The 144179-nt window shown below is 39.8% G+C and overlaps 4 protein-coding genes and 1 long non-coding RNA gene across 6 annotated transcripts; 4 read left to right on the top strand and 1 right to left on the bottom strand.

The window, feature by feature from the left end:
• Positions 1 to 23246: 23246 nt before the first annotated feature.
• Positions 23247 to 24930, top strand: LOC124286330. The gene is made up of 2 exons (XM_046722695.1): positions 23247 to 23986; positions 24707 to 24930. Exons 1-2 carry the CDS (start codon positions 23632 to 23634, stop codon positions 24784 to 24786), a joined length of 435 nt encoding a protein of 144 aa, XP_046578651.1. The 5' UTR covers positions 23247 to 23631; the 3' UTR covers positions 24787 to 24930.
• Positions 24931 to 25338: 408 nt separating this feature from the next.
• On the top strand, positions 25339 to 27742 carry LOC124286328. 2 transcript variants are annotated; one of them, XM_046722693.1, is made up of 5 exons: positions 25339 to 26094; positions 26276 to 26448; positions 26537 to 26785; positions 26956 to 27041; positions 27189 to 27742. In XM_046722693.1, the coding sequence occupies exons 2-5, from the start codon at positions 26293 to 26295 to the stop codon at positions 27244 to 27246; spliced, it is 549 nt and encodes a 182-aa protein (XP_046578649.1). In that variant the 5' UTR covers positions 25339 to 26094; positions 26276 to 26292; the 3' UTR covers positions 27247 to 27742. The 2 variants fall into 2 exon arrangements, with proteins under 2 accessions (XP_046578649.1, XP_046578650.1); XM_046722694.1 differs by having other exon boundaries at positions 25339 to 26448.
• A 32500-nt stretch (positions 27743 to 60242) lies between these two features.
• LOC124286284 lies at positions 60243 to 60838 on the top strand. The gene is made up of 2 exons (XR_006900999.1): positions 60243 to 60300; positions 60792 to 60838. It is a non-coding gene; the product is annotated as an uncharacterized LOC124286284 (long non-coding RNA).
• A 2033-nt stretch (positions 60839 to 62871) lies between these two features.
• LOC124286283 (solute carrier organic anion transporter family member 5A1-like) lies at positions 62872 to 108504 on the top strand. Its single transcript, XM_046722637.1, has 12 exons — positions 62872 to 63669; positions 74342 to 74650; positions 87570 to 87734; positions 88203 to 88283; positions 96642 to 96759; positions 98424 to 98607; positions 98860 to 99053; positions 99587 to 99651; positions 101119 to 101247; positions 101392 to 101492; positions 102818 to 103865; positions 104859 to 108504. Exons 1-11 carry the CDS (start codon positions 63435 to 63437, stop codon positions 103007 to 103009), a joined length of 1773 nt encoding a protein of 590 aa, XP_046578593.1. The 5' UTR covers positions 62872 to 63434; the 3' UTR covers positions 103010 to 103865; positions 104859 to 108504.
• Positions 108505 to 120777: 12273 nt separating this feature from the next.
• On the bottom strand, positions 120778 to 140922 carry LOC124286254 (F-box only protein 9-like). The gene is made up of 15 exons (XM_046722599.1): positions 140807 to 140922; positions 138868 to 139056; positions 136992 to 137049; positions 134515 to 134598; positions 132469 to 132502; positions 129861 to 129957; positions 128428 to 128529; positions 127432 to 127493; positions 127220 to 127308; positions 126326 to 126469; positions 125518 to 125552; positions 124376 to 124468; positions 123353 to 123463; positions 122431 to 122510; positions 120778 to 121980 (listed from the first exon to the last, which is right to left on the bottom strand). Exons 1-15 carry the CDS (start codon positions 140807 to 140809, stop codon positions 121863 to 121865), a joined length of 1299 nt encoding a protein of 432 aa, XP_046578555.1. The 5' UTR covers positions 140810 to 140922; the 3' UTR covers positions 120778 to 121862.
• Between the last annotated feature and the right edge of the window lie 3257 nt (positions 140923 to 144179).

Below are 144179 nucleotides of genomic sequence, written 5' to 3'. Positions count from 1 at the left end.
TGAACATGGAGACCGTAAACACGACTTCCAGTAATGTCCCTAAGCATGTTCAATGGGATTAAGATCAAGTGACCTTGCAGGCCAGTCCATATGTGTGATGTTGTTGATCTAAACAACATCGTTAACAACTCTTTTTCGGGCATTATCATCCATAAAAATGAAGTTAGGACCCGCTTGTTGTGCCAATGATTACCGGTAGGTTTACACCGATCAGTGTGCATGTGTGAAGAGTGGAGCACATTCATGCCACACATTTTACATGTTGTTTCTGAGTGTGGTTGTGTTCGGTTATGTTGTCAATGTTATCAGATAAATCAATTTGACAGTCACTAAAGGTTATGTATTCCTTGAATATATACCTTTCAGTAACATGTCGGCAAAAATCGCTATCGAGATAGATAAAGATATTACACTGAAAATACTTGTTGCTTATATTTTTTGTGAGGAGTATAGCTGTAATATGGCTGAGTTCAGCCATGCGGCATAAAAGTAAACTAACTCACTCACTCACCACTTATTGACAGAGTTAACAAACTACGATATGGTTACTTATATTTTTACTATCAAAGAATCATTTATCAAATATATTGTAATTTTCAATGAAAAATGTACATCTCTTAACATGGTACTGCCATTACAGTAGTAATCTGATGAAGATAACAAAGTCTGCTCCCGTAGAACTGAGTGGGTGAGCTGCCTTTAACCTCACTTAGTTTACCACTCTGGTGAAACCCACAAGGAGATCAACCCCAGAACAGGATCAGGTGAACCAGGATTTGAACCCAAGATCAAGGGATCACCCATGTCGAAAGCATGCAACCCTGACTAACAAAATGCAGCACCTTAAAATGGGCCACCCATTCCCCTCTGACAGAAGCCAACATACAGGCATCTTATGGTCAAATCTTCCACTAAGAATTTGCATTCAATGTTTTTCCACAAATCCAAATGACAAAGCAACACATACATTATGATTTTAGCTGAATTTTTCTCTTGACTTTCACAAGCTTGTGTTTCAAAAAGAACATTATAAAACCATAACACATTTATAAAGATTCCACATTTTCTTATCAACAATGAGGAACTGGTGAATCTACAAGTGGAATGTATTTTTTATTCCAGATGAATGTAATATAGCATGGACACTATATCAAAAGGTGGCAAGATAAAAAAAATGAATATTCATGACAATTGCATCATTTGACTGGAGTAAGGAAAAGATTTTTTGTCATAGTCATTTATCAACTCAGACTATATATCGATTTTAGCCGAGTCTCTCATCATTCTTTTTAATGAATGCTTACTACGCCATACACGCAAAGTGTAAGGCTGCATATCAAATTTAAATGTTACTTTGGCATATTTTCCCAAAGTGGGAAGAAAGGTGAAAACAAAGATATAAGGCCAGATCAATTTTATTTCTTGTTTTACGGATCCGCCGGTCGTATTTTTTCAAGAATAATAAAAAAAATATTTTTTAAATTTTCCATGCTCATAAAATAAAATCCTAATGTTTTTATTGGCCAAATATGTTAACTTACAAGAAAAATTTTTTTATTGTTTTTGCCCCATATACACCCATATTTCCAAAAGTAAAATACTTTTAATATTTAGATGGAATATTACTTTGACTGCTGATTTTTTTTTTTTCCCTCCTGCCTTTAGGTTTTCTCAGGACAAAAATCTGTAAAACAAGAAATAAAATTGGTCTGGCCTAAAGAAAACAACACTTAATATTTGGTACATACAAGAAGATTGCTGAGAGTGGGGTGTAACACTAAACTCACTCACTCACATATATAAGAAATAAAAAAAACACCACTGGACAAAAAGACAACTTAGCCCTTCAATTGGATGTCAATCAAGGATGATATTGTTTGCTTCAAAAGACAATCTTTTTTAACTGGCATAAAAAATGACTACACATGGCTTAAAATGTCAATGTGAAACATTCTGCCTTTTTCAACCTTAAATGTCAATGCACCATAACCTGTACTGAAGTGCACATTGCACTCCCTGTGGATACGGCGCCAGAGTACAGACTACGCACCTCAATCTTGTCGTAACACCTGACCAATGAGGATTGAGTGGCCACAATGCTTGACCTTGATGTGTGTCATCACATTCTGTTAAGGGGAGATCACTGCTGATGCTGTCAACTAAGTCTCATTCTTTACTGACACAATGTGAGTGAGTTCAGTTTTACGCTGCACTCAGCAACATTACAGCTATATGGCAGCGATCTGTAAATAGGCCAGTCTGGACCAGACAATCCAGTGATCAACAGCATGAACATCGATCTGCGCCATTGGGAACCGATGATATGTGTCAACCAAGCCAGTGAGTCTGACCACCTGATCCCGTTAGTCGCCTCTTACGACAAGCATGGGTTACTGAAGGTTCATTCTAACTTGGACCTTCATGGGTCACCGACACAATGTAGGTTGAACATTGCACAGTGTGCATGGTACATTCACTCACTAACTCAAGTCTATTCACTCGTGTCTCCCAGACATGAAGGCAGTGCCAGAAAGTACGTGGTATTCTGGTTGACAGATTGTCTGCTACTTGCTGCCACACTCAGCAATATTCCAGAAGTAAATATTCAAACCCAACCAGTGAACAGCGGTCAAGAGGCATCAAATCACAGCCACATTATTTGATAGAATACATTGAAGACAGTGTAACACATATCCCAAATTTAGGCCACAAAAAATTATTTATAAATTTTCATTAACAATTTTCAAAGATGTTTTACTTGTTTGTGTTCATATTTGTCTTCATACCAGTCTACATTTACAGATGTTTTACACAGTAATGTTAGGTAGGACATGGGCATATAGTTGGCACATGAATATATATGTGGCATATTTCATCAAGTAAAAGAAGGTGAGGTGAAGTTAGGTTTAACGTTGTGCTTGAGAATATTTCGCTCATATGACGATGTGCATGCAGGTGTATGTGCGGCTGCTTGTACTAGCCCAGACTGAAGCTGGTTTTATAGTGCTAGCCCACTGAGATACCATGCCGCAGTGAAGCATGAATACCCCACTCAGACACATTATACTGACTCCGGGCCGACCAGTCCTTGTTGTACCCATTAATGCCAAGCGCCAGGCAGGGAACAACAAGTACCATATTTTAACGTCTTTTGGTATGACGCGGTCGGGGATCGAACCCGCAACCTTCCTCTCTTTGGACGGATGCTCTAACCACTACACCACGGAGGTGGTTCAGTAAAAGAAGAAAGAAACAAATCTAGTGATATTTATTCATTTGTAAGTTCTTGGGGATGATAAAATAATGTGAGCCAGGGTGTTTGGTTACTGAGAAGAACATAAACGTAACAACTGATTTATTATAGCCACATTTGGGATTTTGTTTCAAGTGGTTTGGACAATTTCATTCTCACATTTAAACCATTTCACAAACTTATTTCAACAGGTAATAACTGTGTACTTCAACACTTGAGAGACACTCAACCACAATCAAAGAACTGAAGACAGACAACCTTTCCTTCTTGTTATCCAACAGCGAAGCATTTACATTTTTTCACAAAATTGTTTTTTCTGTGAAACCCTACTCAGCCCACCTGTGTGTAAGGCTGTCCTCGAAGGCGAGTTTTGTGCAAGCATGGTGGGCACTAGACTTGCTGCCAGGCTCTACTGAAGCAAAAACCTCTGTCATTCCAGCTAGAATATCTTGACAATTAGCCTTGCTCCAAGGCTGTACTGAATGCTGAGCCAATGGATGTATAGTAACTCTATCCCTCAAAGGCAAGTCTAGATAAGCAGACAGTAAAGGACCCCAGACTGTTATTTATTATTTTTTAGAAACAATCATTTTAATTATCATTTAAATTTTTCCCTTAGAGACTAGTGCAAGTCTACTTGACAATTAGCATGTCTAGATATACCAGCTTAGTGATGTCAGTTTTTCACAGGAACAAACATCGTGTAACTGTTTATTCCTTATTAAATAGGGGCGGTGGGGTAGCCTAGAGGTTAAAGCGTTCGCTCGTCACGCCGAAGGCCCGGGTTCGATTCCCCACATGGGTACAACTTGTGAAGCCCATTTCTGGTGTCCCCCGCTGTGATATTGCTGGAATATTGCTAAAAACGGCGTAAAACCATACTCAGCCAGCCAGCCTTATTAAATAATGGTTCCTGATATTCGTGCAAGTCTAGACTGATACCTGAACCAACATCTCCCATCCTTCATTCATGGAATGCAAGATTCATTTTCCTCCCCACTGCTATGGTCTCCACTGAAACTGAGGATCACCAACTACAAACAGTTCATCAGTCTTATGGTAATCAGCCATCTGGATGCGTCAGACACCATTAGCAAAACACCCTTCGCCATTGTTTTTTCAAAAACATGAGATTTACAGTCTGATAGTCAGTAAGAAAGCAGATCTTGTAGTTTCTGTGTTAGTTCTACTGGGAACGTAGTCCTAGAGAGTGACCTTCCTTCTTCAGATAATGTTGATTTAACACACATTTCAAAATTTGCTAGAGAACTTCCAACCATATAACATAATGAGACTATCATACATTTCTTGATGGTGCTTCTTTACAATAATATGCAGTGTTCAAAGGAACATGAAAAAGTACAAGTAAATATATCTGACACCAAAAAGAGTTTGTATTTGTCAATATTACCAGTCAAGTTAGCCACCGACTGTGTAACAGGTGTCAGCAGGCCATATCATTTGTTATTTCTTGTTCCAGTCTGTGCAAAAACATAGTCTGTGGTGAAAAAAGATGACATTCTACGATATTGTAGACTTACATCGAGTCCCACAAATATAGTTATTTTAAATACTATTATCATCTGAACATTATATACCTTAAATACATTCATCCTAAGGAGCCCAGAACAATTCTTAATTTCAGACCTGAGATAATGTAGATTTGCCAAGTAATTGGAGTGAGTGAGTGAGTGAGTGAGTATGGTTTTACACCGCTTTTAGCAATATTCCAGCAATATCATGATGGGGGATACCTTTGCTTCATATATTGTACCCATGTGGGAAATCGAACCTGGGTCTTCGGTGTGACAAGCCAACATTTTAACCACTAGGCCAACCCCCACCCCCACCCCCACCCCCAAGTAATTGTTGTAAACTTTAGTAGGACTTATTTTTAAATTCATTCTCTAGTTTCTGATAGTTTAAGAATAGATGAATAGATTCAGATTTTTTTCTTATAAAGTCATAAAAGCATTCAAGTCTGAAATGAGTCAATTTGCAAAATAAACTCAACAACATAAATATTTCATTGACATAAGAATAGAGGAGAAAATTCAAGAAGAGTTGACAGGTCACCATGAAGTTGCCTTCCTTGGCAATACCAGGATCTTATGTGTTACAATGCCAGATTCAGCCTGCTTATGATCCTACAGCTGTGAGCACCATGCATACATGTACTTTGTATTTCACAATCAAGCCAACATTTATACTTTCACTGGGATGCTGAGGTGCCCCACTCCCCCCCCCGATGTCAAAGCAATGAAAAAAATCACCACACTTCAATAAACAGCACTTTGGGGGGAACTACTTGTCGACAACTTACTGGCATACCCTGACAGAGAAATTGAGGAAAAGAATAACAACTAAAAAATGTACCAGATCTCCTAAATCATCTCTCGTTACTAACAAGCATTGCTAATGAACACATGATTCATCACATCTTGCTGACAAATGACATAGACATTATGTTGTCCGTCAATGTAAAAACTATGCAGTAATTGGGGAACCCTGTGGGGATGCGATGTTTGTATTGACTGAGGGACACGCCCACATATAAATACTTAATATGTCTTTACAGATACAGCTGGGAAGGAAATTAGGATGTGTTTCTTCGTTATTTTTATACTTGCAGGCGAAAAAGTTGATTATTTTTTATGACTCTTTACAGGTGTGAAGAAAAATATTTTGGTTACAAATTGACTGACAAATGTCTACTCGAAAACATGGACATGGCAATTAATTCCCTGACCAAATTGATTGGTTTACCAAAAAACAAATTAGGATGTTTCCATAAAACAAAGCAACATTAGGACGTATCCACTGGGAAACTGGTTTCCTGTCTATAGAACTGCGTGAACTCACCGATTCTTACTGTTCCTACAGTTTCTATTATAATAGACTGTCTGTGAAGTTACTATTGTTGAAGTCTGATTTATAACCAACATATTCTTACCCATATCCTTTATGATAGAATGCACCTGTATCCGCATTTTGTATTAAACTTTGTACTAAAATCAGTTCAAGAGAAAAAGTGTCCAAAGATTGTAACCATGCTATTTGGGAATACATCATAGTGTCATGTTATTACCTCACATGGAACTTACAGAAATATCTCACATACAGATATACACCCTAGTCTGTCATACAGGTCCTGAAACAAATATATGCTTATGTCATGGAAGTTCGATCACTTAAGAACTCTCGCTGAATTTTCAAAGTAATATTCATATCATCTAATTTTCAAATCTCTTTCCTCTAAACTTGTTTATTTATGTCAAACATTTCCGAAATCCAAGTATTTTTACTGCTTTTCACAATCGCTATGTCAGACAAGTTCGATCATGATTGGGTGGCTTGTCACGTAAACAGGATGACTTGTATGGACAATCTCTGGTGTCAAATTCCGAGTTAGAGTAGTGCCAAATAATTTATATGGTATTTATGTCCATGAAACATTCATTTTATGTTTTAATACTTAAAAAAACCCCATGAAAAGTCACAGTTTACAAGTATTATTCTTCAGGCTCATCATGAATGGGGCACAAAGACTCAGAATGTCGACGGCATGTCTACTGCCATGCAGAAACGTAAATGTGTCCAGTGCTGACATGTAGGCTGGGTACATTGTGCCCAGGTTGTAATTATCAATGAGGCACTAGCTTGAACCTCATCAGGTACAAACTGTTTACATTTGCAGCAGAGTTCGTCATTACTTGTCCCATCTCTATTGTACGAATCAAAACGATCGTCCTGATGCACGTTGGTCCGTGAAGTTCCAGAAGTACTTGCATATGTCACAATGGCAGTAGTTTTTTTTCGAAGATTTACACGGTAAAGGTGTTTGCTTTGTGTTTTGGGGTGCCGATTTCACAGTCTGGTGGGAAATAATTTTGTTCATAATGACGTCTTCGGTGGTAGCCTTGCCCCCAACATCAGTGCTCAGAACATTTCTCTTTTTAGTCGGCAGAGTTTTCTTGAATGGTACAGTCACCTTGTCTTTAAAGAATCCTGCTACATCATTGGCCTCAGTACGTGAAGTGACATCCATGTCTACAACTGGAACACTTGAATCAATAACACCAGTATCAGGAAGCAGCGAACGTTCAGCTGACTTAAAAACTGTTGATGGCAAAAAATTGATATTGTTCTTCCATAACATGGACGATCGATTCCTCAATGACATGAGCATTTCTATGAAAGCTACTGCAGTATCCTACACCATTGATAACTTGTAGATTCATCAAATCTTTAAAAGTATCAGCAGGGATATTTTTTTAGCCCTGACATAAACAGTAAGCATTTGTTTAATATGACCAACAGTCTGGTCACTACGGTGAATTTCATCTGCCTTTTCTGCATTATGACAGATGTGCTGAAATGCTGTTGCATTTCGTGAATTTTAACTGCATCAATGTGACCTTTACAAGCTTGATGTCTCATTTATGTCGACTTCTGAAAATTTTGACAACCAAATGTAAAGGGGTTAGATTTATTTTTTGCCAGAATGCACATATCACAGGTCATGATTTTGCAGCAGGTTTTAGTGCTCATCGTTAGAAACGTCAGGAGATTTGTTTTTCTCGATTTCATTACCGAGTCACGCGACCACTGTTTCTTAGCAGGACAGACAATGCTTAAATGACCAAAACATAGTCTAAACATAGCGAATGACATATTCAACTGCTATTGGCTGTCTAAATATAGTGAATGACATACTTGTACTCTAAGTACATTTTTAAATAAACCCCTATACAATGATGTCACATGATGTCACATGATGTCACATGGCGCAGTTTTGTTTTTGTATCAGCCATGCTTTCTATTGAGAAGTAAAACTGACTTGATGTTCCTGAGCCTTGCTTGTGTAAAATCAGTTACGACAACAACAAAACATAATAATACTCAAATGATATTGGCTGGTATCTTTGTCGCATTCGAACATGGCTTCATTTTTAGCCACTCGGTGTTCCAATACTTTCTGTTAATATCACAAGCATTTTCAACACAGTTTGCAATAAAACGAAAGCTATCGTTGTTTGCTTATCAAATCGATTTTATTGAACTGAATTTTGAGGGTCACTCATAAAACTTGCGTCAAGCTTGACTCGTATGATCATATTTTGAGAGTCTTTTAGAAAATTGTTGTGTCAAATACGCAGGAATCACGCATCATGTAAAACCCTGATGCTTCAGGAAATTCTCTCTCAGATAGTGTTGAAATATCTCGTGTTTGCTGCTCCAGGTGTACTTCCAGAAAGGAGTTCTTCCCGCATCCTCTTGCCCTTGAATACTCAAATACGGTGGTATAAAAGCACCAGACGCATTGCCGCAACCTACAACAGTTGTAGACTTGATCTTGATGTTGTGACTGCAGCTAGAGTCCTCTGACCTAATGTAACTACTGAAGGGTGTGATTCTCCATAAATTCATTGAGGGCATGTCTTCAGGTTGTACTTCTCCATGTTGTGTCCAAGCTGTGAGGTAGCTTTCACTCTCTGTGTCTCAAGGGATCGTGCCTTCTTCACTGATAGATCAGGCCATCTTTTTATGGATCCACTGAAGTGACAGAGAGTTTTCATCCTTTGACCTTTTTCCAAGATGAATTGCTAGGTCTTTTGGCAAGAATGGTAACCTCAGCCCTAGTATAGCCGTACCCAAAATTTGCCATGGCGTCAATATGTGAAACAAGTCCCTGCTCTTCTTCTATGGACAATAGGGGTTCTCTACCAGTAGTCGTGCATTCAATAGAAATTTTCCCACTAATCCAGTCATGAAGTGTAGCAAATGGAACAGCAAAGGTAGAGGCAGCTTTCCTAAATGTCTGTTTTCAGTCATATAGCAGGGTTTTTTCAACACATATACACTGTTATTGAAACAGACAGCTTCCCTTTAAGATTATATGTTTAAAAGCTGTTACAGGTAACTTCCTTTAGTTCAATGTCTTCTTGTTCTAGGTAACTGGCAGGGAATCCCTGTCAACTGATAACTATGGAAGCTGTTACAGGTAACTTCTTGTTCTAGTCTTTCCCTACGCGTAACTTCCTTTAGTTCAATGTCTTCTTGTTCTAGGTAACTGGCAGGGAATCCCTGTCAACTGATAACTATGGAAGCTGTTACAGGTAACTTCCTTTAGTTCAATGTCTTCTTGTTCTAGGTAACTGGCAGGAATCCCTGTCAACTGATAACTATGGAAGCTGTTACAGGTAACTTCCTTTAGTTCAATGTCTTCTTGTTCTAGGTAACTGGCAAGGAATCCCTGTCAACTGATAACTATGGAATCTTGTGATCACCTTAGTAACCCTGCTTACCAGAATCTAGGAAAATAGAACAAAAACATGCAACTTAAAGCACTTTGTTTATCATTCCCAACAGAAATGTTCAATACAATTCATTTAAATGTCCCCTCAGGTAGGCCTTTACACATATAAAGTTTGCTGTTATTAATTTTCATGCAGTTCAATTTAATTATTTTAATTCATGTCAGAAAATTCATACAAATTCTAAATTTGTCAGAATTAACCTAAAAAGCATGTGGGTCGTTCTGGAGGATTTCTTAATCATCTGCTATACTTCAACACAGTGACTAAATAACAGCTGAACATCTGCTACACTAAACATTGTCAGTTCAGGCACAGTTTCACACTGAAGAGAGCACTCATTTCTCCCTCTATATGTATGTCAGTTTAGCTCTTAATGTTCACATCAGTTAATTCCTTGAGCTCAAACGCTTTTACTGATTGCCAGGAACCAGTTTTCCACTTCCACAGGTGGTGGTTTAGTTTCCTGCAGTAAATGGTCACTGACACTGGAAATCAACTGTTCAGCATCTAAACAGTGTTTATCTGTGAATCCTGGTGATACCACCTCAACATAAAACCCAGTTGTCACATAAATTGTTTCTCACATACAAGTGTACATTTGCTTGTGTACATGTTATGAACATGGTATGTTATGATGTCATATCATTATGATGTAATAAAGACAATAGATACCATTGTTACATTCTTCATCAGGAGTGAAGCTATCCAGCTGGAGTTAGGCAGATTACCTATGTCAAAATTCCTGGTGCACTAAATACAGTCCTTCATACATTTTCTCGAGCGGTGGGGTAGCCCAGTTTACTTGTCACGCTGAAGACCGGGTTCGATTCCCAACATGGGTACAATGTGTGAAACCCATTTCTGGTGATCCCCGCCATGATGTTGCTGGAATACTGCTAAAAGCGGCGTAAAACCATACTCACTCACACATTTTCTCAATTAAATTGTTGAGGTCAAAGAAAGTGTGACAAGCCTATATTTCTTAAAAAGATGGTATATTCCTTGTGTTTGTTAAAGACATTCATGGGACATTCCCCTGGTAATGTAGTTGCTAAGTGCCATCTACAAATAATCCTACAGACCACATTAAGGAAATACCAATGTGGTGGTGTATTTTGGGAGACATTTTACTGTTTGTTGGCAGTGTGGGTGATTTATCTGGTCATCAGGATCTGGAAGGAGACTTGGTGAGTGACTGAATGAATGAGTGAGATTGGTATAACACCATTTTACGCATATATTTGAGTATCACATAACCACACCTGAGCTTCATGTGGTTGTAGAGAGTTTGACCACTCTGGGGCAACCCAACAAATGAAACCCATAAGGTGTATGACCAAACGCCATTATCAGTGTAATCTAGGATTCAAACACTTCATCAGCAAGTCCTGGTTCAACTAAGGGACATAATTCTGTAGGGCTAAGTTGTCGACTTTATTCAAGAGGGTAGAAATCGCTTGTTTTTAAACAGAAAGCATTGATTGACTGGAACGGAGTAAACTATGACCAACAAAAGATGACTATATACCAGATTATTCCACCAGTTGTTTTGTTGGTTCAAATCCCAGTTTCTAGTCACGTGAACACCATACATGTGTTCCTGTTTTCGCCAGAGTTTCGCCATGTGTGAGGCCTTCACCAGTTTCGCCATGTGTGAGACCTTCACCAGAGTTTTGCCATGTGTGAGACCTTCACCAGTTTCGCCATGTGTGAGACCTTCACCAGAGTTTCGCCATGTGTGAGACCTTCACCAGAGTTTCGCCATGTGTGAGACCTTCACCAGTTTCACCATGTGTGAGACCTTCACCAGTTTCAGCCATGTGTGAGACCTTCACCAGAGTTTTGCCATGTGTGAGACCTTCACCAGAGTTTCCATGCCATGTGTGAGACCTTCACCAGAGTTTCAGCCATGTGTGAGACCTTCACCAGAGTTTCGCCATGTGTGAGACCTTCACCAGAGTTTCGCCATGTGTGAGACCTTCACCAGAGTTTCACCATGTGTGAGACCTTCACCAGTTTCGCCATGTGTGAGACCTTCACCATGTGTGAGACCTTCACCAGAGTTTCGCCATGTGTGAGACCTTCACCATTTTCACCATGTGTGAGACCTTCACCAGAGTTTTGCCATGTGTGAGACCTTCACCAGAGTTTCGCCATGTGTGAGACCTTCACCAGAGTTTCGCCATGTGTGAGACCTTCACCAGAGTTTCGCCATGTGTGAGACCTTCACCAGAGTTTCACCATGTGTGAGACCTTCACCAGCGTTTCGCCATGTGTGAGACCTTCACCAGAGTTTCGCCATGTGTGAGACCTTCACCAGAGTTTCGCCATGTGTGAGACCTTCACCAGAGTTTCGCCATGTGTGAGACCTTCACCAGAGTTTCGCCATGTGTGAGACCTTCACCAGAGTTTCTGCCATGTGTGAGACCTTCACCAGAGTTTTTCGCCATGTGTGAGACCTTCACCAGAGTTTCGCCATGTGTGAGACCTTCACCAGAGTTTCGCCATGTGTGAGACCTTCACCAGAGTTTCTCGCTATGTGTGAGACCTTCACCAGAGTTTCGCCATGTGTGAGACCTTCACCAGAGTTTCACCATGTGTGAGACCTTCACCAGAGTTTCGCCATGTGTGAGACCTTCACCAGAGTTTCGCCATGTGTGAGACCTTCACCAGAGTTTCGCCATGTGTGAGACCTTCACCAGAGTTTCGCTATGTGTGAGAGACCTTCACCAGAGTTTCTGCCATGTGTGAGACCTTCACCAGAGTTTCGCCATGTGTGAGACCTTCACCAGAGTTTCGCCATGTGTGAGACCTTCACCAGAGTTTCGCCATGTGTGAGACCTTCACCAGAGTTTCGCTATGTGTGAGACCTTCACCAGAGTTTCGCCATGTGTGAGACCTTCACCAGAGTTTCGCTATGTGTGAGACCTTCACCAGAGTTTCGCTATGTGTGAGACCTTCACCAGTTTCTCGCCATGTGTGAGACCTTCACCAGAGTTTAAGCCATGTGTGAGACCTTCACCAGAGTTTCGCCATGTGTGAGACCTTCACCAGAGTTTCGCCATGTGTGAGACCTTCACCAGAGTTTCGCATGTGTGAGACCTTCACCAGAGTTTCGCAATGTGTGAGACCTTCACCAGAGTTTCGTATATGTGAGACCTTCACCAGAGTTTCGCCATGTGTGAGACCTTCACCAGTTTCACCATGTGTGAGACCTTCACCAGTTTCGCCATGTGTGAGACCTTCACCATGTGTGAGACCTTCACCAGAGTTTCGCCATGTGTGAGACCTTCCCCAGAGTTTCGCCATGTGTGAGACCTTCCCCAGAGTTTCGTCATGTGTTGAGACCTTCACCAGAGTTTCGCCATGTGTGAGACCTTCACCAGAGTTTCGCCATGTGTGAGACCTTCACCAGAGTTTCGCCATCTGTGAGACCTTCACCAGAGTTTCGCCATGTGTGAGACCTTCACCAGAGTTTCGCCATGTGTGAGACCTTCACCAGAGTTTCGCTATGTGTGAGACCTTCACCAGAGTTTCGCTATATGTGAGACCTTCACCAGAGTTTCGCTATATGTGAGACCTTCACCAGAGTTTCGCTATATGTGAGACCTGCATCACTTCTTGTCTTCCTCCAACATCAAGCTGAAATTGGGTGATGAAACTGGAACACTGTTGTAAGTGGTGTTAAACCCAACACACTCACTCACAAGTACCGGAATTTAAAACTGTCACCTACTGTATATTACCGTCTATAAGCCGAATTTTGAGGACCAGAAAAAGCAGTCTGTAGAAGGGGGTCGTCTTATCCATGGGTTACGCTTTGTAAAACTTTTTTCCAGGGGTAAGAAAACAACATCGTATCACTTCGCGTGAACAAACAACACAAGATGACTTTGTCAGTAGAGACGTCAAATTTGCAATTAAACATCACTAGAAAAGATTAATTACCATTTTTTAAGTTATAAGTTGTTTTTGCTGGGCATTGTATTATTTGCAGGGATTAAGATTACCGTGTGTATCTGAGCCGGAAATAGCAATCTGCTGTGCACGTTTCCCGGCGATCAAGTTCAAACATGCACAATAATATAACGGGACGAATTCTGACGCAGTCATCAGTAAACTATAATACAGAATACTATTATTTAACCCAAAGAAATATATCCTAGCATTGTGTAAGTTTAATTACAGTTTTTGCTCTATAAATTAATTAAGATTAAGCTTACCGTGTGTATTTGAGCCGGAAATAGCAATCAGCAGCGAACAAGTTCAAACATGCACAATAATATAACGGGACGAATTCTGACGCAGTTGTCAGTAAAATATAATACAGAGTACTATTATTTAACCCAAAGAAATATCACCTAGCATTGTGTAATTTTAATTACAGTTTTTATGTAAAATATATATAATCAACACTAAGGTTATACGGACCCTCATGAACGTGGTAAGCACAAGTTGTACGCACATGGAATGGGGTAAAATACAGAAGCCACGTGGACCAAAGTTATAATTATTGGTAACTGCCAGTTGTCTGTGGTCTGTGTTTGCCGCAATTAGGACCCCATCACGGGGGATCGACTTATGCACGAAACATACCATTTTGACACTGATTTTAAGGGTCAAGTTTGGGGGTCGTCTTATCCATGGGGTCGTCTTATAGACGGTTATATCTGAAACGGTAACAATTATTTCTATCTCGTTTAGGTCTACCGAAGACCTTATTTACACCAATACCATGTCCCATAGGAGAAATTAATCCTGCATTGTTGTGTCTAATTACAATCAGCTCTAAACAGCTAAATATGGTTTAACTGACATGCCAACACCATTTCTTCTGACATATGTTACACCATTTCTTCTGATAATATTCTGAAACATGTGAATGGTTTTATTCTAACTCTGACAATCACCATGACATCACAATCCTCACCATGACATCACAATCCTCACCATGATATCACAATCCTCACTATGACATCACAATCCTCACTATGACAAATCTCTTCACTTCTGACTCCATGACAGGTCTTCTACAGCCATGTTAGCTGCATACTGTTTTAAATACAGTTTTCAAATCTCAGTCTTCATCATTCTACATTCTTTGTTGGACCATTACTCCTAGCATTCCTCCCAAAATGTAAAAATAACAGCTTGAGAAGAACTCAGACTCAGTTTAATCACTTAACAACAAAAGAACACTTTTCAAAAACCTGCCTACCAGACTGCCAAGTCATGCACTACTGAGGTACTTGGCTATGCTTTATGTGCAATGGCATGTTTGTGAACATTTATCAGAACATTGTATCTTTTAGAGAGTGTTGCTTTAAACAGAATTTAGCATTCTTGCAAAATCACCCAGGAACATTACAGATGTGCTAAAAAATTGTACCAGTGTGAAGAATCAAACCTGGGCCTTCAGCATGATAAGCAATTACCTTATCAAACCACAAAACATATACATGTAGCATCATATACCTATATACCAGCAAGAAAGGTAAGTTACACAAAGGTAAGTGTAGGTAATGGAGTTATTTATTACTTGCTCTAGATTGTAGATTTATCAAACACCTACAACACCTATAAACACACTTCATTGAAATAAACTTCAATTAGGTTTTCATAAAACTAGAAAATAACAGTTGTGATGGAGAAAATGTGAGGAAAACCAGTGCTAACACAAATTTGAAACAGGTAAATCTCAGCGCATACCCCACCTCTGTAGCGCATACCCCACCTCTGAAGCGCATACCCCAGGCAGCGCATACCCCACCTCTGCAGTGCATACCCCACCTCTCCAGCGCATACCCCACCTCTGTAGCACATACCCCACCTCTGCAGTGCTTATCCCACCTCTGCAGCGCATATCCCACCTCTGTAGCACATAACCCACCTCTGTAGCGCATACCCCACCTCTGCAGTGCATACCCCACCTCTGTAGCGCATACCCCACCTCTGTAGCGCATACCCCACCTCTGTAGCCCATACTCCACCTCTGTAGTGCATACCCCACCTCTGTAGCGCATAACCCACCTCTGTAGCGCATACCCCACCACTGCAGCGCATACCCCACCTCTGCAGCGCATACCCCACCTCTGCAGCGCATATCCCACCTCTGTAGCGCATATCCCACCTCTGCAGCGCATATCCCACCTCTGCAGCGCATATCCCACCTCTCCAGCGCATACCCCACCTCTGCAGCGCATACCCCACCTCTGCAGCGCATATCCCACCTCTGCAGCGCATACCCCACCTCTGTACATACCCCACCTCTGTACCGCATCCCCCACCTGACTTACATTGACAGCTGTTGGAGCACAATTATCAAACACTGGCATCAAATGACACTCCTTCAAGTAATATGGACTTGACTGCGTGATAAATCAAATCCTGTTCTGGTCAAAACACTCCTTAAAGTTTGTTTATTTCCTGTCAGTTCAGATTGTTCTGATTACAGTGCTTGTAAAAAGATGCTGTAACACTCCCAGATTCAGCTACAGTGAGAGTTGTCTGCCACGGCTGTGACTGTCAGCTATGAGCCAGTATCCTCACATGGTCGACCGAGAAACATCAGTCATTCTGCCCTGGCTCCGACTACACCTTACAGTACTCTTACTAGAGATGCATGTATACTACTCAAACAAGTGAAGGACCTCCACGATTCTTTCTCATTACTACAGTTAATCTGTCATGGCAGGACATAAACTATACATGCAGTAATATCAAAGAATCCTTAACATATTTTGACTAGTATACTGAAAGACAAAAGAAATGTTGTGATATTGGAAATTACATTTAAGTATCAATGGAGTATTTGAACCTATTATTTTTAAATATACACTGGAAGTCAAGTATGAGGCAAACATTAATCATGGTCATATAGCCTGTATTGCCCAAAACAGTATTGATTGAGATTGAGGTTTGAAATGTTTTGGTTGTGGAAAGGGAAGAGTTCGCACAAACACATCATTGAAATCAAGATGCACGTGCATCATGCATGCATTCAGGCATAAATTGCTGGCTTGAATCAATGAATGGCAATCATTCACTTGTTTTCTAAACAAAAAAGTTCAAATACTCCATTGATACTTAAATGTCCTTTCCAATGTTAAGGAGTAAGGTGAGGTGGGGTGATGTGAGGTGAAACTTTCGAATATTTCGCTCATATGACGATGTGCATGCATGTGTATGTGTGGCTGCTTGTACTAGCCCAAACTAAAGCTGGTTTTATAGTGATGCCATGCTCAACTCTTATACCATGCTGTATGAACACCCCATGCAGACACAGTATACTCAGACTTTGAGATGACCATTCCTTGCGAGAGTGAGAGAGTGAAAGTGAGAGAGAGAGACTTTCGTTCGAGAGAGAGAGAGAGAGTGATCACTCTCCAGCAACCCATGCTTGTTATAAGAGGGAACTAACGGGATTGGGTAGTCAGGCTCACAGACTTGGTTGACACATGTCATCGTATCCCAAATGTGTAGGTCGATGCTCATGGTGTTCATCACTGGATTGTCTGGTTCTGACTCGATTATTTACTGCCTTCGAGCTGGAATATTGCTGTGTGTGTAGTTAAACATCAAACAAACAAACACAAAACAATAAAGGAAATATGTTAATTACATATTTTTATTTCTTGTAAAGAATATGGTAACCAGTGAATATTATTGTGTATCCCTTGTATTGTTGGGAATTGGTTGAAATCTCACAATTGATGATTGGTTCAATACCAACGACCAATCATTGAAAAAAATTGGTTTGCGTCATTTTTTAGATTGTCCTATTCAGGTTGTAGTTGCAGATAAGTATAAAGAAAAAACATTTGGTTCTCTGTTGTTGTTTTTTGAAACTCACAAATTACATTTGCAAATTTCACATCCAGTGTAAAATGATTCAGTTCCAGTGTAACATAAACTTCCCAGATTCTTCAAGAAATATTCAGTCATGACTTTTCAGAAAGTGAAGTGAATTTTCTTAGAAATAAACACGTTTTCAGGCTGTGACAACGTCCTAAATATGTTCTATCATCAAGTATTTCAAACTCTATTACAGCGGTTCCAAAATCGTTTGTGTTCGATTATGAGAAAATGTGATCGATTGCTTGGTCGTTTGGCCACTGCGACCAATCTTCGATTATTTCAATTAATCGGAACACCACTGATCCCTTGTTGGTACTTTACATTTTGGGCATACTGGACATACACTTCAGCATCACCTAAAACCCTGAATGGTCTTTGTCTACCTTATAATACATACAATGAGGTGTCATAGATAATCCCATTTAGAAAGTGGTCAAAGGTAATATACATTTCATTTGGAACTACATTTTCTCTATAAAGTGCAGATACTATACGTTTGAGGGTTAAGTCCCATCCAGGAATCGAACTCACACTCTCAAAGTGACACCTTATTCCCAACATACAAAGTCAACCATCTAACCCAATCTGCCAACATGGTTTCTACCAGATTTCACTCAACACAAAAAAGGACACCAGAAATGGGCTTCACATATTGTACCCATGTGGGGAATCGAACCCTGGGCTTCAGCATGACGAGCCAATGCTTTAACCACTAGGCTACCCCACCGCCCCCACACCAACATGATACAAAATCACCAGAAAGACACAACTAAGCATCAAGTGCATCTGGTGGACGATTCAAGGCCAAACTATTTTTGCTATGTATCATACATATCTGACACATTATCTATCAGCCTTGGCATAAACATATAATCATCAGTCAAAAACATTCTTAATTTCATCTTTGGCCTAAGAAAATATAGGATTCCTTCAGTAAAATGCTGTGTTACACCAATGATAATCTAAGATACAGATGTTGTAAACATTTCTGTACATTCTTGCTTCAAAATACATATTTTGAATACAACAAAACGCTAGGCACAGATCTTCATTCTCACAAATATTCAAACCATCAAATCTGAAGGACCACCATCCATATTGTATAATAGGACCTCACCTTAAATAACCACGCTATCTTTTAAAGAACCACCACAAGCAAATGTTTTTAAAGATAGACAATTGGAAAAATAAATTTCGTCACCGAGGAAACTTAAACATACAAGCCTGAATTTTCTGTAACAAGCAGATAGTAGTTTTTTTGTGCTATGTTTTCCATAAGGAAAGAATTTGGAGCTGATTTTAGAGATAGTGTGTGTTGTTGTAGGGAAATAGTCTCAGTTTGGGATTCTATCTGCATGAAGGCTTCCATCGTCCTTATCAGAATGTAGGTCACAAAGATGTCTCACCTGAATTGGTTTATTATATAAATAACCTGAGATACTGTTTTTATCAAACATTTTCTTAACAGATCGTCTGGTTTATTTTCAGGATCTAATTTGAGATTAAGAGATACAGTGAAGTGCTTTTGTGGTTTTGCTGATAACATTTTTTCTCTCTCTAGTTTTAAACAGATATATCTGAAAACGAAGTTGTGTGAACACAGGCAAGATAAGCTCTGTACATTCATTGCAGGGATTTGTAGCTTTGATGTTGCACAAAATAACAAGAAATATGTTTTCAGTTTGTCTTCCCTGAGGATGATCAAAGTGATCCACCTCACAGTAGACAGAGGGCGCTTCCAGCCTGCCATTTTAGAACCAGTGGTCCCAGCATCTGTGTCTAGGCAGGAACACCATTAATTGGCACTTCCACTTATATGTACAAGATACATTTGTGGTGGATACTGAACAATTTTTGCGGGGAGAGGTACTGAAAATCTGAAATAAGTTATATAATAATGTATATGAGATAAACAGAACCCGAGTCAATTCTATAAAGGCAGTATTACATGGCTGATGCTATAATATTTCACTCAACACACTATCAAATGAGTTGATTTATCATGATTGTAAGTCAGTGATATGTACAAGACTTGTTTTAGCCAGAACAAGTTAATAGTTAATTTTAAAAACTATTTTGTGGTTGAAATCAAACAATATCAAATATGTTGTTATCTTAACTATTTTAATCCCAATGCCCGTCTCCAAAATATTACAACAGGTTTTGTCTCCCATTTACACATAATTCACACTACAATCCACATGTACATTTGCAACCTCTTGTCCGCCACCATTCACGACTTCATCCCTTCCTTCACTCGCACCCCCACACCCCCACACCCATCCCATCCTGATGACACCACCTTCCACTGTCTCCCAAGGCATCTATATGCACGCCTCACCATAGCAGTGACAGGTCTCTAGAATTGAATTTCAGGCCTGCAAATTTCATTTAAAAATGTAAAAATGTATGTCACTTTTCCCCTCTAAAATAGTTTGTATGTAAAATCGTTAACCTACCTGTCTTACACGGAATATCAGTTCAGTCGTCTGGTCAAGCGCGTGCTGGACTGTGATGGAAGGGAGGTAACTCGTGAAATTCGTTGTTCAATGGGAATAAGAAAATATGACAACTGACAAGTGTAAAAAAACATCTTGATTAATAAATTCACAGATACTGCAGGAATGAAAACATGACGACAGTAAAATTGCTTGCTAATGCAAAAGAATACATTTGGTAAAGCTTCATAAAATCAATCGAACTGATTATACTATTTCTATACGTGAATAAGCTACATCATCAAAAACGAATAAATAGTCGTAATAATTGCAAAATCTACTTCCTCCTATTCGATGTTTGAAGGTATAACATGTCTACATCATAAATAAAGCTAAAGTCATTGATAGAGAGAGAGGGGATGGGTGTACACCCATGTGTAAGGCGATTAAATGAAACAATTTCGAAATAGGTATTCGACGGTAGTGTATTTGATACGGGCATCACATAGGATATATACGGACCTTCCTATAAATGCTCCTGAAGCGAAAGCTGTTTTTCATTTACTTATCGTAAATATGAGAATAAACGCTGGTGATTCAACCGAGGCGATGAGACATATCGAGTAGAGACTTTTAACCCGACATTGAAAATGGAATTCATTTAAAAAAGGCCTGCCCCTGAAAAACGCCTTGCCGAAAAGGATCTTCATTAGACCAGAAATTAGTGAGTGAGTGAGTTTAGTTTTACGCCGCACTCAGCAATATTACAGCTATATGGTGGCGGTCTGTAAATAATCGAGTCTGGACCAGACAATCCAGTGATCAACAGCATGAGCATCGATCTGCGCAATTGGGAACCGATGACATGTGTCAACCAAGTCAGCGAGCCTGACCACCCGATCCCGTTAGTCGCCTCTTACGACAAGCAAAGTCGCCTTTTATGGCAAGCATGGGTTGCTGAAGACCTATTCTACCCCGGATCTTCACAGGTCACACCAGAAATTATGGCAAATCTCGTACGTTGCTTCGAAAAGGCAAACATATAATGACAGTGTCGCACGTCTATTCATTTACAAGAGAACTTTTTCACTGACAGTGCCTCACATCAAGGTTTTATGTTATATTTTGTTTGTATTTTAAGTCAGCGAACGAAATGCGCATAAAATAAAAAAAGATCCCAATATCGCTTCAGTGTTCAACGAAGCGGACGTATATGTACTTGCAAGACGCGACTGAAAAGAAAGCATTTCATGCTCTTAGGACTGCATTTGTCATATTTTTTTTCACGCGCCACCGTGACCTTGGTTGGTTGTTTAACGCCACACCCTGCAATATTCCAGCTATATGGCAGCAGACTGGAAATAAATCGAGTCTGGACCAGACAATCCAATGATCAGCATCATGAGCATCGGATCTATACAATTGAGGATACTATGACACGTGGCAGTTAAGTCAGCGAGCCTCTTACGACAAGCCTCCATTGGTTACTGAAGATCAAGTCTAACCCAGACCTTCACAGGTGTACAATAAAAAGAATCTATCTTGATATGCATGTTCATATCTAGATCAGAAAAGGAGACAAAAACATGGGTAAATTTAATTCTGTTTTATTTTGTCAGTTTTGGAATGGCAGTGGGAACTCTGTGTATGGAAAAGAACAAAAGACCTGTCGTAGAAACTAATTTATTCTGTTTTCTTCGGTATTCAAGAAATAATAAATGTATACAACAAGATCATTTGTTGTCAAATTGGTAGATTTTGAATTCATAACACAAATTGCACTGCAAGCAATAGCAGCAGAGAAACAAAAAGAAAAGTAGCAGAGAAAATCAAAATAGATTGAATCAGATGTTACGGTCACAAAGTTAGCAACCTCGGCTATTGAACAGTTTTATACCCTTTAATGCATTATAGTGTGGGCTAGTTACTTTCAGGCATAGCGAGCCCGACTGTCTAGCAAAATGTGGAAACTATTTCGCACACTGATGGTAGGTCCTGAGTTCGATGTCGGCGGAAATATAAAAAGGTATTGGTGAAAAGTATCTATTTTATTTTCGTGTTGGCGGCCAATGTACAGTCAGTCTGGGGTTGAAAAACACAGAAACAAATGTTGCCCTTATCATTGTGGTGAAATCCCACATCTGGTACTCAATGGATCTTTGAATTTTCTTGCTGATTGGTATAAATTACCTTTCCTTCTACTACCCAAAGATGGGCTCCTGGAAGTAGACTAACAACTAGTCTCTGAAATGAACATATTTTACTGAAAAATGCTCATAGTAAAGAAAAATATAATATAATGAAAAGGAGCCCTGAGACTTTGCCACATTTTCTAGACTTGCGTGGGCTTTCTTGGATATATTTGCTTCAGGGTCTGTACGACAGGCTAACATGGAAACATCTCTGCATGAATAACTCTCCACAAATCCACACCAGATCCTCAACCTAATGATGAAACATTTAATTTGCACTTGTCTTGAAGAATTCGCATGCTATAAGATATTATAGAGTTGACAAAGGCACACACACACGAGAGCACACACACACTCACTCGAACCGTTGAAATAGCAAAGCGCATCTATTTAGTTTCCGAGTCTGTTCAACTTCATTCGAGCATGGCTGCTGGTAAGACAATAGAGGAATAAGATTGGCAGCTCACATATGACATAACGAATTGGTGGGGTATCGGCATACACTGCATGGGGGAAGATGTATGTCAGCAATATACATGTCAGCAATATACATGTATATATACGTGAATGAGTAGTAACCAGTTAGCAGGGTGTGGCCTCTATAGGGCATTGCGGACAAGACACTGTATTCCATTGTGACAAATCGACTAACGTTTACTCCCAATACTAAGAGAGGTCGCAATCGGATACAAGTTAATACCACACATCAAAGTTACCACCATTGACACCAGAGATGACAGAGCTGTTGGTCGATGGGTGACATCGACATCTTTACAAATTCGTTGAGATACAGCAGGTGGTTTGATATGAGAAGTATTCGTACACCGTTATATTATCTTCAATGTACCAACATAATGGACTACCATATAATTACCTTTCATATTTATCAAATCGTTAATGCCGTGTGCACGCAAAACCCCGTGTTTAAGTTTATTTTTTGTGACGTGAAATACCCAAGGGGCATAATTAATAGATTAAATAAATGCTGATCAATGTTTTACTCAACGACTTTGTAACTAATTTCTTAACGTTACACAATTTTAAAAAAACATCCACAGCTTCCACTGTCATTCTACGACTACACTTGTGACAGCAGAACTGCTACAAGTCTATCTCAAGGACGATGCAATTTAACGACCTTTTAGTGAACCTTTTCCACCCAGCTTGCACAAAAGCCACGTGTATAGGTGTCTAGCAATGACAATAACGTGTTTTGAGTACACTTGAACTAAACTTCCGGAGGCCACAGGTGTATTCCCTTGGTGGTTCTAGATGCCACAAAGGAAACCTTGGTGATTGGAACTGTCAGGAAGGAAACCAATAGCACCACAGTAAAGTGGCATTATCCAAACGGTTCGATTTCTAACACCAGTTATAATTTCAAACGGTGGCAGTAACCACTGTGCAACGTATGGTTCTGACTCCCCTTAGGAGGTTCTGGTTCCCCCAGGAGGATCTGATTCCCCCAGGACGTTCTGATTCCCCCAGGACGTTCTGATTCCCCCAGGAGGCTCTGGTTCCCCCAGGAGGTTCTGATTCCCCCAAGAAGCTCTGGTTCGACAATCACCATCATGATTAAGATTGCACTGTGTATGCTGATGACCTTGTCCCAGACAACAGATGGGGGGTATCTGCTGCCTGCCGCCAAGGACGCCGACGTTCCCGTGGGCCCAGTACAGTTCATGATGGCCCAGGACACACGTTACAGTAGTCTGGCGATGTCGTCCGCTGGCGCCATGCTGTGGACGTCGTCCACAGACTCCCTGACAGACTGCGCTCGACTGTGTGTTCGGGAGGTAACCTGTGTGGCGTTGTTCTACAATACGCTCACCGGCGTGTGTGTGGCTCTCAACGTTGAGTACGGAAAAACAAAGTCGAAAACCGTGAAAGAGGCAGACAATGTGTACTACACGAAAATCACTAAAAGTAAGTTGTGTTAGTTCATATCGCATTGACGAGTTGTTGACTGCTGACTTTACTGTGGCCTAGCTTCACCACTGTACTGACTGACTGAGTTTGGTTTTACGCCGCTTTTAGCAATTTTTCAGCAATATCACGGCGGGGGACACCAGAAATGGGCTTCACACAATGTACCCACGTGGGGATTCGAACCCGGGTCTTCGGCGTGACGAGCCAACGCTTTAACCAATAGGCTACCCCACCGCCTCTCATCACTGTAACTAAACTAGGAAACTAGACAGACATGGTCACCTGACCTCACCAGCGTCGTTAAACCCAATTCACTCACGAACACGTGACACGTTTCCATGTATAACTTCTATGTTTCTTGCCTCCTCAACACAAGAATATAAGTGAAGAGGTTAATGTCGAATAGCTGTAGCCATTCGGAATCTCTCAGCACATAAGGGGCGGCTGGGTAGCCTACTGGTCAAAGCATTCGCTCCCCGGCCGTGATATTGCTGGAATATTGCTAAAGGTGGTTTAAAACCATACTCACTCACTCACTCTTATCTCTATACATAAGCTGTTTCTGATTAATATTTTTGTTCCCGGCGCCAGTAGATTAAAGTTATGCAGTAGAGAACAGACACATTTTTAGCCTTAATGGAGGGCAGCGTATTACCTCTTCCATTTTCAAAGTCATTTAACTGGTCTGGTTCGTAACATAATGTCCTGTTGTTTCAGCTCCCTTTACAACAGCTTCTGTGGCATCATCTCTTCCGACTATAGCTGCACCTAGCGTCGCGAAGAAAGCTAAAGGTTGACTGTAGGGCCAATAAGAATTTACCTTGTAGTTGTTTGATATTAAAAGTAACATCCCAGATTTCCAGATTTCAGAAAACTTCTAACTAACCCCGAGGCCCTTGTGAATATTTGGCGAGTATTAAATGAAATACAAACCCTCAAAATGTTTTTATTTTTGTTGAAGAATATATTGTGTTATTTTATTCGGAAAGGAACATAGAAATATTAGATGTTTCTCCATAAAATTGTTTAACTAAATCATATTCCGCTGAATGATTGGCATAGCTTTTAGAGATAACCAGAAACGTATCGTAGTGAATTGAGTTTCAGGTGTTTTACAATGATGGCAAGACAGTTTGAGACAGACATATTTATTGCAGGAAACATTCCATTGCGGAACAGATGCAATATTTAGATGATAAAACATTAATACATACATTTATGAAACTAATGTAAAGATCCAGGCATTATCCCCGCTTTGGAAACATCTGACGCTCGTAAAATCAGTAGAACACTGACACTCGTGCGTACATGCGTATATGTGTTTCAGACATTTTAGGTCCCTGCTTCTCTGTAAGTAGGAGGACAAATCTTTTGCTAAAACATCGGGAAAATAATTTCTGCCTCATTGTTTTCCAAAACTATTCCACCCCTCCAAAGTCTATCAAGTAAACTCACCCACAAGTAAATTGGCGTCGAGCCATGGTAAAAGTTAAGATCTGGAAAAAAAAGAAAAAAGATCTGGATTATATTTGCCACGGGCGGCGTACGATAAAGACTTAGTAGTCTACGACTTTCCGTACGATTTTAACCATCGTGGATGACGGCAGGCTACGGCGTTAAGTTGGCTACGGGCATCGTGCGATTACCTTGGGGACAGGTCAAGGCAAATCTGCATGGAGGCTGCACAGAAATCGCACGGAGATGGTGCGCTTCCGTGAGGCCACCGCAGCTACTGCACTGATCTCGTACGGAGCACGGGCAGAGGCTGAGCGGTGATCGTGCATTTGCCGTGCGGTTTTTAGGCCTAGAGTCCCCAGTATATGGAAGAGCACTCACATGTTTGTAATGCTCAATGTGGGACCTAAAGGTAAAGGTAAGAAATCTAAAAAGGCCCAACAACCTGCAGAAATAGAACCACCCGTTGAAACTGAATTCGAGAGGCCGACGACGATGATGAGCCAGACGATGAAGATGCTGCCCGTCAACGACAGATTGGTGCAGCTTTTATTAAGATCATTTTTATGACATTAGACATGGGAACTGGACAAATAAGAAATTAAAAGATGCAGAACTCAAGGCGTTTTCTGAGACTAAAGGCTGGGCCCGTAAGTATTTTTGTACAAATTCGTCTTTTTAGATTGCATTCCATTAATTATCCTATGCCATGAAGAAATGAATAGTTTTACATTAACGAAGTGGGTTTCTTCAGCATGTATATTATGTTTTCTTATGTCCATTTCTGCCACGGATATCTATGAGCTTTTTTGTCTCTGTTGTTGTTTGCAGCTGCCAAAATTCTACGCATGTGGAAAAACTGGCGACCTGACTACAGCCGCAAATCCAACCAAGGGGCGTCAAAGAGGACCCGGCTGCAGAAATGTTTATGGAAGCAGGAGCGTTTGGCCTTTCTAGCACCGATTATAGTCCACAAGTCGGGCAAAGGCATCGAGATTGGAGGGGTAAGCATCGTCTCCGATAATGTTGATTGTGTGTAATTTCTCACGAGTTATATTTTTCTCACGTCTAAACGTCCATCCGTTGTTCCAGGGTGCAAAGGACGAGGTAACACAAGAGGGGTCGGGGACGAAGAGTCAGCTCCCAGTCCCCACATCCTCCACAGTCCCCGCGGTTACCACATGCCAAGAAGAGAGCAGCCCGCGTCCAGGCCGCAGTACGTCTGCGTCTTTGAAGAGAGAAAGTGCAGACGACACAAAGAAGTCCGGAAGGGAAGTCAGCACCAACCTGTCACAGCTGCTGGAGGAGAATCGTAAGAAGGACACCGAGCTTTCACTGAAGGTAAAACAGATACCAGTCCCCGTACTAAGCCTTTTTCCCACCCATGAGCCCATCTATCTCTATAAAGGTGGAATTAAAACAAAAAACAAATGGTGTTAAATTTCTTTTTCGTCACAATCATACTTATTGCATTTGTAAATGTGTGAAACATCTAATGCTTACTTCCCCAGACTGATCAGTCCACGGAGCAGGCGTCGGAGAGGGACGCTGCGTGTCTGGGGTCCGTCGTCCTCCAGGTCCCTAGTATCAGAACGTCATCCCCCTGCAGCAACCCTTTCAGCAACCCCTCCAGCCCATGTCTCCGTCGTGTGCCGTGCACCTGACCTGTTGCAGCAACCAGCATAATATCGCAGGCATATTCTGCTGTTAACAAAGAGGACACCCCGCTCAACCTCAGCGATCTAAAACACAGCAATACTCTCACGAGAGACATTCACAATTCAACCAATGCCAGTGGCTAAGATGCTGATGACCATTTACCACTGGACCGCTCCTGTTATCACCTATCCGTGAAGACCCGGGTGTGAATTGGTCTTCAGTAATTCATGATGTTCGTAAGAGGCGACTAACGGGGTCGGGTGGACTGGCTCACTGACCTGTTTGACGCATGTCACCGTATCCCAGTTGTGTAGGTTGATGCTCATGCTGTTGATCACTGGATTGTGTGGTTCAGATCTGATTATTTACAGACCGCCGCTATACATCTGGAATATTGCTGTGTGCGGCGTTAAACAACCGACCAACCAACCAACCAACCAACCAAACAGTCATTACCTAGAACATTGATAGTATCGCCACAAGAAATGACAATGGCTCTCATTGGACATTATTTGCTAACTATTTTTTACGCATGTTTCATGATACTGAAAGCAGTGACGTCTTGTGCGGTGAAACTTTAGTTACAAAAGTTACTTTGTGAAAAGATGAATACAGACAATAAAGATTTTAAAACTTGAATTGTTTTCTTTTTTTACATCATAACCAATCCCAATCCAATGTAAAACCTTTATAGAATTGAAAAGGCTTATGATATGCACACAAAGATATCAAACAGCATATCGGTATGTGGTCTCTGATTGTATACACAAAGAGGTTATATGCATATGAGCACTAGATGGAACACAACCCAATAGCTGTTAAGTGCTGACTCTTGCCATCGATCAGGTAGTACTACTTGAGTTGAGTCTTCAGCACCTTTCCATCACGGGTCTCTCTGGGTCCTAGCAAGACCATCATGGTGCCATCCCTCAATACACCTGTCACTATGCCGCCATCTGCATCCTCCTGGTAGTCTGTCATACAGGCCTTGAAACAAAATATCCAAGAAAACAGATGCAAGTCTAGATTATGTCGCAAGTCTAGATTTCCACGGTTTCTGAAAATGAAAGTCTCAGGGGATCTTTTCCTGTAAAATATGTTCATTTCAGAGTCTAGTTGTTAGTCTATCCTCCTAGTAGGGATAAGTCTGTTTCACAGTCACTGAACCATATTATTTTCCCTACAGCTTAGCCCTCCTTGAAAAATTATAAGCTCTAAATGAAGCAAGTCTAGAATTCCTCAATGTCTAGTCTCCCTGGGGATTCTTTTCAATTTAAATGGGTTTGTTTGTTGCTATCAAAATTACATATATTCAGAGACTAAGCGTTAGTCTAATACCTCATCTACAGTTGTCCATTTTAGGAATGGACGACACGGGGTGAAAAGTAAAGATTTTTGCTGACATTTAAAACACTACATTATGTACTGCCTTAGTGTGTTTTTTTGTAGGTAAAAGATCGTTTGTCAGTTCGATAAAAAAAAATTGAAAAATGTGTCTCTTTCCGGACTTATTCATTTGATATACACTCTTTAAAAAAACAATATAACGCACAGGCGTTTTCAGCAGTTCATTTCGATATATTTTGACATCAATCGCCATTGACACAATTTCTATGTTTGAATCCCATTAATGATGTCGTGGTTTAATGTGTTTGTAAACGTTTTTCATACAACGTGTCAGAAACATGAATTGAGACATCCACTATAAAAAGGCCAAACCAAATTCATCATTTCATTACGAATTTACGATGTAGACGAAGATATAAAATCCCAAGATTGAATGCTACTGACCGAAATATCGCCATTGGAAGCAGGAGAGTCCCGGTCTGCCGTTGCAAGACACTTCAACGTCCACCACAGCACCATATTTCGATTATGGCATCGATATACCCGCTTCAGTTCGACCCAATATCGTCCCAGAACTGGAGGTCCATGAGTGACCACTCATGCTCATTACCGATTCATCCGGGTGTTTCACCTACGTCACCAATTTGCTACAGCAACGGACACTGCAGGACAGGTACCTGGTCTTCGAAGAATTTCCGACGAAACCATCAGAAATAGTCTGAGAGAAGTGGGAATTCGAGCATATCGACCAAAAGTTGGACCTGTCCTGACACGACTACACCGACAGCGACGTGTCCAATGGTGCAACAGGGTACAGGCATGGAACCTGGGGAACTGACGACGCGTTTGGTTCAGCGATGAATCACGTTTCCTGCTGCAACGACGTGATGTGAAACAACGTGTCTATCGACGTCGACAGGAACGTTTTGGCGCCGGACTGCGTTCGACAGGTGGACAGATTTGGTGGAGAAAACGTGCCCTACACGGGTACATCAGAGCTAGTGGTGGTTCAAGGCAATCTTACAGCAAATCGCTATATCGACTAAATCCTGCGACCTCACATCCTCCCACAGGGAGCTGTTTCAACACGACAACGCTCGACCCCGCACATCTCGTGTGACTGGTGCCTATCTCGCCAGTGCAATGTCCTTCCCTGGCCTTCCAAATCGCCTGGTCTAAACCAAATCGAGCAACTTTGGGACGAACTTGATCGACGCGTACGTAAACTCTTGTAGAACTTGCCAACGCGTTGCAGGAGGAATGGTAGTCTGTCTCACAGTCCCTGAACCACATTAATTTCCCTGCTGCCAAGCCCTCTCTGCAGTGCTAAAGCCCTAAATAAAGCAAGTCTAGATTTCCTCAGGTACTTGAATCTCCCAACTCGCTGGGTCTCAGAGGATTCTGAATCTCTGGTCTACCTAGGGCTCCTTTTCAATATATATGGGCTTGTTTGTTGCTATCAAAATTATATATATTCAGAGGCTAAGCCTTAGTCTAGAGGAATGGCGAAGAATTCCCCAAGTAAAAAACATTGCAATCCTTCCAAGATGGTGTCGAGCAGTGACAACTGCAAGGACTGGTGTCACCAGGTACTGATGTGAACGCCCCCTTTGTGTCCACACATGTGCAGTGAGTGAACTGAATTAATGCTGACAATGACAATACATATGTTCACCCGTGTGTCGAATTTCCTTTATCTATGTTCAAGCTTAATCGACTTATGTACACTTAAATACGATTAACATGTCCTTATTTGTGGCATGTGCGTTTCTTTTTTGAAGAATTTATTTACCAGTCTAGCAGTTTTACATTACCTTAATTACAAATGGGCATTCAGTTAGCAATTTGTGACGTCAAAATCTGGAATGGAAATGATCACTTGTCAAGGCTGACAAGGACACGAAGCATGGTTATGAAAACATACCACTCAACCATGCGCTATGCTGTCAGTATACTTGAACGTGACATGAGCAGAGTTGATTGTGATCAGTGTTGGTATAAACCAATGGGCTGTAACCAACTTGGTCATGTGATGATATTCGATTGTGTACAGTGTGAGATATACGTCTGACAAACACACACATGAGTTAACACACAAAGTTCATTGAGGCACCTACTACTTTCGTCTCTGGCCCAAGAGCTCGAGGAACATGTACGTTCGAGCAATATAATATGTAAATAAATAAGAATACTTATAAAATAAGAAAACCAATATGGCTCTTTGTGTCTGTACTATTTACCTTACATCCTCTAATAAAACCAGGGGCGGTGGGGTAGCCTAGTGGTGAAAGCGTTCGCTCGTCACGCCGAAGACCCGGGTTCGATTCCCTACATGAGTACAATGTGTGAAGCCCATTTCTGGTGTCGCCTGTCGTGATGTTGCTGGAATATTGCTAAAAAGTATCCTCATCCATTAATAAAACCAGCTCGAATGAAAAATTATGCCCCACTATCAAACATTGTCCAAATGAGTGTGAGTGAATGAGTGAGTTTAGCTTTACAATATTCCAGCAATATCACGGCGGGGGACACCAGAAATGGTTGGACTGTAACGATGCATCGAACTATCGATAGACTGCAATTGTTGAGTCTCAGATAGCAATTAATCGATGGTAGAAACAAAAAAAAACTATCGATGCATCGATAGTATGTGTGACTATCGATAGTTTAGTAAACTGATAAATACAGGAAGTACCAAGATTTGTTCGCTTTGATTTTTTATATGTGCAGACTTGCAGCATCATCGAGTTCATGTTATAACTGTTTACTTGATCTGGGTTTCAAGTTTCTTGTCAGTTATTAAAAGAGACTGAAACTACTTCGACTTGTTTTTATTTCTTATAAACTATACATTCATTTGGGAAATGACTTCAAATGGGACATTTCAAAGAGAAAAAACTATTGCAATGGTTTGTCGCAATAGACGATCGCTATCGCAATAGTATGTTGCAATAGACTGTCGCTATATCGCAATAGTTGTTTCCACCTCAGTAGCCCTGAGAAATGGGCTTCACACATTGCGCCCATGTGGGCGTGACGAGCGAACGCCTTAACCACTTGGCTACCCCACCGCCCTTTTGTCCAATTTATGATTTTATACTGAGGCCAGTTTTTACTTTTTATTTTCATAGACACTTTTGAAATCATACTATTGTCGTCTACATCTTAGCTTTGGACAAAGAAAACAAAATGAAAGGTGGGGAAACGTCAGAGGTTAACGAAGGAGCAAGCAACATAACTTTCGTTTGACACATTTCTGTGATTGATTAATGAATCATGATACATGGTAGCCTGGTAAAGCATGAGTCGTTGGTATTGAAAGGAAATGTTACTCCTTTTTTCGTTTTATAATGGTTTTTTGTGGGACATTTAATACCGCGTGAGCACTTTAGATGACATGATTATCAATTGCTCATGCGGAAGTACTTGAGCACTCGGAAACGAAGCGGACGTAAAATATCCCACTGGCCGTATTAATCATGATTGGGTTTTACGTCGTGCTTGAGAATTGGGTGCGGTGAGAGAGATAGGACTGAATCCACTTGAGATCAGTGCCAGTTATACCGATTGTATAGATGGGACATAATGCCGCAGACGATCTGAGAGGTAGACTGGAGCTGTGTTTGCCATGCACTGGTATGCGAGATAGAGGAGTTTGAAGGAGATTCTGTATTTCACGGGCAGCCAATGGAGGTCCTTTAGAGTTGGTGTGATGTGCTGTTTTCTGGGGTTCTGGGAGGTATTGCGGGCAGCTACGTTCTGTATGCGTTGGAGGTGAACAGTGATGCAGGATGGAGATCCGGCCAAAAGGTTGTTACAATAGTCCATACGAGATTGTGGTCTTCTGCAACAGAGCCAAGTGATACAGTGTAAAGGGTGAAGAGAATCGGACCAAGCACGGATCCTTGTGGAACTCCTTACTCAAGCTGAGATTGACATAGACTCATCAACAACAACGACGTGAGTCCTGTCCTGTAGATAAGATGCCAGTCAGGTTAAAGCTGAATCTTTGATTCCATGTTCTGTATCAAGTCTTTTGAGGAGCCTCTGGTGATCGATCGTGTCGAAAGCACTGCTTAGGCCAAGTAATGTGAGCATGGCCACTTGTCCTGTGTCAATACCACAGCGTAGGTCATTCAGGATCTTCAGCAGAGCCGCCTCTGTGATGTGGTGTGCTCTGTAGGCTGGTTGAAACACCTCAATGCCGGGAAAGCTGGCCCATGAGACGACTGGAGACTGCGCGTTCACTGAGCTTGGATATAAACGATAAGTTTGAAACAGGTCTGTAGTTTTTTGGATCCTCACAATCATGACTTGGTTTCTTCAGAGCTGACTTGAGTATGCTTGAAACAGAAGAGTTAATCAGTACTATTGTTGGTAAGAGTACGTCGAGACAGTCTAATCATTACCGTACTTCTCCTTTTCCCGAGGAAATGGAGTTAATCAGCCACGAAAGTCCAGTTTCGTCTTTTTAAAAACAAGGGCTGGAATTTCGGAGTTTTGGCCAGACCATTATAAACGAGTGTGTTTTAAGATCGTAGAGTAATCAGTGCAGGATTTGCAAAACGTGCACCGTCAGCTGGACGTCGGCGCATTGTTTTCCAATTCAGCTGATGTTTTTAGTCAAAGTGCTTAAAGTGATTTGGGGTACTTTCCGGTGGCGATTTATTACAATATAGATCTTGATTATCGATCGGATGGTCTTGACCGGGTGACCTCACGTTGTTTGAAACAAATGAATGTCATATGAAAGGTGGAAACTGACTGATGAGGAAACAGGGACCCAGCATAGACATAACTCGTACCCTGCGGGTGGCGCTGCGATCGATCAACGAAATCCCATTCTAGTAAGGCCAGGATTACAACTGGGCCTTGAAGGTCAGTTAACTCTCTTGGGAAGATGCCTAAGCGATCGCCTGAGAACCCGATTCATTATTAAGTTCGTCCTTGCTACCAACAAAGGTAGCTTGTGACTCGATTTATACCCTGAAATCCCACCGAGAAAAGGTCTGTAAATAATCCAGTTCTAGGCAGGCAAACCATTGGCATAATTCCGTGAGCAACGACCCAAGACGATAGGGTACCTCAAAGCCTTATCATTAAACTGTCTATTAAACATTAGACTGTTTTCACAATTGTCTCATGGGTGAAGGTCTATGAAACTACCCAGGTTATTGGAAAGTACTCAGTTCTAACTGGATCAAATCACAATAAACACCTCTGGTTTTAACAGACAGCTGCATCATCCCGGAATCTATCCATGTACTGTGCTTTAAAAGACAGAGACAGACCAGTGTGCAGCATCGATTTCCATGGTGACCTGTTTGTCAAAGCAGTTCGAAGATCATGCTGTGTTCTCCCTAAAACAATACATTCAACATATATTTTGAGTTCAATCAAATGCTAGACAAAAACAAACAGCATTAAGAACCCTCTCATAAATCCTCCATGAATGTATTAACTGTGTTTCATCAAGACGACATCCACCGATCTGCCTTTCCCCTTGTAACAGTTGACCAAACTCCCGTGAATGAAAAAGCGAAAGCGAAATAAATCTCCGAACATGTACATGTTGCCAGTAGAAACTGTAATACAAAACGGAAAGATAAATATTCGGACGCTTAAATACCTAGTTATTTATTTTTATTAAAAATTCATGACAAAATCAATAAATGAAACTAATCAACTTTAACGATGACATCACTGGGAGACTGTTGAACAGAGAACCGCGCGATGGGATTCGGTAGGTATGGGTCTCTTTGGTCGACCTGACTGTGAACTAAAAAAAATTAGTTTTTATGCCACATTGGTGTACCAAAGTCAACTTGAGCCGTGCCTGCATGATCAACAGGGGTTAAGCAGGATCGTGCAGGGTGTTGACATCGATCACGATCACTGTTAATGTGGCGACCAATATCACTGCTACTCTGTCAACCTGCCACTGCCGCAGCATTAATGGCGACACCAGGACTGCTCAGAACCATGCTAGGAGATACAGGATCGAGCGCCGTGTGTGTCGACACGTTTCCATATATAATAACAGGTTGCTGATATTGGATTCGAATAATTTATTGGCTAGAGTGTCAAGTAACAACATTACTTACGGCAGTTCATCACGTTTCTTACAGGAAGTTCATCTAAACCGAGAATAGTTGATGCTGGTACTATTTATGGTTTAACTTTCTCGGAAGCTATTTTCTACAGGTGTAATGTTCACTTTGCACATTCCGAATGCTGGACGATATCACTCACATACAAGTGTAATGTACGATATATACTACATACGTGCCTCATGCCCAGGTATGCCTTCCATGGTGTTTTTATTATGTAAATAGAGCGTTTTTCCAGTGAGCTCTGTTGTGTTACGGACTGTGGCCGTACCAGGATCCGCTGGTCGTTGTTCGCATCCCATATACTCATATTATTAACAGTGTTGGTGTGCGAACATCGTACCGGATGGTTCCATATGGCAAACGAGGGTGGGGTAGCCTAGTGGTTAAAGTGGTCGATCGTCACACTGAAGATAGGGTTTGATTCCCCACATGGGCACAATATGTGAAGCCCATTTCTGGTGCCCCCCGCCTTCATATTGCTGGAATATTGTTGAAAGCGGAGTAAAACTATACTCACTCCGAATGTAAACGTTTACAGGCATGTTTGGCTGGGATAACCGAAATCAGGCCAAACTACCGGTAGATCCAATCCCTCTGTTGCCCGTGGTGACGATATCAACCTACATAGGTTTGATTTATAAGTTAACTACCCGTTTGTTCTAGCAAATCATTGATTGCCACAACGTGAATTAAGATTCTGTGATACGGTATAATGAGGCTTCATTGTTTTACTAGTAATCCTTTGAAACCCCTCAAGATCCGGGTTAAATTGGTCTCCAGCAACCCATGTTTGTCGTAAGAGGCGACTAACTGGATCGGGTGGTCCGACACATGTCATCACATCCCAAGTGCGTAGATCGATGCTCATGATATTTATAACTGGATTGTCTGGTCCAGACTCGATTACTTACAGCTGGAATATTGCTGAGTACGGCGTTAAACAACTAACAAATAGTAACTCTTTAGTCGAGTAATGGTCATTTGATTATGTATATGATCAACAACAAAGTAGTGGATATTCCATTTTGGGGGGTTATTTTGGGGGAACCAGGTTATAGTGAGTGAGTGAGTATGGTTTTACGACGCTTTTAGCAATATTCCAGCAATATCACGGCGGGGGGACACCAGAAATGGGCTTCACACATTGTGCCCATGTGGGGATTCGAACCCGGGTGTTCGGCGTGACGAGCGAACGCTTTAACCACTAGGCTACCCCACCGCCCGGGAACCAGGTTATATGTTATATGGATTTAGAAAATGAATATTCCACTCACAACGTGTTATGAATTCCATGCAGACACGCCTATTTCGTGCAAGCGTTTGTCATGATGTGCACGTGAACATAGTCGGGATAATGTTTTAAACTTCCATTCAGCGTGTTGCTGTACATTTCAGTGATAAAAACCAGACTGAAATTCTGTCTGATATTGTTTTCAATTCAAACGTTTTCTAACATGCCGCGTCTGTCCCACCAGGAACGGCTACCCTGCGGAAACCCTTAGAAAGTGGGTAATTGTAAGTTTCCGTTACTGCGGAAACCCTAAGAAAGTTGGTAATTGTAAGTTTCCGTTACTGCGGAAACCCTTAGAAAGTGGGTAATTGTAAGTTTCCGTTACTTTCAGCAATATTCCATATATGGCATGTTGGAAGTTGCAACAAGACAGAGCACTATGATACGAGCCCTTAACGTTTGACAGTCAGTAATTAGCACATTACAATCACAATATCAACAGACAAATAACGTGAGTGACAGACGCCGATCTGGTCGACTAAGGGCGACAACTACCTCTCAAGACCATCTCATTAGAACGACTGTGTTTCGTCGCCGTGGTCAAACTGTCTGTCTAATCAGAGATGAGCTTCACAGAGTTCACAAGCCTATAAGTCCAAATATGTATAATCATGTTTCTTAAAGCAGCCTTATAGTTATATGTCTAGAAATGTTCCTTGAATTATTTGTTTGTTATGGAAACCATGTGTACTGACATCTTTTAAAGCAATCAGTGAACAGAGTGATAGTTTCATTTAGTGCCACTGCATGGCCTGTCACTCATATGCAGCCACTCTGCTTTAGTTTAACTTACTTCTGCAGCAAAGTAGAATTAAATTGAAAAAATACAAAACATAAATTATTCGATAAGCTGTAAATATTACTATTGGACAACTTGGTTAGACTTGAACAGAATTCAATATTCCATCAATAGTACAATAGTCAATCTGGGATCAAGACGATGATGTTATTATTGCGTTTTTACTTGGTGGATGTCCATGCAGTAGAATGTATCATGGAACTAGACACAGGGAAAATAACTTGGTTTCCGCAATGCGGAAACCTGATGGAAAGTGGACTGAAACTTAACTTTCCACCTAGAATCCAGTAAGTTTCCGTTCTTTTACATTGAGTTTCCGCAGTAACGGAAACTTACCATTACCCACTTTCTACGGGTTTCCACAGGGTATCCGTTACCCAAACTCCTAGGAAGAGATGTGTGGGCAAATGTAATAAATAAAGTAAGCCATTTTATAAGGAAATGGCGATACCTGCTAAAAAACTTGTATGTATATGAACATTATTGTCTATATCACTAATCCATCTTAATCATTTGACGTAAAATATATGATCACTGCATAGTATTTGAAGAGTATTTGAACAAAGTATTTGAACAAAGCAACTTAGGTTCTGTTTGATATATCTACCATGTTTTGTTGAAAGATATTGAACGGTTTTCAAATTGTGATCCAGAAACGAAGCCAACCCCTCCCTTTTGAGATTAAGTCCAAACCGTTTCCATGGAAACCGAGAAAAATAAAAATGACAAAAACCTGTAGATAGCAAAAGGCACCAGTTTAAGTTCTGTTTGATATATCTACCAATTATTGTTGAAAAATATTGAACGTTTTTTTAGTTATCCTCCGGAAATGATTACAGACGGACGAGGCGTTCTCACACACACACACACGCGCACGCACGCACGCACGCATTACATGCCGGGGGATAATAATTTACTGGAGCGGCGTTCATATCATATATAAGCCGCATATCCAGGTTTCGGTTTTCTTAAATGCAAATATGTTTAAACGAAAAGGTCTAAATGTTCAGATGAACTTTAAGAAATGTCTTATCTGTACCTGAAAAACGTAATTGGGTATTTATTTGCTCGTGTTAAATGTAAGAGTGCTATGAAAATAATTGTACATGCATCTTATGCAACTCTATCTAATACAATGCTATTTTAGTAGTCCTGAAAGTTAAATGACAATAGAAACTCTCGTGAAAATGAAATGTGCGCCCCCTTTCTTAGTCTGTCATACAGACCCTGAAGCAAATATATCCAAGAAAGCCCACGCAAGTCTAGAAAATGTGGCAAGTCTAGATTCCCACAGCTTCTGAAAATGAAGAAAGTCTCTGGGCTCCTTTTCATTATATTTTATTTTTTTAATATGAGCTTTTCTTTCTGTAAAATATGTTCATTTAGTTCTTAGTCTACCCCTTTCTCAAAAAGCTGTACATATCCGCCCCTGATGCTGTATATTGTTTCATTCTAAGCCATAACACAAGTATGGAGAGGGACAACATTAAATCCTGAAGGTTACACCTAACATGTGGCTTCCAAAATATATGGAAAGGGATTAACGCTAAAGGGGAGTAAAACCAATAATTGTGTGCAGAATCTCCATATCTCAATCCTTTTCTTTTCCCGCCATTAATTTACTGTGAGCTGTAATAGAGCCAACCAATCGGGTTCGTGTATTCCATTCTGCCCGAAGGAAATAACAAATACGGCATGGCTGCCGTGTACAGAATGACAGCTTTAACTCAGCTCGGGTTTTGGTAGGGAAGCTTGATGTGAAGGACAAGACTGCCTATGTAAGTATTCAACTGTTCCTATAAACAACAGGAAGTGAAAGGCATATGCCGTACAATTTTCTGGACGCTCTGTTTCCGCGGGAGGTGGAAATATTGATGGTCACTGGAGATGACGTCGACTGCGTGAGCAACTCGCTGGAGGAAGTGTTTTGTTTACTATCTGAGACCACCTGTGAACTCGGGAAGTGCGATTTCTCTGTTGGCTCTTTGTTCCCAAGGCAAGATTAAGAAGGATTACGACTATTTTTAAGTTAAGGATAGTTATTTCATACACTACTGAAGACTGACTGAGACAACATATCCAAAAAATTCTATTCAGCTGTCAATCGAATGTAAAGATCAGGTAGGTTTGTTTAGTATGAAGCTTCAGTGTCTGTACCGACCGTGAAGGTATGCATGAAACATCTATAAACTCGAATAGGGGCTGTTGATATTTATTACGTGATGTATCTTAATTTGCATGTCGATGAGCTCTTCTGACAGCTACCATCCTATAAACAGTCTGATCATTTGATGAATCATCGTCCTCATATAAGATGACATCTTTATTGATTAGTCTCTTCAAACCTTGCACCGTAGTGGTTTTACAACACATTACATTTATCATTTTAGGATAATATCATAGTGGCATCATGCTGGTCATTGACAATGAGATCATATGAATCCTGTTGCTAATAGAAAAGTTCCATGAAATTGTCAATCAACTGAATGTAGACTGTTTTGCAATATTAAGTATATCATTACCTATTTCATAAAACTGTGTGCATGGTGAGGATATTCTTGATGGCCTATCATTGTACTCCAAGGTTTTATTAAAGCAGCTGCTCGTAAAACATTTTACAGTGCATGTTGGCTAAACTTCTATTTCTCTTCATGTTGATACCAGATTTCATTTTGGTCTAGACATTTTAATTAGGTGTGGTTCAATGCTTTCAATCAAGAGATTGATTCTATATATTTTGGGTAGTAATGTTTTTCTTGTGATTGATTGAGAGCAGCTCAGTAAAATATTTGAGTAACCCGATTCCAACATGATAAGAAGTTGTCCCCCACCTTCTTCCTCCTCCCTCCCACCTCTCCTTCCTCTCCCGCTTCATCCCCTCCTCAGTGTATGCATAAGTCTTTGTATGTGTATCTACAGTAGAGGACGTAACGTGTACGTGATCTAAGTTCAGACATGCATTTCGAGCACCTGACCTCTGATCCCTTTCCCTATCAACATGATGCAGCCAGTTATCACATGACAGCTGACTGCATGGTCAACAGTGATCGTTGATTTAGGTTAACAAGTTTATCATGTTTATTCTTAAGTTATTCCGATATCTCATTCAACTTTACTCTGATCGTGACTTGAGCAAAGGCCAGTTTTGTTCTGTCAGCAGTTTACTCTGAGAAGATAATAGATGACAGAGTGGGTGTATATCATATAGCTTGATCTAATGTATCCAAGACTGAGGTTATCAGGTATCAGGTCATTACTAGTGTTAACGAAGTATAGTCACTTGCCACGTGCCCATGTAACTGTTGTGGTGGGTTGTACATTGTTCTTTGTGTTGAATTTATAACATGCAGCAGTGTAAGAATGCCTGCATATGTTTTCAGATGGGTTATTGATGATGGATCATGGGTTGGTGGGATAACCAAGTGGTTAAAGCGTCACATACTATGCCGAAGGTGTGGGTTCAGTTCCCTACATGGGTACAGTGTGTAGAGCCCATTTCTTGTGTTCCCTGCCTTGATATTGTTCATATATTGCCAAAAGCTCCTCACTTACTCACTCTATCATTCTTGTTTCTCAAATCATTATCTATCACCACCAAGATCAACATACGCATGTTCTCAGAGGCACTTGTCATGTATCCCATTATTCCTGTGTTAATATGAATGTTTTTGATGAAACAGCTGAGCTCAGCATAAAACCTGACAACCTGGTGGAAAAATAATTTTTTCCAAAGAGCAAAAGACAATATTTCATATTTCTTTCAACGGTATTCAAATGTCAGTTTCAGATGTGAAGTATTTTAGCCTACTAAAGACATAAAGGAACCTACAATATAGCTCAGATTTAATCTCCGTGAAATGTCAAGTGTATCTAGTTCTGTGTGGGATGGCTGGAGAATGATACGATGTGAAGGAGTCACATACAGCCTACTCAACTTGTTTCTGACAATCGGCTAGAGAGGTAGATGAATCGCTGCATTGCTCAGTCCATGCAGTGGTGTGGGCCAAGTGGTTGAAGTGTTTGCTTGTCCCACCTGGGTTCGATTCCCCACATGGGGAAAATGTTTAATGCCCATTTCTTGTTTTTATCTAATTTTGAGAACCAAGCAAGATAAGAAGTACCATTTTTCAACATGCCTGTTTGCCCTGATTGACTAGCATACACATTCTCATGGATTTCACCAAAGTGGCATTACTCCAGGCTTCCCTCCCACATTAAGCTGACATGCCACGGTGTACCTGAAAACACTGATCTACAGTGGTAGAATCATAATATCACACACTGAAGGTATATATGTATTCTGTGGTGTGAAGAATCCAGCTGTCCTGCTGTCATGGTAATGATGGGAGCAGTATTTAATCACTTAAAAATAGTTGGATATGAAACACAACTATGTTTCAGTTCTATCATTATGGTCAACAGATGGTTAAAAAAAATAAAAAAACAAGTGCTGTTGAATAATGGCAATATGTAATCATGGTAATTGAAGTGGTGTCAGGTTTCTACAATATCCAGCGAATGCATGTCTGAAAAAACATGTACATTTATGATCTGGTTGTTTTCAGATAATGTTGGGCATGTTCTGGCTAAAGTGGGTCAGGTTGGCCCTGAGCTTGGTAATAAAACTGTTGTTATTTCCAAATAAATGGTCCGTGAAGATCCGGGGTAGAATAGGTCTTCAGCAACCCATGTGCTTGCCATAAAAGGCGACTATGCTTGTCGTAAAAGGCGACTAACAGGATCGGGTGGTCAGTTTCGCTGACTTGGTTGACACATGTCATCGGTTCCCAATTGCGCAGATCGATGCTCATGCTGTTGATCACTGGATTGTCTGGTCCAGACTCGATTATTTACAGACCGCCACCATATAGCTTGAATATGGCTGAGTGCGGCGTAAAACTAAACTCACTCACTCACTCCAAATAAATGGTAATGGAATTTAATGCAGTTAATGCGATGTATCAAAGTGATAGTCCAGGAAACCTGTTGTTACTGCTCTACGGTGCCATGTTTGTATTGTGTGACATTGTCTGGGTCTTGTCCATACCCTTCCATCACCAAGTTTACACCTGATCAGAGTACAGCAGATATTAAACAAATGCCAGTGTAAAATTACTCAGGACAAGTAATTTCCAAACTGACTTGGTCAAAGGGAAAATGGACAATGTTTCATGTTTGGCTTTTTTCAGCACCAGAATAGGAGTGAAAGTTGTGATGTAAATTAAGGAAACAGTAAAATCGGTGGCATTTGATTGCTTTTTAATTTCCCGCTCAACTGGTTTGGTAAAGTAACTGACAATACACAGCATCGGATGCAGATAGCTATACAATCAAACATGGGTGTAAACAAGCAGGAAACTTCATCAGGGAGGCAGATACTTGGAGAATGAAGTCTTGTATGAGGCAACCTGATGGAATTTGGTGGATCTATTTACCTGGAATGAGGATCATGTCAGTCAATGGATTGTCAGGTCCAGATTTGATAATTTACAGACTGCCACCATAAAACTGGAATATTGTTGAGTCTGTCACTAAACACCCGACAAAGGAATGAATACTACTATTTAGGGTTGTTACGATTCACTTACGTATTTGGTGAATTGAACTAAGTCCATGCATGAATTCAATTCAGTCATCATGATCACTAGAATTTAATATATCTGAATTTTTAAAAAAGGAATGTTTTAGTTTCAATTTGTTACAAACTGAGGTATGGTAAATGGAATATATCCACTCCGGTCAGCATAGTAGTCAACACTCTAATAGATTTCATTGGACAGTACGGTGGTCATTGTCGTGATAAATTAATGTTCTCAACATGGTATGAACTAGTGCTGTAATGATGCATCGAACTATCGATGGATGGCAATTGTTGAGTCTCCGATAGCAATTAATCAATGGTAGAAACGAAAAACTATCGATGCATCGATAGTATGTGTGACTATTGATAGTTTAATATTTCACTTCTGTTGGTAAATGCGCAACGCAAAATACAGGAAGTACCAGATTCATTCACTTTGATTTTCCGTCCCTGTTACCTCTTAAACAAACTTGGCGACATGCGGCTCATGTTTGAATTTGTGAATAACAAGAAGTTGTTTTAATATCATATAAACTATACATTCATTTGGGAAATGACTTCAAATGAGCCAATTCAAGGAGCAAATAATAGTTGGTCGCAATAGACTATCGCTATCGCAATGGAATGTCGCAATAGACTATCGCTATTGCAATAGCATGTCGCAATAGACTATCGCTATCGCAATAGTTGTTTCCGTCTCAATAGTCGCCCCTAGTAGGAACGTACCAAATGATGTATTTTGTTATCGTTTCACTGAATACTTAGAATCATTCATCAGCTGATGACTTGTTATTCTATTCATTAAACAATATTTGCGCCCGTCACCCTGTATCCATATTCACTTCATCATGGATCTGTTGCAGCCCTACTACTATTTCATAATTTTGAACTTACATAATATTTAAACAGTATCATACACAGTTTCATTTTGTGGACCTGTTATTCATTTTTAACTAATGTCTTCAGAATGTGCTCAATCTTATGTAACGTGGAAATACTGTTCCTGGACCTTCATCACTGTTCATGTTTCTCTTTGGGATACGTGGCTGGTTGGTTGTCTAGTGGTTAAAGCATTCGCTGGTCATGCTGAAGACCCGGGTTCGATTCCCCACATGGATACAATGTGTGAAGCCCATTTCTGGTATTCCCTGTCGTGATGTTGCTGGAATATTGCTAAAAGCGGCGTGAAACAGTACTCACTCACTCTATGGGATACCCACAGTAAGAAACCTTGTGCCCCCTACAACTCAAGTATCTGGTGTCTCAGGACACAACAGTCAATTGCAGGTTTATGTCCAATAGGTGTGCAAGAAATCTGTGATGAGTGAGCGAGTTTGGTTTTACGCCTCTTTTAGCAATATTCCAGCAATATCATGGTGTGAGACACCAGAAATGGTTTTCACACATTGTACACATGTTGCAGATAGAATGCAGGTCCTCAGCGTTGACAAGTGATTGCTTTAACTACTAGGCTACCCTGCCGTCCCCAATGATGAGGGTTCAAAACCCAGGTTGGCTCTGGTTCTGGGTTTCTCCCCGTGCTGGCAGGTTTCATCAAGCTTGTAAATGTCTTGCTTCACTGTGGTCTGTGCTTCCGCAGCAAGCTGATACACTGTGCTGTTGCAGGAATAGTGTTCCAGGAGGTCGTTTATGATATACAGACCATGTTATCCAGTAGACTTCTGTAGGAACAAAACCTTTCTTCATATTCGGTGATACATGGTGTGAATTGAGATCATGTTGACCACTGTGGTGAAGAACAACAGGTTTCGCATTCTGGTTAGTTGCCACTTTCGTGAACAAGAATTTTTTTCGAGAAATTAGCAATTTGATGGCATGCAACAGGCTCATCTTCAAGTTCCAGCTAGTTCTATTATCTCTCTGTCCATGTTGGCAAGAGTTACCATGGTTACAGCACTAATTGCCAGCCAAACAACAATGTCAATGAAATACAGGTTAGTGGTATTCCTGGAGTTTGACTGTCCTTATGTACTGAGAAGTGGTAACTCCACCTCCATACTGATGTGGTAGCCCAGTAAATGGTATGTTTAATTAATAATGAAGTGGTGACTGATCCTCTCACTGACTGCCCAATCACATATGTTAATCTTCATTATATATCATGAAGGTGGAATTACTGGGAAGAGGATAGGAACTGCTGCCAGCCTACCATGGGAAAATGTCATGCTTTTTGTAGAGTGCCTCTTAGTCCCTGAACAATATAATTGTCTCTTCCACTGAAACCTAACTGAAAAAGTCTAGGTTTTGGACAGGTTCAGTTCTGAATCTCTGATCTCCTTTCAGCTTAAATGGACTTAGTTGATTCCTTAAAACTTATATATTTTCAGAGATAAAACATTTGTTGAGGCATTATGGTGTGTGTCCTTAGGATTAGTGCTTGTAAATGTTTTTGTTCTGTGTAATGGGATTTGTTCAACATTTTGTTTTACTTCTTGGGAGAGAAAAATGGAAAAGACATAATATTCTTTGTAAAGCATTATGGAGATTTATATCATGTATATGTTGTAGTTTGGTTTCAACCAGTTTCAGCTAGTTGACCTGAGCATGTTGAGGCAATTATACCGGTACTCCCCTGTAATATACTGTTTATATTAATGGTTCATTAGTCAATTAGAATGTGCTGTCTCAGTTATCACCACATTTCTGTTATGTTGGAGCAAATTAGATCTTTCATAACACCTGTTAGATTCAGGTTCCTGAATAAATGAAGTTTGGATGGGAGAGTTTTAAGAAAAGTATTTTGTGTGTAGATTTTTATTGCAGTATTAGCAGTGCTGGATAAGGGATGCCAAGGTAGTTTGATCTCAGAATGTGGTTCTTATTGTCATATGTTACCAGGTGAATAGCACCTGGGTGGAAAGCAAGGGAGGTAACTAAGAACAACACTTGCCATGTGGATGCAATGTGTTGTTTGTTTAGATTTGTTTGGAGTGGAGTTTACATTATAGTTTGACTGGTTGCTGTTTGACTTAATGAAAACCGCCTGTGGTCAATTTGACTAAACTTTGTTGAATAGTCACATACACAGACGATACTAATCAATTTCAAATATATACATAATAAATGTAGAGTTTTCAGGGAATTTCGTTTGATCCAGCCATGCCAACATTTTTCTGCGACTGGTGAACCCCAGCATTTGTCTGGTCAGCATGTATTACTTAGAAACCCTCTTTAAAGAAAGAATCTTGAATTTCCGAGTGTCGGTTACCTTCTGTACTGACTTGGTTAAACCATGTCAACTCAATCTGAAGGGAGGTGTGGAAATAGCTGGTGAAAGTATTCACTTGTTGGTTTATATCCCTAATGAACGCGGAGAACAACTCAATGCAACTTACAGTAGCTCAGTAAACATTGAAACACAAGTCATAAAGAAGATTATGATGAAAATCCCAAAGTCGAAGTTGTTTGTTTTGTCGTTTGTGTTGGTGGCTCCAAGTGCTTTAGATTAGCAGCATACAGACAGGTCATGGCCGTGGCAGAGTTGGGGCCAGTAGCCATTGAGGCAGGGATTTGTATTCTCTGTGTGGACAAGACTTTCTTCTGTTCATGTTGCAATATTCTCGGGCCTCGATGCATGGCTTGAATGTGTTTGATCAAATTTTAGTCTCAAGATAAGTAAACATTCATCAACAGAATTTCATCCTTTCTTTAAACACATGGACCCATCTGTGGAGATTTTGTTGTCTGTGGATGAGAGCAGCCTTGTACTTGTTGTTTGAGAATGAGATAACATTCATGTCCACAGTTACCTAACATAAAACATGATATTTGTAAAAGAATTGGGAGCATTTTTATGTGTTACGATCTTCCAAAAGCCAGTTTTGTCAGTGTGTTATAAAGTTTCAGTAAATGTTTGTAATTAGATATCTGGTTGTTCCTCAACTCTCACAAAAACATAAAAATGGCTAATAGAAGTCGTACAATGGACCAGTTGCAAAGACATTTTACTAGACTAACATATTGTCTCTGAAATAAACATATTTTACATAAAAAATAGTTCTTATATTATTTCGCTATATAGTATAGACTTTCATGTGTTGTACTGGATATATGAGTTTCAGGGTTTCTTTGACAGACTAATCATTTGCATACTTATTGAATAGTTTTATACATATATGATGTTAAGTAATTCCAAACATGTACATGATACATGTACATTTTTCAGTTGATTTAATTTGGTTCAGCCAGGCCAACACTTTTCTTCCACCAGTTGAACCCGATGATCTGTCTGGTCAGCTTGAAATACTCAGGAACTACTTGTTTAGAAAAAGGATGTTCAAATTATGGTGATACCGGTGTGAATATGTGTGCGTCAGCAGCCATATTGGAATCCCATTTGAAGCCATTACTTAACTGCTTTGCAAATATTGTACTGAGTATTGTGCATTGTTGTACTGTATGTACATAATATCCATACATAGGAATTAATACTTGGTATTCAAAGGGTCCCCCGCCGTGTTATTGCTGGAAATTTGCTAAAAGCGGCGTAAAACTAAACTCAGTCAGTCAGTGGTATTCTAAGGCCAAACAATTCCCTTACTTTTAAGAACTGAAAATAGAGAAGCCAGTGGCAGCAATGATAGGTGCATATGCTGTCAACAACTACTTTGCCTGGTTATTACCAGTGTTACATAATGAGGCTTATATTACCTGGTTATTTATCTTACTCGCTCGCTCACTCACTCACTCACTCACTTCACTCACTTCCTCACTCACTCCAGGTGGTACATATTTTCCAGCCTTGTGAGGTTGGTCCTACTTTCAGCAAGCCTAGTTAATTATGGTGACCATCTTATCTGATATATGGGTTGTGCTCCAGTATCTTCCTGTGTAAGCCTGGTGTATATCACACTGTATCCCCAGACCAAGGTAGTGTTTATAACCACCACAGCGGGTCCCTTCTGAACCCAACTATTGTTCTGCTTTATGGCCATAAGTAGTCACACACATTTCCTAGCCCTGATAAACATAATGAAGGAAGTTATTATTTCATGAAAACAAAATGATCAGATGCATAAAAATATCCAGTAAACAGAAACATGTGAGCTTATTATTTTCCTATAATAACATAATGGAAGGCTTGTATCATTTTGGTCTATCTATACATTTTCATTTGTGGTACAATAGCTGGAATAACATGTTTCCTTCAGTACTGCCATTTTGTCACAGATATATTTAGTTTCAAGGACACAGACCCATAATATGACTAGGAACAATACTGAAGATGATGAAACTTGACACAGTGGAAGAAACTTATCTACCACTGCTTGTTTAGTGGGATCATGCTGGCCCAGTCTTCAAAATCCTTCAATTTGTCGTGTCTGTTGGGCATGTGTCTATGATCATTAAAATCCTGATCACTACCAAACACCTGATTATGAGGTTTTTGAGAGGATTATACAGGTTGGTATTCCAGTATAAGGCAAAATGCTATGGATGTCAACTTCATCTTATACACAACATTTCTGGGCTCTTCCTTGCCCCTTCGCCATTCACCTGACATCCAGTTGACATCCATAATATTTTGTCTTATACCTGATTGTTGGTTTAACACTAAGTGGTGACCATCATAGACCTGCTTCACTTCAGGCTTCCCGGTGACGTAACTTGTGATATAACTTGTTCAAAGATGATTCCAGCCCGACTCATTCACTCACTCCTATAGTAAAATGGAAGTGAAGGTTCATGTTAGAATATTGATCTTCAGTATCCCATGCTTGTCGTAAGAGGCAACAAACGGGATCAGGTGGTCAGGCACGTTGACTTGGTTGACACATGTCATCAGTTCCCAATTACGCAGATCGATGCTCATGCTGTTGATCACTGGATTGTCTGGTCCTGACTCGATTATTTACAGAGTGCCGCCATATATATAGCAGGAATATTGCTGAGTGCGGCATAAAACTAAACTCACTAACTCACACAGTTATAGTAAGATCTTCTAATCCAATTGTTATCCGAAGTAAAATGAACTGGGGACATTTACTGCCCTAATTATATTTTTGTTGTTGTGAGGAAAGTGGTAAGGTGGGTTTTGAGTTTTCTAATCATTACACCTCTTCCCAAATTATATTGTATGAACAGGTGGAATCATGAACACTTGTAGCATGCATACTACAATATATATCTGGGAAAGGTATACTAGAACCGTTATCTTACATATCAAACATGTCCTTATACATTTCAAGTTAGTGGTGGATTAGGGGCGGTGGTTTAGCCTAATGGTTAATGTGTTCGCTCGTCATGCTGAAGACCCAGGTTCAATTCCCTACGGGGGTATAATGTGTGAAGTCAATTTCTGGTGGCCACCTGCTGTGATATTGCTGGAATGTTGCTAAAAGTGGCGTAAAACTAAACTCACTCACTCAATTGTGTTGGACCATGTTTTTGGACGTCATACGTTTTTGGACTGCAGTATTTACTGTAACAAAGCAGATTGGATCACACGATGGTTTGTGTTTGGGATAAAGGTGTCTTTCATAAGTTAGTGTCATGTATTACAGATGTTCTTGCGATAATCAAGAACACTACAGTTGGATACACAAGGATATTATTTTGTTGAGTTTTCTGGTTGATGGATTGGCTGTCGTTGGCTGTATTTTCTTGGTCAGGTCTGTCACATCTGTTTGAGCCTGCTGCTGTTGGCATTGAAAAGATCCATAAGTCGTATATGATATTTGAGACTTTAATAGACATGATCAGTGAGATTTCTTTTCATTGCCTTTTAATACTGGACAGAGACTGTATGAAGAGTGAGTGAGTGAGTTGAGTTTTACGCCGCACTCAGCAATATTCCAGCTAAATGGCGGCAGTCTGTAAATAATCAAATCTGGACCAGACAATCCAGGGATCAACAGCATGAACATTGATCTATGCAATTGGGATATGATGACCTATCAACCCAGTCACCAAGCCTGACCACCCGATCTCGTATGTCGCCTCTTACGACAAGCATTGGTTACTGAAGATCAATTCTAACCTGACCTTCATGGCTCACTGTATGAAGATACTGTTAGAAATGATGAATATATTTGTAAGGAAAGGTATGGGTGTTTCGGTGCCTGATGATATTTGTAATGTTTGGGGATGTATTGAATCCACTGTGAGATGAATATGATATAACACGACTATTGGGTATTAAATACAACAACTAGGCATCAGCTGAAGTATGATTCTTTATATTCAGTGAATCAATAACAAAATATATCCATTGACATGTTTTGACCATGGTGACAGTTATATTTATCATCACAACAACTGGTGACCATATTACTGTCAAAATAAATATACATGAGTGTGAAGAATTATCCTGATGGCTTAGATGTATTCTAATCTTGCATATCTCACTTTAAATTTAAATTTAAATTAAATTACACCCAAATTCAAGTAATAACCAAGATAACACTCCTTTGTCCAGTATTCATGAATATTCAATTCTGTGGATCATGAATATCGTATTGAGTTCATGAAAGTTTAGGGTTCGATTCACTTGATACGCGAACGGATCGTTACAAGTAATGACTAAGTTTTATTACATTTGTCTGTATGCTATGAATTTGAAATTAATCTGGAAAGAATTTTATTTTGTGAATTTGAGCCTGTTGAGGTGCCTGTCATGACTGGCCTAATTTACTCATTTCCCCAGGTATTAGAGAATGTGTTTACTTTTTCTCTACCTCAGTGACTTATATCCATGTATTCAGAGTTTTCAGTTTTGCATGAGTTGGTGAGGTGTATTAAGTCCACTGATTACATCCTCAACATGTTCAGCACATTTACACCTGTCTAATCATTCTAAACAACTCCTCATGGTGACATAATTTGTTCAGCAGCCTAGTTTAAAGCGTTGGCTGTCAAATCAAATCCCCACATCATAAAGCCATTTCTGGTGTGCCCCACTCTTGCTGGAATATTGCTTAAAGCGGTAAAACCAAACTCAGTCAGTGACATAATTTGCTGTCCAGAGCTGCATGCCTTTGGCACACATGGGTTCAAATTCAAATTCAACCTGATTGTAGTTCTTGTTTGTCAACAATATACCTACGCTTGTGGTTAAAACAACATATAGTTCTGAATAAAATGTGATTGATTGACAGGCATAGAAAAACCTATATAGGGACCTCACCCTTACAAATAACAATGAATAAGTGCCTATTGCACCCTTTGCTGCTGAATGTTAAAATGTTGTAAGGCCTTGGGCCTTTTCAGTACTGTAAATAATTGAAATAACCATGATACAGTAGACAGTACGAGCTACTACAACTATCCTAAAGATAAGGGAAATGTAAATTTTATAATGGAATACATTATGATAATTGATATATATTAAATCAGCCTAGCAAAATCTTTTCATGAGGGTAATATAATTACATACTTAATCAATAATTTTAGTTTGATCATGTACATATGATTATATTGGTTATCATCACTAAACAACACAGTGTTGCTATCAAGAAGCTTGATGTAAACATAACATGTCGGTCTAATGTTGCAATAATTCGAACATAGGAATAAATAATGTAGACTCAATGTCATATCCACTACTACAAGAAGGATCATCTTGGATAAATCTGAAATTTAAATCGCTACAGCCTAGTAGAGTGATACCAATACTAGTGGGTATTCCTCCCGTATCAGCCTGGCGTGCTGTGATATAACAGCTGTATTGTTCATTCTCTCTACCACGTCAGCTGATGTATAAACAATACACTGAGTTGTTTGTTATTTCATCGAATGTTTAGATTAGCGCTTATTTTCACCTAGAATAATTTCACATCTTTTATAAAGAACAGTGAACCTTTGTGATATATGTAGACCTAAATATAGTCCCCAGTAGTGGAACAGTTAGTGTGTATTGGTCACTGAGCACATGACAGCACATGGACAGCCTGTGTTGGAATTAGATGTTCAAAATGGTGGCAAAATAATATTTTTGTGCTTAACTGATCAGTTGTGTGCAGAAAAGTAAACTGTCAAAATGTACTTGTCCAAAGTATCCCAATTGCGTAGATCGATGCTCATGCTGTTGATCACTGGATTGTCTGGTTCAGACTGAGTGCGGCTCAAAACTTAACTCCCTCACTCACTCAATTGTCCAATGTTGAAGCAGGTTCTTTGATTAAAGGGTTATTCAACATATTTTCTGTGAACAATCAGTGTGACAATGATATTGAACATTGCCCTCACTTAATGATGTAGTAATGCTTTAACAGTTTATCACTGGGAGGATTCTCATATTCTAGTGAATTAAGAAATGTGACTTCTGACACTAAGCATGATTTTATCTGTGAAGATATGAAAACAGGACATTTTAAAAGCATTTACACATAACATGTTTTGATTTTGGATTACACATTCTCAGTAAAGTACAAATTTTGGAACATTTTAGGGTTGAGTCACATTCAGGATTCAAACCCACTTGAATGGCATTTTAATGCCACAAAGTCAACCGTCTGACCGACTCAGCCACCGAAATTGCTACTACAAATAGTGTTACACAAAGTATGTCATTTAGACAGCGAAAGTGCCAAGTTTTGTCCAGCAGTCTTACATACTCTTATCATGTTTATGAGCATCTGAGCTGATAGAGCCATTGTAACCCTCACCCCCTGATACTTGGTGGTATCATGGCACCTGTGACGATTGGTCAGATTATTACCAACACAGCCAATGAGCTATTGCTTGTCCAGTCAGAGCCTACTGAACAGTTGAATAAAGTTGTAGCTTTCTTCCCAAAGATACTCTATAATCAATATAAAATAAGTATTGTTTACTGTTCAGATAAGTTCATCTCAAATCCTAATTACAGCATTTATCAGCGTTATTTTTGGCCTGGATTCTACTTTCAAGGTTACCGTTATCTATGTGTTCTATATCTGAGTTTGTGACAGTGTTTGATGGTGTTGTTTTTCATTTTAGTGGTCATGATGGGATGTAGCTACAATTTGTGAAACCTAATTCTTTGGTTTCCCTGTTTTCATTTGGTCAGCAGTCCTGATGAGAGCCATGTCTGGTACAGCGCATATATGATCAGTTCGGTGAAGCTATGAACAAGTTAAAAACTTCTGGAAATATTTCTTGTTAATGCAATATTATGCAATACCATGAAATTGTTTCACTATAGCCTTAGTGTGCTTGAGCAATAGGACAAATGTTGCCACTAGCCATGGTTACATCAGTTCTTTTGTATAAAAACATTATCAACTAGAAAATTAAGATTGAAAAAACAAACACCAAATATACAAACAAAATTTTAAATGAACTACCTTCTGATCGATGTCTGTTGCGTCCAGGTGTTAGGGGTTTTGCTGTATTTGATATGGACTTACTTTAGCTAGGGTTGGTTGGGGCCAAATGTAAGCAATCAAAATGTGTTACTTAATATGGCCTTCTTTCTCTTTCATCTCCAACCCAATCAATAATATTCCCATTTTCCACCACATCTCCCAAAGCCCTGTCCATCATCTCACCCTCCCCCACCCCCAAAACCTCACCCCCAGTATCTGGAGTCTGAGCTCCCTTCTTCCACCCTCCAGCCTCTGCCCACATCCCTGACACACTTACTCATGATAAACGGTGGAGATACCATGCTACCATGGAGATACCATGCTGATGCTGCTGCCAGCATGTTTCCAGGTCACCATAGTCTGTCTCACAGTCCCTCAACCACATTATTTTCCCATGTGCCTAGCACTTCCTGCAATGATGAAACCCTAAATGAAGCAAGTCTAGATTTCCCCAGGTGAATCTCCCAACTCACTGGGACTTTTAAATTTAAATGGGTTTTTTGTTACAATCAAAATTACATGTTTTCAGAGACTAAGCGTTAGTCTAAGGGCAACATTACAGTGCTGGTCTGTGCTGCAGGCTTGTTTTCATGCCATCTTTACAGTGCTGGTCTGTGCTGCAGGCTTGTTTTCATGCCATCTTTACAGTGCTGGTCTGTGCTGCAGGCATGTTTCCATGCCATCTTTACAGTGCTGGTCTGTGCTGCAGGCATGTTTTCATGCCATCTTTACAGTACTGATCTGTACTGCAGGCATGTTTCCATGCCAACTTTGCAGTGGGGAGCTGTGTTAATAGTAAGTTTCAAAGCCTCTGTACAGTTTTGATCTGTACCGATGGCATGTTACTAAGTCAACTGTACCATCTGCGCAGTGCTTATTGAAATTCTTTTCACCAACGGTCATTGAGGAGTTGTGTTGATGGTATGTTTCCAGTCATTGCCTACGGTCGTGATTGGTACTGATGGCATGTCAGTCATGCACTCTGTAACCATTGAGACACCAAGCTGATCATTGCTGCAAACATGTTCCCAGGTCAACTCTACAGTGATCTATGCTTCAGGCATGTTTTCAACACAGAATGGTATACTACAACACTGGGGGCTTTCTCCCACTGTACAGGACGCTAACATATATTCTCTAAAAGGAACATATTTTACAGAAAAAACAGTTCCTCAATTATGTTCATAATATATAATAAATAAGATCCCAGAGACTTTCGTTCTGAAACTGTGGTAATTGAGACTTGCCATATATTCAAGATGTACATAGGCTGCATTAGGTATATTTGTTTCAGGGCCTGTATGACAGACTACTAAGAGCAGCATTGTAAGCTGACACATTGTGATATTGTACTGATAGAGTAGAGCTAAAACAGTCCATTCACTCATTAATTTGTCCAACTGATGTAGACTTTAAAACTGTAATTGACAGAATTGTTTACACCATGCTGTCATGGCAAAATCAACATGACAGACGTACAATCATCATGGATGTGTTGCTGTTGTTTTCCTTTTGGGGAATTGATCATTCATAACACAACACAATAACATGTGAAAACAGGCCTGAAATTATCTAATTGAATTCCATCACCATTTGATCACTGAGACTGAAACTAACCTTGAAATGCCAGATAAGCATGAGTCACAGTTACTGACGAAGGAAAACAAACACACAAGCAGATACACACGAGGAGGCACACAATAATCATCATCATCGTCATCATCTAAGCATAATGGAGAGTAGTGTATGTGGAAAAGGACATGAATATGCCACTCAGTACAACATGTATGGCGTCCCCATTGAATGAAAGCAGTCAGCAGTTTTGTAGCGTACATATGTGCTGCTCAGTGTTCATCTTTATTCTGTCAGAAGTCAGCATGTGGAATCACATCGCAGTGTGAGTCTGACATGTGATTGGAAGCAGTACTTTTTTGAGGTTGTTTTGATCACCCTGAAGATTCCCGCTGGGGCCTTGGGCATCCATAGGAGACAACTGTCGCGGGGCCTCCAGTGGGAACATGTCCTGTAAGGCCATCATTACACGTCTGCTCCCTCAGGCAGCCGGCGGCCATTGTGATCTAGTCATCTGACCACCCGGAAGACAGATCTCTGCTCATTAATTGATGTAGTTGTGTTGTATTTCAATGTTTGAGAAAGGCAAACCATAGCTGGACAGTTGAGCATTGATTATTGTTGATATTTTGATCGATGTTGTTGAGGTACATTCCGCTGGAATTAATCATTGTACATGATATTGAATAATACTGATTAAACACATGAGCAAGATATAACACTATGTATAACCAGGTGTTGATATAACAGGACCATCCTTCTGTAAACCAGTTTGGATTGGTTGGTATGCTCTTTTCATCATTGACTGCTTTGCTTTTGAACGGAATCAAAACTTATTGTCTGTACAAAGCTCACCCCTTCTACATAGTCGTATTGTTGGGGGAAAGCATTTTGCATTTTCAGTGGATATTTCACCAACCATTTTCCCTATTTACCTGTTGCGTTAGCATGCAAATCCCACTTAAAAAGGCCTTAAGTTAACACTGATAGATATATTTATTGCTGTTTTGATTTGAATAGTTTACCTGTTTATCTGTTTACCTTATACAGGTGAACACTGAATGTGACCGAAGTGGCTTCAGTAACGGAAACAATGGGGGTTAGATAAAACATTGAAAGCTGTTGTTTCTTATTCTCCAGCATTTCACAGTGACCCATCAAGCCATGAAGATGACCTATAAGTTGAAGAATTATCAGACCAATGTCCGAAATTCCCTCCAGCACCAACACATGATTACCTTTCAAAATTAGAAGCTCACAGCTTCACAGGCAATGACGTATATGCAGCTAAGCATATTGTTTAAATTGGCGATCTAATTTCAGACATTTCTTTCTATATATAGAATGTAACTTGATTATCTTACCAGAATCGTATTGTATTAAGATTGTTACAGAAATTACTAGCTAGGGTTCTTCTTGTGGGGTATCTCTGGAGGATGTGATACGTAATGTGTAGATGGCGTTGTGTGGGTCCCAGCCCTCTTCAGTGGAGGGTATTACGCTGGTGTTTCTTCACTACATTGTGTATGGCAGACATTGTTCATTTGGAGGTAATCTAATAATTTCTACCAGCAATTTACGTAGGTAAGTTGTCTGAGTTTGGTCATGGCTTTCTACTTGTATGGTTCCTCATGGCTGATCAATATCAAGTGAATTAAGACAGGGTGGGCTCACTGCGGACGTGTCGATTATGGCGTTGATGTTCCAGTTAATCATTCTCTACTCCTTAATGAGGTACCCTGGTGACTAGGATGATGTATACTGGTGGACTTAGAGGGACATTATCGCTTTTGACGTTTTTTTTAGTCACTGTTTCATTGACTGATTGATTTTCAGGATCATAAGCTGTCTGTTATCTGGCAACAGTTCCATCCAAGGGTGTACAAGTGTTGTGAGGTAGCACGTCACTGCTACAGATCAGAACAACTTAGTTGGTCTCTTTCATCAACCAATTAAGAATTTATTGGTCTCATCACATTTTTCATTCTTTCAGGCAATGATTCTAATTTAGGTTCAATCATTCAATTAATCTCAATTTTTGTGTAAAGCCGAAAGAAGCTGATTACTTGATCACTGGCCTAGTGTGATTTTATTGTCAGGAACAGCGTACCATTTTTGCCACAGTACTGTTCTGCAGGCTGCCATATCTTGGCACCAGACTGAGGAGGATGCTTGGTCTGCACAGCCATTATTCTGTCATAGCCGTCACAGACAAATGGAGAGGGAAATGTGATTACAAAAACTATTATTGGATTGCAATGATAACTTGATGCTAATTATATTAACACCTTTCCCTTGAGGATTCCAGGGCTGAGTTGCCCCAATGGGGATTCTGGGGTTGAATGGTAGGATCCACTGCTTGGCTCACTAATGGGGATTCTGGGGTTGAATGGTAGGACCCACTGCTTGTCTCACATGGGGATTCTGGGGTTGAATGGTAGGACCCACTGCTTGTCTCACATGGGGATTCTGGGGTTGAATGGTAGGACCCACTGCTTGTCTCACATGGGGATTCTGAATGGATCTTCTCACATGGGGATTCTAGGGCTGAATGGTAGGACCCACTGCTTGTCTCACATGGGGATTCTGGGGTTGAATGGTAGGACCCACTGCTATTTTCACATGGGGATTCTGGGGTTGGATGGTAGGACCCACTGCTTGTCTCACATGGGGATTCTAGGGCTGAATGGATCTTTTACCCACTGCTTGTTTCACTGCTTGTTTCTCACATGGGGATTCTGGGGTTGAATGGTATGACCCACTGCTTGTCTCACATGGGGATTTCTGGGGTTGAATGGTAGGACCCACTGCTTGTTTCACATGGGGATTCTGGGGTTGGGGCTGAATGGTAGGACCCACTTGCTTGGGGATTCTACAATGGGGATTCTGACATGGGTTCTCGGTAGGATCCACCCACTGCTTGTCTCACATGGGGATTCTGGGGTTGAATGGTAGGTTTAGTTTCCCACTGCTTGTTTCTCTGTAAATAATCATGGGGATTCTGGGGTTGAATGGACATGTGTCAACCCAGATCCCTGACTGCTTGTCTCACATGGGGATTCTAAACCCGACCTCATGGGTTGGGGCTGAATGGAGCCAGAGGACCCACTGCTTGTTTCACATGGGGATTCTGGATGAATGGATCTTTAGGACATGCTTGTCTGGGGTTCTGGGGCTGAATGGTAGGACCCACTGCTTGTTTCTACATGGGGATTCATGGGTTGAATGGATCTTTAGGACCACACTGCTTGTCTCACATGGGGGGATTCTGGGGCTGAATGGATCTTTAGGACCCACTGCTTGTTTCAGGACACACTGCTTAATCCTATGGGGATTCTGGGGCTGAATGGATAGGATCCACACTGCTTGTCTCTGACATGGGGATTCTGGGGCTGAATGGATCTTTAGGACACACTGCTTGTCTCACATGGGGATTCTGGAGCTGAATGGATCTTTAGGACTGTTTGTCTCACATGGGGATTCTGGAGCTGAATGGATCTTTAGGACACACTGCTTGTCTCACATGGGGATTCTGGAGCTGAATGGATCTTTAGGACCCACTGTTTGTCTCACATGGGGATTCCTTTGGCCGAATGGATCTTTAGGACCCACTGCTTGTCTCACATGGAGATTCTGGGGCTGAATGGATCTTTAGGACCCACTGCTTGTCTCACATGGAGATTCTGGGGCTGAATGGATCTTTAGGACCGACTGTTTGTCTCACATGGGGATTCTGGGGCTGAATGGATCCACAGTTTCATTGTGTTATTGTTGTCAACGCATCTAACATGGCAGAACACTGTAAAAGTTAAATTTGTATGTTAAAAAGACCATGTGCCTGTGTTTAGCAAGGCTCTAAGCTGTTATACATTTCATCAAAAGTAATAATTTTTCTAATGACATATGGCACAAGCTGACTCAGACACTCTTGTCTCATATGTATCAAAGTTCTCACTTGGATTGGAGAGATTATGAAAAATAATCAGATATATAACTGCAAAATGTCAAGGCAACATATATTTGAAATTCATGAAATTTGACATGTCATGATGTGTAAGTGTCTATGAGGAGAAGGGAAAGGAAGGATGTGTGTGTGACAGGCACCTCGGGAAGTACTGGAATAGTGTCTCAAGTGGGTGATAACTGCCGTACCACGCCGTGTATCACTACTCTGGGATAATCTCACAGTGACCATTGTTTCACTATGGTAAGAAAGAATTTTTACAATGATTATAATGAGCTGTAAAGCTGGACTTCTCTGAAGCGTATTTAGTTATTTGTCTGTGGTTGATGTGAGAGAATTAATCATTTGAAGACAAATTGACAAGCCATCAGTGTGGTTTCAAGGTTTATTGGTCACAGTGAACAGTGTCCTGTAAATATGTATTATTGTCCCTGATTGTCCCTGTAGAAGTAACTGTTTGTTAAATGATTTTGGCCGTACTTTCTGGACTATCATGCACCCACGAACATTATGTGCACTCCAACCTTAAACTTGTTTCTTTCCAAGTATTATGCACTGTAAAGAAACTACATTGTATCACTTCAGGTGAACAGACACATGTAGTAAACTTAACCAATGAAAAGGTGAAATTATGTGATAAAACATCACAAAGCCGAATGATGTATACTTAACTGTAAAAAGAAATTCAAGTCAAGTTTTTTCTTTGTGAAATACCTACAAGAATAATTTCTGAAAACAAATGTAAACGGACAAAAAGAAATTTCAAGAAAAAATACCGTTCATTGTTTGCGTCATTCAATTTGGGAATACCCTCGTTCCATCATGTTTTTTACTTGCAGTGCAAATGACATGAAAAAATGTGTGTTTTCCCTTTTGTAAAACCTTCATGGTTACAATGACAAAAAACACCCCAAAAATCACATTCAACTGTGAAAAAGGAAAAGAAATTTGGTTTGATTAACTGAACCTCTGAGAGAGGCATTACTGTTAGGAAGACATAAGCAATCTCAACCTCAACTGCAGTGGCAAGACTCTTTATGTGTCTACCATCACTAGAATCCTCGCTAGGCATCAACAGGCAGGTAGTGTACAGTGTCGAAGTTATGTTATCTTTCAACTCATGATGCTAGAATTGCAGCTGATACATCTCTCCCTGTGTCGTGACTCTGTCATGTAAGGTCATACATTTCGTTAGTACTATCTTCATGTTGGTGGACCTTGCAGTGTGCTTGTGTACTCTGCTCACCGATGGTATTGTTGAAGGACCAGATTAGAAAATATCTCCCATGTGTCTTTTTAGATCAAATATATGCCTGCATGTCGACACAAGTAAACTCTGCGGCTTGTTGACCAGTATGAATATGTATTGACGTGTGTTGATGTTAATATGTCATACATCAATATCACAGGGCTCCAGATAAGGGCCGTATCAAATAAAAAATCGGATAAAAATATGCACGATACGGTGGGAAATAATTTAAAAAACGTAGCAGATACGCACCACAGCAATGGTGTACGGTCTTAGAATCACTTACAGACGTATTTATCTGAAACAAAGTATTGTTTTATTATTTATTGACCTGTTAACACAAGAGTAGCAATATTGTGGTGCATATATGAAACGAAACACAAGATTACTGATATTCCATTAATTTCCATTCAGTACTCTAAATATACACATAAGGTTTTCCAGTACTCCTATATTGAACAAATAAGGAGTACGTACTCCTGATGTTGAAACATTATCTGGAGCCCTGATATCATATATCAAGCCTCAGGGTTTTTAACATTTGTCATGGAGTAGAGATATATTTTATGGCGAATGACATATGGGTGAGATTCTTTTTGGATACTTTGGATGACAAAGTCAATGTGTTACCGTTTGTAACAGTCTTAAATGGAAAAAGTATTGGTAACCAACAGAATGATCATTGATGTCATTTGATTGTGATGTCACTGTAACCAATGTGGTCATAATGGTCTGCCAAGGTTTGTTAAACAGCAATATCTCCTGGGATAGCTATGATGGTGGGTTTGTTACCTGATTGACCCTGATTGTGTTTGTGGTGTTTCCAGCTTGAGGGTTTTAGCAAAATGGTGAGTGAGTGAGTGAGTGAGTGAGGTTAGTTTTACACCGGTTTTAGCAATATTCCAGCAATATCACGGCGGGGCACACCAGAAATGGGTTTCACACATTGTACCCATGTGGGGAATCGAACCTGGGTCTTCGGCGTGACGAGCGAATGCTTTAACCACTAGGCTTCCCCACTGCCCCTCAGCAAAGTAGTAAACATCTGCAACATACAGATGACATAAAGATGGCATGCCGTGATATAACTGCCGTACTGTTCAAAGTAATGTTACGCTGACTTACCTCCTCACCTTCCCTTGATGCTGTTAGCCGTTACAGAGACTCTGAACATGCTTCATCTCTGGTGTGCTAATCTCAAACCAAGGGTTGTAATAAAATGGACAAAAACTTAACAACCATATTCCCTCTTTATGTCAAATATTTGTCATTATACGAAAATCAAGCCAACCTGAACATAGCTGAGCCGCATGTGCATTCTCTGTAGTAGAAACTGCGTTACCTAGGGACAGTTTTAGAGTGAGTGAGTGAGTTGGGTTTTATGCTACTTTTAGCCATATTCCAGCAATACCACGGCGAGGGACACCAGAAATGGGCTTGTGCCCATGTAGGGAATCGAACCCAGGTCTTCAGCATGATGAGCTAACACCCTAACCCCTAGGCTACCGCCCCCACAAGTTTGGAAGTAAACCTTTTCCCAGTGGAACCAGTCTGTTGGCGTGGTACAATTGACTGATGACAATAACTCATTATACCCTCATATACTTTAGTTATAACCATGGAGTGAATCCTTACATTCTATTGCTGAATAACATACTATCGCATTTCCAACCGATATTTGATGTGCTTTGTTTAGTTTCATCAATATTATATTTCTAGCACCGTATAAACTGTATGTGTGGGCATGTAAACAATCTGTGCTCAGTGATGCTCACAGACAAATGGCGGATTTATAACACTGTTTTGGAAATGAACAGAGCATTGACTGTTTGACAACCTAATGATTGGAGATTGGATTGGCATCGTTTCCCAGATGGCAGAGTGCCACGCCCATCCAAATGGTATCCGCCCTGAAATCAATAATCCCCTTTGTGTGATGCATATATAAGCATGCTTATCATGAATGTTTTAAATTTGGTAAATATGAGTGACTATACAACATGGCATACCTATTGTTTTGTGGAGTTTGCATATGGAGCTCTCCTCGCGGACTGATGAATTCCAGATTGTCTCTGAAATCGCATGACGTAATTGAATGAGCAAAAAGAGGATTAAAAGCTGTTCAAATTATATACTTCTGAATCCATGGCACTGTGACCCTGAGGAGGGCGGCTGCTGCTTTGTTGCAGAAATATCATCACGCTGATTATTTCCTATTTGTGTTCATTGATGGTTGGTGGGATTGTTGCATAGAACATTTGTGAACTTGGGCACAAAGGCATTAATCTATACTTTGATGTGCTGATTGGGTTTCATTCTGGTCGTCACTATACAGTCGATATTATCACTTGATTGGGTCCTGTTGTGGAGAGCAGTAGCCAGGAACTCGGAGCTTCTGTTTTGGAAATTGTTATCTGGGAATCAGTTGTTATTGTTGTACCTCAGCGGCCTGATCAACCACCACAGGTAAGTACATGTAAGTACAGGTAGGATGTTGAAATATTATCAACGCCTGTCAACCATTGAATCGGTTTTCCTTGGTCATAATCGCTCATTAGCAATGTCTCATGTTTGGTATCAGCTGTATGCCTACATCATGGACATCAGTTTAAAAATTAAGTGATTAATATTCATGAATATGACACAAACGCTTGCTGTATGCTTAATATCTAATTTATATGTACAATGTATATTGTTTTACTTTTAATATATACTGTACTTGCTGTATCTATCATCTCACATGAACCTGTGTAGTCTGATGCAGAAATTGCTTGATTAATGGGTGCTAAGTGACCATGCAGTCTCAGGCACTGCTATTTGGGGTGCAGAGTTATGCCCCTTTACACACCAGGAACCTGTGATTGTGGGTTCAAGTCCTGGTCTCCCAGATTGTGTTTCTAGGTTTGTCAGCTGCATAATTGTGCCCATGGGTTTCACAATGAGTGTAAAGTTGTAAGGCCTGGGGCAAGCACTTTTGTGGAAGTATTACAGAAGTTGTAGCACTTCGTGATACTGTGTGAAACGAGACACTACATTATATTTATGTGAGAGTAGACTGTGTGGTGATGTGTGAGGGAGATAATCCAAACCTGCTCATTATATCGCGATGCCAACTGTGCTTAACTCTTCAAGATGAACATTATGAATGCTTTATTCATGGCTGTTTCTTCTGTTTCAGAAATGGCAATCTTGCAGGACAGATAATACAAAGATGGGGCAGAGGTGAAAGCAACACCCTCCTCTCCCCATGACCACGTATCTGCACAGCCACACCAATCCCGCTGACTAACAATATCCACAGCCAAACCTGTCTATCTGACCAAAACCACTGGACCAATATATTCATTTATATATAACAAATTATATTTTGCCTAGATTATTATCTCATAACACTATTTTGTAAATCAACTATATATCTTTACATATGAAGCGTGTAATCAACAGTTTACAACGTAAATACGAAACACATCACCAAGATTATTGAAGGCTTTCCTGTTACTTTGCGAAACACAAGTGTGATTAGTGTACCAAACTTCTGGAATCACTACGGACAGTACCATGTCTACAGTGTACACAGTACGTGAAGGCTGGGGTGGCCCAAGTGGCCTTGACCCTCAGGTCAGCTTCGAGAGTTCCAACAGCTGGTACTCCATCAGCAGTCAGACTCAGTTCCTGAAAGGGAAGACGGAAAAGATGACTACATCGAAAGTGTCGACCAAGAGGGAAACTGGCAGCACGGACAGGAGAAGTTGAGCAACGAGTGTGGAATTGGAACTATCCGACCAAAGTGTTTAAAACAGTGCGCAAATATCAAGCTGTTTGTGTTTTTTTCATGTGTGTGCTCCTTACGACACGACGAAGCTTGTCAACTGGGTACCTAAACAGTGTTATAACGACTATTGAGAAGAGGTTCGAGATTGGCAGTTCAATATCAGGGCTTATCGCAGCTTCGCATGAATTTGGGTCCCTTGTTGCTGTTATTTTGTAAGTTATTTAGGTGGCAGGAGAAATATACCAAAATGGATTGGCTTTGGCATTATTTTCATGGGAATTGGGGCACTACTTTTGCAATGCCACATATCATTGGGCCAAAATACACCGGCCCACAATGGCTATGATGTGTCAAATAAAACTGATGTCAGTATTTGCAAGCCGCCCAGGAGCAAATAGAGGAGGTTATTTTTCAACAGATTGTATAGATGAGAATTCTGGGAACTGGATGTACGTGTTGATACTGGTTGTGGCACAGATATTTATTGGGACTGGAGGCACACCAATTTTGACCCTTGGAACGACATACGTTGATAATCACGTGGTCAAGGAAAAGGCACCCGCTTACCTAGGTAAGTCAGTTTCATCTCTCTCTTTTATTGTTACCATGGTAACAAAGATGTTTAATTATCTGTATTTTCAGACATGAGAATTGTCTGCGGATCCGCAAATTTCCGGGATTTTTGTTTCATTTTGATTGTTTTTGAGACCAATGTAAATAAAAGACCCACAAGACCCCCAGGTAAATTGTCAGTGTTTTTGTGCTTTGCCGTTCTCATGTCTATTTTTCAGTGGCAGTGTTCAAAATTAGGTACTCAGATGCTTATGTTCAAATGAAAACAATAACAGGGTCCACAGAAGGGGAAGTCGTATTAAAAACACTAGAAAATTTAGAAAATAACCCAACATGCTTAGAGAAATTGTGGACTTTCTTCCCCTGTGAACAAATGGCGTTAATCCTTAGCCTTTTAGCAGCACGCAGATGACACCTAGTTGTGAGGTTTGAGTAAGTTGTTGACATTTTAAGAGAGAAAATGTAGAAAAAACATGTTAAATGTCAAACCTGCAGAGAAACATCTCTAAAGGCAGCCTTTTGTACAGGTTACATAATACATGCCTGTAAATGACTTCAGGATTAAATATTGCAAAAAGTGATGACACATAATTATTCCACCTTTATGAGGAATTTGATATATTATTGTTTAACACACTTTCATGATAATCTGGGGACCCAAGTTGTCCGTGATCAAGTGTAGTGCAACCTGCTACATCGATGTGAGAGTCTTATGAGCAAGGCGTGTGCAGCTACGCGGAATCAATTTCATCGTCATGCAATGCACATGCACTAGCCTACATCTGCTCTACCTTTCACAAACCATATGGGTTTGCTCATTGCCGTGCACCACCTACTTCTCGTAAACGTCCTGTCTGCACCAGTCCAACTTATCCTTGTTTGCCAGTATTTTGTTGTTTATCTATGTGATATTCACAAAATGGAATATATCCCTTCCATGGAGTAGCATAACTTGTGTTATTTTGCCGGTGACCCTTTACGGCACTGTCATCATGCTATAAGCAGCTTTGTTCATGATGTATTGCTTTTTCACTTCACAGAACATTTCACTGAAATGTTCTTCAGCAATTACATTATGTGTGTTATTTTAATTCCTTGATATTAAACATAAAGTATTCATGAATAGATATTCTGTGAATGGTTACTATACATTTGGAAAACATATTGCATTTGCTTCATAGTGTATTCACTGGTGCCCTAGTTACCAGAATACTGTATGCCATCTTTGACATATCATCTACTCATATTTCCATGATTAGTCATGGATGTTTTTGTGCTTATGTAATGTCCTCATCGAAACTGTAAATGCGAAAAACTAAACTGTAGTAACATATTGCCTATTGATTCCCGATAATAGACAAGGATGATCTGTTATTTGGTGAATTGTTTTGCTTTCGAAATTTTAGCAGCTGAGCGCATGTCTAGTTGATATTACATTTGGTTCTGACAGTGATCAAACATGCCACAGATTGTGGCTGGATTGATATCCCTTTGGCTGTGGACTTGTCAGATAGGGAGTGCTTCACATGGTTGTGAGTGAGTGAGTGAGTTTAGTTTTACGCCACTTTTATCAATATTCCAGCAATATCAGGGCGGGGACACCAGAAATGGGCTTCACACATTGTATCCATATGGGGAATCGAACCTGGGTCTTTGGCTGACGAAATTTAACACTTTAACCACTTGGCTTCCCTCACTTTGCATGGTTGTGTTGATCTCAGTCATTCATTGTTACATACACATATCGCCATCAATACACAATGTCATTTAGAACATTTAGTTACAGGGTCAAATGTAGCATGTTATTTAAGAAATACAGTTCACTTTACCACCATGTATAGTGTAATAAAGCACACTTTCGCCTCTGAACTATTATAACGCTAAAGCACTCGGACGAATAGTTCAGGGCTAAAGTGTGCTTTATTACACTATACATGGTGGTAGAGCTTAACTGTATTTCTTTCTAAGATGCCAAATTTAATACTTTCTAAGGATAATTATGCCACATTAATCCAAGGCAGAAAACAAACGACGCGACTGTTCTATTGATGTGTTCGCCACTTCTACGCTAAGACTAACGCATAAGGAAAAACAAATGATAAACAGTTTGATGACGGTTTAGGCTCACATTAAATATCTTCTAAATTATTTTAATTATATCTGTTATTAGCGTAAAACCATATGGGGCAATATGAACGCCGTGATTTCTACTACCAACGTGAAGTTTAGATCAGTACATCAAGATGAAGCTGAGTAGTCAAGCAACATTCCACGATTGCATTGTGGGAATGTAAACATTGCATAAAAGTTACCGTGTTGCTGAAAACTTGTGAGTCAAATTGAGACATTTTAAACGCCGGAAACCATAAACGTAATGTTTTCACCAGTGACCTTAGCTGCGCGAAGCAACTACAAACCAAGAAACGGGATGCAACGGAGTAGTTTACTGTAAGAGGCTGTAATGAGGCGATGACAACTCACATGCATCGCGGACGCCACTTACATTGTGACATAATGCAAAATTGTTCGACACGAGGGGGCAGACTAGAAATGCATTACATTGTGACGTAATACAAAAGTGCACTTTATCGCCTGATAAAGTACTGTCGGCACCTTTGATCTTTCACCAAAGCATCTTAGAATTGGGATTACACTGTTTCAGTAAAGTACCGATTCTAGTACTTTTGTTAGGTTGAGTCCCATACAGGAACTGGACACTGCAGCGCAGAGTGGGTTAGCTGCCTGACTGTTTTGCAGGCAATCAGATGCCTCACTTTGAGAGTGTGGGTTTGAATCCCGGATGGGAGTCAACCAAACAAAAGTACTAGAATCAGTGCTTTACTGAGAAAGTGTAATCCGGGGCCAGAACGATATTATAAACATAAGGTACTTTTGCATTTGAGTATTTCAAGAGACAGATCATTTTAAAGTTCATCAATCCTTAAGAGTTGGATTTTCAGGAAGGATCCAATGAATCAATTATCCATTTTTGACCCTCTTTGATATATTGGGAATAAGTAGGAAGAAGTGAAATGTATATATGTAAGGAACACGACAAACTAGCATTGTGAACAAGGGGTAGATGGTCGTATGTTTTTCATCAGCAGTGATTAGTCAAGAGGTTCAAATGTTCACTTGTTCAAACTAAAACTAGGGTTTGAGGCCCGACATGGGTTATATAATTGTGTTGAACCCATTCCAGGTGTTGCCATGTTATCATGGCTTTAGCTGGGATATTGTTAAATCCAGCCTCAAGCCGCACGGACTGACACATCCACTCACTGCCTCTGGTCACTTGTCTGTACCACAGAATCTGTACAACTCACTCACTTTGTTTTCCAGTGAAACCTAGATACTGATGAAACAAACATGGCCAAACAATACCTAATCTGAATCAATATTGTCATGCTAGTAGTTATACAAAAAGTCCATCTGCCCACCTACGTCATCTGGTAGCAGAGAGAGCTGCCTGCCCATGGAGTGAAAGATCCATGTTTTGATCCTTGCACATCCTGCCAGTAGATGTTAAAACAGGCTACTTGTTGTTTCCCTGCCTGAGGCTTGGCATGATGAGATGAACAAGGTATGCTGTGGTACTGATTGGCTCTGTCAGAATAATGTGGGGGTATCTATGTTAAAACTGTGGCATTGTATCACAGTAGGCTAGATGTGATATAAGTCTCGACTAGTATATGCACACATCACATCATCATGCACATAAATGTGCATGCATGATGCTATGTGTGCAGTAGTGTTGGCCATGATGGTTAGCCCTGTTTTCACCCCCACACCTCACCTGACCAGTGAGAACATGGCCACAACTTGTGGTTGATTATAGTCATGTACTACTTCTTCCCAATACTAAGCACTTTTGACAAATTTTCATGGAACCGTCGTGGTCTGCAACCACTGAGACAAATTAAACAGACATCCATTGTTTCATGTCTTGGCTTGAGAGCAGACTTTTATGATGTATTCGTTCTTTAAGCACTCTTTTCTTCTCCCGAAGTTTGATCAATAATTGATGCGCAGGCTCCAGTGAGGACACAGCATGAAGGGGATGACGCTTTTATCTTATCTTGCTGACGCAAATTATTGACAAACTTGGTTATCATTTCAGTATCAAGTCCAATAAAAATACTCTAGATACCTTCCCTCGTGTTGATGTCATCCATGATACCATAGTTACTCCCTAATTAGCAGATCAGCTGTCTGTGTTTTTAATGAGATAAATATGCTGTTTTAATAGTTAAAGTATTTGATATCGCTGAAAACAGAATAGATAGGATTCCTGCAAGAATGCCCAGTATAACCTAGAAATATTTTCTACTGACACTTCAGTATTGTAACAATTAATATTTTAATTGTTACTTGGTTAACAAAATATGTCAATAATTGTGGAATAGATAAGAGGTGTAAATGATTGTGAAACAGAGAACGATCCTTGTCATTAGTCATTGTTGTAGCTTGTCAAAATTTCAATTTATTTGCTCACCTGAGTGAATGTTGCCATGTTTTTGCACTGAAAATATCTTCTCTCAGTCTGCTTCACATAGCAATATTATTTTCACGTAACATGTTCTGCATGTGCCTAGCTATGTCATCCATAAAGTGTCTTACCTTTCATATTGTTCATCAACTTCTAAATGCCAATCAAACAGATTAAATTGAAATAGTTTTGAATTTTGAAAAATTCAAAATGGCCACCACAGCATTCATTGTTTGAAACATTCCCTTATTCTTATTACAACCAATCTAATTTTCATTAGTCCAATGAAGTAGTTTCATTTATTGCCAAGAATTGATATTTTCATTGTTAGACATTTCATTCAGTTTATTTTCCTTTTATTCTGCAAGCATAAATAGGAAAGGTCAATTGTATTGGAAATCCTGATTAATATATTTTTAAAACTTAAAGGTTTATGAAAAGCAACACTATTGTATCCAGCCAATGAGTGTTCTTTTTTGCCTTTAGGGAATTAGAACTAGTTTAATACATTGTCACCCATTAAATGTTATATGGCTGAACAAACATGAGTTTGTGCTCCTGGGGTACACATATATGTTGCATGGTTTATAGATTTTTGAAAACCAATTAGATTTGATTTAGTTGGAAAAATGTTTAAAAATATGATTTGTGAAGCCATGTTTGTAGTTTGTTCACATAAAGTTTTTGTATTGATTTGTGCGGTGAAATGTTGATACTGTTTGAGGTTCTGCATGCCTAGTATGTTTACAGCAGCTTGGATACATATTTACCTTTGAGAAGGCCTGAATTCTGTTTTACATTGGCTTGAGATAGCATACCATGCATGTGATCAATTATTATTCAAGTAGGTAACGCTTTTATTTTATATCATTTTTGTGTTTTGTTTTTCTAATCTATCAAAGGTAGAGCAATCATTGTGTGATCATCATTCTAGAAGTTGGTGAGTCAATAATAAATCATATGATTCTTTATCATGTTTATGGATGACAACTTTGTTGATTGCATACAGCCAATGCTTTTAGTGCGCGGTTGATTCTTGCATCATTTTCAAGCCAAAATGTTTTTAAGTGAAGAAGGTGTAAGAATCTATATCAAAACGCCGCCTATGCAATAAACAAGAAGTTGTTATCCATAAAGTTGTATGCTTTATTGTAGGGCAATCATATAAAATATATAAATAAGATATAAATTCAAGCTGAAGCCTTTGCTCCAGTCAGTCAAATCTGCACGCCATCAGTTCCAGAAGTATATGGGGCAGTTGGGTAGCCTAGTGGTTAAAGCATTCGGCCACAATACCGAAGACCTGGGTTCAATTCCCCACATGGGCACAATGTGTGAAGCCCATTTGTGGTGTCCCCTCACCGCGGATATTGATGGAATATTGCTAAAACGGGCGTAAAAAACCATACTCACTCACTCACTCCAGAAGTATATGACAACCAAAGTTGCTTCCCTCTGAGAGCGATGCTTTTTGTAGATGTTGTATTGTGCTGCATGTTGCATGTTTCAGACGAGATATAGCATTCGGCTGCATCCTCTGGGTAATGTATCCTGGCACATTCATGACTCTCCTGGTCTTGCTTTGGTCTCTGCCCTGGACTATGGTGTTCTTCACTTTATTAAACAGCAACAGAAGTTGGCAATGGTCCTATGGTCCTTGTCAATCTGCCCAATAGTTGAAGTATCATAATTACTAGTAGACTAGACAATTGTTTTCGGTTTTGTTATTGCATTACTGATGGACTAAAACTGTTACTATTGCTGTTCAACCTGAACGCAGGTGTGTGTGCAATGTGTCAAACAATGTTCAGATTATGTCACAGGATCATTAGAAGTCATTGATACATATCTCTGCCAGAAAATCTTATTCTTTAGGAAACAATAATCTGTCAGTCCGTGACAGGGTGGTGGGGTAGCCTAGTGGTTAAAGCGCATGCTCTCGCTACAATCAAAACCCAGGTTTGATTCCCCACATGGGCACTGTGTGTGTGAAGCCTATTTCTGGTTTCCCCTCCTCGATATTGCTGGAATATTGCTAAAGCGGCGCTTAAACCATACTCACTCACTCACAGTTGGAGACTATGTCCTGGCAGTCCAGCCTTATATGGCATTTGGTTATTTGTCTTGAAAGACCTTTAATTTGGCAACCATTATAAACTCTGCTTAGAATTATATTTATTGTTCTATAGAGTTATCTTCAAATCTTAATGCAGAATGGTATCATGCTTGTGTAAAGGGCTGATTATAATGAGGAATCTCGTAGGTATGGTTGTACTACCCAGCGCCAAAGAGGGAGTGAGTGAGTTCAGTTTTACGCCGCACTCAGCAATATTCCAGCTATATGGTGGTGGTCTGTAAATATTTGAGTCTGACCAGACCAGTGATCAACAGCATGAGCATCGATCTGCAATTGGGAACGGATATCATTTGTCAACCAAGTCAGCTTAACCTGACCATCCCATCCCATTAATTGCCACTTACTTACAAGCATGGGTTACTGAAGATCAATATTCTAACCTTCAGAGGTCCAGCGCCAAAGAGCACAAACTGAATTCACAATGCCATATCACCTGGGGACACAAAGTCCGCAGTCTAGACTACCAGTGGTCCGACTTCCATTTTTCTGGAAGCCGCTGTGGCTGAGCAGGTTAGGCGGCTGACTTTGTATGCTGGCGATTAGGTGCCTGACTCTGAGGGTGTGGGTTCGAATCCCGGATGGGACTCAACCTATCAAAAGTAGGAATGTCACCATACAGAAGTTTCATGAATCGATACGTATCACAATACCCATGTCATGATTCGATACGTATCACGATACCCATTTTCGCAGAGAAATATGTGATCATATGACATGCCTAGATTTGTCAGTGTAAGCTTTAATGTTAATATTTGCATATATCTTACAAATAATATTGTACTGTATCTTTATTCAAATCGGCCTTGAAGTATAGATTTGGCCTGCAGACAGTAACACATTGCAACTTGAATGACGCACTCATTACCCTCTCAGTAGGCCTCGAGATATCGCTGAGAGAGCATGATGAAGCTTGTATAAAACTGTCAATATTATGGATGTGATGATTCACCAGTAGATGACATGATATGTGATACCTGTATAGATTCATGTTTCATTTCTGTTTTATTTCATATTTTAGTCCTGTGTCATTTTGCTCATGGAACATTTACTTCCCTACCTGTGTATGAATAGGAAACATTTCTTTCTTTCTTTTGTGTTCGTACAGTATCATCAGTGTATTATGTACATAGATATAAATTATGTTCTAATGCTTTTCTAACTGGTTTTCACTCTCCAGTTTATCAGAAATTTAAATAGAATTGACATATTTTAAAGTATGAGACCAGATATTTAAGCAGACTGTTTATGCCCTATGAAATATAAAATTTCATACAATATTCATGAGTCGTGGCATATTTCTTATCGTGAATAAAAATTTATCGTGAGACGTATAACGATAGTAATTTTGCGATATTTTCTAGTCATTATCCTATGATCCAGCCTGAAAATGATGTAGATTTTAGAACTGAAACAGGTATGTTTTCATTCAGAAGTGAACATCTTGTGAGAAAATGTGTATGGACAATATGTTAACTAGGCAGCGAGGATTCCTGCACACTAAGTGCACTTGGCAGACAATTTAGGAAAACATTGATATTGTTCCCCATATGGGTCAGTGAAATACTAGTCATTTCTACAAAATATTAACAGCTGGCACTAATGTGGAATATGAATTGGGAAATTTGTAATTTCATTTTGGAAAATTTGTAATTTCAGTTTGGGAAATTTGTAATTTCAGTTTGGGCAATTTGTAATTTCAGTTTGGGCAATTTTACCAACATAAGCTGCAGCCTTCCAGCAGAACATCAGCCTCTGAACTGGTCTAGATACATCCCAGAACATGGGCCTAATTAACAAAACGGACTTGATAATTGACTTACGATCTTTCTTTCAAATTTGTAATCTCCTGAAGTAAGTGTATTGTAGAAACAAAACTCAAGCATATGAGATGCATCCAGTGTACTCTTAACTCCCTTAATCACAAGAATTGGGCAATGTTCCCACTGAAGACTAGTTGTGGCCAGCATGGGTTATTTCTGTCCAAGTGTCTAAACCTGCATCGGCCTGCTCAGGACGACCTTCACCTGAGGAGGAGTACCATTCTTTATTTTATGAGTGTGTCTGGCCAGAGAACCGAGCGTTGTACCAGAGGCATACTCAACCGATCAGTGGAATTGCAGAGTCAGCAAAACCACAACGCATTTTGAATTTCCATGTAGACCTGAGCCAGGCTTTATTTTTGTGATGTGTACTTATTAGATGTGATAAAGCAAAGTCTTAAGCACACTCTTCAAAGGGTGAGGGTTTGGTATTGATTACCAAAATGTTTCTTGATTATACCCTTGCTCTGAGCTGAGACTGGTAGTTTTACATAATTAAAGTTATGGCTGGCTATGAGGCAATTCTTACTTCAATATTTATTAAGATATTGCACAATCTGTGTCAAACTAAGAGTTTATGTGTTAATTCTCCTGGGTCTTGGAGTCATGCTAGAGGAGATGAAAGTGGACTTGAATTTATAGTACTTGTGTTTGGGAAATGTATTAGTTATACCCCTCATTCTGCAGCAATACTATAAGAAATATACACAGGTGTTTACAAAATGTTTGGTTATGTAACACTGATCTATCTACAGACTAAAAGGATTGATAAACAATTAGCCATTATGTGTGTATGGTGTTCATTGTTCATTTAGATGGATATAAGGATAGTTAATGTTTTTACAAAGTAACAAACTGTGAAGCTAATGCCGCTTTGAACCAGAAACTGTAAGAATAATGATGTTCCAAGTTGTAGACTGGTCTAAGGAAGATATGTGAAGTAGAGACTGTAACAATCTTGTTTTAAACCAGACCATTAGGATAATGTTGTTTGAATTAGACTGTAAGGATAATGATGTTTGAAATGGACTGTGAGAATAATGTTGTTTGAAGTAGATTGTAAGTAGATTGTAAGGATAATGATGTTGTTTATATTGAATTAGACTGTAAGGATAATGTTGTTTGATGTTTAAGAAATGTTTGAGACTGTAAGAATAGATGTAAGGATGATGTTGTTTGAATTAGACTGTAAGGATAATGATGTTTGAAATGACTGTAAGAATAATGTTGTTTGAATTTGTAAGATGATGTTGTTTGAATTAGACTGTAAGGATAATGTTGTTTGAAATATACTGTAAGGATAATGATTAAATTAGACTAAAAAGATGATATTGTTTGAATTAGACTGTAAGGATAATGTTGTTTGAATTAGACTGTAAGGATAATGTTGTTTAGAAAAGATAATAGATTGTAAGGATAATGTTGTTTGAATTAGATTGTATAATGTTTTGAAATTGTAAGGATAATGTTTGAATGTAGACTAAAAGATGATATTGTTTGAATTAGACTGTAAGGATAATGTTGTTTGAAATAGACTGTAAGGATAATGTTTGAATTAGACTAAAAAGATTATATTGTTTGAATTAGACTAAAAAGATTATATTGTTTGAATTAGACTGTAAGGATAATGTTGTTTGAAATAGACTGTAAGGATAATGTTGTTTGAAATAGACTGTAAGAATATTGTTGTTTGAAATAGACTGATGTTGTTTGAATTAGACTGTAAGGATAATGTTGTTTGAAATAGACTGTAAGGATAATGTTTGAATTAGACTAAAAAGGTGATGTTGTTTGAATTAGACTGTAAGGATAATGTTGTTTGAAATAGACTGTAAGGATAATGTTTGAATTAGACTAAAAAGATTATGTTGTTTGAATCAGATTGTAAGGATAATGTTGTTGGAGTATAATATTGGTCAAGCCATTGTAACAACAGTGTTGTTTAAAACAATGTTGTTTGTCCCAGACCGAAAGGATGATTATGTTTGAACCACCGAGTGTTAAAATAATGTTGTTTGAAATGGAGACTGTAAGGTAAATGTTGTTCAGACCAAAGACTTTAAGGATGTTGTTTGAACCAGAGACGGTAAAGATACCGTTGTTCCACTACAGTAGTGATATTGACATTTATACTGACATTTGATGTATCTCTTGCATGATACATAAACATGAAGGTACAAGATATATCTGCACTGTATCCTTACGCTGACCGCTTTGTTTGCAGCTTTCATCTATGCAACTGGTGCACTAGGTCCAGTCCTCGGCTACGCTCTTGGGGCGCTTCTCCTCCAGTACTACGTCGATACCTTCATCTACGACGTGGGACTCACCACATCCAGTCCCAACTGGATTGGGGCGTGGTGGGGCGGCTTCATTATCTGTGGGCTCTTACTCCTGATGCTGGCTGTTCCTTTCCTTGCCTTCCCTAAAATTCTCATCCAGGAAAAGAGGAAGCTGATGGAGCTCAAGGCCAAGGAGGACCTGTTGTCTCAGGAGGAGGATGAAGACAAGGAGTATGGGAAGACTATTAAAGGTAAGGTAGAACTGAAACTTCCCAGTGTATAGATGGACGAATATTTGGTTATCTTTATTATGAAAATGGTGATGGATTTGTGCATCAATTTTTGGTGCTCTATTACACATTGTCGTGTGTTACGAAAAGTTATATTGAACAAATCTCTGAAATCTTTTAGAGCTGGTAGACATAAACAATCTCTTAGAGGTAGTAGACACAAACATTTTGAGCACAGCCCATGGTGCTTGTGGTGTTAAACATCACTCACTCACTCACTCACTCGGGGTGGTGGGGTAGCCTAGTGGTTAAGGTTTTTGCTCGTCACGCTGAGGACCCGGGTTCGATTCCCCATATGGGTACAACGTGTGAAGCCCATTTGTGGTGTCCCCTGCCGTGACATTGCTGGAATATTGCTAAAAGCGGCGTAAAACTAAACTCACTCACTCACTCACTCACACTTGAAATGCCTTTAATATTGCTGCAACTGCAGTTGGCACGATTTAGTCTCTCGCTTGGGTTCTATCTAGGTTAGTACTGCACATAGCGCTGCTGATGCTGCTCATCACGTGGGCAGTAGTTTTGTGCAGGACAAAATATTTTTGCGCATAATATAGCCATGACTGGGAACAATGGTCTCGTGTAAACAGCTACCTGCTGGTATGGTGGTTGCATGATTAAGTCCTTGGTGGAATAATAGATCAGCATGTGGCACCAGTGATGGCATGTTTGCTTCAGGAGACGCTATCAAACTGGTGATTGCTTTAGTCATGTTTGCCAGATATTGTCCTACCTGCTACTCATGTTGGAGGTCATTACGTGGGGAGAATTGCCTGCAGTTTTTTGAAATGTTGTTTTGGAAATGACTTCTATTGTAAACGAGTGCCATGGGTTGGGGATATCGTGATCATGATATTCTTGGTGAGATACAGTGGCCGAGCGGTACAAGTGTTTTGTTCATGATTGGAAGATTGTTAACGTGTCACAAAACCATAGTTTGGAATGTTGCAAAATTCACCCTAAGACCTAGGTCTACTGCAAGTGATGCTTACGACACCTGAGGCAGAAATTAGCAAAGTGCTGTAGTTTGATGTAAAAATACATTTGGTCAGTTGTACCAGGGAACTTCCTTTGACCTAATAAGGTGTTCCCATTTTTCTATTTCTTTCACCTATGTTTGAAGACATTGTCAGACCACACTCCTAATTCTCACATTTACTCCAGCAAAGGCCATTGAAGCAAAGCTGATACTATCTGAATGTAAGATCCTAGCTGTTATGAAACAGATTTCCAGTCAGTTTCTGCCCTTCTTGTAAAAAGTTGATTTCATTACAGCTTGATTGCATCTCTCAGGAATCATAAACAGTTCACAAGCTCCTCAATCCAGCAACTTGCAATCACGTGAAAACATTGCATCTCCAACCACTGTACATAACATGCCCAATTTATGGACACATCAATACGTTTTCAGAAATCTAACTGACTTCATGCCCTGACTTAAATTCTCTTACTGTAGAGAGAAGTGTTAAGTGATGGACCTAATTAGACACAAAAATCACATCTAGATATTTCCACGGCAGGAAATTGACAGTAACCTTTGAGCTATGATCTGATTATTGTAGGGTACCTTCACAAATACTCCAGAAGGAATTTCAGATTCATTGATTAAGCATGGCATAAGTTCAGAATGAAACAGCTGCCTGGAGGATATGTGCGACAAGGGAGCATCGATTGTCTTAGTCTGTGCCAACTGCTGCTCCCTCTCCTTGCATGGTAACCAGTGTCTTTCATTCTAGTGAGGGATTTAAGCTTATTGATAAGTCAAATATTTTAAAGTCTTTTAGTGTGTAAATATTTGTGAATTTGTGCATGTCAGGTTCTGATCAGCATTGAATATTGAAGGCTTCATATTTAAATTTGAATTCTGAAAAGGTCTCCAAGTGAAAAATGCCAGAGGTGCCTTACCTATATATATTTTCCAAAGAAGATAGTTTCAGCTGTTCTTGGCTGTCTTAATCACTGGACATGGATTCCTCTCAGTCAGGATCACTGTACAGGGGATTATGTCAGGATCACTCTGCAGGGGATTATGTCAGGATCACTGTACAGGGGATTATGTCAGGATCACTCTGCAGGGGATTATGTCAGGATCATTGTACAGGGGATTATGTCAGGATCACTGTACAGGATCACTGTAGATTATGTCAGGATCACTGTACAGGGATTATGTCAGGATCACTGTATGTCAGGATCATTATGTCAGGATCACTGTACAGGGATTATGTCAGGATCACTGTACTGTCAGGATCAGGGATTATGTCAGGATCACTGTACGGGGGATTATGTCAGGATCACTGTACATGCAGGATTATGTCAGGATCACTATGCAGGGATTATGTCAGGATCACTGTACAGGGGATTATGTCAGGATCACTATACAGGGGATTATGTCAGGATCACTATACAGGGGATTATGTCAGGATCACTGTACAGGGGATTATGTCAGGATCACTGTACAGGAGATTATGTCAGGATCACTGTCAGGAGGGGATTATGTCAGGATCACTATGTCCAGGAGATTATGTCAGGATCACTATACAGGGATTATGTCAGGATCACTGTACAGGGATTATGTCAGGATCACTATTATGTCAGGGATTATGTCAGGAGCACTATACAGGGGATTATGTCAGGAGCACTGTACAGGGGATTATGTCAGGAGCACTGTACAGGGGATCATGTCAGGAGCACTGTACAGGGGATCATGTCAGGAGCACTGTACAGGGGATCACAGGAGCACTGTACAGGAATTATGTCAGGATCACTATGTCAGGGTCAATTGCAGGAATGTCAGGATCACTATACAGGGGATTATGTCAGGATCACTGTACAGGGGGATTATGTCAGGATCACTGTACAGGAGATCAGGATCTACAGGGATTATGTCAGGATCACTGTACAGGGATTATGTCAGGATCACTATGCAGGGGATTATGTCAGGGATCACTGTACAGGAGATTATGTCAGGATCACTATACAGGGATTATGTCAGGATCACTATACAGGGATTATGTCAGGATCACTGTACAGCAGGGGATTATGTCAGGATCACTGCAGGAGATTATGTCAGGATCACTGTGCAGGAGATTATGTCAGGATCACTATACAGGGATTATGTCAGGATCACTGTACAGGGGATTATGTCAGGATCATTATGCAGGGGATTATGTCAGGATCACTGCAATAGATTATGTCAGGATCACTGTGCAGGAGATTATGTCAGGATCACTGTGCAGGAGATTATGTCAGGATCACTGTACAGGAGATTATGTCAGGATCACTGTTCAGGAGATTATGTCAGGATCACTGTACAGGAGATTATGTCAGGAGATTTTTTGCATTGTTTTTATTTTGACTTTAAATACTTATTCAAAGGTCTCTAGGTTTATGGATTTTAGAAATATTTCAGGTTTGTAGCCAGTTGTTGAATCCTACAGTTCACATTGTATACAATTTCAACTCAAAGCCTAGAGAAATGTTTTCACTGACACATACAGTGGAAACAACATAAACTTTGATATTTGTTTACTATGTGTAGAAGTCTGTCTGGATATCATTATACAGGAAATGTGAACATGGTACCTTCTTCACATGTACCATGTGTCTTCAACCATTTGTTTGGTCTAATGGTCAGTGTACCAGGTTACTACTCATTGGGAGTCTGTGGTTTGATTCCCATCATCCAAACACCCGTGAAGGTCCGGGTTAGAATATTGATCTTCAGTAACCCACGCTTGTCGTAAGAGGCGACTAACGGGATCGGGTGGTCAGGCTCGCTGACTTGGTTGACACATGCCATCAGTTCCCACTTACGCAGATCGATGCTCATGCTGTTGATCACTGGCTGGATTGTCTGGTCCAGACTCGATTATTTACAGAGTGCAGCGTAAAACTAAACTCACTCACTCACACCCATCATCCAAAATGAATATGTTTCCATTCTTGTCTTTGATTTTAGTACTATTGACACTGTAAACACTAGCCCAAACTCTATCTGCTTCAATCCCATCAGGTCTTACTCGGACAAAATCTCGTACCAAGTCGCACATAAACTATGTGTTCCATGAGGCCGTGCATGTTAGCCATTTTTTTACTTTTATAATAAGTAAATATGTTTCAAATTTCTCACATCATTTGAGGCATACTCTGCTATCCATGAACTACAATCCTCAACATATGACATTGTTTTTAGGACAAAATTGTGTTTGTTAGCAAAAAAGTAAAAAGTAGAAAAGTGTCCCTTTCTCCCAAGAAATGAAATATAGTCCTACTTCCTTCCTCTAAGCCATTTATGCTGTCCAAGTAAGATCTGTGAAATTATACTTAGTATATAATTCTTACTGAGCAAAAGATATGTTTTAGTGACATTGGCTCATTCAATGCTTTCATTTGTTAGAAGTGAGTGAGTGAGTGAGTTTGGCTTTATACTACTATTGAGAATATTCCAGCAGTTCTCATGGCGGGTTTTTGCTGAGCAAATACCTTTACCACAAGGTTATACCACTGCCCCTTTTATAGTTTATGAATTCGGCCCATTGTAGCAGGACATATTGTTGTAAATAATTGCAGATGACTTCTTCCATTGTTGATGACATCACAGTTATATTTGATGTTTCCCCGAAATTGACTTCACTAATATCTTCACTTGATCTTTATCAAGAAACCAACCATTATCTCTTCTTGTATTTGAAGAAAATGCAGGATGAGGGATTGATTTTAGACTACACTGAGGCCATTTTCAACAAAAAATATTCCCAATTTCTCAGAATCATGAAATAAGAGCATGAAAAGAAACTAAATCTGTAACAATATTTTGATTTAGTTTTACTTGCCAAAGGCACATAGTTTAGAATTCCAGAGAAACCCTTTGACTGATACTAGTATATTGATTATATGGTACTTGTATTTATGGAGTATCTGTGTCCTTCATCAAATATTAGGGGCAGCGGAGTAGCTCAGCTGTTAACTTGTTCGCTCATGCCGAAGGTCTGTCTTTGAGTCCACATGAAAGTACAATGTGCGAATCTCATTCCTGGTGTCCCCTGCCATGATATTGCTTGAATATTACTGAAACCTAGTCTGTCATACAGACCCTGAAGCAAATACAGTCAAATCCCCGATGAGTCGAATGCCGGCGTCTCGAATATTATGCATAACTCCAAGTACCTGTCGGTCCCGACCATTCCCTGTTATAGTTGTCATCATTTGAATACCGGTTACACGAATTCGTCTCATAAATATTTGGTCCCATGAGATTCAAACAACAGCAATCTTGTATACATAAGCCGAAGTCAGTCAATGAGAAGTTGATTGGTGTAGCAAATTGATCCAATTAACAAACCAGCGCGGCTCACACCTTTCCGCCATTGACGGGTGAGTTCAAAAGGCAGATTAGTGATTTTACGGAAATCACTGTCTGTGCTAATCAGACTGGAACTGATAAGGTGTCCCTATTAGTGATATGGAAATCATTAGATAGACAAATGCTTAGGCGGAAGAATTAGGACTGGATCATCTTTTTTTTCTACCCTCATAGACATACCTATGTCTCAAATACATCGATAAGTCGAATTTATTACTTGGTCCCCACCGATTCGACTCATCAGGATTTTACTGTATATCAAAGAAAGCCCTCACAAGTCTAGAAAATATTGCAAGTCTAGATTTCCACAGTTTCAGGAATGAAGAAAGTCTCAGGGCTCCTTTTCATTATATTTTATTAGTTTTACTATGAGCTTTTTTTCTGTAGAATGTGTTGATTTCAGGGACTAGTTGTTAGTCTAACTGAAACCATACTCACTGATGAAATCATGTTTAACAGTGTGAGTATTGTTATTCCCCATGTCAATGTATGGTCACAATCTGAGTGTTCATAATTAGTCACTCAGTGACATATTTCATGGGTGTATCATCGTACCCCAGTGTTATTGGGTGTTCTTGATATCAACCTCTGGCTTGTCTGATACAGACTCAGAGTTTTACTCATGTCATCGTATCCCATTTGCCAAGATTGATGCTCATGCTGTTGATCACTGGATTGTCTGGACCAGACATAATTATTTACAGACCACCGCCATATAGCTTGAATAATGCTGAGTGCGGCATTAAACAACAAACAATTAAAACAGATATGTACAGGAGCCCCAAACATATTTGGAATACTGCTGACCAGCATAAAAAGCAACATGGCTCAGTGTTTGATTAACTGAAGTAGATATAGGAACTAGATGTCCTGAAACTCTCACTACAGGAAGATTTAAATATCACGTGCACATGTCCATTTACTTGGCATTACAATCCCGCTGAAAGTTAGAACAGTTAACAGTAGTTAGGAAAATATTATTTGCAGATATTATAAGAATCCCCCTGCCCAGTTCCTATCATTTTTTCTAGGTCTGCCGACATGCCAACCGGCAAAGGCGACCTCAAAAGCACCTAACACAACAACAACATTCCTATCATTTTTCTGATTTGTGTCAGCATCGACCTCCATGTTGATTGATCCACTTGGCCCCCATGGTGAGGCAACTGTCAGCTTGTTACCAGCCACCGAGCTGCACTCCCATCGATCTCTCCCTTCCATCAACCAGTTACTCACCCATTACATCATATTAAGTGATTGTGAGTTCCTGATGTATCTGTATGTGTGCCAGCTGCTGACAGCCAGGGAACATGTGCTACATATGTAGGATATGATTGGGGTGGCTTACCTTTATTGATCCTCCATTAAAGGCAATTATTTGTTGATGGATCTTTTCAAGAAGAAAACAGTTTCCCAACAATTTCATTATCTCCAGGCCAGTCTGTCTGATGGTGTTGCTGCTGACAATAATATACTATACACATAACTGTGTTACTGCTAATTGCAGGGGTGTTTTTGATTATAAGAAGGTTAACTGTTCAGGAACATTATAAAATTGGTATCTGGAGTAATCTGGCTCACTTATGCTAGTAATAGATGTTGTTCTGGAACATGGATTTTTTTATAGAAATGTCTGGGTAGACTCATGCTGAGTACACTGTTCTGATGAGTGAAACTTCATCTGACTTGGTAATTAAACAATACTCTTTCCTTCAATATCTCTCCCCTCACATTCAGCCTTGTTACACTGCCATTCAACATATCGACACTCACATTCAACATCGCTTCACTCACATTCAACATATCGACACTCACATTCAACATCGCTTCACTCACATTCAACATATCGACACTCACATTCAACATATCGACACTCACATTCAACATATCGACACTCACATTCAACATCGCTTTTCTGCAATTAAACACATTCATTCATTCATTTACACCATCACTTTGTCAACATGCATCACCTTTAAACTGCCATTAACATCACTTTACTCACTTTTAACTTTACCAACTATTCAACATCTCCACACTTCCATTTAATATCACGTTTCTTAAACGTTCACATTTAACATCGGTTTACTCACATTCAACATCACTTGACCCACATTCAACATCACCACATGTATATTCAATATGTCCAGAAAAGAGGAAGACTGATGGTTCTGCCCCCAAGCTGTATGATACTGAAGGACATTTAGAGAAGGTACTTGTTGTCCCCCTGCCTGTGCTGGGCAGTAAGTGTATTTATTACCTACAAGGGCGAACATATTGGGGTTCATATTTTTCATACGATGCCCTAGGGCAAATATCACTTTGTCATGGTGACGTGACGTCATGAACAAGGCTCTGACGTCGCGTTTCTTCTGTGATGTTGCGTTCTACATGCGGCGACGGCGGGTAGCCAGCCTGTGTTTGAAAGTAGATTTTGGTTTATTTTCCTCAATTTGAGGACTTCGGTAATAAACAGAATATTATGTTCGTGCCTATATCATACTATGTTTACGACACTCGTGCCTTAATTTCAGTATATCCCTAGCTCTCGCTTTAGGTACAGTGAAGCCCCGTTAGTCCGGACTCCGATAATCCGGAAGTCTCGCCTCCCGGGCGATTTCAGCTTGTTACCAATCTATGCCTATATAATTTGCCTCGATAATCCAGGAAATTCGGTTTCCGGAACCGGACGGTAAGTAGCTGTCACCAATCAGTAAAATAAACAGTAAATTGCTTCACAGTCCGGACACTGTAAGTCGTGTTCACGAACCGTAACAACACCGCCCGGCGATGTTTACTTAATTAACTGGCCAACTGGGTTGTTGTTTTAATTAGACATAAAAAGCTCCCGACTGAAGATACTGTACATTTACACTTTGATTGACACCACAATACAAAGGCGTGGATGACAAGTGAACTGTTTTGTGATTGGTTAATGTACTTTGACAGAGAGATCCGGTCACGTGGACTAAAAGTGATTTTGCTTTACGACAATGCTGCAAGTCACAAGTGTGCTTCGCTAACTTTGCGAAATGTAACCAAATACCACGTCTCATATTCAACCGATGGATGCAGGAATAATTCGGACATTCAAGGCATACTACAATAGATCGCTTGTTAGACATTACCTCACCTGTGCTGAGGAAGGACGTGATCAGACACGTCGGATCAACATGCGGATGTCACTCGGTAAAATTATTGATGTGATGAATTAAGCTTTACATTAAATGCTTATTTGTTTTATCCAGATTCGTGTCGTTTTTGTAATTCTTAGGGAAGCAACTTGGGTCTTGATTCAGTAGTCCGGACTATTCGCAATCCGGACGAATTTACTGAGAAACGCAACCGTCCGGATTAACGAGGCTTCACTGTACTCGTGTCGTAAACATAGTATGACATGGGCACGAATATAATATCCTCTATGTATGTCAGCTTGTATGTTGGTAGAGTATTCATCTACAACTGATTGTGGTCGCACTATACTACTGTCAGAAGTACTGACTGGTAGTGGTAGCCTCACATGTAGAGGGATGTACCTGGACTCCTGTATTTGAGGGTCCCGTGGCCTCATACTCTTAATTTTCAGGGGTCCTAACAACAAAATGGGGGGTCCCAGACACTTCAATATTATTATTAATACTTTATTGTATTGTGTATTATGATCATCGCATTGTTACAGTAATTAAATTGCAAATGATACCATAACCCAGCTAGTAGTAAACTCAGTGATAACTTATTGTTACTTGATTGTAATTTTTACAAAAAGTATTTGTACTTTTCTGCGTCCTTGTGGATGCGCTAATAAATTTTGTTGCGTCCATTGTCAATTTTTATGCACATAGGACGCAGGTATTCGCTTCCTGTAAATCCCTGCACTTACATACATAAATGTTACTAGATGCGTAAAAATATCTTGAAACCTTATTTACATCTCCCCTCTGTTATAGTTATGACATGGCCCAGAGAGCCTCTGCATCAATCAGACCTCACATGGCCTTGTAATACTCTCCACTTCATGCCCTACATTCTGTGTGATGCATCTAATAAATTAGAGGGGAATCCATTTAAGCAGGCCGTGATGGCATGTTGATGGGATTTCATCGATGAGTTTTATGACAGTATTAAGTGAGTAGAAGCCTGATGAAAGAAGCCCTCTTGGGGACACACAGGTTACAGGGTCGGCTACAGTTTCACTTCTCATCTAGAGTACCAACAGTGAACATGACAGACATGTCAGCTTTTCTGTCGTTTGATGCAAGCAGAGTGCCTTTATTTAACGATACTGTTGATAAGAATTCTTTCTACTCATTCCTCACATTACATTCACTTGGACAGTATATCAACTTATCAGAGCCCAACATCAATAAGAGTATACTGTTGGGACTGACTTTATCCTAGAGAAAGGAGTTGAATGTTACCTGTAGGACACCCTCCATATAAGGGTTTACTGTTACCTGTAGGATAATCTCCATATAAAGGTTTACTATTACCTTTAGGACACCCTCCATATAAGGGTTTACTGTTACCTTTAGGACACCCTCCATATAAGGGTTTACTGTTACCTGTAGGACACCCTCCATATAAGGGTTTACTGTTGCCTGTAGGATAACCTCCATATATTATAAGGGTTTACTGTTACCTTTAGGACACCCTCCATATAAGGGTTTACTGTTACCTGTAGGACACCCTCCATATAAGGGTTTACTGTTGCCTGTAGGATAACCTCCATATATTATAAGGGTTTACTGTTACCTTTAGGACACCCTCCATATAAGGGTTTACTGTTACCTTTAGGACACCCTCCATATAAGGGTTTACTGTTACCTGTAGGACACCCTGCATATAAGGGTTTACTGTTACCTGTAGGACACCCTCCATATAAGGGTTTACTGTTACCTGTAGGACAACCACCATATAAGGGTTTACTGTTGCCTGTAGGATAACCTCCATATAAGGGTTTACTGTTACCTGTAGGATAATCTCCATATAAAGGTTTACTATTACCTGTAGGACAACCTCCATAGAAGGTTTTACTGTTACCTGTAGGACACCCTCCATATAAGGGTTTACTGTTACCTGTAGGATAACCGCCATATAAGGGTTTACTGTTACCTGTAGGATATCCTCCATATAAGGGTTTACTGTTACCTTTAGGACACCCTCCATATAAGGGTTTACTGTTGCCTGTAGGATAACCTCCATATAAGGGTTTACTGTTACCTTTAGGACACCCTCCATATAAGGGTTTACTGTTACCTTTAGGACACCCTCCATATAAGGGTTTACTGTTACCTGTAGGACACCCTCCATATAAGGGTTTACTGTTGCCTGTAGGATAACCTCCATATATTATAAGGGTTTACTGTTACCTTTAGGACACCCTCCATATAAGGGTTTACTGTTACCTTTAGGACACCCTCCATATAAGGGTTTACTGTTACCTGTAGGACACCCTGCATATAAGGGTTTACTGTTACCTGTAGGACACCCTCCATATAAGGGTTTACTGTTACCTGTAGGACAACCACCATATAAGGGTTTACTGTTGCCTGTAGGATAACCTCCATATAAGGGTTTACTGTTACCTTTAGGACACCCTCCATATAAGGGTTTACTGTTACCTGTAGGACAACCACCATATAAGGGTTTACTGTTGCCTGTAGGATAACCTCCATATAAGGGTTTACTGTTACCTTTAGGACACCCTCCATATAAGGGTTTACTGTTACCTGTAGGACACCCTCCATATAAGGGTTTACTGTTGCCTGTAGGATAACCTCCATATATTATAAGGGTTTACTGTTACCTTTAGGACACCCTCCATATAAGGGTTTACTGTTACCTTTAGGACACCCTCCATATAAGGGTTTACTGTTACCTGTAGGACACCCTGCATATAAGGGTTTACTGTTACCTGTAGGACACCCTCCATATAAGGGTTTACTGTTACCTGTAGGACAACCACCATATAAGGGTTTACTGTTGCCTGTAGGATAACCTCCATATAAGGGTTTACTGTTACCTTTAGGACACCCTCCATATAAGGGTTTACTGTTACCTGTAGGACAACCACCATATAAGGGTTTACTGTTGCCTGTAGGATAACCTCCATATAAGGGTTTACTGTTACCTTTAGGACACCCTCCATATAAGGGTTTACTGTTACCTGTAGGACAACCACCATATAAGGGTTTACTGTTACCTTTAGGACACCCTCCATATAAGGGTTTACTGTTACCTTTAGGACACCCTCCATATAAGGGTTTACTGTTACCTGTAGGACACCCTCCATATAAGGGTTTACTGTTACCTTTAGGACAACCACCATATAAGGGTTTACTGTTGCCTGTAGGATAACCACCATATAAGGGTTTACTGTTACCTTTAGGACACCCTCCATATAAGGGTTTACTGTTACCTTTAGGACACCCTCCATATAAGGGTTTACTGTTACCTGTAGGACACCCTCCATATAAGGGTTTACTGTTACCTTTAGGACACCCTCCATATAAGGGTTTACTGTTACCTGTAGGACAACCACCATATAAGGGTTTACTGTTACCTTTAGGACACCCTCCATATAAGGGTTTACTGTTACCTTTAGGACACCCTCCATATAAGGGTTTACTGTTACCTGTAGGACACCCTCCATATAAGGGTTAACTGTTACCTTTAGGACACCCTCCATATAAGGGTTTATTGTTACCTGTAGGACACCCTGCATATAAGGGTTTGGTTTCAAAGTAACATATAAGTTAACGAGTTGAGTTTTACGCCGCACTCAGCAATATTCCAGCTATTTGGCGGCGGTTAGTAAATAATCGAGTCTGGACCAGACAATCCAGTGATCAACAGCATGAGCATCGATCTGCGCAATTGGGTACCGATGACATGTGTCAAGCAAGTCAGCAAGCCTCACCACCCAATCCCTTTAATCGCCTCTTACGACAAGCATAGTTGCCTTTTTGTGGCAAGCATGGGTTGCTGAATACCTATTCTACCCCAGATCTTCACGAGTAACATATAAGTGACTATAACCCTACATGTTACGTTTTGTTAGCGGACTTTGATAATGAAGAGAATGTATGAGCTTCATGAGGTAGACGTATCACTGCAGTGTAAATCCTAGCATGTTATTGTAATACAGCAGTGCACATGTTGCAATCATGTTCTGCGATATTGTGCTATCATTTCAATGTTCAGTTATGCATTTCATTTCATGTAATTTGCGATACAACTTTGTATTGGTCCCACCATACTCCATCTGTCATTCACTACAATGAAACTGATTGTCAAGGCAACAGAATATTTCACGTTTTTGTTTTTTTCTATGTTGTATATTTCAAATATCCATCTTGTATGATGTTCCTGTTTGGCATGCATTACATTTATATATCTAATATATCGCTCCATCTTATATGTGGGGGGTTGGGTAGCCTAGCAGTTAAAGCGTTTGCTCGTCACGCCAAAATTCCGGGTTCGATTCTCCCTCACTCCATGTTATGTTACATGTTTCAGATATCCCCCGGTCCATGCTACGCCTATTGAAGAACTCTGTGTATATAGTTGTGTGTCTGGGAATTTGTTGTGAAATCTCTATTGTGAGTGGATTTGTCGTCTTTCTTCCAAAATACATCGAGACCCAATTTGGTACTTCTACATCCGTCGCTAACTTATTTACAGGTGAGTCATATTCACATTAATCAAACAGGCCATCATGTCGTATCATATACATGTACTATTAACATAAGATCCAATTCCAAGCTTTGTTTCCTTATAGTTATTCCCGCTCTTTGATGGGCCCACGTGTTATCAACCTGTATACCTGTGTTACTTTGGCCATTCCTCTCATATTCAACTGTTTTTCAATACAAATTAGGATGTAACAAAGGCACGGCTCAAAGCTGGGTTAGACCCAATTCACTCTCACTCAATGCATCCTCAGTTACTAATTGTTCAAGTACATTTGTGGAGGGACATGGGTAACCTTGAGATGAAGTGTTAGTTTCAGTTAGGAGAGATGAGTTTGATAAAGTTACCACACATCGATATAGTATATGAATCCAGTATTTTCTATTCCCAGCCTTTGTTCCGAAAAGTGTTATGGAACAACAATCAGTCACAGTATATGTAAAATGTGCCCTGCTTCAGGTGGTATCGGTATTCCCGGTGCCGTCGTTGGAATCCTGATTGGCGGCTATCTCATCAAGCGATTACAGTTGCAGCCTAAAGGTATGTGGCCTATAGTAGGGACATGGTACATGAATTGTAGACGACATAAAGCTCTGGTAACGTTGTCCAGTTACCTTCATGAGAGTCGACTTATGACTGGGTGTCGAGACATCATCAGATTTTCTTGTAACCACTTCCAGAATCGTAGATGACATAAAGGTCTGCTAATGTTGTCCAGTTACCTTCATGAGAGTCGACTTATGAGTGCGTACCAAGACTTCATCAGATTTTCTTGTAACCACTTCCTAAATCGTGATGACATAAATGTCTGGTAACTTTGTCCAGTTACCTTCATGAGAGTCGACTTATGAGTGGGTGCCGAGACTTCATCAGATTTTCTTGTAATCACTTCTTGAATCGTGATGACATAAATGTCTGGTAACTTTGTCCAGTTACCTTCATGAGAGTCGACTTATGAGTGGGTGTCGAGACTTCATCAGATTTGCTTGTAACCACTTCCTGAATCATAGATGACATAAAGCTCTTGTTTTGTCAACTGTATATCAAATCACACTATAAATGTCAATATGTCATTAAACATGCAATATTGCCATGTAAACAATTACACATTAATTCCATGTCAACAGACACACAATATTTTCATGTCAATGAACACATCTCATCTGTCAGCAAACACACCTCATATCAATTTCAGCAGACACACGTTATTTCCTCATCAACTGTCTACATAATGTCCAAATAATCATTGGATCCCCATGTCAATCACTATGCAGTATTTCCACATCATTGGGCTTACCTCTTCTTGGTATCAACACACATTAGTTCCATGTCAACAAACTTACCTCATCTCCATGCCAACAAACTTACCTCATCTCCATGCCAACAAACTTACCTCATCACCATGTCAACAAACTTACCTCATCTCCATGTCAACAAACTAACCTCATCTCCATGTCAACAAACTAACCTCATCTCCATGTCAACAAACTTACCTCATCTCCATGACAACAAACTTACCTCATCTCCATGACAACAAACTTACCTCATCTCCATGTCAACAAACTTACCCCATCTCCATGTCAACAAACTTACCTTATCTCCATGTCAACAAACTTACCTCATCTCCATGCCATGTCAACAAACTTACCTCATCTCCATGTCAACAAACTTACCTCATCACCATGTCAACAAACTTACCTCATCACCATGTCAACAGACTTACCTCATCACCATGTCAACAAACTTTCCTCATCTCCATGACAACAAACTTACCTCATCACCATGTCAACAAACTTACCTCATCTCCATGGCAACAAACATACCTCATCTTGATATTTCGATGTCATCAAGCAAACATTTTGATATCAACGGACAGTCTATTTCCATGTCAATGGACACCTTATTGTCACATCATGAACACATGTCATCAACACGTCATTGAACACATGTGTTTAGTTCCATGAACATGCAAAATATAGCAAAAACACTATGTCCACGTCTGTTATTGTAGCTATCTTCAGGTCAAGAAACCCACTTGTTTTCAATGTCACCTGATCTCAGGGCTTATCCTGGACATCAGTATGTCCAGGTGATTTGAGGTAAGAGTTTACAAGGGGCGGTGGGGTAGCCTAGTGGTTAAAGCGTTCGCTCGTCACGCCGAAGACCCGGGTTCGATCCCACATGGGTACAATGTGTGCAGCCCATTTCTGGTGTCCCCCACTGTGATATTGCTGGAATATTGCTAAAAGCGGCGTAAAACCATACTCACTCACTAAGAGTTTACATAGGTACATTACGTCAGAGTTTAAAGATTGAGGAATAAATTACCCAAATTGTTACAGTGAAGCTAGAGACTATCAAAACTAGTTGCATGAACATAAGATTCCGTACACTAAGTTGGGCAATGTAGACTTAGTTACAGATGATTACTTCCTGATTGTAGCTAATAGCTCCTCGTACTGTGAGTATTATGTGTCAAAACTGGTCCAGATGTGTTCATTGTTTCCTCGGCACTGGACAAGACAATCCAGTGATCAGTACAATGTATATGAGTCATGATCCACACTGTCAGTGTAAGATGACATGCTAAATCACCAAGTCTGATTGATTTGGATTGCTGGGTACCAATATTGTCCAGGAGTCATCTTGCAGCACCTCGTCTGTGTTAAGTTGACGGACAATAACTCCCTTACCTTTGAAGACCAGATGACCTGGATTAAGTTCCAGGTTTGCTTAAACGTATCCATGGCTTCACTAAAGTTGTGAAAGTCTGCAACATGCATCATTTTTTTCTTTCTTCACCCATTATGATGACATGTAGTGATATAACAGAAATACTTTTTATTGTGGTGTAAAAACCCACTCTCTCCAGATGAAAGAACATAGGTATATTTGTTTTCCCAGGTCCGCTATTTAGCTTAACAAGAAGTCAAAAATAGAACTCTTCCTCCTTAGATCCAACTGTCCCAGAGACAAGTGTGTTGTTTAATTAGTCTGCTGCGACCTTGACCCCATTGCAGTAAGCTGTTTGTCTGAGAGCAGCATGTACCATCAGCCTCTTAGGCTGTTGACCTCCAGGAATCCAGAGACACTGCTCACTACAAGTAATGAAGTCGTTCTTTCCTCTACACTCAAAAGCCTAATGGGAACAAGTATTTTTACCAGCCAGTGTAGTCAGTATCCTATTACAGCCTGATTATTCAGGTGTATTCACTGTAGGTGTTACCCTTCACTGCTTCTTATTGCTGCCATTAAGTGAAAATAGAAGTGTCTTCAGGTCCAATTGGCCAGAATTTTAGGACTTTACGAGCTTGTATTGTAGATGTGGATGTGACTATGTATAAATACTTCATGATTGCTGCTATACATTGGGTCCCAGGTTATATCTATTTATGCAAATATATATAATATAAACTGTGATATATTGTGTATCATTTTATCACTATACAACCACTGCACTACAATATATTACCCTGCAGTCACTGTGTATATCAATATATCACATAACCACTGCACTATAATATATTACCCTGCAGTCACTTTGTATATCAATATATCACATAACCACTGCACTAGAATATATTACCCTACAGTCACTGTGTATATCAATATATCACATAACCACTGCACTACAATATATTACCATGCAGTCACTGTGTATATCAATATATCACATTAAAACTACTGCACTACAATATATTACCCTACACTGACGGTGTATATCAATATATCACATAACCACTGCACTAGAATATATTACCCTACAGTGACTGTATATCAATATATCACATAACCACTGCACTACAATATATTACCCTACAGTGATGGTGTATATCAATATATCACACCACTGCACTACAATATATTACCCTACAGTGACTGTGTATATCAATTTATTACCCACGTGGTCAACGTATGGGTAGTTTCATATTAATCTTGTACGTCACACGAGTGTCGTATCGCGTTGACCTGTGTCGTAACGACTTTACCTGAAATTCTAACGATTTGATTGGATAACCGATGACCTCTCAATTAGGTCACATTCTGACGTAACTATTTTTCATTCATAACAAACACGTGAATTCATTCATTCTACAACTTAAATGCATTGTGGGAATGTAAACATTGCGAACGTTGCCGTGTCGCTGTTTAATTGTGAGTCGAACTGAGACATTATATCTGTCGAAAAATATAAACGCAATGTTTCCACCAGTGATGTTAGCGAATGAAGCAACTGCAAACCAAGAAACGACGTGCAACGGAGTAGTTTACTGTAGGAGGCTGTACGGCTGCGATGACAACTGACATGCATCGCGGATCGCCGGTTACCATGGCAGTGACGTCATTAGTGTGGACGCCATGCAAATATTTTACTACAGTACAAAACTCTGCGGCAACCTCTTTATGAAACCGGTTTTTGGTTTGAAACCAAAACATAACAAAAATACGCTATTTTGTCAATTTAAATGCATGTAAGACGTGGGTAATAAATAAAATACCACACTTTCGGTCTCATTACATACGAATTATCACGAACTGGTGATCTTCCTATAAAGTTATCTGACCTCGCTTTCGCTCGGTCAGATACCATAGGAAGGACACTCGTTTCGTATAATTCGTATGTAATGAGACCTCGTGTAGTATTCTCTATATATCACATAACCACTGCACTACAATATATTACCCTACAGTGACGGTGTATATCAATATATCACATAACCACTGCACTACAATATATTACCCTACAGTGACGGTGTATATCAATATATCACATAACCACTGCACTACAATATATTACCCTACAGTGATGGTGTATATCAATATATCACATAACCACTGCACTACAATATATTACCCTACAGTCACTGTGTATATCAATATATCACATAACCACTGCGCTACAATATATTACCCTACAGTCACTGTGTATATCAATATATCACAATACAACCACTACACTACAATATATTACCCTACAGTCACTGTGTATATCAATATATCACATAACCACTGCACTAGAATATATTACCCTGCAGTCACTGTGTATATCAATATATCACATAACCACTGCGCTACAATATATTACCCTACAGTCACTGTGTATATCAATATATCACAATACAACCACTACACTACAATATATTACCCTACAGTCACTGTGTATATCAATATATCACATAACCACTGCACTACAATATATTACCCTGCAGTCACTGTGTATATCAATATATCACATAACCACTGCACTACAATATATTACCCTACAGTCACTGTGTATATCAATATATCACATAACCACTGCACTACAATATATTACCCTACAGTCACTGTGTATATCAATATATCACATTACCACTGCACTACAATATATTACCCTGCAGTCACTGTGTATATCAATATATCACATAACCACTGCGCTACAATATATTACCCTACAGTCACTGTGTATATCAATATATCACAATACAACCACTACACTACAATATATTACCCTACAGTCACTGTGTATATCAATATATCACATAACCACTATGTATAATAATATCTTACAAAACAGCCACTGTGTAACATGTTATCACAATACACTTTCAACTGCAATGGCTAAGCATAGCATGCTTTCAATGTTGAAAGGTTTGTACAAAGCAGTATCTGAGAGCAGGAGCAGTTATGACCTTATTCATGACATTGAAATCCAATATTCAGTTTACCCTGCAAATACATGTATCCAATTTTCTTCATTTTCTAAAAATCAGCATATCTATATTTGCTTGATACTGATTGCCAGGTTGTTGAGTCTCAAGGCTGTTTAAACATTCATAACTCTCAATGAATTGGTCAGTATTGCACAGCACATTTTACAACCACCCTCAGCAGTATTGATCTTGGAGAAACTCTATGACGATGGATTATTAGCAGGCACACTTTATTATATTAGAAAATAGGAATCGAAAAAATTGATCAGTTTCATTTATATGTGGTTATTGGGTCATTTTGGATGAAAACAAATCAAGGTATAATGAAAAAATGCAGCAAAATAAATTCTGTATTTTACGGATTATCTAACAAGTCAAGATATAGAATGCAATGCTATGACAATGAAGCTAAGTTCATGGCATAACAGGTTTTAATGAATTATACCCCACTTCCGGTCTCGTTGCCATGGTTTCCTTTGTTAAAAGTGTAGGTGTATTGACCGGTATTAATTTTCAAAAGTGTAGGTGTATCAATGATACACCTACACTTTTCACTAGGGTATACAATAAAGACACAACAAACGGCTAAATATAATTTTATTTCAATGGACTCACACTGAGATTTCGATTGTTTCAAAATCTTCCTTATCATCCAGGTCGAAATGTGACGCTAACGAACTGTCATATTGAGAAAGAAAATCCTCTGTCCACTCTTCAGCATCCATGGCTTAACTAACGCGGTGATCTTCCAAATGTTTTCTATGCCACATGCGAAGTCAGAGAACGATGCGCATTGGTCTGCTCATACACATGTCAATTATCAGTAATATTGCGCTGCATTTAGGGCTACTTGAAGTCATTCTCACCGAACTGGTGTTTAAAATCGTGGAAATCGTGCAAGCCCGTGCATGCCCGTGCAATCGACTGCTTATAGTCTGTTTGCAGCTTAAAACGCATCGATGAATATCACTTTAAAAATGTAAATCAAATAAAGTGAAACTAAGATTGCAAATTCCCATAATTTTACCTTGCCTATTGAACATTTAAATCTCAGAATTATATTCAGCTTAGGATAAAAGTTGTTTAACAAACGATCATAGTTTCAAAGCTGTTATTGGTTTGTATTACAATGGGGTATGCGCATTAAATGAAACACCCAGAACATGCAGGTTTGGTAGAAGTTAACGCTTGTTACGCATCGCACGGGCATTTCTTTCACTGTTCCAACTACTGCGCTTTACCCCTAAAATTGTAATACAAACCAATAATATTGATTTGAAACTATGATCATTTGTTAAACAAATTTTATTCTAAGTTGAATATAATTCTGAGATGTTCATTTGGCAAGGTCAAATTATGAGATTCGCAATCTTAATTTCACTTATTTGAGTACTTTTTGTTTAAAGTGAAATTGATCGGTAGGTTTCACTGCAAACAGACTATAGACGCTGGACATTTGAGGGTCTTAACCAGTGGGCTAAAAATAAATGAAACAGATGGAAAAGAAATAAAAAAATTGTCATAATTAGAACATAAAGTGTTATAATAAACTCGTGAATCTCCGACCAGAAGTGAGGTATAAGTCAGATGTACCCACACTTTCGTAAGTGTAAGCTTAATACTTACTGTTTGAGTCGTGTGGTCTCCTCGGCTAACGCCGGAGGCCACACAACTCAAACAGTAGGGTATTGAGCGGCACACCTCGGAAAGTGTGGGTATATCTAATACTTACATTATGGAAAAACTAGTGTTTGACCTGAAAGACCTGCAATAGGGTTGAGCTGACCTGAATGACCTACAGTGGTGTACAACTGACCTGAAAGACCTAAAATAGGGTTGAGCTGACCTGAATGACCTACAATGGTGTACAACTGACCTGAATGACCTACAGTGATGTACAGGAGACCTGAATGGCCTACAGTGATGTACAGGAGACCTGAATGACCTACAGTGGTGTACAACTGACCTGAATGACCTACAGTGGTGTACAGCAGACCTGAATGACCTACAGTGGTGTACAACTGACCTGAATGACCTACAGTGGTGTACAACCTGACCTGGTGTACATGACCTGAATGACCTACAGTGGTGTACAGCAGACCTGAATGATCTACAGTGATGTACAACTGACCTGAATGACCTACAGTTGTGTACAACTGACCTGAATGACCTACAGTGGTGTACAACTGACCTAAATGACCTACAGTGATGTACAGCAGACCTGAATGACCTACAGTGATGTACAGCAGACCTGAATGACCTACAGTGATGTACAACTGACCTGAATGACCTACAGTGGTGTACAACTGACCTGAATGACCTACAGTGGTGTACAACTGACCTGAATGACCTACAGTGGTGTACAGCTGACCTGAATGACCTACAGTGGCGTACAACTGACCTGAATGACCTACAGTGGTGTACAACTGAACTGAATGACCTACAGTGGTGTACAACTGACCTGAATGACCTACAGTGGTGTACAACTGACCTGAATGACCTACAGTGGTGTACAACTGACCTGAATGACCTACAGTGGTGTACAACTGACCTGAATGACCTACAGTGGTGTACAACTGACCTGAATGACCTACAGTGGTGTACAACTGACCTGAATGACCTACAGTGGTGTACAACTGACCTGAATGACCTACAGTGGTGTACAACTGACCTGAATGACCTACAGTGGTGTACAACTGACCTGAATGACCTACAGTGGTGTACAACTGACCTGAATGACCTACAGTGATGTACAACTGACCTGAATGACCTACAGTGGTGTACAACTGACCTGAATGACCTACAGTGGTGTACAACTGACCTGAATGACCTACAGTGATGTACAACTGACCTGAATGACCTACAGTGGTGTACAACTGACCTGAATGACCTACAGTGGTGTACAACTGACCTGAATGACCTACAGTGGTGTACAACTGACCTGAATGACCTACAGTGGTGTACAACTGACCTGAATGACCTACAGTGGTGTACAACTGACCTGAATGACCTACAGTGATGTACAACTGACCTGAATGACCTACAGTGGTGTACAACTGACCTGAATGACCTACAGTGGTGTACAACTGACCTGAATGACCTACAGTGGTGTACAACTGACCTGAATGACCTACAATGGTGTACAACTGACCTTAATGACCTACAGTGGTGTATAGCAGACCTACAGTGTTTCTTTCCCTTGCAGGTGCCATCCAGTTGACCTTGGTGCTGAATGGTCTAGCTCTCTGTGGCTTCACATTCTTCTTCTTCCTCGGCTGTGACAATCGCAAAATAGCAGGAGCCACTTTCCCATACTTCAACAGGTAGGTGCAGTGAGGTCAGGTACAGGCACGCTAGGTTGTTCAATGAAGGCAGTCTAGAGACCAGCCAACTGACAGCTGAGGGTCAGAGTAGGTCATGTCTCCTTAATTTATCATACATACCAAATAATTATTTTTTTAAAAACTTAAGTTATTTTGTAATTTAGCAGTTCTGAGCATAGAATTGATGATACCTGTAAATTTCATGTAAGTTTCAATTGAATGTGTTAATGTGAAGTTTCAGATTTGAAAATTGTAGATTTTGAATTTAAGCTTGAAATTTTAAAACTGAAAATACATAATTATATCTCCACTCAACCTTGCCCATGGTCCCTAGTATGGTGATCTACCTTCAGTTGTTGGCAATCTATAGCCAGGTTTTATATTGTATTGTCAACTATAGTTAAACTGTTTTAGATTTACTTACTAGTTTTAAATTATTCTCTGTGATAATCTAGTTATTTTACTGTCCTTCGTAGGCAGGCTTTTATAATTTAATATTACTTACTATGTGTACCAATTAATTGTTCTCGTCACGATATGGCTGAAATATTGCCGATGTGACGATAAATTTTAACTCACTCACTCACTCTCTCAACCTTGACAGAATTACCAAGAGACAGCAAACCCGTGTATGAGCCTAGTATTTTCAGTAGGTTGAAAGGGCAAACTTTATGAAAGGATTGCTGGAGATTTCAGTCTACATATATCACTAAACCGCTTCAACAAGACACAATGAAGTCATGTAGGTAGTTGTCCTGTAAACATTATTCATCCTAAGGGAAAGGTGAATCAGACTTACTAATGTTTTGATCAAATTACATGCCACTGTTGTTTGTGTGAAGATTCTACAGATTGGAAGTATAAGCGTTAACACAGTAGAAATGGCACCACAGTGATAGAGTAGCGCCATGTCAACTGATGTTACAAAGTTTTGCATTACACTTTCCCAAAATGTTTGGTTCTTCAAACTTTCCATGTGAAATATATTGTCACTCTCACTGTAAATAATGTTTTGAAATCCAATGTTTGGAATTGTCAGGTGTGCAGGTTTGTGAAAGATGTGCATCAGAATACTATTTTCCTTTATGTTGAAGTAGTCAGCGACAAAATCATGGTCCAACAGATTTAATACATGTGGATGATCAATCTGAATTCATTAGTTGAAAATGTCAAGGTAGAACTACCTTGTACCCTGTCATGGTCTCTGACCAGGGTGAACAGGTGGCGCACACAGTATTATTTGTGTCATTCTTGCCTGACACCAGGGGATGCTACTGCTCTGTTTATCACACTATTGTACAGGTTTTACCTTGACTTACACCAGTGGGGGCCCAGGGGACCACAATCATTTTACAGGTGCTTGCTGGTACTATGAGGGTCCTGTGAAGTATTGACATGGTGCAGTCTACTGTACGTTCAGATAAATACTACAGACCCTGGGATGAATCAGTGATCATGTTGACAGTGGTCTTGACTGATGGGTGAAATAACAGACACTCATAGCTACACTTGTTGCGCTGAAGGTACATTCTCAGTATCTTTGTGCATCTCTCCAGACGGGATATTTTGGATTTTCTGCATCCATTTTCCACATTTGTGCGTCACATAAAACCCTGACTGTTGAATAAATAGTACATTTGTTAAATATTGTCTTTCCTGAATAGCACTGGGCACAAGATCTTTGAGGCGAACCTGACGTCGTCCTGTAACCAGAACTGTGACTGCTCTCCGAACCACCTGGAACCAATCTGTGGCATCAACGGCATCACCTACTTCTCCCCTTGCCACGCAGGATGCACTGGCTCTAACCGCTTCTACAACCAAGACAACCAGTATGAGAGAATGTTTGTAAGTGGTGATTTGTCCTTGGCACCAGTTGAGTCTCTGGTAAAGTTAATAGTTCATGTTTTCATGTTTAGTAGCAGTTTCAGCCATTATCTCTAAAACAGTTGTACTGTTGTGAGAACTTGTATCTTTTATTGAATGCAGTAAAAATATTTGTTGCATATGTTTTAGCTTACTTTGGGAAACATTGTCAATTTGTGATTTCAAGTTTTGTTTAACATCAAGTGTTAGCTGAGTGGGTAATGCTGTTTCCAGAACTACAGTGGTTGTTCCTGTATCATGGACCAAGACCATGTACAGTTTGACCACGAGGTCATCATGTCGCCCCTGGCAACCAGTGGGCCGTGCAAGAACACATGCGAGAAGATACTGCCGTTCCTCATCCTTCTTGTTGTCATGACGTTCTGCGTGTCTGGGACGCAGATGCCATTGCTGATGGTGACATTAAGGTGAGGGTCACTCACTGGTTATGTCAAGGTCATTTAACTTTGATTTGACTTTAAAATGTGGTCTCTGCTTTTAGGTTGTCAAGTTTTATTTTGCAGATGACGTTTACTTTTACATTTGATAAAATGTTGTTGAAAAAGATGCCTGTGAAAAATCTGAATTCAGTTAAACTTGGTCATAGATTTGTATATACTGCAGACAATATAGAGTGTGTAAAGACAAGAAGAATATTAAATGTCGAACACCAATGTTTTCTTGGTGATTGGATTTTCATTATCTGTCCAGTGATAACAGTAACAACGTTTGCTTGATTGAGACAGAACTAACTTTGTTCCATGTTGCTGTATTTCTGAGGGGCGGTGGGGTAGCCTAGTGGTTAAAGCGTTGGCTCGTCACGCCAAAGACCCGGGTTCGAATCCCCACATGGGTACATTGTGTGAAGCCCATTTCTGGTGTCCCCTGCCGTGATGTTGCTGGAATATTGTTAAAAGTGCGTAAAACCAAACTCACTCACTCACTCACTATATTTCTGAAGGTCTGTTGGAGAAGAAGAAAGAGCGTTTGCCCTCGGAATGCAGTTTGTTATCATGAGACTGTTTGGTAAGTGGTAAAGAACAACAGTTCCGGTCGGGACTAATATAGTGGTGGGAGAACTCAGACATCATATAAGGATGTAGTGTATAATGTACAATTCTGACAGAAAACATTATGTAACTGTTTAGATATTCTTAGATGCTACTGTAGTACCAGCTTGGCAGAAGTTTGTCTCATGATCAATTTCAAATTGAAATGATTTACACACATTGCGTTGCAATTTTGGTATTCTGTGAACTTGTGAGGTTGAATTTTCTGAAAGTTGAAAAAGGATGAATATTTTTAAATTTTTACCCAATGTGCATGGAAAAACATTTAAAGGGAGGCCTATCTTGATAAGTGACACACTGATATGTGTGTAGCCAGTACTCCTTGTTGGCAGACAGAGAAACTGTCCATCATATGTCTACCTGTAATCATGCATGTATCTGTAAAACTGATAGGTATTCATGAAACTTTGAACACACAGAAAATATGTCAACTGGTCCTTTGTGCTGATAGGGCTTTCAATATTTCAAATTTTTTCCGGGCAACAAGTTTGACTTTGACTCTGTTTATGGTGGTGTGTTTCTTGGGACCACATCTTCATAACTAATTGTTCACCCTTGAGACTTTGCACAAACAAAAAAGCAGGTTGTCATCTGGTACATTGTAATTGAACTATAGAAAAGAGAATTCTCAGATAATGGCCAAAGACGTTGTCATGATTTTGCTTTTATAGAACAAAAGCTACTCTTGTATATAGACAGACAAATTAGATAGCAATACTCTCCTCAAGTTGGACAGGGAATGTTTGGAGGACTTGATTTGTTCTTTTGAATAACTGGATCAGGTGGTCAGGCCCACTGACATGGTTGATGTGTGTCATTGTATCCCATCCATGTAGATCAGTGCTCATGATGTCAGACAATGCATTGTCTCATCCAGTCTCACCATTATATAGCTGAAAAAAACAAAGTACTTTATCTGGGAAATTGAATGGTCTTTATTTCATTTTAATCCAAGCAGCAAAGTTAAATTATTGGCCAAATATTTTGTCAGCCAACTAATGAAACATAAAAGTCCTTATTTAGGGTTCGAAATACCCCATATATTAGTGTGCCATGGCACGGTAAATATTGAAATGACACGGTTAAAAGATGTTCTCTGTGCCCTTTTGACACACCTAATTTTCTGGAGTCATAGCTCACATTTAGTCATTTAATCCCCCAAACAATTATTTTTTACCAAACTGAATAATACCATATATATTTGAATGCCCATAAACCCATTTCTTTATTTAACACTAAATTTCAAATGATTATCATCATTGTTATTTATTCTAAAAACATGTGGGCATACTTGATTTTTGAAATGCACACCTAAAATATTTGTCTGGTGCCCTAAGGCACACTTAGAAAAAAAAGTATTTCTATCCCTGTTATTGATCCGTAAGTGCAGAGTTATCAATGTTATTTATGTTGTTTATTTCAGCTTATATACCTGCCCCGATCATGTTCGGTAACGCCATCGACACTGCATGTCTGCTATGGAAACAGAAATGTCGGGACTATGGGCAGTGTCTCTTGTATGACATCGTGCAGTTCAGATACAAATACGTTGGTGAGTTGTTTCACACGTTAACTTCATAGAAGGCTTACACTAAAGTACTTGCCTCTCTGTCATAACCTGACGTTTGAAGTATGTGATCAGATTGCTCTGTGTTGGTCGAAACTGTCTTCTCAAGGTGATGTGTGTTATGTGTAGGTATTGGTGCTGGGCTGAAGATCTTGGGTCTGCTCTTCTTCACGGGTGTCTGGTTCCTCCTCCGCCACAGAAGCCTTACAGAAACCCGCACAGAGTTGACGGTAAGTACACACATACAACTAGTGTTATAGCTCTGTTGACTTGTCTCCTGAAACAACAATGCCTGTGGAGCTGTAAGTTTTCATGAAGGTTTCCTCTTGTTCCTATGGTTTCTCAGAAATATGCTCTCAAACATCCAATCCAGTCTTAAGAGTCATTTTGGTCATTATTTGTCATCATCACCTTCACAGGGTTTAAATATTCTTAGGTGGGGTAGCCTAGTGGTTAAAGTGCTGGCTTGTCACGCCAAAGACCCGGGTTCGATTGCCTACATGGGTGCAATGTGTGAAGCCCATTTCTTGTGTCCCCGCCAATATATTTCTGGAATATTGCTAAAAGCGACATAAGACACTACTCACTCAATTTAAACATTCTTCCAACTGAAATTATTTTTTAATAATTCAGGTGAGCTACAGAGCTTAGAGATCTATTTTAACAAGCTGATTATCACATTACTTGTCGAGAAGACATGTGAACCTTTCTTAGGTCATCTGGTCCTTGGTTTTGCAGCATCAGAGTCACACAACGAGGACTTAGACTGATCTAGGCCATGCTCCAATAAGCACTCTTAGCGCTAAGATGATCAAAACTCCCTTATTTTATGCATACGATATATACCTAATGCCCTGATGACTTTAAAAAGTTTTGTATTTTTTAGCTACAGTGCAACATATTCCAATCCTTGAATATTTCATTTACAGAACATAACTCATGAACCTGTTTGTATTTCCCTTACTTATGAATCAAGTCAACTGCAGTGTTTCTGGAGTTTTATCTCTTATATCTTTTTTCTAATTAAACAAAACAAATAGATAATGACAGCATGGCTAACGATTGACTGTCTGCGTGGTCTTCTCACACTCTACTGAGATAGTGAAAAGTACCAGTCTGTTAGCAGCAAGAAGATTTCTGTAGTGTAACTGACAGCTGGTGTGGTTAGGGCCTTGATAAGAGGGCGGATAACAGACCAAAATAGTCCGAATCGTTCACTTTGTGATACAAGCACCAAAATTGGCATGATCACTCACCATGGGCTCCCTGTTCAGAAACTAACGTTGGCCAATCAAAAATCCAAGATGGCCACCATTTTTCAAGATGGCTACCACTGGTTATACAAAGATATAATCTTTTTCTTTTGACTATCATTTTTGGCAGATGTCATTAGAGAACATACAATTGTTGATTGATTTCATGCTTGAAGTTATGCATTCTTACATGTTTTCCCTGACTCTTGAAGTAATAGTCTCTACCTCCAGGACACATTGTCATGATTGGTCAGTTGTTCTGCAGCAGCGGCGTGGATGTTACGATGAACTTCCTGTTTCAGGTTCAAGACATCATGAGTTCTATGAGTTCTATAGACAAACTAGACTTTGATCACCGACAAAGACTGAAGGAGCCGGACAAGGCCTACCCTGACGATGCGACTGAGTCACACGACCCGGAGCCTTCTGCTTGTGATGTGATGGTACAGCGAGAGGTCTTCACCTGTTCCACCCCGAGGGAATCTGTTTTGTGATACTTGTGATCTGGGGACATCAGTCATGATGAAATGCAAAAGAATGTTGACTGTCCATATTTGCTGAACGATACGTGATAGTATAAGTCTCGTGCAGAATGACTGTTATATGTAGAAGATGTACTGTACATATGTAATACCACAATCCTCTCTTGACACGCCACCAGTGTGCTGGCACCCAGTGTATCAGTCTGAGATACAATGTTCTGAGATATGTGTTTACATTTACAGACAAAGTAAATTCTGTAAATTACCAGTCAGGTCATAATTATCAACACTGACCTTTGAAAAAAAAAAAGAGAAAAATAAGACCAATAAATTCAGGTAAAAGTACCCTGAAGTCTAGAGTACTCACAATGTAATGTTCATGTCTGACCAGGAACGGGGTTGTTGTGTGTATTGATTGGTTGGAAGGTGGAAAGTGAAGAAAAACAGCATGACAGGAGGCATTGTCATGGACGTATGCAATATTTTACTATGACACTAACTGTATGACAGAGGAAGAAATGCCTTTGAGCGCCAGTGCTTAAATGGTTCAACTTTATTAGGAAAATTATTTTATGTAAGTGTTTGTTTTTGTTCTTGTTGCAGAAAAGTTGTTTTTCTATGTATCCAAAATTATTTTGTGTTATACATTGTTTGGAAGGGCATAGGTGTCCAAGCAGTTTCAGAAGTTATAATTTACTTTATAGATTTATGGCCCTTAGGTGTACCAGGATCCGCTGATTTGCACCCATTATGATCCTAGATATATATTGTCAGCACCATTTATGTGCATATGGGATTCATCAAAGTGGTAAATATCACCTTTTATTGTTCAGTGATATTCCCAATATCACTTTACTGTTTAACATAGGTTATACTGAACATAGAGATTTTTTCTGGGTTACATCTTCTTTTTATTCTCGAGTACAACGTTTCAGGGCTTGTTCTGGCCCCATCATCAGGTAAACTGAACAGTAACTGTTAACTCTGGCCGTGACGTCACAATGCTTATGACGTCACAATGCTATGACGACGCAATACATGTGGTGGTCAATAGATACAGATGACATGGTTAACAGTTATTATAGCTAAAATACATGGAATTATCATGAAACGGCCCTCCTATTATCAGAAATTTGTGGGCCGCTGCAAATGATATTGGACCGCTCAACTTTAACGACGGGCCACTATCAGTTTTGTTGTCAAGTGACGTCATAATGGGTGCGTGGGCTTACGGTTCATTCGACATTAATTTGCTTTCGACTGGCAGATATTCTGGGTCAAACAAGTCAAAGCAACCCGAATTCCCGCTTTAAATAGCGGTAATATTGGCTTTCTTGTTGGTGCTAACCTTAACAATTGCACTATTAAGGCTGTTGATGGACCAAAACCGAACACTGACATAGTTTGACATGTTGGTCGAATATCGTCACTTTCTGTTGTGACGTCACTTGAATTGTTCGATGACGTAATTGAATTCGGGCAGTCAACCCCGTCAGAAGTTGATTTGGGTAAACTTACAGTCAAATTCCTTCATTGTTTCCTTTTTCTTTTCAACACAAATTCCATGTATTTTAGCAATAATAACGGTAATGCTATTTTTGAAGGCATTATCATTTGCAGAAGCCCTCGGTCTTTTTCAACTGCCCTCCTTCGTCGGGCAGTTAATGGAAGACCGTGGGCTTCTGCAAATGATAATGCCCTCAAAAATAGCATTACCCTTATACTGTTCAGTTTACCTGATGATGGGGCCAGAACAAGCCCTGAAACGTTGTACTCGAGAATAAAAAGAAGATGTAACCCAGAAAAAATCTCTATGTTCATCAAATATCATCTTCTAAAATGCCAATCAAGCATCTAATAGGTTATACTGTTGACCAATCAACTGGCTTTGAACATATCATCAAAGGTACAGATGCTTTCATCATGTATTGACCATATCAACCAACTTTCAGATACATTTTATCAAGTATTGTCGTCAAACTGACCAATCAAATATTTGATCACATAAGCTGAGGTACATATACTTTTCATCAAGTATTATGATCAAACTGTTCATCCATGATAAACTATTATCCACTGAAATGTATCTAAATTTCGTGGAAGATATGTATTAAGTAAAAGTTCCCAGTTCTTTCATCTCACTATAGTTTACATCTCATGCCATGGCAGATCAACTATAGTAATGTAAAAGAATCAACTGATCCTTGTTTTGGTATGTATTTAATTATAACTGATCTTATCAAGTTTGCAGTTAAAGAACCAGTTATTGAGGTGTATGTTGTATAAAAACCTGCACAATGTGAAGACTGTATGAAATCATAAAGTGTTTTTTGCTGTTAGCTTTCAATTGGTAAAGAGCCTCTATGATACACGGTACATTTGATTTGCTGAACGGGTTCACTGTGTGTTCTCACTCGTGTCCTCAAGACTGAAAGCCTTGATATTTGATATTGCTGAATCCCAGGGATTATACATGCTGGATGCATTACATTAGCCCGAGGCAAGGTCTGACCGACTGACTGAGTTTAGTTTTACGCCGCTTTTAGCAATATCCCAGCAATATCACGGCGGGGGACACCAGAAATGGGCTTCACACATTGTGCCCAAGTGGGGAATCGAACCCGTGTCTTCGGCAGGACGAGCGAACGCTTTAACCACTAGGCTACCCCGACGCCCCCCGAGTCAAGGAAGTTAACTGACTGTAAAGATTGTTTCCAACCCTGTCACACTAGGCATGAATTTCATTTCTTTTCGTGGTACCACTGACTGGTATGAGTTATGTCCCTTCTTTGGTCCTATCTACCAATAGGATTCCACCTGTCATATGACTTGCATTTGCTACAATAGAATGGAGGAGAACAGTCGCGATTATTTTGTAGACAATGAAGACCTTTATTGTAACAATACAGGACTTACCTCACAAAGTGCATCATCAACTTGATTAACAAAGAAAACAGGAAATTATAAAAAAAAGGGGTGGTTCACATGCATTGGAAATCCTGTAATCGACCAAAATATGCACTGCAGTTACCATAATGTGTATGAACTGGATGTCGATTTTGTTTAGCAAATTTAATTGGGCTGTGGATATAATTACAGTCCAGCAAAAATGTAACTTCATAAGTCCAGCCAAAATGTAACTTCATAATTCCAGCCTAGTTCTCCAAGGTTGGACAGTGGACTTTCATAGTGAGTTATCTGCCTTGCCTCAGGAACACGGTAGCTTCAATGTGTTTGAGATACAATATTGTACTTCTTTTCACAAAACCCATGTCACGAGAGATATATTTAACTTGTTCGTTTAATAGTTTGAAATGTAGTTTTATGTTCTGATGTTGTTTCTACAGGACACTTATCAGTGATGGGTATTGAAACTGTTACCATGGTTACTATACTTCCTATGGTGTATTTGTTTTTATGTACAGCACCGTTTGTTTTATGTATTTTATATATTTTGTTAATCAGTTGTCCAGAGATATTACACTTCATACTATTACCTCACTAACGCTGGGCCATATCATTTCTTTTTAAATGGGAATATGCACTTTGAACATGTGTGTGTCCTATTTTGTGTGTATTTTGTAAATGTTCTATTTCAAAATATCCTTAGGAAAGTAATACATCAAACCTGATTTTCAAAAATGACATTATTTTGCCACCCGATTGTTGGCGTATTGACCAAGAACATCAGCTTGGCCTGGCCGAAGTATTTAAGCTCAGTCTGTTATATGTTATTATGGCACTATTGCACTCATTGTTTTTTCATAACATGTTATGTGGGGACCATTCTGATATTATTGCATTAGTAGTTCTCCTTGTTTCAAGCATTCTATCCTACTCAAAGTAAGTTGCAGAACACCCCAATCTTTTCATTACTATGGTTCATCCGGGGCGGTGGGGTTCGCCCGTCACGCTGAAGGTCTGGGTTCAATTCCTCACATGGGTACAATGTGTGAAGCCCATTTCTGGTGTCCCCCGCCGTGATGTTGCTGGAATATTGCTAAAAGCGGCGTAAAACCATATTCACTCACTCACTCACTATGGTTCATCTGTCATGACAACTATAGTGGAGAGTCAGGTGTTCTCTAATTTCTTTTGGGCAGTATATAATCAGTTGACATCGAAATTCACCAAGGGCAGATGTGGAGAGTGATTTCTCTGGCAGGTTTGGAAGGAGAAATGGTGTTATGTTTTTATCAGTTCTCACTATATTCTGCCTCACACTTGTCCATCCAGCACTATTTTCTGTATAGAGCAAATCAGGAGACTGGCACTATCTCAGAGTTTTATTTTACTGGTTGTAAATGGCTGTCGTTGTAGTAGGATAGACATTTAACATGAAGCTATAAGGAGTGATTGTACGTCTTTGAATGGCCTTTTGTATGGTGATGTCACCTATGTATATTAGGACATCCCCATGATGGATGGGAACGTTGCCTTTGTGGATGGTGACAGCATCTTTGTATATAGGTAAGGCATTTTTCTACCTTGAGAGTCCCACTACTAAAGGAAGATGTCTTTGTATAGGTTTGTCTTGGTATTTGGAGAGAGTCCTTTTGTACATGGGAAGGTTAGGTGTAACTTGGCCTCTCTGGGCACTAGGAATGGTCCTTGGTACTGTTTCTTGATTACTATTTCTTCATGAATAGTTTGACTGACCTTGACCACTCGTGATGAACATAAGCTGTACAGCTGTAGGACCTGTTTTGAAGGCAGCTCACCAAGTACCTTACTTCACTTCTCAGGCTACTGACAATTTGCATGCAGGTATATGTTAATGTCATTTGTGGAGATATTTGAACTTCAGTGGAGCACATTGTGGAAACAGGGGACTTGAGACACTCCTTCATGTTGTGAAGCTGCACGAACACCTCATAAAGGAGGGCTTGTTTGGTAAGATGGCAGTACTCTGTCATGATTCAGTGGAGCACAGTGTGGAAACAGGGGACTTGAGACACTCCTTCATGTTGTGAAGCTGCACGAACACCTCATAAAGGAGGGCTTGTTTGGTAAGATGGCAGTACTCTGTCATGATTCAGTGGAGCACAGTGTGGAAACAGGGGACTTGAGACACTCCTTCATGTTGTGAAGCTGCACGAACACCTCATAAAGGAGGGCTTGTTTGGTAAGATGGCAGTACTCTGTCATGATTCAGTGGAGCACAGTGTGGAAACAGGGGACTTGAGACACTCCTTCATGTTGTGAAGCTGCACGAACACCTCATAAAGGAGGGCTTGTTTGGTAAGATGGCAGTACTCTGTCATGATTCAGTGGAGCACAGTGTGGAAACAGGGGACTTGAGACACTCCTTCATGTTGTGAAGCTGCAGGAACACCTCATAAAGGAGGGCTTGTTTTGTAAGATGGCAGTACTCTGTCATGATTCAGTGGAGTAGTGAGCATTTCATGTGTTCCGTTCCATCGACTGACACAGTACCTCGTGTCCACGCTGTGATGTTTCTAATATAAATTTAAAAAGACGTTAAAGAAGCCCCAAAGTTGTCACGACTATAATTAATCTGTCGTGACTGGTGGGTGTTGTAAAACATATCCTTCTAATTGTGGATGTTCTTTCAACATTTTGCCCCGCCATGATATTGCTGCAATATTGCTAAAAGCGGCGTAAAACCAAATCACTCACTCACTCTTTCAACATTTTGAGAATTTAGATTGGTGAGAGCCTCGTAACCTCAACACACTATCAATATCTGACCAAACTGGGTGTCCATGTAATGTACGGTTTGTTTTGGGCTGTGATTGGATATGGAGAGGGATGGATACAATATGCCAAACAAAATATATTTTTTGCTTGCTACATTGAAGAATGGGGTTGTCCCCATAAATGAGGGATGGATACAAATTGTTGTCAAACAAAATAATTACTTTTGTTGCAGGACATTGAAGAATGAGGTCCTCATAACTTGAAAGAATGTTTGGTTGAATGGACAGTCTCTGACCTAGACAGTGCTAAGATCTGAAACCTGTCGATGATAGTTATACAAAGTCCAAGTGTTACTGCTATGTCGCTGCCATTATCATTTTACGGCCATGGCGGATGTACACAACATGGAGTCCAGTTTGTTCAGGACAAATCACACAGGCTACGACCGCCATGCCTGGGAATGACACAGACTGTTGCCACGAGCAGGTCCTGTCCTCATACTTCCTGCCATGTATATACGTTTACCTTTGCTATGATACAGACGTGTAAATAGCTATATGAGCATTTTGGAAAGTATGAAAGAGAGACAACTCAGGTGTTGATGACTGCGAACCAACTTAGAGATGAGGAGATATTAGATCTAGGACAGGCATTTATGAAAGTGTTCTATCTTTCCAGAAATATTATCATGGACAAATGGCTGATTGTTTATTGATACAGTTTAAAAAGAAAATTGAAAATGTCCGTTTAACCGATAATATCAAGCAGTCCTGGTATATCATTTTTTGTACATATCATATGCCAATGTACGTCATTTACAATGTCAAATATCCTGCATATCCCGCCAGATATTGGAAGATATCATTATTTACTTATATATGTATTGAAGATAATTTCTATATACACACATATTTACACAACTTTATGAACGGATGTATGTTGTAGATCAGCAGTGATATTGCCGCTCTTATACTCCCATCTGTACAGGACCTGTTACTTGGTGTGCACTCTAGTCACATGGTTGGTGTACTTGTAGAGAGGGTACTCTAGCCATGATCTAGTCAAGTGGTTGGTGTACTTGTAGAGGGTGTGTACTCAGGCCATGATCTAGTCACATGGTGGATGTACTTTTAGAGGAGATGTACTCTAGCCATGATCTTTTCACATAATGGATGTACTTGTAGAGGGTGTACTCTAGTCATATGGTGGATGTACTTGTAGAGGGTGTACTCTAGTCATATGGTGGATGTACTTGTTGCCGATGGATGTGTATTCTATGTATGATTTAGACAAGATCTTGTTGGGGGAGGTGGGGGTGTGTGTATTTGTGGAGGGTGTATATGCAGCCATTATCTAGTCACATGATGGGTGTACTTGTAGAGGGTGTTGACTCTCATTATGATCTAGTCACATGGTGGGTGTACTTGTTGCGAGTTTTGTACTCTCATGATCTAGTCACATGGTGGGTGTATTTGAAGAGGGGTGTGTACTCTGGCCATGGTCTTGTCACATGGCGGATGTGCCCTTTCCAGAAAGTAAGTGTGTTTATGTTTCCTTTTCCACTGACTTCTTCAAAACATTTGGAACTGGTTCATCCCAGGTTCTGTATTTCCTTCCTTAAGGGCCGAGTCTGGGGTTAAGGTTTTAAAAACTGGGCACTAAGGTTTGAATAGATGACAATTGTTTTCCCTGGTAATTTGATTATAATGACTTTGGCAAAGCAGTATTATGGAACATTTATAATTTATGATAAGCTGGTGTGTATGCATGTGGTGATGATGATTTTTATGGAGAAGCATGTACAATGTGAATGACCCCCTCCCCCACGTAAATATATGTACAAAGTAAGTGACCCCCCCTCCTGCATGTCATCTACAAAATCAATGCCCCCTTTCCATTATTTTTAAGCACAATTTTTAAATATTTTCATGTAGATGTACATGTGTACAAAATTGAAGACCCCCCTGCCTCCCCAGAACAAAATGGGTGACCCCTCCTTAAAATCGTCATCACCCCACTAGCCATAAATTACAAGTGATCCCTTATGCATAGGCGCTTGACTCTGATATATAAACATATCAGAATCAAGCGCTTATGCCCTTATGGTCCAGTCCTAAAGTAATCAAGGTACCAAGACCTTAATGGAGGAATTATAGTACTTGGTATTCATGGACTTTGTGAAGATTTGTAACAGAATCAAATCTGTACACACGAACAGTTTTCTAGAATATTTGCACCTATTTGTTTGGGTTCTATCGATGCATCTGCTGTTGCAAGTAGTATTTACAAACATGTCCTTGTCACAATTTTAAGAATTTTCTTTATAATGGAGACTTTTTAAAAAATGTGTGACACCTTCCTCTTGACACTGTCTTAGACACTACATATTTATTTGTATACACCCTTCATATATGAACAATACAAGTATATGACACCAGCCTATTATATATATACCTCACCAATGGCATCAATATTACTCAAAAAAAGTTTAGGATCACCTGATTCTTTCATATTGCAGAAGTGAACAAAATCAAGTGATCCTTAACATATTTTGCGTAGTATATGTCTACGATATACACCATTGCACCAGTATGATCCCAACCAACTGTCCATGCTAGTCTGGACAGACGCAGTTATGTACAAGTCGGTTGTATATTTGAAATGCTGTCGGTACCAACACATGTTATGACATGTTTGATGTGTACACGGAAGCTGTAGTTAGTATCCTGTGAGGAATATGTATGTGTTTTTGCCAGTGCGTGCCTTGCCATATGTAGTCACGTGTGGATGTCTGCAGAGTAAACATGTCGTGTCTGTCACTGTAAGAGCAGTTGACTGTTAACGCTGTCAGTAAGGAGATGATGGTTCTTGTAGGAAAGTTTCAATCTCTGAAACTTAAAGCTGATGCAGTCAAGTAGCTTTGGCCGAAAGCTTTTTGAATGATATAACAATGAGTTTGTTGGATAAGTAGATTTTGTTTCCTAAATTATGTGTCAAAATATTTCATACGTTTCACAGGGACGACCCCAGAATGTCTGTTGATGCATGCAAGTATGCCATTGTATTTTGTATTTTTCTAGTTTGAGCAGGTCAGATGATGTTAGTGTTGTTTTAAAAAATTTGAAGAAGCCCTGTCACCTGTGAAATTCTAGATTTGCCCCTATATTGCCATACTGCTCTCATAAGGGACTGCAATTTTTTGTATAAGGGAGATAACTCTTCCACTCTAGAATATTATTACCTCGTAGCCACCATGTCCACTTAATAAAGTCATACCCCCGTGTTTGTAAACAGTTGTACAGTACATCTGTTTCAATATTAGGCATGGCTGTTTTTGTTCAAGGATTCTTGACATAGCGATAGATTAGAATCTGAAAAATGTGTTTTTCTGCCAAATGCAAGCTTATCACAAAAATATTGATGTGTATGATAGTTAAACATCATCAGTGAGACAGTATTTTTGGTTTACTGGTGATTCCATTTCCCCATCTGTTTACCAGGATTTTCTTTAAAACATTACCTGTAGACAGTCAACTTGCAGAAACATGGGAATTGTTAGATGTTGCAGTTGCCATGTTTCACTAATAGCACATGGCGGTTATTTTAGACATGTTAGGTTCGTAAGAAAATGATTGTAGTGAATCAACTGACAAGAAGATGTACTTGTAGGTGTTAGAGTGAACTGTATAGGACATGGCTTCTTGCTTTACTTCAAATCTTCCTTTCCTTTGCTTGTCGTAAGAGGCGATTAATGGAATCGGGTGGTCAGGCTAGCTGACTTGGTTGACACGTCATCGGTTCGATGCTCATGCTGTTGATTACTGGATTGTCTGGTCCAGACTCGATTATTTGCAGACCGTTGCCATATAGCTGGAATATTGTTGAGTGCGGCACTCACTCACTCACTCACTCAAATCTTCCTTGGAGTGTTCAGTGGATAGTGGGTTCACCAGTTTAATTAATATTTATTCAAATCAGTTTGTTTAATTGGTGGATTAGAGAGAGTATGTTCAAATTGACTGTACGACTCAGAAGAGGGTAAAGATACCTGGAAGGTTTTCAAATGATCTGTCCCAGTTGGTGAGGATTGCCATCCAGTTGTGGGTTTTCTTTAACTTGTTTTGAGTTGTATAATTATCTTTTTCTCAGTGGCAGATTTCTAATACAGTGCTCTTACAGTTCATTTGTTGAAGTAGTCGGTATGACTGCCATGAATGTGAACCTATGTGATGTTACCTTGTATCAGGTCAGTTGTTGCAATAAACATGATAGTTTCTGGAAGTGCTGTGAATGTTTTTACCTCAACTGTGCATATATGCTCATCAAAAGAAGTAGGGGATCATGGAATACGAAACAATTGTTATCATTGTTAATATTTCAAAGACAACTGCCTCTAGTACATAAGTGGCTTATCAGCTGTCATCACACTAGACAATATGTTTTCAACAGTAACTGTCAACTACCTACTGGCAAACAAGGATAAGTTGAGCACCGACCTGACAATTGACCCGAATTAGCATGTATGAGTGCCGCCCACTGGCTTGCCATTGTTAGCGAAGGGGCCCCAGGTTGTCTGCGATCAAGTGTAGTGCGACTTGCTACACCGACATGAGAGTCTTATGAGCAAGGCGTGTGCAGCTACACACGGAATCAATTTCATCGTCATGCAATGAACGTGCACTAGCCTACATCTGCTCTACCTTTCACAACCCACTGTGCCTGACTGCCCCATGCATCTCTTAAAACCAGCATAGGTTGCTGGCTATCAGACACGCTGTGATATACCGGTGACTGGAAAACTGATGACAGCATTGCTACACCAAACTCGCAAATTCTAACCTGGAATTCCCACAAGTATGAAGATCTACTCAAGTTAATATTTGCTTCGGATAATGATATATTTCATATCATTGTGAAACTGGATGGTGATAAGTTATTGTCCACACAGGAAAGAGTGAGTGAGTTTAGTTTTACGCTGCACTCAGCAATATTCCAGCTGTATGGCGGCGGTCTGTAAATAATCGAGTCTGGAGGTGAGGTGAGGTGAAATTGAGTTTAACGTCGTGCTTGAGAATATTTCGCTCATATGACGACGTGCATGTGTGTGTATGTGTATGTGCGGCTGCTTGTACTAGCCCAGACTTAAGCTGGTTTTATAGTGCTAGCCCACTGAGATACCATGCCACAGTGAAGCATGAATACCCCACTCAGACACATTATACACTCCGAGCCGACTAGTCCTCGTTGTACCCATTAATGCCGAGCACCAGGCAGGGACCAACAAGTACCTTATTTAAACGTCTTTTGGTATGACGCGGTCGGGGATCGAACCCGCGACCTTCCGCTCTCCGGGCGGACGCTCTAACCACTACACCACGGAGGCGGTTAACAGTAGAGAGTGAAGACCCTAAAACACACTTGGGGTACAATACAGCACCAAGCCCAGAACAGAAAAGAGTGGCGATCCTTTGTTGCTGTCCTACATGCTGATGGGCGTAACAGGGATAAGTAAGTAACTGCCGTGGTATTGCTGAAATCTTGCTAAAAGCTACATAAAACTAAACTCACTCACTCCACCATGTTGTTCATTATATCATTTATTGGACCCAAGACTGTGCCCATATAGATGACATAATGTATATTGAGTGCAGTGATAATCAGCAAATAATAAGCATTTTGAAAAAGTAGTGAACACAGACATATTCATGTTAGTTTATTTTCATTTGTGTTTGCTGAATTATGTTATTCTGTTCAGAGAGCAAGAAGTACACAGACAACTAGGGAAACAAGGATAGACTGCAACTGAACATAAAATCATGTTTGCAAACAGTGAATGTTAACATGGACAAATAAGCATACAATAACATCATTTGGGTATAAGTTGCCCCCGAATAGATGCAGATTCCACACTGTCCCTCTCTCTTCCAACTTCACTTCCACATACAGCACAAACTGGAACTAACTATAGACACTGTGGTCAAGACTGACAACTTGTCTTATACAGAGTGGTTAAGATTCAGAGAACAGCTATTTGATTTTTCATGGTTTGAGGTAAGTATTATGGGGGAATGATAGGGAGCTTGAATAATGTTTCCTATGTACATAAGCATTTCTTTGAAAAAAAATACTATAAATGTATAACTGCTTTTTGATACAAGTTTGTAAGAATATGGCACATACAAAATCAATTCAGTTAAAGGGACTTTAACTATATTTTCTTTTACATAAAACCTCCCTTCCCAAAACAAAACACAAAAACCAAAACAGAAATCAAACTGTTGCTCCCTTATTAACTCATTCTTGTAACTAGATAAGTTGATATATAAATAATAGAAGACTATGATTATGTCAACATGTGATAAGCATACCTGTATAAGAAACACTGACACATATTTGGATATTTACTGTAATCCATATACCAGTATGTAAACCATACAAGACACCTTGTCTTTGTTGTAAAAACTCGCTTCATGGAATTAAGGAAAGTATTAAACCCAAGTTTAAAAATGCCAAGTTAAAGTTTTGATTGGTGACATCACATTCAACACTCTTTAAGTACCTGATCCCGACATTATTCTGTCCCAACAACTTTATCGTACAACTGCAGATGCACCCTCAACATCCACCAGTACTTGACACAAACCACTCAGCAACCACAACCTACATGATTTGACACTCATAATATGCTATAATCAAACCTGAGCATTGACATGAACAAGGTTGCTAATTATCACAACCATGGCAACCGCATTTACAACATCCATTCAGGGACTCCTACAGCAAACACTCCCCCCATTTCAAACAGAAACAATATTACTTGCTTGCTGCTTCTTTAAAACAGCAACAGTGTAGCTATGCACAGGCACTACCCTGTCTTTGACTGCCACAATGTTACATGCTGGCTGCTTCTCTCAAACAGCAACAATGTAGCTATGCACAGGCACTACCCTGTCTTTGACAGCCACAATGTTACATGCTGGCTGCTTCTCTCAAACAGCAACAATGTAGCTATGCACAGGCACTACCCTGTCTTTGACAGCCACAATGTTACATGCTGGCTGCTTCTCTCAAACAGCAACAATGTAGCAATGCACAGGCACTACCCTGTCTTTGACAGCAACAATGTTACATGCTGGCTGCTTCTCTCAAACAGCAACAGCCATAGTATGCACAAATCCCTCTTATAGCAACACCTATCATTATATTTTAGAATGTTCACTGTTCAATGTTTTAAACAGAGGAGCAACAAGAAAGAGTTCATGTCCCTTAAGCCACCATTTCACCATATGCAGAAAAATAACAACTAATTGTTGCCAGGTTGCCACAAGAATTTGTGACCGAGTTGGAACCAGGAAAAGGTTTGATGTTAAGGAAGAGCATTTTGATATAATTCCATTAGCGCTATAATACCCCTGAAGCATTGTACACACACCCACCCATTCATATACAGGCTCAGATTTAGCACACCATTATCCAATTCTTTCCAGGCTCGTAATGGGGATGGTATGTTTAATTGGTAGTGTAAATTTCAACACATATCCATCAATTCAAGAGCACATGAACAAGGGCACCTGTTACTCCCGTCCCCACCTGAACAAAGCAATCCTACCACTACAACTATTGTACCATGCCTCATACAGTTATAGCACTTGGACCCACTTATGCATTCGTGTTGATCTTTAAACTATTAAGATGGAACAGTACAGTATTTGAGAGAGAATGTAAAACAAAGGAAATCACTGACTGACTGAGTTTGGTTTTACGCCGCTTTTAGCAATATTCCAGCAATATCACGACGGGGGACACCAGAAATGGGCTTCACTCATTGTACCCATGTGGCAAAGGAAATCACAAACCTAATTCAAACAAAATGCATTTGTGTGTCAACATAGCCGTTAAACTATCAATGGATTTATACTGGAGGTAGATCACACTGTAAACACAATTTCAGACTTAAAAATGGTTTGCTGAATGATCTAAAAATGCTAAAAATATGACTCTGACAACAGAATAAAGATGACATTATTACTGTGTTGATAAAATACAAACTAAAACATGGTAGTTCGCTACATTAAATACCAATACTGGTTAGTAGGAATACATGATAATCAAGGGCACTCAGTATCAATCATTACTGGGGTTGAGTCGTGTTCAAACTGCATGGCAAGACAATGCAACACGTCAGTCACAAATACAAAAATATGATCTTCCCATGAAAGGATTTCAAGACAAACCAGTCATCTTCCTCTTGAACAATCTATAAAATACATTTGTTGGCACACCTGAGCTTGCTACTCTCTTGAGATACATCTACAAACACGACTGACTGAGCCTCTCAGGGCGGTGCTTCCTGACTTCCTAGTCATGTGAAACATATGTTCAGTGCGACCAATCACAAGTGACTTTCAAAGTCAATAGTCCACAGTTATTCCTACATTAATAATCACTTTGGAAAAGACACTTACATAAAAATAGCAAAACCCAAACAACCCATTTTACGATTATTGTATTATTAAATACTGAACTTCTTCTTAATTAGGTTTGTACTGGATCAAGATACAAAACAAACACTTTTAAATACAAACACAAAGCTGAGATCTTTGAGTCTATTAAATGTACTAAAATATAAAATAACAACTACACTTATCTCCTTTTGCAAGGCTTACATCCTGATAATAGACCACCACTGCTGGCTCCATGAAGGACCATCACTGCAGGCTCCATGAAGGCCCCATGAAGGACCATCACTGCAGGCTCCATGAGGGACCATCACTGCAGGCTCCATGAAGGACCACCACTGCAGGCTCCATGAAGGACCATCACTGCAGGCTCCATGAAGGACCATCACTGCAGGCTCCATGAAGGACCACCACTGCTGGCTCCATGAAGGACCACCACTGCAGGCTCCATGAAGGACCACCACTGCTCCATGATGGACCACCACTGCAGGCTCCATGAAAGGACCACCATCACTGCAGGCTCCATGAAGGACCATCACTGCAGGCTCCATGATGGACCACCACTGCAGGCTCCATGAAGGACCATCACAGCAGGCTCCATGAAGGACCATCACTGCAGGCTCCATGAAGGACCATTACTGCAGGCTCCATGAAGGACCACCACTGCAGACTCCATGAAGGACCACCACTGCTGGCTCCATGAAGGACCACCACTGCTGGCTCCATGAGGGACCACCACTGCAGGCTCCATGAAAGACCACCACTGCAGGCTCCATGAAGGACCATCACTGCAGGCTCCATGAAGGACCATCACTGCAGGCTCCATGAAGGACCACCACTGCAGGCTCCATGAAGGACCATCACTGCAGGCTCCATGATGGACCATCACTGCAGGCTCCATGAAGGACCATCACTGCAGGCTCCATGAAGGACCACCACTGATGGCTCCATGAAGGACCATCACTCACTATAGTAATATTAACGATATGGTAAACACCTTCCCAGCCATAACAGTTTTGTTTAAAATGCTGCTGTTGTATTTTTCTTGTTTCTCTGTTAATAAAACAGCAAACAGGGTTTCCAAATGAATTAATCAATCATAAAAGCATAAATTAACAGGAAAATATACATTCCACAAAAATCAATCTGACAAAAATACCAACAGTCCATATAACAAACTAAATGACCACAGGGTTAAATCATCACTGGTAACTATGACAGCATTTTTCACTGATTTAGCAATCACTGAGATTTTACCAACAATATTAGAAAAGTATTTAAAATATCCATATTGTTAATACAATTAATCACATTGTGAAATAACCAAATCCCTCTTGGTCACTCAGGTAACAAACAAAAACACTTGCACCACTTCTAGGAAAATAAACCTAGGAATATGAGGTGTACAACTAAGGATATGTATTGGTCAGCCCCCACAAGGCTGGAAGCACCTGCCAGGACATGTGACAGTGTTGATTACAGGTGTGACCATACATGTGTCACTGTTACACTGCATGTACATCACACCTGCCAGGACATGTGACAGTGTTGATTACAGGTGTGACCATACATGTGTCACTGTTACAATACATGTACATCACACCTGCCAGGACATGTGACAGTGTTGATTACAGGTGTGACCATACATGTGTCACTGTTACACTGCATGTACATCACACCTGCCAGGACATGTGACAAGTGTTGATTACAGGTGTGACCATACATGTGTCACTGTTACACTGCATGTACATCACACCTGCCAGGACATGTGACAGTGTTGATTACAGGTGTGACCATACATGTGTCACTGTTACCATACATGTGTCAACAATACATGTACATCACACCTGCCAGGACATGTGACAGTGTTGATTACAGGTGTGACCATACATGTGTCACTGTTACAATACATGTACATCACACCTGCCAGGACATGTGACAGTGTTGATTACAGGTGTGACCATACATGTGTCACTGTTACAATACATGTACATCACACCTGCCAGGACATGTGACAGTGTTGATTACAGGTGTGACCATACATGTGTCACTGTTTCAATACATGTACATCACACCTGCCAGGACATGTGACAACCATACATGTGTTGATTACAGGTGTGACCATACATGTGTCACTGTTACAATACATGTACATCACACCTGCCAGGACATGTGACAGTGTTGATTACAGGTGTGACCATACATGTGTCACTGTTACAATACATGTACATCACACCTGCCAGGACATGTGACAGTGTTGATTACAGGTGTGACCATACATGTGTCACTGTTACACTGCATGTACATCACACCTGCCAGGACATGTGACAGTGTTGATTACAGGTGTGACCATACATGTGTCACTGTTACAATGCATGTACATCACACCTGCCAGGACATGTGACAGTGTTGATTACAGGTGTGACCATACATGTGTCACTGTTACAATACATGTACATCACACCTGCCAGGACATGTGACAGTGTTGATTACAGGTGTGACCATACATGTGTCACTGTTACACTGCATGTACATCACACCTGCCAGGACATGTGACAAGTGTTGATTACATGTATGGTCACACCTGTGTCACTGTTACAATACATGTACATCACACCTGCCAGGACATGTGACAGTGTTGATTACAGGTGTGACCATACATGTGTCACTGTTACAATACATGTACATCACACCTGCCAGGACATGTGACAAGTGTTGATTACAGGTGTGACCATACATGTGTCACTGTTACAATACATGTACATCACACCTGCCAGGACATGTGACAGTGTTGATTACAGGTGTGACCATACATGTGTCACTGTTACAATACATGTACATCACACCTGCCAGGACATGTGACAGTGTTGATTACAGGTGTGACCATACATGTGTCACTGTTACAATACATGTACATCACACCTGCCAGGACATGTGGCAAGTGTTGATTACAGGTGTGACCATACATGTGTCACTGTTACAATACATGTACATCACACCTGCCAGGACATGTACACACTAAGAAAGTCAACAATCTCTATTAAAGTTGACATAATATTCTACATTGTGCAGTTTACTTGCCAAAGATGCCATAAACAATTCATCATTAGTGTTGCTGTGATTGGAATCATGAAAATTCATTAAAAATCTAATTTCCCAATGTTGAAACTATCTACTGCTGGTCTGGTAACACCATCTGATATCATCCAGGAACAAACAAGTTGGAGTACACAGGTACAAATACACTTATCTTACCTCACACATAAATGTCGCTTTCTGATTGGCTGAGCGCTCATCTATTATTTTCAATGTACCCCGCTTACAAGCGAGTAACATTTCAATGTACCCCGCTGTCAATGGCAACTCATTTGGTACTTCGTCGTAGTAATTCTTTATCTCGAATAGCATTGAATCACGTATGATGTACGGAAATTACCGATGTTTTGCTAATGCAAATCGATGGAAGGGAGATAAATCTGTTTTTCTTGTCAGCAAAATCTAGCAATGGCTACAAAAAAATTTGTACACGTGCTTCAAACAATTCAAAATTAACATTAAGGTGTTCGGTAAGATAAATACGTTGTTCACTGGTCCCTCGGGGCCCATGGGTTGATGTACCATTGATGTTTGTTTATGCCCTTTGGGCTCAGGGAACATAAACAAACATCGAGGGTACATCAACCCATGTCCCCCTCGAGACCAGTGAACAACTTATAATATCAAATCTCTTCTGATCATAACTGTGCATATATCCCTGGATAAAACAACAACCAAGCCCTATGAAAGGGCCGTGGGGGAGTGTACTGTTTAGCATGAAATAATTAAAAAAACGTAATCATTTATAGTTAAGTCAATTCTTCTCACAAACGATTCACAAATTTTACACAGAAAACTGATTGATGTAAATCAAATGTTTACTGTTATCATAATTGTGCTAGAATTTTCGAAGTCAGATATAACTAGATCCAACAACAAAAGTAAACAGTGGTATTTGCTGAACACATATTGTAGTGATGAAAACAGCACAAGCTGGCGTCCCCATATTTCCCTACATTGACACTGACAATCTGCACTTTCAAAGATAATTTCAAAGTTTACTTTTAACTTGAAATCTTGTGTGCATGGTTTTTATCCACATTTAAAATTTAACGAGAAATTAATGAGATTAGGACCCTCACGTGACTCTCACTAACTGAGTACCACAGGTATATGACACCGACACTTCATCTACGTGATCCTAAACGATCAAGTGTCAGAGCACAGTGATGTCTTATATTAAAAAGCATACAAATACGTGATGTGTGTCAATAAAATCACATGTCTTTAATCTGATATAACTAGCAAATAACATGAATCGAGGAATTTGCTCTATTGATTTTCAAGCATTATTTCTTTTCAATGTAAAACCAACACCTCAAAATATACGGAACAAACATAAAGGGTTTGCTGGATGTAAAACAGGTATCATCATTTTCAGTTGTAGTTTTACCATTCCTAAATGCATTCCAAAATTAGCAGGTACTAAAACATTGTACACACCTGTATTAGAATCAGGATCTTCATGTCTATAGACAACAACGCGTGGCACATAAAAAGGTTGGGACAAGTTCTAGGAACTGCAGGGGATTCGGCTCCCATATGTAAGGGCTGACCAACAGCCAAGCTGCAACTGATTAAACATAAAACTCTGCTATATGACGAGCACGGATGAAGTAGCTGTGGTGCTCTTGATGTCGGTGTCCAGTCTACGATGCCAAGAGAGTGTCAGACATGGCCGTGTAGCTCTTGACTCGAGAAAATATCAGTGGAGGAAAATTTTTGGGTTTCAAGTCAAAGTTGTTGATGACTTCTTCTCCTGTGGATCTGTGAAATGAAAGCATTAAGTGTGTAACTAGGCGTTTGAGATGACATGTATTTTGGGTTGAGGTGCACTGATAATTGTAATGGTCTGATTAAAAAAGGTTGCAGTGCCTGACGAGCACACACAAACCTTATTCAGAACTGAAATCCACAGGCCCATAGTACAAGTATATACAAAGTTCAACAGCAGAGTGGATTTCTCTTCAAAATAGCATGACAGATAAACAAAGCAATATTTTCAATAAGTATATGGTTAGAAGTTGACAATAGATAAATTTATGTTTTGACGGTTGTTTTTTGTATTGATAAATGAAAATGTTTATTATCAAGCCCAGTGTAAAGAATTGGGGCAAGCAATTTGTGAAATAACATTCACAGAGATTGGATCAAAGTTATTCCTCTATCTGACATATCTATATTCCAAAAGGCTCACTAAAACATAATCTGACTTACTTGTAGTATATCCGATTGAAGTACTTGCTCCACGCAAGTTTGGTGTGAGCTCTGCGGCCTAAGAAAGTGAGTTCAAATTCCTGAAACAAGAAATATTCACATTCCAACTACTGTACAGAAGAGTCACAGTTCTGATAACGTCACACTGCAGGGTGACAGAATTCGCCTACTCAGCAATATGCCTTTCTTGAGTATTTATACACAGTGTTAAATATATTCTCAAAGAAGGTTTACAAACTGGATTTGGTTGGCTGTTTGGTAATATACCATAACACAACATGCAATAAATATTCAGTCATATATTTTTGATGTGAAGAACAACCAAAGAAATTGCATCAAGATTATAATCTTAAAAGAAAGTCAGCTGTTAATTTCACATAGAAGATAAGACTGGTTGATAAATTTCTGAACTTTGTGGTAATTTTTTTATCATAAGAACCACAGGAACAGATCCTGGGGTGACTGTAGGTTTACTGACATGCTAGCCCAAGACATATAGAGGAAGTACCATCCCATAGATAGAGGATACTTAACTTGCTTCTGTGTAATACCATTTTTATTTAACGAGTTTAACAAAAATGGTATTTCACGGAAGCAAGTTTAGTATTCTGTTTAATACTCTCCAACATAAACTGATAGAAACTGCCTACAGTGTGATGACTCTCAGCTTTCTGCGAGTCAAGCAAGGTCTAACATCATTCAGACAGAGGTATTAGCATTGTGACGTCATAACTGTAAGCCATTATGATGTCATAGGTCTAGTGGTATTACACTAGTGCAATATTGACATAAAAATATTACACTGCAGTATCTTCCACTGTGAGTACTAATATTTTCTGTCTCTGTGCAACAACAGTTAAGAACTGAACAGTATTGTTCTCAAGGCCGAAATGTGCACACAGAATCTGCCGCCAGTACCTACCACAAAAAACGTGGACTCTCCCTCTGATTGGGGATTGGGCTGCTGCCGTCGCTTGTAGCGGTGATATGTGTTGTCAGTACCCGTTGAATCCCGCTTGAGAACTGCAGAAATCTGAGACAAACCATAACATATACATTAATTACTTACTGATATCCAGTTAATGAACATTAAAACAATTGCAGCAAATGAGTGTAGTTAAACTCCACCCTTGCTTATATCATAGCAGGTCATTTCAATAATGTGGGAAAGCCTAACACAATGCAAGACGTTCTCCACAAGCAAGCCTGGTGCTGATAGACAAAACTCATAACTGATAAAAATCAGGATTCAAACAACAAAACAAATATTGGCATGGTGACGGTATACTGAAAACTTCAAAGTTCACTGTCACCAATCAGACATCAACCTGACTCAACTTGTACAGCAGGATAGTGATCATTGCAGTCCAGTCACTCACAAACACTTCATCAGCAAGACTACTAAACATTCCCATACTACACCCGTGTTGAGTGAGTGAGTTAATATTTAACGTCACATCGGCAATATCTCAGCCATATCAGCTACACCCGTGTTGAAAGAACTGCATTGGCTACCAGTTAGGGCCAGAATTGACTTTAAGATCCTCTGTCTGACATACAAGTGCCTCCATGGTTTGGCTTCCTCCTACTTGTCTGAGTTCCTACATCCGTATATTCCCGCATGCAACTTGCGCTCAAAACACACAAAATCTACTGGTCATCCCATCCTAGATACTGAAATCATTTGGATACCGCTCATTCTGATATTCTGCACCTGTGCTTTGGAACTCTCTCCCTTGTGCCATTAAAAGCTCTGACACAACTGCCATCAAGTCCAGGCTTAAAACCCACCTTTTTTCAGCATATTACTGAAATAATAATTTCAACTGTAAAAACTCCAGTGTAAATATTCTGTAGCGGTTTGCGCATGCCTTAGGGTGTAGAATAGGCACAATATAAATATGCATTTATTATTATTATAAGTATCGTGCTCCATGCTATTTACCTTATTCTTCTGCAACTTGTAGTATCCACTCATGAGGCCCTGTTGCCTGAAGCTTCTGTCTCGCATCCGGGTGATCATCGGGTGACCATCGCCCTACAGGACAAAAATTGGATTCTCCGGGGTACACCTATTCGATCAGGATTGGACACCTCCCTACAGGACTGAGTTTAGTTTGATCAGCAATATACAATGGGGTCACCAGAAATGGGCAAACATGGGTAATGGACACTTTAACCATTCTATTCTGGAATCCACACAGGAAGACAAGCATGGGTAATGGACACCTATTCTACTGGAATCCAACAGGACCACAAGCATGGGTAATGGACACCTATTCTACTGGAATCCCCACAGGACCACAAGCATGGGTAATGGACACCTATTCTACTGGAACAAGAATCCCACAGGACCACAAGCATGGGTAATGGACACCTATTCTACTGGAATCCCCACAGGACAAGCATGGGTAATGGACACCTATTCTACTGGAATCCCCACAGGACCACAAGCATGGGTAATGGACACCATGGGTTGGACACCTACTGGAATCCCCACAGGACCACAAGCATGGGTAATGGACACCTATTCTACTGGAATCCCCACAGGAAGACAAGCATGGGTAATGGACACCTATTCTACTGGAATCCCCACAGGACCACAAGCATGGGTAATGGACACCTATTCTACTGGAATCCCCACAGGAAGACACAAGTATGGGTAATGGACACCTATTCTACTGGAAGGACAAGCATGGGTAATGGACACCTATTCTACTGGAATCCCCACAGGACCACAAGCATGGGTAATGGACACCTATTCTACTGGAATCCCCACAGGAAGACAAGCATGGGTAATGGACACCTATTCTACTGGAATCCCCACAGGAAGACAAGCATATTCTACTGGAATCCCACAGGACCACAAGCATGGGTAATGGACACCTATTCTACTGGAATCCCCACAGGACCACAAGCATGGGTAATGGACACCTATTCTACTGGAATCCCCACAGGAAGACAAGCATGGGTAATGGACACCTATTCTACTGGAATCCCCACAGGAAGACAAGCATGGGTAATGGACACCTATTCTACTGGAATCCCCACAGGAAGACAAGCATGGGTAATGGACACCTATTCTACTGGAATCCCACAGGAAGACAGGAATGACAATTCTACTGCATGGGTAATGGACACCTATTCTACTGGAATCCCCACAGGAAGACAGGAGCATGGGTAATGGACACCTATTCTACTGGAATCCCACAGGAAGACAAGCATGGGTAATGGACACCTATTCTACTGGAATCCCCACAGGAAGACAAGCATGGGTAATGGACACCTATTCTACTGGAATCCCCACAGGAAGACAAGCATGGGTAATGGACACCTATTCTACTGGAATCCCCACAGGAAGACAAGCATGGGTAATGGACACCTATTCTACTGGAATCCCCACAGGAAGACAAGCATGGGTAATGGACACCTATTCTACTGGAATCCCCACAGGAAGACAAGCATGGGTAATGGACACCTATTCTACTGGAATCCCACAGGAAGACAAGCATGGGTAATGGACACCTATTCTACTGGAATCCCCACAGGAAGACAAGCATGGGTAATGGACACCTATTCTACTGGAATCCCCACAGGAAGACAAGCATGGGTAATGGACACCTATTCTACTGGAATCCCCACAGGAAGACAAGCATGGGTAATGGACACCTATTCTACTGGAATCCCCACAGGAAGACAAGCATGGGTAATGGACACCTATTCTACTGGAATCCCCACAGGACCACAAGCATGGGTAATGGACACCTATTCTACTGGAATCCCAACAGGACCACAAGCATGGGTAAAGAGACCTATTCCACCCATGACAACCCAAAGTCAGCACAGGGTATTTTGTCCCTGTCGCAGCATGTGAGTCAAATCGAAAGTAACCCACAGGACCACAAGCAAGTCGAGAGTAACCCACCGTCAGGGAAGAACCGGACCATCCTGTAATAGTAGACCAGGTGGAATGGTCTGTAGAAGTTGTCCAGGCCTTGCTCTCCCTGTCTCACATAGCCAGTCCGGCTGATGTAACAACCTTCAATAACAACAGACACTGTAACATTCTTCTTACACTAAATAAGCAAAGCAAAATGGTACATGTAAGCATGTTATCACACCCATGATCACATATTATTCTCCTAAGCCTTATATTCATCTTCTCCTAAGCCTTATATTCATCTTCTCCTAAGCCTTATAATGATCTTCTCCTAAGCCTTATATTCATCTTCTCCTAAGCCTTATATTCATCTTCTCCTAAGCCTTATAATCATCTCCTCCTAAGCCTTATATTCATCTTCTCCTAAGCCTTATATTCATCTTCTCCTAAGCCTTATAATCATCTCCTCCTAAGCCTTATATTCATCTTCTCCTAAGCCTTATGTTCATCTTCTCCTTATGTTCATCTTCTCCTAAGCCTTATGTTCATCTTCTCCTAAGCCGTATAATCATCTCCTCCTAAGCCTTATAATCATCTCCTCCTAAGCCTTATATTCATCTTCTCCTAAGCCTTATGTTCATCTTCTCCTAAGCCTTATGTTCATCTTCTCCTAAGCCGTATAATCATCTCCTCCTAAGCCTTATAATCATCTCCTCCTAAGCCTTATATTCATCTTCTCCTAAGCCTTATGTTCATCTTCTCCTAAGCCTTATGTTCATCTTCTCCTAAGCCTTACATTCATCTTCTCCTAAGCATTATATTCATCTTGCATATAGACAAGAGAAACAAGTGAAACCAAATTTGGTTTTGTATACACATATTTTTCTGAAATCGTCAAGCAAACTTTACCATGGAACAGTGGGTGTGGTTTCTCAATGAACATCGTCCTCCAAGACCCGCCATACTTCCTGGGATGGCGAGTGTTCTCTCCCCAAACCCTGCAACAAACACACAGCAGCATGTTATTATCAAAATAAGGATGTGTAACATTCAGGATGATATTAGTTGTCATCTTCTACCTTCAACAGTCGGATACAACTTAGTGACGAGAGCTGACTTACTTCTCACAGGCAATTCTCCACAGCTCTTCATCTCTGGCACACACATAGAAGCCTCTGCACACCTGAAGATGGCAAAGGTAAATTCAGGTGAATACAAAGATAGGTAAATACATAGACATGGAGGTGAGGTGAGGTGAAATTGGGTTTTACGTCGTGCTTGAGAATATTTCGCTCATATGACGACGTGCATGCGTGTGTATGTGTATGTGCGGCTGCTTGTACTAGCCCAGACTGAAGCTGGTTTTATAGTGCTAGCTCACTGAGATACCATGCCGCAGTGAAGCATGAATACCCCACTCAGACACAATATACGGACTCCGAGCCGACCAGTCCTTGTTGTACCCATTAATGCCGAGCGCCAGGCAGGGACCAACAAGTACCATATTTTAACGTCTTTTGGTATGACGCGGTCGGGGATCGAACCCGTGACCTTCCGCTCTCCAGGCGGATGCTCTAACCACTACACCACGGAGGCGGTCAGACATGGAGGTAAATCAAACTAGTTGTAAATATTGAATATGCAGGTAAATGGAATATGGATCAGATTAATTTCTATAAAATATTGCACAGTCCTAAACCAGTATCTGCAAGCTCATTTTTAGAATTCACAGATTTTATATGTTTATCACTTGTAAGGTCAATAATCTGGGGGAATTCCAAGTCATGATAACGTGAAGATCCAGGTTAGAATTGATCTTCAGTAAACCATGCCTGTCGTAAGAATCAACTAACAGCATCGGGTGATCAGGCTCGCTGACTTGTTTGCAGCGTTAAACAACTAAACCAACCAAAGTCATGAGCTACAGATCCTGGGTTGACTAAGGAAGGTAACTCTGCACAGCTATTTGCAAGGCAAAAGACATGTGTGCCTGTTTTAAAACAACGGTGCTTGGACATATATGAAGAAAAGACGATGGTCTTCATGTTTATTTCTGAAGCAAATAGCATCTTGTCCACTGAAAACAAATGTTAATAAAGGGAGATAGCAATGCCTACCAAAGACAAGTTCTCCAGAGACCTAATGTCAAGGTCGTTTGAGACAACCCAGCGGAAGATGTAGATGATGAGTTCCAGCGGCAGAGATGAGATGTGTGTCGCCTGCAAGGGACAAAGCAACATTGTAACAACAGGTATAGTTTGGCATGAAATGCATGTGGACCCGGTTTTTTGTAAATATCTCTTCATCCAATGACCCAATCGATCTCAAACTGTGCAAGTGGATGTTTTGTCAGACAACCTAATCACATTGTAAATCACCGATTTTATGCATTTGTATTACAGAATCTGTCTATGTAACTGTCAACAAAATAAACAGCAGAACGCAGAAGGCTTGCAGAGGGGGGAGCCAATGACCTGTAGCAGCGGTAGTGTTGGGTCATAAAGGTCAATGTTCGTCAATGTAGGTCAGCTATGCTGATGACCCTGATGTCAAAAGAATCTAACTTTGGATGCCTACCTTTTTGTACAAGGTTTTGTTTATTGGTTGTTGGTTTATTTTTCACAATTGTTAGCACGATGTTCTTTTTCATGCCAAGAGCAAAAGTTGTACGTTTCATGTAATCCGACACCTTATAAATCGGTTTGCTATGTTTGCTCTCTTTTAAAAAAAAATTAAACACATTTCTAATTAAACGTTTAGCATCATCTGAATAAGCTTTCATGATGACAGCTAGAAGTAGTCAATGTGAATGATCCAAACGGTCTATCACTGTGCAGTGCACAAGTAACTATCATGAACTGCACGTGCATTTACCTTTATGACCCAACACTAACGCTGTTACAGGTCATTGGCTCCCTCCCTCTGCAAGCCTTCTGCGTTCTGCTGTTTATTTTGTTGACAGTTACATGGACAGATTCTTTAATACAAATGCATAAAATCGGTGATTTACAATGTGATTAGGTTGTCTGACAAAACATCCACTTGCACAGTTTGAGATCGATTGGGTCATTGGATGAAGAGATATTTACAAAAAACACCGGGTCCACATGCATTTCATGCCAAACTATAATACCAAACACACAGCAGTACAGTCAACCTATACACAGGGGTCAAAACTAAACCCAAACAGTCAATGTCGTGAAGCAAATGCTACAATCAACAGTTCAGGAGGTCCCGTAACTTTATACTTGATCTATAGCAGGGAATAGATACCCTTTTAATCCTGTAAATCACAACAGACAATGGGAATGCACATTTTGTAAATTTTGTTATCCTGGGGTTTTTTTGTATCAGCAACAAAGTAAAAAGTTTGAAGTTAGTAACATTATATTTTGTCAGTGAATTTTACAGAAATATTTTGTATAGAATAACATGACAGACTACACAATGTCATCCCAAGAGCATTTTGGCACAGACTATGTCCTGTTTCCTTTCTGCTTTTAGATGACAGCCAAATGATTTATCTGAAGCTTGTTCCAGCTGTACCCACCCTTTGTGGCAAGCTGGGCTGGCAGAAAGTCTTCTCTCCAACACTCAGCTCCTGTAACTGTGCCAGCAAGCATTCATCGTTGTCCTCGGACAGGGCCCTGGCATCAAACAACACAGACCTAACTACACAACACACACATGGATATATAAACTACGAACCAGAACCCCCTGGAGGTAATTTGTTTTGGTTTTGGTTCTTTGTGTGTTAAACACACTCAGCAACCTTCCACCTATATGATATGGTTTGCGTTGATGATGAGCACTGATGTATGAAACTGGGATACTATGACATGCATTCAGTTATGTAGCTGCCTCTTACAACAACTATAGGTTGCTTGGGACCAATGATAACAAGGAGTCTCATAACTGCTTGTGATTGCTTGAATTAGATTCCTTAGTAATTCTGGTGGTGTCAATTGTGTGACGAGCAAAGTGTTTAACCACGACACTACCCTATCACACTACCCGATTACTCAAGACACAGGTACCAGACTTGGACAACGTTATTAGAAAGCTCAGAAGCTAATAAGGCTGGGAAGGGTAAATCTGGAGCCAGTAGTACCCACAAGACTTCCCGTACACGTGGCCAGTCACTTGATGTATTGACAATACCAATACTCCATGATTACACTACAAGTCTCCAATGTTCACATTTCTATCTGACTATTCACTAGTGTTGGGAATTGGTTGAAAACTCACAATTAATGATTGCTTTCATTACCGACAAGAAATCATCGAAAAAAATTGGTTAGCGTCATTTCTCAGATTTTCCTATTCGGTTGTTATTGTAGATAAGTATAAATGATGCAACTTGCTACTTTAAAGTGATGACTAATATATCATGAACATAAACTTACCAGAGTCTTCAAGAAATATTCAGTCATAACGTTTGAGTTAGTGAAGTGGGTTTTCTAAGAATTAAACAAGTTTTAAGGCCCTGACAACTTCGAAGATATGTTCCATCGTCAAGTGTTTCAAAGACTAAAACAGTAGTTCCAAAATCGTTTGTGTGATCGATTACTTGGTCATTTGGTCACTGCGACCAATCTTCAATTATTTCAATTAGTCAGAACACCACTACTATTCACATATTACTTCTGACTTCTAGTTTCTGTAAATTTCAGTCTACTCATGAGCAGATCACCTTAGATGTGTATCTAAATAGTTTTACACCAGTAAAACAGTTCTAAACCTGACATTCCGTACCCAACTCCTGAGACTAACAGAGGATGTATCCCTTCCCTACATTGGTAATATGATGGGAGATGTCTCTACTATCAAGGAACCTCACGATTAATGCTGTCTCACTGTGTTCAAAGTGAACCAAATATCAACACAACACAATGTTTCAATATACATATACATGGACATTAATTTAGCTAAAAGTAAAATAATTGTCTTTAATATGGGTGGGCCTCTGTCAAAATATGAAACATTCTTCTTTAATGGGAATCCTATGGCAATAGTAAATGCATATAAATATTTGGGGTTAATGATAACGCCTAAATTGATATGGACTAGAGCCTGTAAAACATTAGCGGAGCAGGCAAGTAAAGCATTATGGCCTATAAAAGCATTGATCAGACGTTTTGAATTTATAGTAAAAGATGCGTTCTTTTTATTTGATAAAAAGATAACTCCAATTCTTACATACAGGGCTGAAATTTGGGGTTGGGAAGAAAGGACTTTGTTCTCCATATTAGTTATAAATCGTCGAATGCTGTATCATACGGGGAGTGTGGAAGATATCCACTTTATGTTTCCTATCATATTAAATGTATTAAGTATTGGCTACGATTGTTAAGAATGCAACGTCAAAGATATGCTTTCCAATGTTATAATATGCTGTTGTCCATTCTTGAGAGAAAAAGGCCGAGTTGGGCCAATCAAGTAAAATATTTACTTTTTCGTTATGGCTATGGTTTTGTTTGGATAAGCCAAGAGGTTGGGGATCCAGATCGATTCATTTATATCTTTAGTCAACGTGTTAAAGAATGTGCTTATCAGAACTGGCACTATTCTCTTCAGAGTGATTCTCTCTCGCATTTTATAATTCTCATAAGTCTTTGCTTAATTGTGAAAAATATTTGTTAAACATTAGTTCCCATGAGCATAGACGTGTATTAACTTTATTTAGAAGTGGATACCTGAGTAAGAAAAATGTCTTTACTAATAACTCCTACATTTGTAAACACTGTAATGTAATGCTGAATGAAAGACATGTACTGTATGATTGTGTATACTTTGTAACAGAGAGAAAGCGATTCATCCCAAATTGTAGTAGTGGTAACCATAATAATGTTTCAAACCTGTGCCAATCAAATAATAACACCTTTCTGTTAAATCTTGCTAAATTTCTTAAACATGTGTTTGAATGTATAAAACTAAAGAAAGTAACTCTGTAGAATCTTATGTTATATTGTACATTTGTACTTTGGGTCATATGGCCTTTCTACAAATAAACATCTTGAATCTTGAATATACATTTACATATCTGTACGCAATAGAAACAAAGCCAATATGAAGGCTCCAAGCATACCTATACATGTACACTCATTTGGGAAAGTTTATCATGATTTCTTGAAAATTTATATAACTGTAAAACTCACTGGTCTTCTAGTGATGTCTCACTGTCTTGTCTCTCTGCAATATACAACACAATAAATATAATGTATGAAATGTATGAGTGAGTGAGTGTATGAGTGAGTGAGTGAGTGTATGAGTGAGTGAGTGTATGAGTGAGTGAGTGAGTGAGTGAGTGAGTGTAGTTTACGCGGCTTTCAGCAATATTCGAGCAATATCGTGGTGGGGACACCCATGTGGGGAATCAAACATCAGTTGTCAGTTACTAAACAGTTGTCAGGAAAGCACTCTGGTCAGATAACAATGGCCCTGCCCACAACAAGGGGGACACTGAAAATCCTGTTTTCAGAAGAAAAGCTCCCTGCAAAGCACATAACTTGATAAATTGCAAGTACATGTACTATAATACTAGATGATTTTCAGTTGGTGATTCAATTTCTTATCAGTTTCAGTTTCAGTTTCCTGAAAATCTCACTTCGAAACTAATGTCCCCAAACTAACCTCACTCCCGTCACATCATAATTATTCACTGACTGAGACAGGGTCAGCTCTTCCATCTTCATATTCCTTTCCATGTCACCTATCTGCCACAAGGTGAAATAATCATTTCCATATTCCAGTCACCCGACATGTTGACAGTTAGCACGAAAACATTCAAATGACTTGTTGATTCTACCTCTAACCTGGTAGTTGAAGACTGCTCTCTTACCACATCACTGGCATGCAAACTTTCCTCAGTAAGAAAGATGGCCCCCTAAGTGTGCTACAAATCAGATATCCCAATCATAACTTGACTTTAATCTAGTTACACACCCTTGATCCCCCATACACCAGTCAAACAATTGCCACAGGGTGGTGGGGTAGCCTAGTGGTTAACGCGTTCGCTCGTCATGCTGAAGATCCAGGTTTGATTCCCCACATGGGTACAATGTGTGACCCTGCCATGATATTGTGGGGTTCAATGGCCAAGGCAAACCATCTCAAAGTTCTCATTTAATAGTTTGGTAACAATAACACACAGGATCACTTTCCAGTAAAAACAATGTTGAAAATATAGTTGCGGGCAACGATGAGGTCTCCTTGGCTTTACTTTCTATCTATCTATTGTATCTGAGGGCTAGATATCATCGTCCAAAACGGAGCCAGAACACATGTTTTGACAGGCGAGCAGATCTTCCAAATACAGCCGGGGTCACGGGGGTCATGTACCTTTTAAGTAGTTCCGGAGAAGAAATAGTTCCCTCTTTAAAAGGCTGTATCTCAGTTGTTCTTGGGTCTACGTTCAAAACAACTAGTGTTCTGGAATCACCAGGACATCATCTACCATACTGGCATTTTTGGGAGCAGAATTTGCACATTTTGCAAACTACTCAGATAAGTGCTGAAAAACATGGCCAAAACTGAAAACAAAATAACTGCCAAACGGTACGTTTTAGCGACTTGACCCGTCCAAGCAAAAGTGTTGGGAATTCGATTGTGCATCTGTACAAGAAATTTGGAAGTGTTGGAACAATTAGTTCTTGAGATATTTGCTGTCAAACGTTGAAATTTTGGAATTAATTTTGAATTATTTCCCCTTTGCTATTGGGCCAAGAGCCTAGAGGTTTTTAAGGGGAATATCTACACCTGGGTGCGCATCTGTGTGATTTTTTGTAAGCGATTCGGAGCATTGGTTTAGGAGTTATGTTTGGTACAAAATTCGGCGGAATATTAAATAATAATAATAATAATCCGAACGATTACAATAGGTCTCCTGCCTAGAGGCAAGGAGCCCTAATAATAACCATCTACTATAACAATGTCACATTTCAGGTAACACCTTCCCTGTATTCACTGCTATGGTATATATTCCGCAACATCACAGCATCTGTGGTGATCAGGACATAGTGTAACTGTTGTCTTTCAGATCTGATGTTTTTCCTGGTCATTCAAAATGTCCTCAACATATATTTCAAGATTGTCTAAGTGAATATGTTGGAGCATTCCTCAACAAAATTAGATCAAATCATGAAAATGTCCAAATTCAATATCCATGCACCTAGTTTTTGTTCGTAATTCAAACGATGTCTCACCTCTCTGTGATCTTACAGAATAGACATCGATCTTTGACTCAATATCTGGCACCAAATGCATGGCTTTCTTGTAGAACAGGATGGCTGAAACATGAAACAACAATATTGTTTTGATATTTCCAAATATAGTCATTCATGTCAAATATATTCATGTTTTCAATAACTGTTAATTTCCTGCTAGGGTTTCTCCATTCCTGTAAGATAATATCTAAGATCACCATGTTAACAAGGACAAAGCTATTATCACACATCAGTATATATTTAATCAAAAGAAACTCTTCAACTGGTAAATGACATGGCTAGGATGATGCTGAAATGAGACATCTATATCACCTCTTTTGCCCACGACATCTCCAAGAAATCCAACCTTCATTTGGACACAAGTTAACCTGTACCTAACCACCTCTCACCAAACTGTCACTTCCTCATTCAACATGAACCAATTATAGCCATGTACACATGCAGGTGCTAATCAGATCAACATCTACCTGGCCACCAGGTGATCAACAGAAATAACAAACACCTGTAATTGACCTGTAATCACACAATACCTCTTAATTAAAATGACCAAATTTGTTAGCAAATTCTGACTGTTTCAAGAAAGGTGTCATTAAGTAATTCCAGTCCATGCATGCATAGAGGATGTGTTTCATTCCCATTAACAATCATTACCCATACAATGATAAGCCAGATCAAGTTGTGGGCCCAAGGCTGATTTGAGATCAAAATTGTTTATTTCATGTAACAAACACTTGGAATAAATATTTAAGCCAAAAGGCAAAATAAAATTATTTGCCTTTAATGTCTTAAGTTCCCCTTCACAAACAGACATGAATAATTTTGTGGATTGGATAAACTTGGCCAGCTTAACCTTATTTCTGATGAAAATTTATGGGGTAATTAAACTTGACCCGTTCGCCACAGATAAATATGCATCTTGAATGTCAATCTAAATTCCCATTTGATCAACCAACTTAAAGATAATTTACCAATCAATCATTACTTTCTGTCTCACTTGTACACATGTATGTACATAAATTATATTTAAAGTTGTAAAACACACAGCCAATCATTCCATGATTTTGTCAAAATGTCTTCTTCACCTGTCAACCTTATCTATAAATGATTCTTGTTCACCCCTTTCAACTGCGGTCTGCGAACATCTTGAAGTCACACCTGCCTCAACATTGAACAAAATCCACGTCAAGGTTCTGGACATACCACAATCGCAAAGGAGGCCACATGTTATCCCATGAGGTCTCCGAACATCACTTTGAAATCCATGAAAACACACTGGCACCAAATCTAAACCATATCCATGAAGCGATTCAGCAGATTGGTCTACTACTTTCCATGACCTCAAAGTTGAGGTGATGGTCACCATTATCACCTGTAGGGGTGAATTTTCATATTGCGATATATTGCGATGCGGAAGCATATATTGCGATATGTATTGCAATATATTGCAAGGATTATTTTTTTTAACAAAAACTACTTATAATCGAGTTAATGCTTGATTATAAATCAAAAACACAACAAAATCACTATGATTGATTAACCTTTTATAAAAACTTTTAATCATGACAAAATAAAAATGTAAGTAACATTTGGCACTAATGAAACAGAGAAAAAAACAATTAAAAAAACGGAAATATCCGAAGATTTCCGAGTGTTACGAAGTTTTTTGATCAGCGTATTGCAATACGTATCGTTTTCATGTCTGAACCGGTAAATACTGGTAAACTGGTTATATTGAGCAGCCCTAATCACCTGGGGTCAAAAGTCAAAGAGAACTTGGCTCAAGAGCTAAATAAATCCATGGTTAGGTTCTGGGGATAGTCTGCTAACAGACTGACTGACAAAGCTTAGATCTAAGCTCACTGCTTTCCAATAGTTTATCTTCTGCTGCTATAAAAAACTGAAGCTGAAATATGATACCATTAAATGGCTTTGAAAACTGGCACAGAAAAGCAGCTTTAAATATGTTCCATGATGCCTGGCAAACCGGGATAAGTTGGTTTGGCGCAGAGAACGCATTTAAGAGCAGTGGCGGTGCAAGCAAAGAGGAAACCCATTTGGTTTGTGAAAGGTAGCGCAGATGTAGGCTAGTGCACGTGCATTGCATGACGATGAAATTGATTCTGTGCGTAGCTGTCGAACTCGGTGTTTGCTGAGACAGGCCGAGGCATCACCCATCGCACTACACATGATCGCGGACAACCTGGGGCCCCTTCACTAACAATGGCAAACGCCACTGGGCTGCACTCATGCATGCTAAAACGGGCCAGTTGTCAGGTCGGTGTTCAACATATCCTTGTTTGCCAGTAGTGTTCAGAATTTGACATTTTTGCCTTACTCCACAGTCAACATGGTCAAAAACAGATCATAAAGAAAATATTTGTAAGACGTAACAGAGTACAAGCAACTAATAAAGAATCCTGTTTCAGATAGATAATAGTTAAGTAATAGATACATACCTTCATAGAACGCACCACTCCTCTCTGCCTCACTTCCCAGCAAAAACAAGCGAGTGGCCTGAAACGGTCACATGTATTTGATCATGTTGATACAGGTTCTGTAACATGAGGGTTGATGTGCGTGAAGCAATATTCACTATTACCATACACTGATACTATTCCAGAAGCATAATGTGAAGTTTGAACATTTGCCAATATACCAGCTACATAAAAACAGACTGTGAATAATCCTGCCTGGACAAACCAGTGATCAATCGGTGAGCACATCCACAACTTCAGACTATGAGGACATACAAGGAACTGTGCCACCGAGTCCATTTTGTCACCTCTATGACCAGCATCTGCTGATAGAGACCTAATCTAACCATGATTCCGCATAAGGTGACTGGAAAATACTATCTAAACAAACATAAAGTAAGCAGTAATGTCTTTAAAACACAAACTGGTTGATATCAATAATGTCAACATGCATATGTAAAAACAGAAACAGCAAAATGTTTTCACATATACTGCGAATTAGAATCTATATATGCACTCATGTGTGAGGTAGGTGCATTGCAAAGCCCTTACTGTGACACCCCTGATGCCAAACACTCATGATGACATCACTCTTGTGAACCATGATAGGATGATAGTGAAAAAAAAGAATATATGTCAGCACTTTCTTGAAATAATTATGATAATGTAACAATATAGTTGAATATACTTCAGTTCTTTAAAATACACCAAGTATTAAATCGCAGATACATATCTAGTATGTTGTGACTATTTTTTTAGTCAGCATGAAAAGAGCTTTTAATATATTTTATTTTAATATTCATCATCTATGTTACTTTAGGTTGTGGGTGAATATCCTGTTTTATTACATGCACTGAATTTGTAAATAGTAATGACAGCTAGTAAAAATCAGTGATTAATCAGATATCCTCAGCTGCTCAGTGCTGCAGTGATAGATTGCTAGTGCTCAGAATCAATTCTTGACAATTCAATATGACATGTCAATTAAATATCAACCATTACACATCAACACACAAATCATTACCATATTACCAGTGATAATAACAACGACAATAGTATCTGATCATGATGATCAACTCGATCTTACTCTGGCTTCTAGCACTGAAAGTCAGACTGAATAATCTTGAACAAATTAGTGAGCGATCCATCTTTGGGATATGGTCAAATGTAAAAGAACAAATGACAAAAGTCAAATTTGGTCAATATCTAAAATATCACAAAAATATAACATATGTGTTGGGCCCCACTCCTAACTACACACATAGGACATTTCTTTCCATTTTGGAAAATATAATAGCTGAGTAATGGCCATGAATAGTTTTTTCAACATGGCTACTGTCACGATTTCAAAACCGGATTCGAATATCAACAAACTGGGATGTTATCATGTGTGAAAGTGTTTGAAGATTCAGCTTCCATGGTCCTGGTTGTTTCTGAGAAAATGTTACAAAGCACAACGGATAATATGCTTACTTGACTTTCAATCAGGGAAGCTAAATTGGTTCACAATTTGAAGTCATTCCCTCAAAGTTCAAAACAATATCCAAAAGCCTATATGCTCACAAACTAAGATCATCACAGTGTATAATCATTGTGCAAGGTCATCTGTTTTGGTATTGAGAACCCAAAAGCAGAAAACAGCAGTTGTGTTTAAGGTATTGTGAAGTGATTGGCAGACATCCCAGCTTTAAATAAAATATTCATGAAATGGGAATTCGTTAATATCTTTCCCTGAACTTAATCATAATTCCATACATTCAAGCAGAACAAGTGAACACAAACACCTTTTTCAGATTTTGTATGGGCCAGTAATTTAGTACAAAAGAAACCAAAACACACTAAATATTGATGGTCATACCTCTTTTTCAATGGCCTCTTTCCCTTTCAAGGCATGATTGTGACCAAGCTTCTGGCTACGGACATCTTCCAACTCGTTCTTCCACTTCTCTCGGAAGGTGAACAGCTCCTCTTCCAAGCTGGGAGATTCCCCTCTCCCTTCTTCCCGTTCCTCCTCATTAACACAAGGAGTGGGCAAGATTTCATCAGACTGGAAAAAAATGGACAACATCCATGATCTGCTAATGTTGAGCAATCTCAAGAAACAAGTCATGTTTTCAACATACATTTGAAGAGAATTCACAAAACAAAAAGATGATGTTTTATGTTGAAAAGAGAAATATGTTAATACCATATACCTCAATTATCTATTATACTGCAAAACTGACTAGATCTAGTGAGATGCTTGGGCTTAAATCCTTGAACCATATTATTTTCTCTTAAGTCCATCTCTTTTCCCAATTAAATAAACCAAATAAAACTTTGCCTCAAGTTCTGAATTTTCCATCTCACCGAAGCTCCTTTTCATTTATAATGGAGATTTTTGTTTTTATCAAAAATATATATTTTCAAAGGATAAGAGCCAGTCTCATACCCAATAAACATGATAAAAGTTCAATTTATTTTACTTATAAGAATTCAGTTGAAGTTATCATGCTGCCCTCCATATTCACTGTACTACAGCTTGACCATGGAAGTATGTACCCTCTTGTCTTGAGGACTAGAAAGGGTTAATAATGCATTTTACCAGATGGCTTCCACCACTTTATTAAAGTATGAGCACTATTTAATGATCTGCAATACTTAGCATTACAATATAATCATGTTTGGGGGGCTTGCCCCCACAATACAGCTTGAAATACATGCTTTCAGAAGACAATGCATTTTTAGGTAACTCAAATAACTGAAAAATATAAGTTTCCTCAAATGTGGCCCAAGGGAATATCACTGATGAGGTTTTTGCACATTATTAGGAAACTTCTATTTTTGAGTATGTTTTTTAAGTGTAAGTCCAATCTTTTATGTTCATGAACTGCTTTGGTGATCAGTATGCTGACGTAGTCATAAAAACACATTTTAGAATACTAAAATTCTGTTTACCTTTAGCTTTATTGACCAATGTTTCAAATAGTGACACTGCTATGTTGAAGCTACTAGCACTGTTATATGTGGCTACATAAGTACTATACAAAATGCACTGCAGTTAGGTGGCTTATAACATACATGTGTACAAGCCTGCACCATGTTAACAGCATCCCACTGAAAGAAACTTACTCTTAACAATATGCCAGTGATTGTAATTCATGCAACAGCTAACAAAAATGTCACTTCCCTGTTCATGTAATGAGGTTATTTCCCAAATGGCTACTAAGTCGTTTTAAGAAGATATATCCTACATGCAACAACAACCAAATTGACAAACAGCTATCACTTCCGATTACTTTTGCTGACATAACACGTTATCTCAAGCCAACAAGGAAACAATTCATGAGCAACATGTATTACGAGTCCCCGGTCAGTGAAGTATCATCATACACCATAAACAACTGATTTCATGAAACATCAAAAGTTAATAAAACACAACAAATGACCCGTACAATATGTCTAACATTATGCAATACAGAACGTCTCAGTCAATGGTTCTTAAAATAGCTTTATATATGTTTCGGAACAATATGGCAAGATAATTTGTTAAACGATATTTGGCTTTTGTGCAATGTGTTTCGATGTTTTTAATGCACAGAAACATGATTACAACTATCCAGGCCGACTAGGACGACTATGTTATTGTGCGCAACCGGCCTCTACGCTAAGATGCAAAGTTCAACAGCGCGTGGAGCGCAAAGTCAAAAACGATGTCAACATGTTTTCTACTTGGAAGAAGGTCACAATGTTTAGACGAAATTAAGCAAAAGTAACGATTAACAGGCATCGACATGTCGATATTTTAATTCTCTTACCATCTCCAAATATTATAAAAGTGGAGATACTTCAAATAAGTAGTTCTCTGAAGGTATAACAGATAACAATTGAACAGGCAAAAATTCTTGATCGTCTGACGGCAGCCATATTTACTTCTCATTGAGGTGATAGAGTAACTTCCCCTTGAGTGACTCAGCTCGACGAGCGCCACCACAGCTAAGCTAAGCTGGGCCCCGTCTCGCAGATATAAAATGGTCTCTGATATAATATTGCGACGGGACCAAGTTAACATACTCCGTCATGTGCCCAAATCTGACTCATACACGGTTACTTCAACTTTCATTTCATATGAGCAGAGACCATGTAGTAATAATTAATCATATGATCTCTGATATGGGCAGGAGATTTTGGACAGAATTTCGTATCTGCCAATTTTACTCATGTTCCCTTGGGATTGCAATTTTGGGATCCATATCAGAGGGGATACAGCTTTTTGAGAAAGTGGGGATGCACACTTCATTTTCACCCTTCTTCACCGGTCAGTTAATAGACTTTCAGGACTAAAAGAGGGTGTGCGCAAACACACACACACTCTCTCTCTCTATCTCTCTCTCGGCTTTTGCATTCTATCTGTAGTTTGCGGTAGAGAATAGGCTTTGTTTCAACATTGTCTGGAACTAGCTCCATTGGTGTGTCGTCTGCTTTTGCATTTCCATTAACGTCTACACGACCCACAATTGCCCCTCAACGATAGTTTGGTATATTTGTAAAGAATATCGTTGATTGTATTTGGTGTAGAAAGAATTCAGTGAGTTTGATATACGATGACAGCCTTTCCTTACGGTAGTTGGATATGAGTTTGAGAGTGTGACCAACTGTCTGAAGTGTAGTAGTGAAAACAAACTGACCATAAGCGCATCGAATGTATTCATTGACAGCATATGGATCCCGTAGCGAAAATTCTTGTTGACTGGATTCCTGGATCTGCCGTTGTATATGCGAGTCCATCTGCCCATCTAGTTTGGAATCTGGTGATAGTGACTTATGGTAGAACTAAAAGTAGGCACGACTTTTCTTTTTCAGTAATTTAGGGTGAAAGACATCGTCAGCTTTGGGAGTTCAGACGTTCAGGGTGGTTGTATACTTTGCAGTGGCTGAGAACATTACAATGTTGACTTCGTTTGAGATGCTTACCCCGATGACTTGGCTAGGATCTTTTCCGGACTACGGTTTCTTCTCGGGTGTCTGTTTTTCAACAAATTTGAGGTTCCTCGCCACGACGATAATATTGCCTGCTCCCATGAAGTTTCAATTCCACTGAGTTCGCCTGTTTTCATTGGTTCCAATAGAGTTTTTGCCTTCACCCTCTACACTGCAGCAAAATAGCAAGATACAGGGTTCGGCATATGGCCTATTTGTAGTGATTGTACTGATGTATCAAGGTGAGGTGAGGTGAAATTGGGTTTAACGTCGTGCTTGAGAATATTTCGCTCATATGACGAAGTGCATGCGTGTGTATGTGTATATGCGGCTGCTTGTACTAGCCCAGACTGAAGCTGGTTTTATAGTGCTAGCTCACTGAGATACCATGCCGCAGTGAAGCATGAATACCCCACTCAGACACAGTATACTGACTCCGAGCCGACCAGCCCTTGTTGTACCCATGAATGCCGAGCGCCAGGCAGGGACCAACAAGTACCATATTTTAACGTCTTTTGGTATGACGCGGTCGGGGATCGAACCCGCGACCTTCCGCTCTCCGGTCGGACGCTTGATGTATCAAGACAGGTTTTTGATGACGCACGAAAGGTGTCACAGCCGAAGTCTACTTTTGGTGTGACCAGAGATTTTTACATGTTCAGCCGAGGGTCTCCAGAAGCTCCACAACATGTGTCTGAAAAAGCGCGTAATATGTGACGTATGTTTTCAACATATTCCGTATTTACTTTAAGTATGGTGGCGATCGAGTATCATCCCTGGACATTAATATTCGAATTTGTTTGTTTGTTTGGGTGAACCTTTTGCACCTGTGAAATCCGAGGCGTGAAACCATCGCACTATGAGCTGTTGATTTGAGTGGAAAAGCTGGAGTTTAAGCGGTAGCCTAACTTCAATTAAAACCACCAGGGTGCCGTTCCACTAACCGATCTTAGCCCTACGCAAATCGGTGAATGAGTGAGTGAGTTGGGTTTTACGCCCCTTTTAGTAATATTCCAGCAATATCAAGGCGGGGACACCAGAAATGGGCTTCACACATTATACGGGGAATCGAACCCGGGTCTTCAGCGTGACGAACGAACGCCTTAACCACTAGGCTACCCAAAAGCCCCGGGTGAGCAAGATTCAGAACACACGTCGGGGAAACTGTTTTTAAACATGAATGGTGATAATTGAGTGCGTGAGTGAGTTTAGTTTTACGCCGCTTTCAGCAATATTCCGGCAATATCACGGCGGGGACACCAGAAATGGGCTTCATACATGAGACCTTGTACGCATGTGGGGAATCGAACCCGTGACGAGCGAACGCTTTAACCACTAGGCTACCGCACCGCCCCGAATGGTGATAACAAAATAAAAGTCCTATGAAGTTTATGATTCTTGTCAACACAACCCAAACTAGTGGGCTTGTGCCTGTCTGGTATAAGGCGTCTAAGCGGACACACACTGAAATAACGCGAACGTTGGAGCAGTTTTTCAAATCATGATTTAAATAATGGGAAAATGTAAGTGAAGAAACATAAATAATGATGCATTTCTACAAGAAAAGATAAACCGAAGTAAAAAAAATATTGGCCCGGGATTGTATCTCTGGTTTGACATGGTATTAAGCATTAAATACTACTCCTGAACATTTTAAGTGAGTGAATGAGTTTAGTTTTAAACCACTGAGTAATATTCCAGCAATATCACGGCGGCTAAACATTTTGAGGTGAAATGCTGCTGACGCGGTTATGGGTTGCAACTGCAGCAGAATATTGCAGATGCTAGTAACAGGGGCGGGCATGCATATTTTACCTGAATATCTGGTGTACTGATTCTCTGGGATCAATTCCTAGTTTTGATCACTGTTCCTCTTTGTCTCCAGTCAGATTCTGATTGGTTAACCCTGGTGTTGACGTTTCAGGTATCCTTTTATTTATTAAGGTAGCGCATTTACATCGTCGTGAAACCCATATTTTCATCAGGAATCTCGAAGGGTTAAACTTGCTGTCAAAGCTGCAATAGCTTCCTGTGTTGGCTTAGCTGCCTCAGGTCTTCAGATAATTTTTCATCATCATGAGTACGTACTCCTTATTTGTTCAATATAGGAGTACTGGAAAACCTCAAAGTGTACATTTAGAGTACTAAATGGAAATTAATGGAGTATCAGTAATCTTGTGTTTCGTTTCATATATGCACCACAACATTACT

This window comes from Haliotis rubra, unplaced genomic scaffold, assembly GCF_003918875.1.
Source record: "Haliotis rubra isolate DU_JTF1 unplaced genomic scaffold, ASM391887v1 Scf38, whole genome shotgun sequence".
In the NCBI taxonomy this organism is placed as follows: domain Eukaryota; kingdom Metazoa; phylum Mollusca; class Gastropoda; order Lepetellida; family Haliotidae; genus Haliotis; species Haliotis rubra.
The sequence above is the reverse complement of the archived record's forward strand: the minus strand, read 5'-3'. Positions and strand labels throughout refer to the sequence as shown.

What these genes read in the sequence shown, in the direction of transcription:
- LOC124286328 (XM_046722693.1), top strand. Translation starts at nt 26,293, where the DNA reads ATGTGGAAAAACTGGCGACCTGACTACAGCCGCAAATCCAACCAAGGG. An exon ending in AAGGCATCGAGATTGGAGGG is followed by an intron (nt 26,449 to 26,536) that starts GTAAGCATCGTC and finishes CCGTTGTTCCAG; the next exon opens with GGTGCAAAGGACGAGGTAAC. An exon ending in ACACCGAGCTTTCACTGAAG is followed by an intron (nt 26,786 to 26,955) that starts GTAAAACAGATA and finishes TTACTTCCCCAG; the next exon opens with ACTGATCAGTCCACGGAGCA.
- LOC124286283 (XM_046722637.1), top strand. Translation starts at nt 63,435, where the DNA reads ATGGCTATGATGTGTCAAATAAAACTGATGTCAGTATTTGCAAGCCGC. An exon ending in ATTACAGTTGCAGCCTAAAG is followed by an intron (nt 88,284 to 96,641) that starts GTATGTGGCCTA and finishes TTTCCCTTGCAG; the next exon opens with GTGCCATCCAGTTGACCTTG. An exon ending in AAACCCGCACAGAGTTGACG is followed by an intron (nt 101,493 to 102,817) that starts GTAAGTACACAC and finishes TTCCTGTTTCAG; the next exon opens with GTTCAAGACATCATGAGTTC.
- LOC124286330 (XM_046722695.1), top strand. Translation starts at nt 23,632, where the DNA reads ATGATTAAGATTGCACTGTGTATGCTGATGACCTTGTCCCAGACAACA. An exon ending in CTACACGAAAATCACTAAAA is followed by an intron (nt 23,987 to 24,706) that starts GTAAGTTGTGTT and finishes CTGTTGTTTCAG; the next exon opens with CTCCCTTTACAACAGCTTCT.
- LOC124286254 (XM_046722599.1), bottom strand. An exon ending in AAGAGGCCATTGAAAAAGAG is followed by an intron (nt 137,050 to 138,867) that starts GTATGACCATCA and finishes TGACCGTTTCAG; the next exon opens with GCCACTCGCTTGTTTTTGCT. An exon ending in TTCAATCGGATATACTACAA is followed by an intron (nt 121,981 to 122,430) that starts GTAAGTCAGATT and finishes TTCATTTCACAG; the next exon opens with ATCCACAGGAGAAGAAGTCA.